The 144,179-nt window shown below is 36.4% G+C and overlaps 1 protein-coding gene and 1 long non-coding RNA gene across 5 annotated transcripts in view; one reads left to right on the top strand and one right to left on the bottom strand.

The window, feature by feature from the left end:
• Positions 1-13,459: 13,459 nt before the first annotated feature.
• LOC132681112 (uncharacterized) lies at positions 13,460-119,467 on the bottom strand. Of its 3 annotated transcripts, none has more exons than XR_013555870.1 (5): positions 119,405-119,464; positions 84,743-84,883; positions 44,744-44,803; positions 18,620-18,752; positions 13,460-13,550 (listed from the first exon to the last, which is right to left on the bottom strand). It is a non-coding gene; the product is annotated as an uncharacterized LOC132681112 (long non-coding RNA). The 3 variants fall into 3 exon arrangements; XR_013555867.1 differs by lacking the exon at positions 119,405-119,464 and adding an exon at positions 85,602-85,690; XR_009610849.2 differs by lacking the exon at positions 84,743-84,883 and having other exon boundaries at positions 119,405-119,467.
• A 14,217-nt stretch (positions 119,468-133,684) lies between these two features.
• The window catches only part of NUDT12 (nudix hydrolase 12), a 15,309-nt gene continuing 4,814 nt past the window's right edge, over positions 133,685-144,179 (top strand). The window contains exons 1-5 of one of the 2 annotated variants that reach the window (XM_060635248.2): positions 133,685-133,810; positions 136,463-136,674; positions 137,229-137,815; positions 141,136-141,303; positions 142,367-142,480. In XM_060635248.2, coding sequence (XP_060491231.1) covers positions 136,469-136,674; positions 137,229-137,815; positions 141,136-141,303; positions 142,367-142,480 — 1,075 coding nt within the window. In that variant the 5' untranslated portion in view covers positions 133,685-133,810; positions 136,463-136,468. The remainder of the gene's footprint in view (positions 133,811-136,462; positions 136,675-137,228; positions 137,816-141,135; positions 141,304-142,366; positions 142,481-144,179) is intronic. The other variant, XM_060635249.2, reaches the window with a different exon arrangement.

Consider the following 144,179-nt stretch of genomic DNA (forward strand, 5'->3'; position numbering starts at 1 on the left):
GAGGAGAAATAAAAATACAAAGAAGTAAAAGAAAAATAGTTTTCCAGGGGATCTAGACAAATTTAAAATACTATATATTATTTTTTTTGCAAAATACTTTTAAAAATCTAACTATTGACAAGATAACTTATCTGACCCACCAGCTGTTCTTTTTTTTTTTTAAATTAGACTTTCCTATTCTTCCTAGTATAATAGTAATGTGTCTAGTAGTAGTCTATTTGTAAGACAAAATACAGCTTCAACCCTGATGGACCAACTTTTGATTTTTAGTAACATATTTATTTACTTTTCATATACTGTTTTATTGTAGGTCAGGAAAACTTCTTTCTAAATCTAGACTTGCAGGCCCTTTAAGTCAGCAAATATTTATTAAGTGAACACACTGAGTGCAGTATATGGTTCACAATTAGTGCATAGTTTAAATTAAAGACACTATTTTTATTTTACATATGCATGTATATATTTTTTCTCCTTTTGAATACCCAACTATTAATTTTCAGAAAGAAATGCACTATGATACTGTACTGAAAACATTTTCCAAAAAGGAGTTTTGACAAGAGATCTGGAAAAGAACAGTCAGTCTTCTTGCCAAATTGCAGGTGCAAGGAAGAAGAGGGGGAGAAGCTAAGTCAGACACAAGAGATCCAGGAGGCAGGCATGAGAGACAGGGCAGCAGCAAAAAGTTCACTGGAAGGAAACGGAAAGATTTGAGAAGGAAGAAAGGAAGCAGGTGACAAGAAAGCCATCAGTAAAATGGAGCCCCACTGGGAGACATCTGTAGAAAACATCTGTAGACACTTCTCCATCACCCCCAGGAAGGAAAAACCCTGCCAGACAGACACACAAAAAGGCTTACTACCTGTGGTATTTGGTTGAAGGGCATAAACAATGCTCAGTACACCAGCCTCTAATTACTCTATGACAACCCCAGCTCCACCCTCCCAGTGGAAAACATATGTCAAAGCATTTGGTATTGATTGAAACGTAAGGAAATTCTTGGATTCATCTCGTTCCCCACAACAAGCCTGCCTTATTTCACCCTTATTTGTCCGAGGAATAAAGAAAAATAAGTACTCCCTTCCAAGGAGAGATAGGAGATGGCTCTGATCCATTTATCATATAACTGTTTTGCTTTGCTTTTGTACCTGAGATTAGAAAAATTCCGGCAACACTGCCCTGTCAGACTGGCATTGAATGCAACTGTAGGTATGACAAAGATACTAGTAGCTGGAAGGGTACACTGTCTAAAGTGCTAGTACTGATGACGGGGCCAGCCACCTGGAAGACTGAACAAGTCATTAGAAGATCAGCTGTGAAAAGAATCATCCCCTCCCTGCCTTGCTCGCCTTGAACATCTTATCCTTCCCATGCTCCACATTATCCCATTTACAGCTCATTCAGGGCTAATGTAGCAGAGAGGAAACATGGAGAAGTCAGAGGCAGAGAGAAATCTTGCAAATGAAAAGAAAATTCTTTATTATGACAAGTGGTGTTCACAGCTTCAAAAAAGAGAAATACGTTATAGATTTCTGTGCACACGTTACTACCCCGGGCCCATTCAAGTCATTCAGTCTCACTCATGGAGTGAGTTCATTTTGTGGGTCAATCATAGGTGTGTTTGTGTAGATGGGCTGCTATACAGAGCCAGAGTCTCCAGGTCAATGATGAGCCAGATGCTGCCAATGGTGCCACTCCCAGAGTTACTGCTTCTGAGAGCTGGTGCTTTTGATGTATGGTCAGCTGAAAGAAACAAGCCACCACAAAAAATATAATGGAGCCCATAAGAGGCCTGGGCAAAAAAATGCACGTATACAATTACCTGATTGTTAGGCTTTACATTCAGTTTCAGGAGTCTGCATTATCTTGACAATGACTTGCTGAGCGGTGCTGTAAAGTCACTAAACTTTTTATGCTACTCAGTTTTTCAATCTATAAAATAACTTAATAAAAGCAATTTGATATAGAATAGTGCTCCATATAAGCAGGTGTCCTTGAAACCATTCACTTTAAGAGATCAAATAGATTAGCTTCCTATTGACAGCCTCACACACTATCACAGAAAGTATCTATGAAGGACAACAATCAAATGCCTAGGGCATTCATAAAACCGAGGTTCAGAGTTAGTTGGCATTTTAGAAGGCCTCTCCTCCTCCTTTGCTCAGGCCCTCAAATTAAGAAAAGTCAAGAATTCCAAGCCTGTAGACAAGCAAAAGTATCAAATTCCAATTTCCCCACACAACCAGAAACAGTCACTAAAGTGTGACTAGAAACCGAGTCAAGAATTGAGGCCAAGAGAAAAGAAAAATTAAAACGCCACTCCATATGTAATGCAACCATATACTGCCTCCATTTAAACCACTCTGAGCTCAGTCCATACTTATCTGAGAAATAAGAGAAAGGAAATAATTTTAAAAATATAATGGAGGAAAAAGCCCAAGAACAAAGAGTGAAAAGTGAATGAATTTATGGAATACAAGCATTCACTCATGCTTCTCCTATATTTTCCCCCACTCAAACTACTACATTCCTCAAACTACTACATTCCTAAGGATAGAAACCATTCTTATTTTTATGAACATCCCATCCCCTGTCCAAACCACTATCTTCTCACTCCCACATAGCTTTTAATGAAGTATCATGCAGACATAGTAGATGGTTCACTGGTTCATAAATGTAACCTGATTGTAAGTTCAATTATCTGGATCCAGTGATTACTCTTGGAAACAAGTATCACTTTTCTATGCTTTGATTTTACATAATTTGGCAGAAGAACAGATTGAGAGAAAAATACAGCTCTTGGAACATACAGAAGCACAATTTACACCTGTATCTACATCCATGAATGAGATTTTTCAAAATCTTTTTCAAAACTTTTTTCATACTTCTATACAAATAACTTTATAATAAAGGTTAAAATTTCATTTGCACATGTATTCATAAAACTGATATAAACTCCACCACCCTTATTAGAGGGTAAACTTCTTTAAAGCAAAGACTTCTGTTTTACTTCCAGTTTCCAATCAATGCTCATCCATGAACAGATATATATTTTTAGAAACAGTCTGTTAAAGTAGTTCATCTCTGGCTATTGCTAATTTTATATTCCTGTGTTTAGTCTTTTGTTTGTTTGCTTTTATTAATATGAACCATCTGTGCCTCTCATCCTGTGTTTTTAAATAAGCTACCTAATTGTAGGGTTTAAATTTTGTATTTTTTACCCTCAAGCCTGCTGTTGATTATTTTTGTCAAAATTGAACGCGTGCCCTTTAAAAGGTCATTTCTGAGGTTTTAACCTGTTGGTTTGTGTGATTACAGCAAATCTCGCCTCAGAATTTTTGGTGTTATACAAGAACCACCAGTCCACTGCTGTGTGGAATGAATAACTAAGTCAAAAGCCACTATTTCCTCTTAGTTGTGAAGATCAACTTTTCAACATGCACACAGTTTGTGGTTCGCCATTTCACAATTTTCAAGCAGTTAGGCAGTAATATTCCAAAGAAAGTTTACAAAGGCAACCCCTTTTAGGCAACTTTGTGAAAGGTAGTACTGTTACACAGGAAGTATTGAAAGACAATGATAAATTTCACTAATACACTCAATCAATTATGTCTCTAGTCATAATTTTCCTTGGCCTTATAGACTCAACAACTGAATTATCCTTTATTTTTATTTGACAAGGTAATGCTATATTATTCTGTGGAAGGAGAATATTTGTTCTTTCTAAAAAGAATTGGACACAATCTGAATTATAAGCACATTACCAAAAAATGTACCTATGAGAACAGAACAATAAAATTAGATTCTCAGGGGCGCCTGAGCCTGGGTGGCTCAATTGGTTAAGCATCCAACTCTTGATCTTAGCTCAGGTCATGATCTCACAGCTCAGGAAATCGAGCCTCATGTCAGGCTACCCGCTGACAGTGAAGAGCCCGCTTGTGATTTTCTCTCTCTCCCTCCCTCTCTCGGCCCCTTCTCACTTGCATGTGCACGCTGTCTCTCTCTCTCTCTCTCTCTCTCTCTCTCTCTCTCTCTCAAAATGAATCAACATTAAAAACTTTTTAATAGATTTCAGGAGAGAAACAAAAATCTTTTAAAGATGAGAAAGCATTTTTTTTCGAAGAATGGAGCTTAATTATAACAAATGTGTACTATAAATTTAACTCTAGATTTCTAAGAAGCCAGTGGTAAAGGGCTGTGGCATGAACTATTGTGTTCTCCAATTCCTCCTTAATCATTTAAGAAACACATGCCATCAATTTTTCTTCATAACTGCTAAGTTCACAGGGGTCCCAAAAATGAATATTGTAACCGCCTTCTGGTATTGATAACCATGACCTAAATGGGATCAAATGCTTTAGGCTGGAGAAAGAGTCCAGTAATCCTCAAACTTATTTACTGATCCAGTCAAGTCTCCAATTTTGGAAACTAGTAGTATTATTAATACTAATAATGTTAGAAACAACAAGCAACTAGGATACTAGTCTACATATTTTAAGAACATTAAACATGTAATTATAGATCCTGAAAGACAACCATCTCACGACGACAGGTATTTCAGTCACCACAACTTTTTTAGTATATATTCTACAGAATGCAACTAAAAAATAATTCAACCATTTGTTTTATTTTTGATGTTCTAAAAATTACAAACATAAAAGTGTGTTGTTTTCTTTAAACTATCTACCCTGGAAGGTTTAAAACATAGACAGTGCTCCAAATATTAATAGAGTATTAATACAGGAATTATCTTTAGAACTAGTTTTCTAAGAACACAGGACTTATGTTTTACTAAATACACAGTATTCCATATTCATCTTTCTCATTTTCATTAAAGAGATATAATGGCAACATCATGAATATGGGAGCCAGACAACTCTGAGTTTGAAACCTACATCTGCTATATATTATCTGAACCAGAGTATATTACTTAACTACTTGGCACTTCTGTTTCACAGTCTGCACAAGGGTAGTGACAGACCTGGAAGACTTTTGTGAGCATAAAATTATGTAAGAAATACTGTTCACAGTTTCTTATACATAGACACTGCTTAAAAAGTCTTATTTGTCTATAAACAACCTCTCCACAATTACATAAAATGCAAAAGCAGAGACACTTCTTTTGAGTTTAATTTGGAAGATTATTTTACTAATATTGCTGGTGATAAAAACAATGCTAGTGGCAAGAGGAAGTTTTATTTTTTGTTGCCAGTATCAATGAAATTATATTTTTTTAAATAATATTCTTGGTTCCTCTCTACTTCACTTTAGCTTCCTCCAATTACACATTATCTCTATCCTTTTGCCACATCACAATTAAAGAGGGGAATATGGAAAGAAATGTAAACTCATATGTCTCTTGGTATCAACAAAAGCATGTATTCCTAAAAGGAAATCTGTCTGCAAGTAAACCAAGTATTTTCAGGAAATTCACATATTTTGAAGCTGTGACATCTGAAGATACCTCAGAAATTAACCTATTAACTTCTTACTCATATTAGTAAGTGACTCCCAACAAACACTCTACATATAACCTTTATCTCCAAAGACATGGTAAGGGTCAAAACTAAAGTGGATGTAAAGTATACCTTTGTATACTTTATTTGGTTTCAAATAGTGCTTTTCTACTTTGACACATAAAAAAAAGGCCTCATCAGTTTATCCTGTTTTATTCAGCAAAAATAGACACTTTCCATTCTAAAACTGTCTAATTAAGAGGCGCCTGGGTGGCTCAGTCAGTTGGGCGTCCGACTTTGGCTCAGATCGTGATCTTGCGGTTCTTGAGTTCAAGCCTCGCATCTGGCTCTGTGCTGACAGCTTGGAGCCTGGAGCCTGCTTTGGCTTCTGTGTCTCCCTCTCTCTCTCTCTGTTCCTCCCCTGCTTGCACTCTGTCTCCCTCTCTCTCTCTCTCAAAAATAAGTAAAGGTTTTAAAAAAATTTTAAACTGTCTAATTAAAAAAAAAAAAGTTTTGCTATTGGCGTGCTTACAGATAAAAGACCACGCTGTGAGCTACATAAATAATGTTAATAGCATGCAACATGGTGTCAGTTAGTGGTTCTCATAGATGATTTATTTTATAGAAAAAGAAAGCATGGTACCTTAACCAGTAATAATTTCAATTGTGTTTACAGTAATTAAAATATTTAAAACTATAAACTCTTTACATAAACATATAATCACAAAATGAATTAAATATGATCAAAGATATAAAAGCAATAAATTAAAATTAATATTAATTTAACATAATGTCTGATGATGTTTTGCTTTAGTCAAATTACCAGGTCCAACATGTTTACATTACTGGCTACTATAACACAGTTTCTCTTATGTTCAGTATAAGTACACATCTGCTTTGTGTAATGACTTCTTTCTTCCCACTATTTTATGAGACTTCTATAAGCCACACAAAGAGCATGATTGGTAGGCAACTAGATAAAGAAGTTCAGAGCTCAGGGAAGTGGTTTAGGCTAGAAACGTTAGGCTTACAGTTGAACATAATTTTGTGGTATTTTGTGAGATAATGGGAGGAATGAGGCTAGTTAGTGAAAGGGTCCCATATCCAAAGAATAATGATTGGAATCACAATGAAATAATGATCCAAACCCACCAGGAAAAATACATGCCTCCTCTGGGTCCCACTGTTCCTTTCATTACCTGTTTATGGGTTAACCTGTATCTTCAGGTCAGATTAGTGGGTTTTAAATTACAGGAGGAGGGGACTAGTGTCTACAGAATTGTCTCAGCAGGAAAAATAAGAAATGGGTGAGAGACACATTAAGAGAAAAGTGCGAGAGACACATTAACTCCCCACCATTGCTTCAAGTGTGCAGGCGTTCATCTGCTTTAAAATATTGGATGAGCAAAGGATGTCGTATGGAAGTGATGAATCATGGGAATCTTGAAGTCAGGACTACACTGTATGTTAGCTAACTTGACAATAAGTTTAAAAATAAATAAATAGATAAATAAATAAATAAATAAATATTAGTGAGCTAAAAAAAAAATTCATGTAAAGAACTGGTTCCACTGCTAGAAAAAACAATGGATTAATTCTCACTGTACGTCAAGAAATAGAAACAAAGTTGAGTTATCTCATATAACAGGAAGTGTACTGGAAAGATGTACAGCTACAAAAACCCAGACTATCTGGTGCTCAGAAGGATAAAATGCTTGTAACATGGTAGAATCTTTGCACCAGTCTTCCGGCATGACCTTAACTCAGTTATTTGCCAACTACATGTTCCATTAGTGTTATTCATATACCTAGAGACAGATCTATAATCCTTTCTCCTCTTTGTAACCACTGATTACTCACAGTTCTGTCTCCTCAGAACTTCAATTTCTGACCATCACTCAGGGTTCTAATTCCCTCATGACATCTTTCAGCTTCTGCTCCCCTCTTAACCACTAATTATTTCCCTATTTCCCGATCAGTCGAATCAGGGGGCGGACAGAGTTCCACTATCTGCATAGGTCAAATTCTTCAGCAATGGCTGTAGACAGGTAAGATTGGCCTGGGAATGATCATAGTTTGTTAGGCATCAAGGCTGACAGCTGTAACATAACAATGAGCACAATTTGCTTAACATGAACCTTCGCTGAGAATGAAGATAAAAATGTTTATTTTAAATAATTTATCAAAGTACAATTATTCATGACACAGTACCAGAGAATAGCTGTGTTTATAACTACTAGCAAAATGCATCAATTTCATCCAAATATTACCTGACCTCAGTGATTTTATGTGTGTCATCATGCCCAGTATAATTTAAGGAGCAATTTATAAAAATCAATATAGTATGCAGGTAACCTCTTAATGAGTTCTGACGTATTTCCTACCTCAACTGGAAGACACTTAAGAACCTCAGATCATGGTTATATGGGATCATAAGGTCATATTCAAATAACCAGAGAAATCTCAGCTGCCAAAAAAATCAAGCGGATGCACAATATGAATTTCACAAAAACACTTCATATTCATTCCTTTTCATAAGAATGGTTAAGAAAAAAAAAACAAAAATAAATCAACTTTTTAGCCATGGTAAAAATCAATTTTTAACAAACATAAATGCTCTAGTTTAGAACTGCCAGCTAAGGAATCAAGTGTGACAGCTTTTAACTTAGATTTAATAAATGCAAAAACTTTCACCCCTATTGCTTCCAGGAGCTCTAAAAGTTTCCTAATCCTGAATACAGCAAAAAGTATCTCCAGAAGAGGATAATTTTTTTAAATATTCCAACTTCAAAATAAACCAATTTGGTGCAGTGTTTCCTTAAAAATTCTCTCTTATACAAATGGTTATTAAACACCTAGAATGTAAAGTAGAGGGCATCAAAATCTCTACATAATAAAAATCTCAAGCTGGTGAGAACTCCATATCTGATGAAGACCATCCATGTTATTTCAATGCACTGTGAACAGCAAGCCTCAGTGTTTGGACACATGTTGATTTTATTCTCTTTCCCTAAAGAGGTCATATTTGTTAGTCATTGAATTCTGTATACACATTCAATAAGAAACTGCTATTCTATTTACTGTATATCTGTTCTATTCACGCAGAAGATTGATATGTAGAATTTGGCATAATTAGTCAAGAGCCTGAAAATAGATACAAACATATCGAAAAGAAAATTCAGAATGCCTTTGGAGTGTGCTTGAGGAACCTGTTGTCTTGAAAAAATATAAGTCATCTTTTGATAAATGATACTATGCTGGTGAGATGCTGTTGCTGCTGTTTTTTCCATCACTGTAGTGAATAACAGCAATATCACTACATCCATTTCATTATACTTTTACAGGTTTAATTATGCAATGAAATTATGAATGAGTCTCATAGTCCCACCTATGAGGACAAGTTATGTAAATATTTTTATGTTTGTGGTTCATTTTTAAAATCTATATTTGGGAACAAATAAATGAAGTACTTCATTGTCTACTGGTTACAGAACACATCGAACTCATTACCTCAAAATGTTATTCAAATTGGGACTCTGAAAATGTTTAAGAGTTTAGGTGGATTAACAGATCAACTCCCTTACAAGTTATTTAAAGGGTAACATACTTGAACTAGAGAATAATGTTACAAAGACAGTACTATAAACTCTTCCCAAAATGTAACTTGTGTGCTATTGCCATAAATGAAGACTCACAATATCTTACAGTCAAAAGGAATGTTACTTACTTAAATTCTCAACTCCATATTTTACTGATGGAAAAAAAAATAGCTTTCAAAAGTTTAAATAATTTCCCAGAGTCAAATAAATGGTGGTGAGCCTGGATAGAATTTCTGCATATTCATCTGATTAGAATTTAAAATCTAGGGGCGCCTGGGTGGCGCAGTCGGTTAAGCGTCCGACTTCAGCCAGGTCACGATCTCGCGGTCCGTGAGTTCGAGCCCCGCGTCAGGCTCTGGGCTGATGGCTCGGAGCCTGGAGCCTGTTTCCGATTCTGTGTCTCCCTCTCTCTCTGACCCTCCCCCGTTCATGCTCTGTCTCTCTCTGTCCCAAAAATAAATAAAAAACGTTGAAAAAAAAAAAAATTAAAATCTAGATGGACTGTGTTGCTAATTCAACAAGCATGTTTCTAAACAAAATGAAAAATAAGAAATCATAGAAAATTTCTATAGAGGAAATAGTGTCTTGGTATCAATTTAAATGATAGTAAAAAAATGTGTTCTATATTCCTTCTGTCTTTTAAACTTTATATCATAATTACTTTTTAATGTCTTAAATTAAAGCAGATGGGAAGATAAGCAGATTAGGATATATTCAGATAATGTGATCTTATTATCACAATCCAGGAGTGGCCTTAAGAGATCATTAGTTGTGATACCTATGCAGTACAAAGAAACAGAGGTAAATATTAACCACAATAACATAAGATGAAACAAGAAATCATTGTATTTAGCAGAAATTTACTACTTTTTATGCCAGAATTACACACTGGAAGCTTATAGGTAGACTCTGGCATTCAACTTTTGATTTGGTCCACTCGTGTTTTATTTTTTATAAATTGAATTCATTATAAATCTTTAAAAATTGGGACGTTTCAAACAAAAATCCAGATTTGCCGATTCTCTCAACAATTAAAAAAAATGACAATGCCAGGATTGCATTTTCTTTTTTTTTTTTTTTTAGTGTTTATTTATTTATTTAGACATAGAAAGAGAGAAGATAAGAGGGGAAAGGGCAGAGAGAAAGAAGGAGAGAGACCAAGCAGTCTCTACACTCATAGCAGAGCCCAATGTGGGGCTCTATCCCACGATTGTGAGATCATTACCTGAGCCAAAATCAAGAGTCGGCGCTTAACTGACTGAACCACCCAGGTGCTCCCCAGGATTGCAATTTCAAATAAGAAGCAATTCATAGGAGCTGAGTAGCTGCCCTTTAGGCAGATTATACCCTCTTCAGGTACCCTATAGTCTTCACCACTCCCTACTGTTCACTCAAATAGATTAACCGCCTAAACCCTATATTCTTTTTTTTTTTTTTTAATGTTTATTTATTTTTGAGACAGAGAGAGACAGAGCATGAACGGGGGAGGGTCAGAGAGAGGGAGACACAGACTCTGAAACAGGCTCCAGGCTCTGAGCTGTCAGCACAGAGCCCGACGTGGGGCTCGAACTCACAGACCACGAGATCATGACCTGAGCCGAAGTCGGCCGCTTAACCAACTGAGCCACCCAGGCGCCCCAACCCTATATTCTTATGAGGTTGTAACATGATTTGGTCATCAATATCTAATAATTTCACATACCACATCTATTTGTTCAACTCTCTACAGACATATATTGTGGTTAAAAATATCCATTAGTGTATTTTCAGCAGCAAATAAAATAAATACCCAACTAGAATTCATTAAACAATATAGGCATTTACTATCCTGCAAAGAAGTTCTGAACTCGGTGCTTAAGTTGGCTAGTTCATCAGTTCAATGACATCTCAAGCAACAACAATCTCTCGGCGTCCTGCTTTGCCATCCTGGGCATATCATCTCATTTTCTCTGGCTACCTTCTCTCGTCCCACATTGATGGGTATTGCTCTTGGTATCCCACCAGCCAATAAAGTCCGAAGTGAAAAAAGAGAGGGTTTCCTCTTTTGTATCTCTTTTTATTACTGAGGATACATTTTCTAAAAAATCCCCAGAACTCCTCTAACATCTCAGTCTTACTTCCTATAGCTGAAAGGAGGCCACATGGCTACTACATTAAGGTTCTCCAGAGAAACAGAACGATTCGGATGAGTGTATACAGAAGTAGAAAGATGTATTTAAGGAATTGGTTCATATGATTATGGAGGCTGGCAATTCCAAAATCTGTGGAGTGGGCCAGCAAGCCAGGAATATAGGAAGAGCTCATGTTTCAGTTCAAGTCCAAAGGCTATCTGCTGGCAGAATTCCCTCCTGCTGGGGTGAGGTAAGTCTTTTGTTGGAGTCAAGCCTTCAGTTGATTGGGTAAGGCCCACCCACATTAGGGAGGTCAATCTGCTTTCCTCAGAGTCCATAGATTGAAATATTAATCTCATCCAAAAACACACTTACAAATACGCAGAATAATGTTTGACCACATGTCTGCGTACTTAGCCCAGCCAAGGTGACAGAGAAAATGAACCATCACACTATACAAAACTTCAACAATTAAGGAAGTAAAGATAGAGATGGAGGAATGGCTACTAGAGACTGAAGGTGATTTATTCTGAAAGACACATCAGTCGGTCCTGTTTAATTAAACTTGAAGCTTCAGAGAGAATAATCAAGGAAAAAGAAAATGCTGCCCTCTTAAATAAAGTTCAGAGTAATCAAAATTGCCACTGAAATGAGCCTCCTGATGAGGTGATTTGGGCCACATGCCCAAAAGGGAAGCCAAAACAACTCTTAGAATCTCCTTTTATTTTATGGAGGTTGATTCATTGCCCATTTCACAAATGTATTCTTACACAATGAAAATTAAATGACTTAGCATATTTCATCTTTTGAAAGTACCACCAGGAAACTTAGACTCAGCTTTATATCCAATCACACACCCTCTAACAGCTGTCTTCCCTACTATGATACTTTAAGAGGGAGGATAGCACACTAGTTAAAACACACATTCTGAAACCAAATTGTTTGGAATCAGATTCCAGTTTAAACTTAACAAATGCGTGACCTTAAGAAAATTCTTTATCCTGAGTTTCAAGTTTTTCATTTTAAAATGGTTTTTATTAATGTAAAATGAATTAACATGTATGCACTTAGAACAGAGCCTGACACCTATTATTTTTATCACCTTTACAAAAGTCTTTGTAATACTTTTATTATGAAAGTTGTTCTATGTTTATCTTTCAAAGTGGCATCAAGATATTTTACAGAGGAAAAGAAAGCAGTAAGTAGTCTCTCTAGATATCTCTCTAAGATAGATTTTTAAAACATTTTATTTTTAAGTAATCTCTACACCCAATGTGGGGCTCAAACTCACAATCCCGAGATCAAGAGTAGCATGCTCTACCAACTGAGCCACCCAGGTGCCCCTGGACATTCATTTATTTAGGGGTGTAGAAAAAACTGTCTCAAGATGGAAAAGGGAGAAAGGATGGAATCGGAAGTTATGTCTTTAGAGAGAAAAGGGAACCAATTTCTAAGAGGAAGAAGTATGCAGGCAATGTGATGGGGGAAAAGGAAAAAAATCCTTGGGTCCCAAAGATAAATTAAACATAAACATAGTTTTAGGACCCAAACAGCAAAGGAACTGAAGATTTCTCCTCATATTTATGCATAAGTTATATATTGCTGCACAAACAAGACACACTACCTCACAATTTCAGTGGGTCAGGAGCTCAAGAATGACTTAGTTGGGCTTTGTGTTTCAGAGTCATATAAGGTTTCAATATAGGTGTGAGCAAAGACTGTAGTCTCATCTGAGGCTCAAATGGGAAATGATCCACTCATGTGATTACTGGCAGCATTCAGTTCCTTGTGCTGCCAGAATCAGGGCTTTTGTTCCTTGCTGGCTGTTTGCTGGAGATTACCTTCCCTGTGCCATTGGGTTTTTCCATATGGTGGCTCATAATATGCCATCTTGCTTCTTTACAGACAGCAAGGGAGAATTTGAAAATCGTAGCAAGATGGGTGGTAAAACCTTATGTAATATAATCACTCACATGTATTCATGCATGTCCTGTTACCTTTGCCATACTCTACTAGTTAGAAGTCATGGATCTTCCCCAAACTCAAAGGGAAGGGTTTACATAGGATTTTAATACCAGAAGACAAAAATTTGGGAGCCACCATAGAGTCTGCCTGCCTCATATTTCTAATACTTTTTCTTCTTTTTAACAATTTTAATTATGTTAAGGCTTACATTGCTCTTTCTCTTTGGCCACCAGGAAGCCCAAAGCCAAAATTTTGACTCAGCTTTAGAAACTATATAAGGTCTAATAGTCTGTGTATCTGTAATATAAATACCAGCTTATACTGACCTTCCCTGTAGGTAGATGTCAGCTGTTGCCAGTGATTTATACATCTCTTCTCCATTTATTTTTAATAAATATGTTCCCATAATTCCTAAAATTCCTCTGGAGAATAAGACATTGAATCAATAATTGTACCATAAGAGCATTATTAAAAAGAATAGCTCAGCTTTGAAAAGTCATGAAGTCACAACGCCACATCAGCTTTTCTGGTTTTCTCCATTGGTACTGCAGAAATCCCACAGGTGAAAACACATTCCATCCCTCACCTTGATGTCACTACCGATGTCACTAATTATAGTATAAGTCATTCAATTCAGTTACTATACCTATTATGACCTTCACTTAATCAACAGTAATGTCCCTTTCCATTTCATTTTGTACGAGTTCTCTTCTAAAACCTATACTAAGACAAAAAAAAAAAAAAATGCAAGCAATATAATCACATCAGGGATTAAAATTAGGGAGAGAAGTATTCAGTTTACAATATGCATTCTGTAAATATGGGCACGATACAATGTAGTAGGGAGAAAATGACGTTTTAGCAAAGCACTACTTTGAACTGACTTCTATGATACATGAAACATTTTAGAAGACTTTTCCTTAATTTTGACCAATATTAGTATATAATTTTTAAAAGAATTTTTGTGTTTACTTTATCAAGCATAGTTTTATCTCATGTTCTCTGTATTTTCTGTTCCAATCATAGGACTAAAACAACTAAGAATAATTAATATCTTTGAAGTCACCTATAATTTTTATGTCAGCTCTTTCAAGAAGTTTTTGTTTCCTGGTGAATAATAATTTCAGGCTGTGAGAAAATGAGAAACGTTTTAAAGTATGCTTTTGGCTTGTATTTTTCTCACCTTTTTTTAAAAATAAATGCACTAACTCTTTTCTGGTATTAACTTTACTCACTCCTACAAATTAAATGATAGTCGATGTTCAGGGCAAGCTGTGGCTGTGTTGCTGATGGTGACTGCAATCTTCTCGGAGGACACTGCATTAATCCGTTATATGGGTTATTGCAATTCACTTTGCACAGATGCAGCTTTTCAAAAAAAATTAAATTCTCTTCCTTTTGGCAAACCACATTTTCTTCATAGTCAACAACCCAGTTCCTATCACTATACCTTCCCAGTGTGACATAAGCACCCTGGGTGCTTTGTAACAGGGTAAGGCTGGCCCAATACTCAGCACTATGCACAGAATGTTCTTTAGAGCATCCCTGTGATTTCAAGAGGTAATAGTTATGTGCATGCTAAATCTAGAAGTCTTTTAAAGAGAAAAAAGGACACCGCAAAGCTGCCTCAGAGGGCTGGGGTGGTGTGGAGGGAAGGAGGGGTGGTCCACTATAAAGCCAGACATGTCCGCTTTGGAAAGTTAATCTCACTGCCTGCACTTCACATGGGACTATTTGTCAGCAGATTGCTTTCTGTTCATTATAACTCTCATATTCAGGAAGAAGGAGAATTGGCCAAACCAGTAATATAAATGCATTGTATGCTCTACCCTCCCTCTTTATGATTAATTCTACCAGTGGTACAAATTTGCATGAATGAATGTCAGTGTGTTTTCTGCCCTGAACATTTCCTGCTGGCTTCAGTTCAGCCCTGCTGACATTTATTACAAATAATAGCTAAATATTCCTGATTTAATAGCTGCAGTGGCCCCACATCTGAAGGTGATGTCTGTAATAAAAGCAGACAAGACGAGCTTATAACAAATACTAATCAGATTGTGTTTGCACACATAATGGATAAGCCTCACAGATATACCCACAAAATGTAATGGTTGTTTTTTAAATGCAGCTGCCAGAAGTCACAGTTCAAGAACATATTGGTCGCTTTATTTCTTTTTCATTTCCCTTCTTCCTCCATCTCCTTAAAGTACCAAAGGCCTCTGTGCACAATCAAGATTGAATATTATCCCCTTTTTTATCTGGAAAAATGGGACACTAAACACAGAAGACTGGCTGTGGTCTTTTATTCATCTTTTGTTGCTCCTTCTAAACAAAAGGCATTGTCCCCTGATAAATTCCATTTTCTGTCTCTTATTCAAAGGTAGTTTACACACTAGCTACAGTGATTCTCACACAATGCAGGGACTGGCAAAGATACAAATAACTTTCAAAGTTCTTTCAACCTGTTGACCCAGGTGTCCCTTCTGAAAGATATAAACTAGCCCTTCCACACCTCTCACAATTGATAAAGGAGACTATAAAACCCGAGATTACAAAAAGAAGACACACAGTGCCTACTAAAGGCAGGTTTAAAAAGCTTTTGGGAATAAAAGGTGCTTTTCTCTTTATCCTACCCAAACTTCACAAGCCTCCATATGAAAATTGAAGGAGGTCAAGTTAGCATTGTCTTTCCCTTGACATTTAAACACTTAGGAATTTGACTCACTTGGCATTAATTGTGAATAATTTTCTGAAAATACACGTTTTTCTATTTTTGCAGTTTTCTTTCTAGAGTAGACTGTGCAGAAAACTATAATGAGCAGGGACTACAGCCACCAGAGTTTTTTTTTTTTTTAATATTACAATGAGATATATTACCTGACTGGCAAATATTCCCTGCAGTGCATAAACTGACTATATCACACTTGGGAGCAAAAGTCTCAATCACAAATTGTTGCAAGAACTTACTGTAAGCTAAGAGTGGATATTTTTGTTGAAGGCCCAATATCACACCCTATTCTAGAGAGCGACCTTAGGATGTCCCCAAGTAATAGCTTCTAACTCCCGCCCTCCTCTGATTCCTCCAGCAGGTCCAGTGTTCACTAAGGCAGTGAATATGGGTCTTGGGTCCACTGGTACTTCTCAAGCACCTCACTTCTACCACTATGCCCCTAGTGTCCCACAATGGTTCCATGTGAGTCAATAATCTGGAAAGTAGATCCGACAAAATGTTTATTATCTTGATATTCAGAAAATAAGTACAAATTGCCCACCTCATCATACTGAGCGGCATAGTCTCCCCATGGAATTTATTGTTTCACTGTGATCTTCAAAAGAACTAGAAAATTAGGCAAAAAGTCTCCACATTGGTCAAGAATAGAGACTGTCCTCATTTTACACATGAGGACACTGAAGACCAGGGAGTTTAAGTGACTTGCCAAAAGTCACACAGTGAATTAAGGCAGAATTTGTACTGTAGTCTTTGTCTTACAAGGCTTTTTCCACTACACTATTCTCCATTTACCCCTAACTCACCTGTTTTTTTCCAATACATGAGAACCACTTTACTCAAGTCATCGTCCTGAGCTGCAAAGTTTGATAAATGGGTTTGCTGGATTCTCAATCTATTAAATCCATTTGGCCAAACATACGACCCATGTATTATTCTGTCTATCGAGGTCTTCCATTATTCCCAATGTGGCTACCCCATCACTTGATGGTGCCATTCATTTCTAATATATCATTTTTCCCTCTGGATGAGAAATCTTGTTTAGACTGACAAGGAAAGACTTCATATACATTTATTCATTGCTAAGCATGACCCTTCCATGGCCAGCCTTTCGTAGCCAGGTATTCAGGCACAAAGTTGCTGTACTTTGTGTCTTTTCTCCCTACAGCATTATTTTCCTCCCTTTTTTGTCACAAACAATTATGTTCCTTCCAGAGGTCCAGTTCACATGCTTGGCACATTGTGTTCAGATCCCTCTGTCTCCCACCGTTTGCCTTCACATATGTTCAGCTTACCTAAATGTCCATTATGGTTCTGGGTCCATCCTCTATAAATCTCTTTTAGCATCTGTGTCCTTATTATGCCCTGGTCTGGGAATACCATTTCTCTATCCCATTTTGGTTCTATTCTTAACACTGCCTCCTCTCTGAGCTTTTTCCTGAACATCAGGCAGCGATTTCTTCCTACTCTGAGTACCTGATGACCTTTTTGTCACTTCCAGCACTTATATACTGGCTTACCTGTATTACAGTTAACGTGCACCAGGTGCCCTAGACCATGTCTTTTATAAATTATCCTTATACCACATAGCAACAGGACAGGGCCTTATTCTTCACTGGAAAAAATTATATATAGATAAATAGATAAATATTTATTATCCATAAGCCATAGCCATATATTTTAATCCTTAGCAAAAAAAAAAAAAAAAGTCTGCCATCATAAAAACGATACATCTTTGCAACTCTATGTCAAAACTAAAATGAAGCATATGCTACTTCAATGTTCTAAGAGCTATTTGAAAACTGAAGAGAAAGCAAAATGAATTTTATAATCTAGCATAGTGTATCTAGCAGAGGCTGTATGCCTGAGACCAGAAGGTTAAATGAGGGAAGCAGGAATCATAGGCAGGCAATCAATCTAAGGACTGACCCACCTTGGAGGGAGGGTGGGGGAGCTCATAGTCTAGAGTCTCAAAGCCCAAGAACCAGGAGCTGATGTCCAATATCCAAGGGCAGGAGAAGATGGATGTCTCAGCTCAAAGAGAGAAAGTGAATCCACTTTTCCTCTGCCTTTTTGTTCTATTTAGGCCCTCAATGGATTAGATAATAAATACCCACCCACACTAGGGAGAGCAAACTGCTTTACTCAGTGTACTGGTTCAAATGCTAATCTCTTCCACGAACACCCTCACAGACACCCTCAGAAATAATATTTTACCAGCTATCTGGGCAATCTTTAGCCCAGTCAAGATGACACATAAAATTAACCACCACAGAAGGCAAGTATTCAAATGTTTCAAAGTCTAGCATCTATAACCACGGTCAGAATTCTAGAAAAATTCTAAAGAACTGAGAATATTCCAACAAAGGTATAAAAAAAATTCCACTGAGGCAATTCCTGAAGTCTAGATAAAGGCAACTATAACCTAGAACCAGACATTAAATTTTGATAGGCAAATGGTAAAGAAAGAGGAAAGAGCACCGCCACTGAACAAAAAGAAAAATGTGTCAACAAGGGCTCAGAAGCAAGTCGTGTTGGAGTCTGGCTCTACTCTCAGAGAGTATTTTTCTTCGTTGCTACAATGCAGGAAGTCTGGTGGTCTAGAAGAACCTCTGTAGAGTCAGTCATGCTTGCATTTAGCCAACAAAAACACTACTAATTTGCATCTAAAAAATGAACACAGGTTTTTAAGAGGCAACCCACCTTACTATGAGACAATCACCCAAAGCCATGTTCTCAAACTGTAATGTGCACATAAATTACCTGAGGATCTCATTAAATTGTAGATTCTGATTCAGTAGGTCAGAGATGAGTCTGGAATTCTGCATTTTTCACCAGCATCCATGGTTCATACTGAGTCACACTTTGAGTAAGGAAGACATACACAGTAGCTAAACTGGAGCCCAAAATATACAAAGAACATATTTTAAAATCACAACCTAATGCTTCAATAGTGTATATACATAACTTATACATAGACTGTATACTTCATTATACTATCTGTAATAACATGTTATACTATTTCAGACCTCTGAATATATGTTATTATATTCCCTTGCCAACATTTAACAAAAATTTTGAAGCACTTGTTTTCCATATTTATCTCTTGCCTCTGTCTGCTTATATTCTTTTTAATAGGTTCCAAATGAGAAATGTTCACTTCACAGATTTTAATTACCTGAAATCCTTTTTTCCTTATTGATTACCAAGAGCAAAGTAGCTTTTTGCGTTAACCTTTCAAAATGTCCAATTTAATTTATGAATACAATATTTTTTCAACTCAGTGTGTATAGATGATGCATACCATTTCATACTGCTGTTATAAAAAGACTGTTTTAATTACCCCACAGAAATGTGCCTGGTATGGAGAATTGTGAGAGCTCATGAACAGAACTGCCCAACAATTTATTGGAAGAGCACCCAGCATCCACAGAGCAATGGTATTCGTGGTAGATAAAGCATGCACTCAACTGCGGGGGAAATTTGATTTGACATCACATTAGGATTAAATCAGTTATGAAATATTCCATAATGGCTGCCTTTATTTTGTATTTTTGAAAACAAAAGCCTGATTTTCTGGATTCCTGCTAACGGACTAAACATTGACATAAAGCTTAGAGACATCACAGTAGGAAGAAGGGGGCTGCTAGTGATGAGGTCATCCCAAGGCATTTGAATCCGGGGCTCCCATTATTCCAAATGTGGTAGCTATTCTGGGAAGCTTCAAGGTCACAGAACCAACACTGCTTGATTGCATTCACTTCTCTGATGCCTTCAGCAAGTGTTGCTCTTTTTTACATTTTCTGGGCTTTGAAATTCACATAGCAACTTTATCCCCCCTCAACCCAATCAGAAGGCTTTCATGCAAGCCATTCTGCAAAACACAAAATCAGGGGGAAAAGAAGCTAAATCAAACTCAAATAAAAAGCAGTGATAGAAGGCTTCAACAAAGTCCACACAGGGAATCAAACCTGCTTTTAAACAAAAATATTGACATAGCAATTTAAAATAAATACCAGTTTCATATGCTGAACATTTTATTATTGGCTCACAGGACTGCAAATGTAAGGAACACATTCTTCTCTGAAACATTGCCAAAGGCAAACCTCTTAAAAACCAAACATTGTGACATGTTCTTAAGCAGCTTGCCATCATGTCGATTGTTGCATTTGGTATAACATAACGCCTGCATGTTCATTAAGCCCACATTTTGCAATTAAGGTACATATGTTTTGCTTCTCCAAATGTCTGAAAGCCAGGTGGAACGAGTCAATCGCTCTGGTGACATTGAGCATTTCTACAACAATGCTGAATTCTAGCTCAGTATTTTGCATAGTCTGCCGATTATACAGAAAACAGAATTGCCGATATGTCCTTTTGTGTAAAGCTGTAAATGCTCAGAAGATCTTCGCAAATACTGGCTATGTTGCTGCTAAGGTACACGAAGCAGATGTCTACAATTACCCTGTTAAAAAGTTTCATTGTAAAAGACCCTTCAAATAAAGCACTGCTGCTGGTGATTGTACATTAATTGGCTTCATTCCTCTCTGAAAGTCTAGCAGAGCGTGGTCCTCTGATTTGATGCCACCCAACGCATACTGTATGCTGAAAATATTGAGAGTCCTGGTTCTTTCTTTGCCTTTTAATCTTTAAGTAACGTGCCTATAAAGTAAGTGTAGTGATTCTTTCCTGACACTCAATATTTCTTCAAAGTTTTAAAAAGCAAAATAAAAATGGATTTCATTACAATTGGGACTGATAATACCTAAGGATAAGAGGCAAACGCAGAGTAAAGACGCTGACCTGAAGTTAAAATGGTTAAGTTTCATTCAGTTCATTGGAACCTTGAAATGGTGAGCACTTGGGCAACTGAAAAGTTAGGTGTCAAGAAGCAAACAAAATATGGCTTTCACAAATAAATCCCACCAGGGCTAGAGTTGTGTGACCTCCCCAATTTACCTCTCTAGGTAAAGCACCTTATAACTCTCATCTCGATGTCAGGAAGAGCTAATTAGCTGAAAGCTACATCTGGGGTGAAAGGGCAATGGGAAGGCACAACAAGGATTGCTTCGAAATTGCTCTCACTGTGTGTCTACTGGAGAGGGGTTCGGGAAGATTGCTTAAAGTGCAAAAGCCCTTTCTGATATTTCTGACAGTTAAAGTGCCCTAAATTGGAATGCACTCCTATATAACAGAATAAGGAAGAAAATCATTGCTGGAGAGTGTTGATGGTTATGGGAAGGTTAGGCTTTGCTGTAAAAGCCCATGCAACTTGGTGAGTTTTTTTTTTTTTTTTAACAACTTTGAAAATATCAGATAAACATGACCTATGACGTTTTTCAGGTTTAACCACTCACTACTCACTCTTACCCAGTCTCCCACATTTAACTATCCCCAGCTCAGCACGATCTTCCACTGTTTCTCTTTTAATAATTTCATAAAAGATTTAGGGTCACCCGGCAATTTGATTTACTCTAGACAGAAGAAAGGGCAGGAATAGAGACGGAGAGCTGTGAACATTCCTAAGGAACTTAGAAATTACCTCCCAGAACAGCAGCATCAAAAGAGCACTGGAATAGGAGCCTGAGGATCCTTCAGTCACAAACAGTGTGCATCCTGAACAAAATATTTAATCTTTCTTTGATTTAATTTCTGCATATGTAAAAGGCAGAGGCTTGTCAACATCCATTTTTGACATTCCCTACAAGATTCCCACTTCTGCATTTCCTTCAGTGTTCTTAAATACCAGCATTCTCTTCTTCCCTCTGTACTGGCTTATCATGGACAAAATATTTCGGGTTTAATTACCTATATTTCCCTAAGGTACACTTTATTCAGAAATTTTCATCTATGAGCATATCGATAATACTCCGTGAAAAAACAATTTTGGAGTTTCAATAAATCTAAAAAATAAACAGTGACAAGAAAGGGGTATTTGCAACTGTTGAAAGAATCCCAGATACAAGATGGGAGTCTCCATTAACATGAAATCTTCAAAGATGGTCAAAATCTGGGAACACTCTGAAAGAGCTAAGGAGAATATCCAAGTGATTCAACTATGACTCCAGAGAATTCATAGCAGAACCACATGAGTGAGGTCCTAATTCATGCTAAGACCTCTTAACCTATATCTCAAATAAACATCATAAGAGAATATGCAGAGATTAAAATAAACCAAATACTGAGAGCCTAGTGGGTAGAAAGCACTGTCAAAGATGCTGAAACAGAGATGAACATGGTGGGGACCTGTCCAGCAGGAGATGACAGCTTTGTAAAAAAAAGAACAACAACACGGGGCGCCTGGGTGGCTCAGTCAGTTAAGCGTCCAACTTCACCTCAGGTTATGATCTCACGGTTTATGGGTTTGCACCCCACACGGGGCTCTGTGATGACAGTTCTGAGCCTGGAGTCTGCTTCAGATTCTATGTTCCCCCCCTCTTTCTGCCACTAGCACGTGTGCTCTCTCTCTCTCTCTCAAAAATAAATATTTTGTAAGAAATACAACAACAAAACACCCTCAAGCCCTTGAGCTACTTGCAGACCATAGACACCTTGAGGCAATTAGTTGGAAATTACAGTGATGTGAGCAAAATAAACTCAGTTGATCAAATCAGCTTACTAAAAGGACTAAATCGGTTAGTCTAAGTGGAAAACCATAAACTCAGTCCAGACTAAAATCAAACAATTTGGCCAGGGTGTGAAAGCAAACCACTGTTCGGTTAATTTAACAGACATTTCACTTTGAACCAGGTGTTTGGCTGACACTAAGCTTCATCTAGAAAGTGGGCTCTGGCTTGTTTCATTGTATTTATTCTAAAATAATTAGAGCAAGATGAGATAATGGGAAAACAAAAGAAAAACAAATGATCAAGATGAAAGAAATCACATCGAACATAAAGAAAAAGAAAGAAGAGGAAAAGAAAATGAGAAAATTGAATTAGATGATTTCTAAACATCCTTTTTCAGCTCCTTTATTTATTTTGAGAGAGAGAGAGAGACAGAGCATGCAAGGGCCGAGGAACAGAGAAAGAGGGAGACAGAAAATCCCAAGCAGGCTCCACACTGTCAGTGCAAAGTCCCACATGAGGCTCGAACCCATGAACCATGAGATCATGACCTGAGCCAAAATCAAAAGTTGGACACTTAGGCCACTGAGGCGCCCCTGTCCTTTTTCAGTAAAAAAAAAAAAAAAAAAAAAAAAATCCCTTCATTATATATCAAGTTTAGAAATTAAAGAAAAGGGGCACCTGGGTGGCTCAGTCAGTTAAGCATCCGACTTTGGCTCAGGTCATGATCTCAGGGTTTGTGAGTTCGAGCCCCGCGTCAGGCTCTGTGCTGACAGCTTGGAACCTGGTCTGTTTCTGATTCTGTGTCCTTCCCTCTCTGCCCCTCCCCCACTTGTGCTCTGTCTCTCTCTATCAAAAATAAATAAATGTAAAAAAGAAAAAAATAAAAATAAATTAAAGAAAATAAGTCCAGGCCACTCAAACATCACAGACAACTCCAGGATTATACATAGAATAATGTATTTCAGACTACATTTATTCAAAGTCCTATTTAAATTATTTCTATTCAAAAATTGTAAGAACTTAAGTGCCAAATTCAGTGCCGGTTTTGAAGAATGAATTAAAACACACTTAATAGTTACATGAAGAACACACACTTATAAACTGATACTTCTTTCTTCTGATCATTTACATTTGCTAGCACCAAAAACATTCAAAACATAATGGTATTTTTCATCCAGTTATTCCAGTACTTTATTTGAAAAAGAGATTAAATTATATCACACCCATATGCTTGACCCAAAATTTCCAATTTCTTTTACATGGCATGTTGGGGGTGGAGGGCAGAGAAGGATTGCTCTAAGAAATACAAACTGAAGAAGGCCCCATGTTGAAAGTTGAATTATCTCTAAATATCTCTAGTTTTCCTTATATATCATCCTTATATTTCTTTTAACATAGACAGCATCACTGATTTCTAGAAGTTTCTATAGTAGTTTGAAAAGATTGTAGCTGAAATGCTTCATTTCCTGGATGGTAAAACAGTACTTCCTGTAGGTTTTTATGAACCTACCAGTGGGAAAAACCAGTGGGAAAAACTGCAAAATTATTTTGAAATTAAATGGCAATCTATAAAAAAATTATATTCATTATGCTAACTTGAGTTTTCCATGGCAAAATAATACTATTTCAATATGCGGCTTATATAGACTTATCATGTCGCACTTAGCACACAATGTAAAAATATTATGACTAATATATAAATCCCTAGGAGAAATGGTTATGAAACATATTCAGATTCTCCAAAAACATACACTAAAAATAGTATTTTAATATCTTACATATAAAATCTTATCATCGCCTTTATTGCAAAGACTGCACATAATATACTAGGCATTCCCAATCACTGAATTTTAGAACTGAAAATATCTCATACACTGTATAGTGCAGGATAGCAAAGATACAGTGCATACTTTCTGCCATTCATCTTTTCTAAACCCAGGGCAGACAGCACCAATCAATTTCAACTTTCTCTTTCGCAGAGGCTAGGTGTGGTCTCCAAAGCTTATCCACACAGTGCTCCAGGCTGCCTTTACCAACAGATCACAGTTGGAACAGGAGATGAAATATATTTGCTAACTCTACTCCAGTCCAGCATCCTCAATGTACAAAAAAACAAAAAACAAAACAAAACAAACAAAAAAACAAACAACAAAAAAAACAACTAAAGTAATGAGAACATAAGTAATTCCCCATTCTGCTATTCCATTAGTTTTGCAGTAGAGCTAAGATTAAAACAGATTTTGAGCTTTTATAGCTATATCTTGTTGCCTTAGAGAATTTTTTAATAGTAAGAGACAGGAGGTTTGAAATTAGAATATTTTTAATTTAAAAATCCCATTGCCTTATTTTCATCGCATTGCAGCTGCTGATTTTCATATACATAATGTGTTGTTATTTTTTCTGCTGCCTCTCTTTGTAAGCCAGAAACACTTCTTAAGAAAAGAACATTAGTCCCTCATCTTTTTAAAAAATATGTATTATTGAAGAAGTTACAGTTTGTGACAAATAGACTTGAAGAATTCATGGGGCCAGTCAGTCCTAGAAATTGTTTCTTCTACCTAGCACATCTCATGTTATCCACCCCCACATGAGGATATCCTAATGGGTTACCCTGATGCCTAACAAAGTCTATCACCCATCTTAATGCTGCATGAATCACTTCATCACCACTCAGACAGAGCTAGAATTCCCTTCCCAAGAGTTTGGTTTGGTGCTAACCAGCTGACATGTGGACTCTGGCCTCCATTCTCTTCTCACAACATGTCCTTCTCCCGCCTTCTCATACTGCTACACAAACATGTTACAACTCCAGCCCTTACAATTTTAATCAAAATAAGAAGTATGTTTGTTTCTATTACCATCCAGTCACCCATCCATTCAGTAAATATTTACTTAGTACCTATTAGGTGACAGGTGTTGTTCTAGGTGCTAGGAGTCAGTAGACAATAAATTAAAGATGCTGGCTCAGTAAGTTTACATTCTTATTTAAACTTTAGCAAGTAAATATACAGTATGTCAGATATTGCTTAAGGCAGAGGAGTAAAAGGAAGATCAGAGACTACAGGAAGTGACTGGGGAGACTCACTCTTCTATGAAGGCTGGCCAGGGAAGAATTACTAAAAATCCAGTATGATCAGGGGCCTTGAGAAAGTTGAATAAATAAATAAAACCAAGCTGTTTATATGTGGGTAAAGAAGTCCTTGGCACAGAGATAGTATTTAAAGCCACAAGAATGAAAACAACAATGAGAAATTGCACTCCAAATTTTAAAGGCCGGAAGAAGAGACTAAGAAGGTTATCTCTAGTGATGTAGGAAACCAGGATAAAGGGGCATCCTAGAAATCAGTTACAGTATTTTAGGAGTGAGGAAGTGTTTAACTGTGTAAAATGATACTGAGAGGCTGAGTAAGACAAGGTGATAATTGACCATCCCATTTAGCCACATAAAAGATGTGGTTTTACGTACTCAGATGTACTTTATGAGAGTGGTTTCAAGGTCATCATCGTGGGCCAAAAAGTATACAGTATGTATACAACAGCCTTTTCTTGTAGTTTTACGCAAAAGAATCAATAAATGGAGAGAAGGGAATTTGGGGGTTTCATTATTATTGTTATTTTTTTAAAGATAGGAGAAAGCTCATATGTTTATTCATTGGAATACTCTGGTAAAAAGCAAGAAATGATAAGGAAAAGATTTGTTAGAACAACACCCTTGACTAGGCCAGAGAGGATAGGGTCTTATGAATAAGTTGTAGGGGTGGCAGGGAGATAGAGGGGGCTGCCACAACTAGATACATTTCATCCATAGTGCAAGATGAAAGGTGGAGTTTCTGTGTACACATGTAGGGTGTTGAATGATGTGATGATAGGACAACAAAGAATTTCTCTCCTGATTACTTCTGTGAAATGAGAAATAAAGTTATAGTTTAATAAAATGAGAAGGAAAGAAGTGTTGACGGTTGAGGAGAAAAAAAAGATTCTCTCTCCCCTCTATTAAACAACCTGAACCAATCATCTTGCCCACATTAACAGAAAAGCATAGAGAACTATCTATTCTTTGCTAATTATCCACTCCACTGCTCTCTCACATAATCAAGAGTTGACTATAAGTTCCAGAAAGACTGACATAGGGTTGGCTTATTACTTTCACCTTGAAGGTGGTTTCAAAAATCACTCAGCTCACAAACATATTATATACTCTCTATCCCTCCCCAACCCCAACCACTTCCTAATTATAACCACATCATTTTAGCACTTTCTCTGACTTTACTCAGGACATACACAACCTTCTAAAACAGAGTTCCTCACACATGCATCTGCTTGGGAATCAAGAGGAGAGGAAACCTATTCACTGTCCTTTAGGCCTTCCAACTCATTTTCATTAAACTTCATCTTTATCTCTTTAGTCCCTTAATCCCTACGTATTTTAAGTTGTGGTCTGAGAACTATGCCCTAGAACTTCAAAGACTGGAAATCTACTAGAAAATGTAAGTAATATTGTAACATAAAACCTAGAGTAATAAAATGAGTAACTGGCATGTCCATGGTATCTTACTGAGACATAAACGCAAAATGCTTCACATCCATGACTGTTCCCAACACGTAAGCGAAGCATGTTTCTGTTTATCTGGGGGAGCGGACTCAAAGCAAAAGGACTGAGGGAGCCGTCCTGGGATGTCTCTGGAACCTCTAAATTTTTTTTTAATGTTTATTTACTTTTGAGGGAGAAAGAGGCAGAGTGCAAGGGGAGGGGAAGAAAGAGAGGGAGTCACAAAATCTGAAGCAGGCTCCAGGCTCTGAGCTGTAAGCACAGAGCCCGATGTGGGTCTCGAACCCAGAAACTGTGAGATCATGACCTGAGCCCAAGTCAGACGCTTAACGGAATGAGCCACCCAGGCGCCCCTGTTTCTGGAACCTCTAAACTCATCTTCTCCAACAGATAAAATATTTGACCTAGATGTTAGGGGAAGCCTTTTTGGACCAGTGCATTCCAAGAGTAGAAATCTATTGGAGTAGAAAGTCACATTGCTTAAGGTAAGATAGTCACCTCCCAGAGAAGAATAAGAAAAAATAATTCTGCTGACTTCGACTGCAGACTGAAAGCTAGGACTGGAAGATCTTAGAGACTCAGAGGGTTCTCTTTCCCTAACCTCTCCTAGGAAGAGCCTTACATATCTGTGATTTATTTGGCATTCATTACTGTGAATAACTCAGCCTGATTGCCTAAAAGCTAGTTGACAATTATTCAAGGCGTAAGAGAGAGTATTCAGAGGATGGCAGAGGGGAGAGCAAAGGGCATTCTAGGCCAGAGTTGGCAGGGGTTGTGATCTCTGGTGGCAGGATTTGAGGGACTATAGAAAGAGATGCAAAGAGGAAAAGGAAATACAAGTAAAAGGAAACAGAAATGGGATAAGAGGAGCCACAAGCAAACAAAAGGAATGTGATATTGCAATAACATGGAAAAAATTAGCTTAGATCTGCCCCTTTTAGACATTAAATGACAAAATCAATGTCCAATTAATTCCATAACTAAAAGGAAAACAGTATTTTTTTCAGTATCTCTGTAGGCATCATATTTGAACCTTAAAATAATACGTTAAATCATCCAAAAAAGATTAACCAAGTAAACTTAAAGGAAATGTAAAATTTCTAACATCAGAAAACAGCATACAATAAAAATGCAAATAACTTTCTTTCATATCCTTCTCTCCTGCCTTTCTTTTCCTGCAAAATTCAGTCCAAAAATAACTGACGGGGCCCATCAATGTAGGTGCAGATGGTCCGCTGAACCAGTGAGAAGCTGCAGCATTCAGCTTCCTCTAGGAAGCAGGAAGAGAGCGAGAACAGATGAGCAGCCTAGCATAGTTGTCTGAGCTCAAGCAGGAGAAGGTCATGTCCATGTGAGGGAGAAGTCTGGCACATGATGTTAAAGGCCGAATAAAGCTAGGAAGACATCCAGAGGGATGGAAGAGGAAAGTGGTAAGCTAGGAGATTGGTTGCAGACAGATTGATGAAATAAGCAAATAAGTAGAGGATAAAGGGAGTGAGGTTACTCAGGGTGGAAAAGGGCTGACAAATAGATGGAAAAAAAAAGATACAGCTGGAATGATGTGGGGTTGGAATTAAATATATCAATGTGAGCTCACTTATTTCATAATAAACATGCAGACATAAATACAGATGGAATGTGTGTGTGTATTACCTACCTCTGTCCACTGAGACCGCCTGTGAGCAGTGACACCCCAATGAGCACACTGAGACCCCAGTCTTGTTTTCTGAAGTGACTAGGAAATGAAAGCTGAGATGTCTATAGTGATTGTTTAGGATGTTAAATATTTCTCAAGTATTCTTTAATAAGCCTCCAATACTCTTATAACAATAACCAATAGTTAAAAGAAGATAAGAAAGAAGGGAGGTGAAGGTTCTCTGACCTGTTCTTGGGACTATATCCCTTTCACAGTCCTCTGTCCTCGCTCTCCTTGCTCTCTGAGCTACAAAGCAAAAATACCCCACTTTTTAGCTTGCTCTGGAGCCAGGTGCAGCCATACGTCAGAGTTCAGGCCATAAGAAATGGACAGAAGTCCCCAGAATTTTCCAATATGAACATAAAGCCTACTAGGAACTAGCCTACTAGTTCTTTTGCTCTCTGCCTTCTTCTTACCTGAATAACATATTCCCTCCCTGTAGGTTCAGCAGCCATCCTGTGACCCTGAGTCAGGAAGCATAAGGACAAAGACCTACATGCTAAAAGAGAGGAAAGTGCAAAAATGGAAAGCAACCAGGTCCCTTGTAACCATCCTGAACTGCACTCCAGCTCTGGACTTTCACCCCTGAATTTGTTTCATGAAACCAATAAGCCATCATGGGTTTAAATTGTTATTCACAGCAGAATGCATTCCTAACTGATGCGTATATTTAAATAAAGAGCGAGGAGGAGTGACAGAAAGAAAAAGGTACTTACACTGTGTACAAACAAAAGATATGGGCCAAGGTATCAATGACCTTTATGACTGGGCTTCAATAGAACAATAGTGATGGTCATTCTAGGATTTAAAACATACCACAGGTCTACTAACAAAAAATGCACCATTTTCTAAAAACTACATATATATATATATATATATATATATATATATATATATATATACACACACACACACACACACACACATATATATATACATAATACATGTGTGTATATATACATAATAAATGTATATGTATATATATACATAATATATATATATATATTATGTATATATATACTACATTCTAACTCTATAGATTCCAAAATCTAATATAACTCTATATTCCTGAGACTGTGAAGTATACTAGCAAGCATTATTAATCTAGCCTTGTCCATTGCTTCCCAAATCTTTCTGGATTGAAAGGAAGCCAGGACAGGCTGGAATATATGGTACTTGGACCCAGAAGTGATAATGGAGCAAATACACGAGAAAAGTTTCATCCTTTGATTGGGGCATAACCCAAAATGACTTCTTGTGAGCAGTATTTTATTGAAGTCTTATGTATTAGCTAAATATATATATATATATATATATATATATATATATATATATATATATATATATATGTCAACACATAGTCTGAGAGAAGATACTATTAATTTAGATATTTGGCAAAGGGCTAATATCAGCATACATAATGAACCTCTAAGAATCACTGAGAAAAAAAAATAAAAACAGAAAAGATCCAACTAAAAAGTGGACAAGAATGAACACCTAACCAAAGAGAATATCTAAATGACAAAAAATATGAAAATTTTCATTAGGGAAATGCAAATTAAAAATCACAATCAAGTATTACTGCATACCTATTAGAATGACTAAAATTAAAATGATGGAAAATTTTATCAAGGAATTTAGAACAACCAGAACTCTAAATCCTGCTAGTGTGAGTATAAATTGCACAACCACTTTGGAAAACTATCTTTTAAAGCCAAACATGTACAAATGTATCACCTGGCAACTTGGCTCTTTGCAATGCACACACATGTCCCTGAAAAGACAGAATTGTATGTCATATCACATCTATCTGTATTAATCAAAAACTGTAAACTACTCAAATGCCCATCAAGAGCAGATTGTATAAACAAAATGTGGTATATTCACACAGTGACCACTATACAGCCAAGAGAATGAATAGTCTCCAACTATACAGAAAATGTTGATGACTCTCCCGTAACGATGAGTGAAAGAAGCCAGACACACACAAAAGAACACACACACTGTATGGTTCCATGACTCTAACATTCAAAACAGGTAAAACAAGTTTGTGTTTTTAGAAGTCAGGAGAGCATGCTTACTCTTGGTCAAAGGAGGTAGACACCAAGAAAGTACACACAGGGGTTCAGGGTGCTTGTAATGTTCTGATTCTTGATGGGATATTGGCTGTTATCAGTGAAAATTTACCATCTCTACACATATATGTTCACTTTTCTCTATGTGTAGCATACTTCAAAAATAGATATAAAAGTTAAAATGCATATAGACTTTGCATGTGTCTTTCTAATGTATCCATGTTTAATATTTTTAATTTTTTTCCTTGGGGTAATCAAGAAAAAAATTGGTATTACAGAAAGAACAGTTTTATATATCAGCCTCTGTACCACTTAGCATCAACAATATATTCCCAGTGATGTCTGTTTCCCAGTATGAGAAGCATGAATGATCATATTCCCTGCCATAAGATCAAACACCATTTAGTACAGCACACACTCTATTCTCTTCAGCCTTATTTTTGGTTACACTTCCAGTCAATATTATATCCATGTCAAAATACTTGATAATTGCCATATATGCTCCATTCTGTCATTTCCCCAAATCTTTGCTTATCTCCACTATCTGGAACCTAAAACAGAAGGATTACTCAATAACAATATTTATTAAAATAATAAATAAGAACTTGGTGTTCAAGTTGATTATCAGCATTGACAACTACTCTATATAATAATCCCTCACTTGTCACAGATGTTCTTGGGGGCCACTCCCCATGGGGATCTGGCACACCAAAAACTCTAGACATTTTTCTGCAACAATCAGAAAGTATGAACCATGCCTTACTGCATCATGCTTTCACATGTCAGTAGTTAGTGTCACACTTTGATAAACTAAGACAGATGTAGCTTAGTAGACTGCTTCCCAGCCATCACCCATACATTCTATATCCTCCCCCAAACTTTTATACCCCACACAGACACACCAAATGTATTTGTTTTATGTTAAAAAAAAAAAGTGACTCAGTGGATATAAAGGCAGAATAGCTTACTGGTAAAGTATGCACTTTGGGGTCAGACAGCTCTGAGATCACACACTGGTTCTGCCTTTCTACCCCCAGAACAAATTCTTTGAATTTGGGAATTTTTTTCTTTTGCTCACACTGCTATATTGCCAGCACCTAGACCAGGTCTTGGCACATGATTGGCACTTAGTGATCATTTGCTGAGTGAATATATCAGTTTGGCAGCATCAAACATTAACAGTCACACCTCTCTTCCATACATAAAAACACTTGACGTCCACAGACCAGTGATGCTAAAGTTGCTATGCAATTTAGACCCCCTTATAAAGAAAGAACATGTGGGAAAATATATAACCCTGTGTCACCAACAAAATTGAATGCAAATGGTAGTCACAAATTTCTATACACTGTAAAATATCCAAATTAAAAAAGGAAGAACTATGCAATAAATTATGCAATCTGGTTTTCAAAATAACCTTGCCAAATTTGCTAAAACTAAAACAACAAGGGTTATATTTTTCTTCACCAAAAACCTTCTCACTTGGAGAGAATAATGAACAAATTGAAACTAATTAAAGTATTTATCTAGTCATGGACATGCAGAGAGATGACAAGACTGTTGGGCTTGGAGTCAGATGGACCTAAATTTTAATCCAGCTCTGGCACTTATTAGTTGTATGAATGACCTTGGAAAAGTTTTACCTGCAAAAAAAAGATAATTATATATCCCATGTGGTTTTTACAAGGAATAAAAAAGATAATGCGTTAAACTTTTAGTACACAAGCTAGCACAGACCAAGTTCTTAACAAATGTTAGATCTTGCTATTTCAGTGTCTTGTAAATATTATGTTGGAGTTTTCACTTATTTCAATTTTTTAAAATATTTTTAGAGAAAATTCAGCAGCATCCACACTTGCGAGAATTTCTGAATCTGTTGATATGAAAAAAAAAATCAAAAGCTTATTTCACTCATGGGGTCAAACTTGCATATGAGATCATCATCCAATCTTTATCTATTATGTTGAGTAAAATTATTTTCCCAAAGTGATCCACCTTTAATCCAGTCATAAAGAGCTAGCTGTTCCCAATTTTAATTGACAAATCTAATTACTGTGATGAGTTTATTTATAGTCACTATTCAATATCTATTGATAGTTTCTTGACCTTGAAGAATATCATCCAATTAACATGGCAATATGTGTTAATGGGTTTTTTAAATTACTTCACACTGGATAAAAGGTAAAAAGAAAAAGGAAAATTCATTTTCAGAAAGGAATCACAATTTATGAAAATGTGACATATATATATATATATATATATATATATATATATATATATATATCACAGAATATGCAACACTAAGGTTTCCATTGCATGCATTTGATATTATAGTAGGGGAGAAGTGACTTTATTGATTGGTGGTGCATGGGCATTCTTTCAGGGACTCAGTCCTTAAATTCAGGCAACAAAATGTCTACTCAGCTCCCAGGAGAGAGTTTGGGGTTTGTTTTGTTCTATTTAGAATTTGTTAAATGTTACTTCATTCCTTCAGAATATAAAGTTGGTAGGTGATTGATTAATAAAAATCACCAACAGCCTGAAATACGTGGGAGACTGGGAACCATTCTCAGAAAACTGAAGGGGAATGATCACAGTCATCCCAGTAGCTCCTGGAGAGGGAGTAGAAACCATTCAGTTGCTGCTATCTCCCCTGCCCAGTCTTTTCCCATTCTCCATATTTACTTCACACTGTGTATTGGGCACCATTTTAGTCACAGACTAGGAATCACAGATCATCAGACCTAGGAACTTTAGATATTATTCACCCAGTCCATCACTTACAGGAAAAATGCTGAGAAGGTGGGAGGTAAGATGACTTATCCTTGGTCAAGTGATTCATACTTTTGTTCCCTTCTCTATCTCCTTCTATTATTCCATAAGCCTCTCCAAAGCAGGGACCTCGTATTAGGGTGTTACATGTACTGAAGCATGTACCTCCCATATTCATATGTTGAAGTCCTAACCTTAGGATGTGACTGCATATGGCAATAGAGACTGTAAGAGGGAATTAAGGTTAAATGAGGTTATAATGTTGGGGCTCTAATCCAATATGACTGGTATGCTTATCAACAGAGGAAGAGACACCAGGGATGAATGTCCACAGAGGAAAGACCATGAGAGGACACAGCAAGAAGACAGCTGTCTGCAAGCCAAGGAGAAAGGCCCAAGCACAAGCCAAACCAGCCAACACTTTGATCTCCAATTTCTAACCTCCAGCATGTTGAGAAAATAAATTTCTGTTAAAACAACCTGTTTTAACACCTCTCAGACTAATAGAAAGAGTTTGTGTCCTAGCACCTGGGACAGTAACTATTAGGGCAGCACACATGTTCAAGTTACAAAGAAAGGAAGGGACAGATGAAGGAGAGAAGAAAGGAAGGGAGTCCCTTACAGATGGAAATGAGTGTCCACAGAATAAAACCTCAAAATATCTAGGCCCTTTCCACTGCAGCAAATGCTATGACACTTCCGAATTCTAAAACCTGGTTAGCACTTGCTTTTGTGTGTGCTTTGCATATACTTTTAACCTTTAACATTTATTTATTATGCATCTGCAAAACAGTAATTTTATTGTCCATGGGTCCCAAATGCACATGTTTGAAATCAGCAGTTATATCTGAAGGAGAAAAATAGACTTACCACCTGTGAAATTCCTATTTTGCTTCAAGCAGTTTATTAAGAAAAATTTTATGTATCGAACAGAAGTAGCTCAGCCAGGCTACATCTTAAAAATTTACACAGTTACTACAAATTATTTTGCTCTGATATCTAATCTTTTAAAGATAGGGATGGACAGGAGTGAGGGAGAGATTTAAGTATTTGCTTTTTGTTTGGAAGTGATATTTTCTTTTAAGACAGAATACGTAAGGGAGGAAATTGTGCCACTAGAGTTTAAAAAATACTCATTTTCTTGGCATAAGATAATTGAAATGGATGACTGCATTGAGAACTACCTCTAGTACAGTGAAGTGTAGCAAACTGATGCTCAGTGAGCCTCACTGTGCATGAAGATGCTGCAGTCAAATGCACTCAAGGACAGCTCTGAAATTGTTCTTTATTTTATTATTCTGAAAGATGCCAGGTAATAACCTATTCAAAACGATATTTTTTAAAACTATTTTTTCCAACTGGAATACGGGTTGGAGGAGACTACACTTAGGGCTTGTAGATATAAGATGACAACAGAAGACCTTGCCAGGTAATTTGAAAAGCCAGACCTTGACTGGTTGGCAATCCCATGGAAAAGGTTACCTTTTGATTCTGTCTGCAAGGCATCCAGGGTTCATCCCTTCTTCTCTATTGATTCTATGACCCTGTGGATGCCAGAAGTGCCTGCCTGAAGGAAAATAATATCTCTAATGCTATTACCTGAATGTTTTGGTACAATTATGGTCTAGCAATTAACTTACTGTGGCAGTTATATCAAGATTACGTCTTACCCTGTCACTTAAATCCACTGAACAATTCAAAGGGGTAAAGATTGTATGTGTGTGTGCACATATTGTATGTTTGGGTATTTATGTTTATATCTGAGTACGTTGTCTATCTGTCTTAGAGACAGAGGGCAGAGAAAGGGGAGACATAATATGTCCTTTCATTGAAACAATTCTCAGATTTGTTTATGCCTTCCATTCACTGCAACCTCAGAAGCCACCAAAACCATCACAGATTACTCCAGTCAAAAACCGAGTAATGATTGTTTTGCTACTGAATCTATTTTTTATACAAATTACAATTTGATTTTTACCCATTTAGCCTTCCTACCATCCCTAACATACTTTGTTCTACCTATGACAATCCTATCCACTCTGTAAGGCCCAAGCAAATTCCTGTTTTATATTTAGTAATTTTCCTATACAAGTGAGCCTTGTGTTGTAGCCTACATAGTTTACAACCTCAAATTCACAAACCTGACCAAAAACATACATGCATGAGTAACTGTAAATGCTGGGTATCTATGCACATTTCTCATTTTTCTCGTACTTGATATAGACATCAGTACAAGATATAATTTTCCTCCTAACTCTAACACAAAAGAAACAAAAAATATTGAAGCAGGAAGATAAATGGCTGCTGACATACATTTGTATGGGAAATAAAAGGGAGTGGTAAGGACTACAGCAAACTGAAGAGCAATGCCTCTTTTTTTTTTTTAAGTTTATTTTTGAGAGAGAGAGAGACAGAGAAACAGACTGTAAGCAGGGGAGAGGCAGAGAGAGAGGGAGAGAATACCAAGTTGGCTCCACAGTATCAGCACACAGCCAGCCTGACAAGGGGCGCTCAACTGACTGAGCCACCCTGGAACCCCAAGAGCAATGCCTCTTTTTTTTTTAATTTTTTTAAATATTTATTTTTGAGAGGTGTGTGGGCAGGGGAGGGACAGAGAGACGGGGAGACACAGAATCCAAAGCAGGCTCCAGACTCTGAGGTGTCAGACAGAGCCCAATGTGGGGCTTGAACCCATGAACAGTAAGATCATGACCTGACCCAAAGTGGGATGCTTAACTAACTGAGCCATCCAGGCACCCCAAGGAATGTCTCTTTTAAACTGAACAGCAGCTACTCAGTTGCAGACCATGTTTCCTCTTAAGAATGTGGGTAGAGGATATCCATACCGTCTGAATTATCGGGAAAAGCCAGAATCTGAATATGTATGTAAAATCCCTTACTTTTTAAATACTGGAAATTAATTTAAAATTTTTAAAAATACACACAAACTTTTCAAAACAACATGCAGGCAAAACTGAGTGTGACCCAAACACTTAAGGAACAGGTTTAGCCCAACCCACCGTCTTGCCACCTCTGAAATATACATTCATTTAACATGTACTGCCTTATGTCACCTCATATTACTGTCTAAAACATGCATACATGCTCTCCAGCCAGACTGTCTGGGTTTGAATTATGTTCCACCATTCACTTTCTGTGTGGCCTTGGGCTACCTCTCTGTGTCTCAGTTTCTTTCTTTGTAAAATGCATATTAATAATAAGGTTGTTATGAAGATTAAAAAGAGGTCCTATTGGTATACTATTTAGAACAGTTTAAGGCACAAGGTAATTAATCACTATACAGTAGTTACTATTAAATCTTACATAGTATTATAATTTGTTATATTTCTTCCATGCCTCTTCCATGCCTCTTCCCTGACTAAACTGTAAATGCCTCCAAAGGTATGTTTATACAATGTGACACTTAACATAGTTTCTTTTTAGAAACAGATCTCAGTACTTTTTATGCCCGAAATACAGTAGAAATGTTAAAAAGATATTTAAAGAAATTGACTGAAAATCAAGGTTAAGCCACTGCCTGTCCTTGCCTTTGTTCTATATATTTAAATCTACTATAAGGCCAGCACATTGCACCGGTCCATGTCAATTTGCTCTATGATCAGTCCTAATGAATGTTTTCCAAATCCCAGACGTGTAATTTCCTCTTTGATATATTCTATCCAGTTTGTAGTACAACAGACAGGAACTATTCATGTCCTTTTCTTTTCTCCTTTTGAAAAGACTGGGAGAGAGTTAGGGTTAGATGGAACAGTAGGGACATGTAAGGCAGCCTTGTGTGGCTGGAGCCCCTGGGTCTTTCTCACCTGCCTTTACTTAAATTGACGAAGGTTACATCACAAAAACCTGACAGGGTGCTTGTAAAAATGGAGCCATTATTATCCTCATTCTTTTCTTCCACTATAATCCTTGTTCTCTTTGAAAATAAAGAGTAGGTTCTAGAAAGGGAGTGTTACAAAATGGAACCCCATATTTCACAGCATGAAATTCTGAATTCTGAGACAGATAACACAAATAGAGTTTTACACTATAGACTAGGATAATGACTGTACCAGAGAACTTTGGGACGTAGGCTCTAAACATATAAAGTTAAAGGCATGTCTAAGCCCAATCTAAATTTCTCTCTTCCCCAAATTATATTTAAAATGCTGAACATAATCATGTGTCACTAAGCAATCAAAACCCTTTTCCTAAGTCTTAATGGGTTGAAAGTGGCAGCAGTGAAGTGGGGCTAGAGAAAGTAAACATACAAGGTAGTTTAAAATGTGCTGCTATTAATACCAAGGTTTTTCAGAGGAGATTTTTAAAGTTAAAAGAATATAGCCATGACCCCTGGGCCACCTTGTTGTGTAGGCACGCTGGTTATATGTGGGTTTACATGGAGGGGGTGGTGGTGGGAGAGAATATGGAAAGTATGGAGTTAAGACAGAGCTAGAGGTTTTGGAAGAAGCCAAACAAATCATGGAAGTTTAATGAAGAATTAAATAAATCATGTAGAGAAATCTCTTTTGAAAATTTAACTTAAGAAAGGGTTAAATTGGAAAGAAATTAACCATACCAGAATTTACAGTGCTTACTGTTTCCTTCAAATAAATATTCACTGATTGCTAACTCTGTTCCAGGCATCGGCCTGGATTTTGGAGAGAAACATGCAAGTGAGACACAGTATCCACTCTTGAGGAGCCACTGAATCTATTCCATGTATAGATGTGTGTTTGGAGTAGGCTTACCAAAAAAAAGAGAGAGAGTACATAAAGTAATAAAGAATGGTAGGAAAGGGAATGGTGGACAGAGTAGAAGGGGCTTCATGTGTGTCAAGCCTTTTTTTATTATTTTTATTTTTATTTTTAATTTTTTTATTAATGTTTATTTATTTTTGAGAGAGAGAGACAGACAGACAGACAGAATGCGAGTGGGTTAGAGGCAGAGAGAGAGGGAGACACAGAATCCAAAGCAGGCTCCAGGCTCTCAGCTATCAGCACAGAGCCCGAGGCAGGGCTTAAACTCACAAGCTATGAGATCATGACCTGAGCCGAAGTCGGACACTCAACGGACTGAGCCACCCAGGTGCCTCTGGTTTTTTTTTTTTTTTTTAAGTTTATTTATTTATTTTGTGGAAGAGAGAGAGCGCGCACAAGGGAGGGGCAGAGAGAGAGGGAGAGAAAGAGAATTCAAAGCAGGCTCCGCACTGTCAGCACAGAGCCCAACGTGGGGCTCCAACTCAGGAATCATGAGATCACGACCTGAGCCAAAATCAAGAGTCGATGCTTAACTGACTTAAACACCAGGTGCTCCCATGTGCATTAACTCTTGAACTGAGTGGATGTGGCTAGGCAGATGGCAACTGAAGGGCTTCACTTCATAAAATTAATCACTTGAAATGCTTATTTTGCTCCCCTTTCACAAATTCCAAAGCCCATGCCTGTTAAGTTATGGGGAAAATCATTTGTGCTCTTGCATTTTGCCTAGTATGTTGTGGCAATTATACACTTTATATCCTAATAATCACCCTTAGTTTTAAGGAAACCATGGATAGTACTTTGCAAAACGTGTCCAATAGTAATACTATCTAGCTCTCTAATAAACTCCATAGACCTCAAACCCAGAAAAAAAAAATAAATCAAACACAGAAGAATTGGGCTAAAAAGGATTCAGAAGACTATAGATTGGAACCTGAAAATAAATAAATAAATAAATAAATAAATAAATAAATAAATAAATAAATAAAACAAACCAATCCTGGCTCATTTAAATAGGAAGACATTTATGAAAAGAATATTAGATAGGTCTCAGATCCATTGGAAAAGTGGGGGAAACAGATGCATAGATAGACAGCCAAGAATATGCCCAGATGAGGCCACTGACCTGGTCAGAACCCCACGATTACCATCTCAAAATCCTGCACTTTGCAGCTTGCACTGTCATCATTGTGAGCCCTCAACAGCATACACAGACACTGGCAGTCATGCCCTGGTACCATTAAGATTCAACCAAGCAAAGTCACTGCTACTGCTGACCAGACAGAACTCCTCAAAGTGCCCCCTATTCTAGGAGGATCACATCTGACTTGGAAGTGCCTAGGTCACAAGTCCTTGTCCTAGCTGCAAGGGAGGCGAAGAGAGCATCCAATATTTTCACTTTCTATAATGGGAAGCAGGTATGCCCCTTCCAAGACTCATAAAGAAAAGACCATTCTCACACTTAGGAATAGGGTTCAAATGCTGGCCTACCAAGTGGAATCGCTGAAGGGTTGTTTCCTCTAGCAGAAAGAATACAGAATTTGAAGTTTGCCAAATCTCAACTTGAATATATCCTCTGCCTTTTATTAGATATGTAGACGACTCTGAGACTCATTTTCCACATCAGTAAAACTGGGAAAACAATGTATGCATTTCTGATTTATGGGGAGAAAAACACACACACATATACATAATTTGGAACTCATTAGCCTAGATTTTTATCTCTTGGCATCTTTTATAATAGGAGAGAGATTTCATTTACCATGAAAAATTTATGTCTTGTTTTGCCTAATTAAAGAGAATGAATAAAAACAACTTTTAAAACTAATTTATAAAGATTCAGATCCACTCAAGAATCATGTAGGGATGTGAAATGGAATGGTTTGTATGCCAATTACCTGGCATTAGGAGTTTCCAAAGAAACCAAAATTTTGTCAACAAAAAATAAATAAATAAAAATTTTTAAAAGCCTAGTAGTAGGAAAGAAGGGGTATCCATGGAGAGATGATAGGAGAGAATTTGTAGAGCACTTGTACTCCTCCTTTCTCTTCTCTCCTTTGTGGGAGTACATAGATATCTCATAGGCAGCTGATTTTACAGCTAGCTGTTTGCTAAGCACCAGGACCTGCAAACAGTTGGGAATAGGGCAAAGATTACTCTCTTGAATTTCTCCCTAAGCTGAAGCTCCATGGTGGGGGCTCTGAGGCTTTCTGAGGGCTCAGAGCAGGCTGTAAAAATAATGTCAGGCAAGGATAGGTGGTCACCTGAGGAACTCAAAGACCATCTGTTTAGGAGTTTTGAGGAAAAAGAGGTGGCAGCATCCCCATAAGATTCTTCAAGTTAGGGGGCTGCAGAGAGAATGCCCCCTAGTCACCAATGCCTAGTTCAAGTGTCATACTAAGGAACCAGAACTTAGGGACCAGCTGCATCAAATCCTATCAAGCAGCCAGTGTTAGAGGGAGAAGAGGCAATGCCCAATCAGAGAGGTGACCCAAAGTCCTCACAAAGATCATTCATGTCCCTCACATGTCGGTCAGTCCTCACCTAGACCCTAAGCATTAGCAAATACAGGTGAAATGGAATGCAGGGCCCTACCCCTCCACTGAAAGTAGACATTGACCACAATGAGTAGTGAATGTAACCTGAAGAAAATTATCTGAATGTACTGAGATACTTCTACTGTAAATATCAAGGTTCTCTACTCCCCAGTCTTATCAGTGGGTAGTGGAACAGAAAATTAATGTTGACAAAACATAGAAAAAAAATGAGTAATATATATCTGTATGTTGCTGAGTTGAGGCTGTTGAATGTACTGCTTTTATAATCATTTCATAGTTGTGTGTGAAGGAGGCTAGGAGGAAAGAAGATGTATGGAGGGAACAGAAAACAAAACTGAAGCCAGTCAGCCATCCCTGAAATGAGTAAATCTCATCTAACAGAATAGATTTTACCTGGTACCTGAGCACCTTCCAATTCCAATTTTAAAAAATCTAAGAAAATGTTTTTGTGGGTCCTAAATAAACCTACCGTTCAACGCTTTTCCTAGAAAAAAAAAATGTCTTTTACCTAAACCATTATCTACTTCAGCAGAACCCTCATAACATTTAAGCTTAACTCTTGTTGATTTTTTAGCTAAGAGCTACTCAAATCTTGACTGGCAGTGTTGTTTACCCCAATGAACTTCTAATAATAATCATTAACTTCAATAAACTTTAATAATAGCAATAACTTCCAGTATTAAATGTGACTTTCCTCCGAGAAATTCAAAACAACTTCACATTCACTATGTTATTTGTTCACAGGCGTTCCTGTGAGGAATGAAAAAGAATGGGAAGTACATTGATTGAGCTATAGAAAAAGATCCAGTGAGGTTAAGTATTAGACCAAGGTCATAGAGCTAGTCTGCAGCAGACCAATGATAGATATCGCTAAAGGTAACTATATAAACTAGAGGTGAGCTAAACCCAGATATAACAGATTTGATTAAGGCCTACATCTCTGAAGCAGAGACTCGACGTCCTCACCAGAGTCATGAAGTCTTTGCCCTGGGTAGACCTCAATCTCTCTTTCTAAAGGAGCCTTAAATCAGCCCCTCAGCCCCTGAGTCATTTTACTTTCTTCCAGTTGTTTGGGTTGTAGTATTTTCCTGGTCTGCATCAAACTAGATGTTTTGGCCAATAAAATGGACAATTTTGCTACCCAGCCTCTGACTATAAGTACTTGTCTAACAATGAAGTATTTCTTCGATCAGAGGAAATTATTTTTTATCACATTTGAAGATCACCAAGTTCCCAGAACATGTGATCATTGTAAAATTACTGCTAATACTGTTTTAACAGGGAGGGGACAAAGCATAAGAGACTCATAAATATGGAGAACAAACAGAGGGTTACTGGAGGGGGTGGGGGAGGGGGGATGGGCTAAATGGGTAAGGGGCATTAAGGAATCTACTCCTGAAATCATTGTTGCACTATATGCTAACTAATTTGGATGTAAATTTAAAAAAAATTAAATTAAAAACAAAGTATGTCTAACAACAACAAAAAAAGGTATTATCCAATTAGCTGATTTTTGCCTTTTCTATTTGCCACAATCTCTAGGCACACTGGTCACTTCAGATACTTGCTTCAGGCTACCATTGTTGTTTCTTGGGACTGCTACCAAGGTCTCCTTCAACATGTCTTCGTGTCCAGTTCTTGCCTGTTTTTTATCAAAATCTACACTCTCAACTCAATTATTGTGCCACGTGCCTCATTTTTATCTCTGTAATTCAATATGGAAAACTTTGGCCAAGACCAACATTTTCTAAAAAACATACATTACTTGAATACAAATTTTAGCAACAATTTGAGTATGTTGGCAAATCATTGGAATGGAGTTTTCTCCCTACAATGGGCTCTAAAACAGAAAATATACCTTAGCTCTATCTACTAAAATAACAAAATCTTTTTAAATCCTTACCACATAGTCCATGAGTTTCTTCCATAAAAAGTGAAGGAGCTCCTGAGATTTCCTAAGGTTTATAAAGCCCCTCTCTACAAACATCTGTCTTCCCTCCCTGGTGGCATCAGGGTTGGGGAAAGAGGGAGAACTGAAGTCCATGAAGACCCCGCTTTCTTCTAATGACATAAAAGTAGGTGCCAGCAAAGAAGCTATATGCCACATTTATGTGTTGTGGTAATTGGGAATTTCATTGTCTGCAGTGAGGTTATTAACCAAGTTATTTTTGGCAATGGTAAGCAGCTAAGAGGCAGTCACATTCTAGCTTACCTATGGGGAGCTGACTTTATCTTCTTACATATTATTCCCTACAAAATTTCCTCTATTTTTCTTCCAAACTATATATAGGTATATAGAGGGAAAGAAGTATTTAAGGAAAAGAGTGAGTTTCATGTTCTGGTTCCGGTTTATCCTTCACTCACCAAGAATAAGTTTCCTTTTCAGCACAATGGAGGCAATAATACCCTCTCTCCCTCCCTCCCCCTCCCTCCCTCCCTCCCTCTCTCTCTCTCTCTCTCTCTCTCTCTCTCTCTCTCTCTCAGAGAGCTATAAGAATAAAAGAAAATAATGCAAAAGTGCTTGGTAAACCATAAAGAACCACTCAAACAATTCACACATATAGCACTGATTTTTCTTTTTTTTCAAAGCACTCTAAGTGTACATTTACTCTCTTTTCTCAAGGAGTGAGCAGCACTTTTCAAACCCTAATAAATGTCAAGGTTATGAAGGTACAATACCATTTGTAAAGTTCAGCTTCAAGGTAAACAGGGCAGCTTATTAGCATCCACAAGAACTGCAAGTTAATTTTAACCTAATAAATATCCTGAAAATACCCATAAGAAGACAGTCCATCATGCCACGGAAACTTATCCTTTAAATTAACATCATACCCAACCAGTTTCTTGCACATGCTGTTAGTTTTCTCTTTTTGCAAACTTTTATGATGCCACTATCTTCAGCAACAGACTCTATTTGGTATACAAGTGACCTTTGAAGTCAGCCAGCCTAGTTTCAAATTCTTCCTCCCACATATTAGTTCTGTGATTTGGGGCAATGTATATAACCTCTCTATCCTTCAATTTCTTTAACTGTAAGATAAAGAAAAGGATAATGCCTTCTTCATAAGAACATTATGCAGATTAAATGAAATAATAAGCATGAAACACTTAGCTCAATATTTGATATATAGTAATATGACACAAATTTTAGCTATTAATATCATTAATAATGATGAAAATAATTGCTAATAATTACTATACATTATTAGGGCATATTTGTGAATTAGGAATCTTCACAATCACTTTAATATTGAATGACCTAATATATAATCCTCAGCTGTGCCGGAAGGGAGCAAGTTATTTCAGCACAGAGAAACATACACAGGACAATTTTTCATCACCAGTTTGCTTTGGATAGGCATAAGTTGCTTACAATCCTTTTTTAATGTGTCTTTTATTCCCTTTCTGTTGTCAAGTATAATTGTCCAGGGGCAGAATTCTCAGAAACTTAAAGTAGGATTCTGAGGTGTTGTATGCAAACAAGAAAGTTATAAAATAGATAAAGTATAGGAAAGCCAGGAGATGGAAACATGTTAACAGTTGTATATGACTCGTCACACAAAGTTTTTGACCACAATGCCTGCATTCTATGTTGCAAGGGACAACAGCCAGTAGGTAGACAACAGAAGGTATCCATTTGTCATGATCCACAGAGTGCAAGTTATGTAGAAGCACGGTAGCCCTTCCTCCCGGCAACACTCACACACACACACACACACACACACACACACACACACACACATCAGGCAGAGATAATAAACAACCAGTATGTTTGGAGATTAACATTCTGCCCCTTCTTCAGAAGACAAAAGGGAGCCAAAATTGTTTCCTAAATGTCTAGGTCTAGAAAAAGTATTCATTTGCTAAATAATGTGTGCCCTTAGGGGAAAAAAATAACGTTGTATACTCACCATTGAAATAACCAAAGGAAAGTTTGTAGCCGGCATACTTCAGCAAACTTCTCTCAGCTCCTGAAAAATTATTTCTTCTTTTAATTTGGAAACTTTCCACATGCTGCCCCTCTATCTATAACGCATGCCCATCCCCATCCAACTCCCATTTTCACTGGATTAACTTCTCTTCATCCTTGACTTTTCAGCTTAAATGTCACTACTACTGGCAAAACTTCTCAGACCCCCCATGTCTAGATGTAGTTCCCTTGCTAAGTACTTCACCTATGCCTTATACTTCCCCTATGATGCTCATTTTCACACTGCACCTTACTTACCTACTTACTTGTCTATATACCCCCTGTAGATAGTACGTACAATGAAGGCAGGAGCCATGTCCATAAGCAGTATGGACATTGCATCCTAAACACTTAACACAATACCTGACACTTTTTAGGTTCCTCTTTAATATTTACAAAAAAATAAATTTTTAATGCCCTCAAATTTCCAAACTGCAGCTAAATATAGCCATTATGTGCTTTGTCAATAATGTCACTGTTTTCTTTTTCAAACAAATATATAATAGGCCATGTCTTATAGTATGGTCTTCATTGAGGTTTTATATTTTTCAATGCCCTAAAAGTAAGTGATCAGACTTAGCTTTGTTTTTCCCTTTGCCAGGGAGGTAGACTCTAATGACTTCCAAGAGCATCTCAGACATCTTTTCCATTCTCAGATAGAAAAGGAGCCACTTACTCTGGGTTTTAATTAAAAAAATGCATCCTATAAAAAAAGGTTGAGCGGACTGAGAGGCAGACAAAAGTCCTGGCTCTGGTCTGTCTCAGTCAAGACCTGGCTCCTGGTCTTAGCAACCAACATGAACCAAAAGCTGCTTAACTTCTCCAGTTGCCTCATATACAGAGTGATAAGATTGGGTCAGTTTCAAAGAGGGAAACATTTGAATGCCATTAAAACAGAAAGAATACTGTTCTTCATGAACAGTATCCATGGTTGTTGGGATCTATTTAAAAATATGAAAACTGGGCCACAAAAATGTACTAAAGAGGCAGGAAGTATCTGGCAGTATCTCAGGCCTAACAGGATATGAAGGAAGGTTCACTTTGGACCTCACCACAGCAATACACAGACAATACACAGACAGAGATCCCAATAATCAGCTCTGTCTACAGGGATGCTCACAGCCTTGGATGCTCATTCTTATTCCTAGCTCATCTGATGCTATCTAAACTCTCTTCCATTCACATGGGTCAAGTGTTAAGACTGTGTTTGGTCTGTCCGATTTAATCTAGGTTTAACAGATGAAAGTTTGGATTTTATAAACCCCACTGGTTAATTTTAGCTAGCTCTATTATTCCTGAATGGGATGCAATAGCTGCTTCCGGTCTCTCAAGTTCTCTTGCACCAATTACTTCTTTCACAGCAAAAAGCTAAATCCAGCATGAAACTAGTAGATGTCAGCCCATAATGTTATTATGCCAAGATTTTTTCCTCACTTCTGTGAGTTATCATAAACCAAAGGAAAAAAGATAATAAAAAGCAGATCTTTCTTGATGAGTGCTTCGGACTGGCTTTTCTAGCTACCATCACCACTGATCTTTTCCTGCTCAGTGATATTCCATGATTTGAGTGATAAATGTGAGGATTCTCATGTGAAGATGGGAGCAGTGAAGTGAGTGACGAGTCAAAAATGGAGCATCTGGCCTTCTCCTCAGAGAGCCATCAGCTCTTAGATCCCAGAGCAATTTACTTATTTGCAGGCAGTTGTGGAAGGACTGACACTACAGGAAGTTAGGAGGTTATCAAAAATCAGATCTGCGACCCTGCCACAGAGACTAAAATCCCATCATAATAGTTAAGTCGTTAAGTCTTTGAGTTAAAGAACTTTATTTCTAGAGAAATTTCACAGTTTGATAAAATTTAAATAGTAGGGGAAGGAACATATTTTAGCCACTAATATAATAACAGAGGTGAGTATATCAGACAAGATTCATTCACTTAGCAAGATTCTATTGATTAGGACGCCAAATAATTATGTTTGGAACTTCCAAACATCCAAAAGTTTCCAAATTTTCTCCATCTATTAATTCAGAACATCCAGTTCCTACCAATTCCAACACCAACACCACAACAACCAGATATTTCTGAGATCAGAGAAAGTGTCTTATAGATACCTATGAAAAAAGGATGTTCCTAGTAGCATTTCCTTGGCATCAACAGATAAAGGGAATATCATACCACAGGGAACCACAGCTCTCTGGGGGCGATCATTGGACCTTCATATAATCCGCACTTTAGGGAGTTCTATGGCAAAGCATAGTAGGAATTCCACTCAAAAAGAAGATGCAAAAGCACATTTTTTATGATTTTTCTAGATCTCTCTCCTACTTAGTCTCCATAGGATTCAGACATGTGCCCAACAGGGAGCTGAACAAGTCATGGGCACCATACTAAACTTGAGGTTGGCTCTGTCCTTCTGAGGCCAAGGTTCACTTATTACAACACACCCATCCTTCTTTTTCTCTCAGGATAAGATCTTCTAAAAGTTCTGTCAATGTAGGAAAAGTGCCCACCCCACCAGTTTTCCAGACAAATTACATTATGTTGGCATCTCACATAGAATCCTTCCATACATGTAAAAACATATAGAGACATAGAATAGCATAGGCTCTATTAAGCAGTATAATTGCAAAATAAAATCATAGAGGATGAAGAGGGAGGCAATGGTAGGAGATGGAGTCATTTAACTAAAAAGGGCTTGTTCATGAACATTAAACAATTGGAATTTACCTTGAAGACAATGAAAAGCAATTTATATTTCTTATAAATAGACTTGGATTCAGAGGATATATTGGGATGGGGCAACATAGGAGATTCATCTAAAAGAAGAGAACCCCTGGGGCGCCTGGGTGGCTCAGTCGGTTAAGCAGCCGACTTCGGCTCAGGTCATGATCTCACGATCTGTGAGTTCGAGCCCCACGTCGGGCTCTGTGCTGACAGCTCAGAGCCTGGAGCCTGTTTCAGATTCTGTGTCTCCCTCTCTCTGACCCTCCCCCATTCATGCTCTGTCTCTGTCTCAAAAATAAATAAACGTTAAAAAAAAAAATTAAATAAATAAATAAATAAATAAATAAATAAGAGAAGAGAACCCCTTTTTTTAAAGTAAGCTCTACACCTGGAATTACTATATTGTACTCCTGAAACTAATATCACACTATATGTTAACTAACTGGAATTTAAATAAAAACGAATAATAATAATAGTAATAATAATAAATAAAAATTAAAAATAAAAACAGAAAATAGCCATACTTGTATCAGACAAAATAGACTTCAAAAAATAAAATAAAATAGGAGCGCCTGCGTGGCTCAGTTGGTTGAGCTTCCAACTTCGGCTCAGGTCATGATCTCGCAGTTTGTGAGTTTGAGCCCCACATCAGGCTCTGTGCTGACAGCTCAGAGCCTGGAGCCTGCTTCAAAATCTGTGCGTCTCTCTCTGCCCCTCCCCCACTCACACTCTGTCTCTCCTTCAAAAATAAATAAACATTTAAAAAAATAAAATAAATAAAATAAAATACAATAAAATACAATAAAATAAAATACGAGAACCCATTATCTCTCACCTATCTTTCTAATGGACAGACTAGCAACAGAATCTGGGCCAATATTAATAAAATATGTTAAAATCCCCTTAGAAAAAATGTGTTTTAATATAAACAAGACATACAAACATTCCTTCACATCTCTGTTCTTACAAAGGACAATGTGTCTGATTTTCCATGGATACAATTCTTGAGTTCCTCATCAATTTTTAAGAAAAATTACTATACTTTCCAAAGATTATATATAAAAATTCAGCATAGAGAAACATCAAAATAGGAAGCTTTATTAATTATAAATGGTTAAATTACTTTCTTGCATTAAATTGAAATAACCTTTCTATATATATTAGTTCAGTATATTTCTTAAATGTATTTAAATTATTGACATATTTTTTCTAACAGACACATCAATTCAATCCTTAAGTGTAGATCACTGTCCCTATTTAATGAAAAAGAATTACACTTATTAGCTTATAAGTATTTACATCTTATATATATTTACATTAAAACATTTGTACAGCTAAAGAAGCAAAAACATATGTAATTTAACTTACTTAAGTGAATACTTTTTAAAAAATACATTATAAAAGAACAAAAACAAGATCTTCATATACTCAGGTAATCAGTAGCATTAACAGGTCACACCTAGGACAAATAAAAAAATGCACAACCTCTTGGTGTAGAGAAACATTTTGGAGCTTGTATATGTGAAAAAGATATACTTTAGCCGATTGTTCATATGGATAAAACATAGTGTACCTCCTTGTGCAATTGAAAAGTTTCAAAAGATTTGTAACTACCTCTTCTCAACTTCTCTTGTGACTCTACACTGAGAACTACCATGGTGATCCCTGGCTCTTTTCTCATTCACAAAGTGTTAATAAAGTCTATTCTTTAACCACTCCCCCAATACAGATAGAAAAAAATAAACCACAATATCAAAAAGAATGCAACAGGAAAAGGAAAAAACAAAATTGTCTGTTTCATGAATGTAAATTTCTGTTTGTTCTTTCTTCAAAATTTGTTCTTCTGTTTATCCCTCTTACCCTCCAATACCATCTTCTTCACCTAATTTCTGGTCATTTGTTTTTGTTTTTAATTTTTGTTAATGTTTATTTATTTTTGAAAGAGAGAGAGAGAGAGAGAGAGAGAGAGAGCATGAGTAGGGAAGGGGCAAAGAAAGAGAGAGACACAGAATCCAAAGCAGACTCCAGGCTCTGAGCTGTCAGCATAGAGCCCAACATGGGGCTCAAACCCATGAACCTTGAGATTGTGACCTGAACCCAAGTCAGATGCTCAACCAATTGAGCCACCCAGGCTCCATCTGGTCATTTGATCCCATCTGGTCATTTGTTTACTACAACAAACTGTGCTTTGATGATAACATTAGAAAATGTTGGTGATAAAATGAAAGCTATATTAGTTTTCTGTGGCTGCTATAACAAATTACCACAGACCAGGTGGCTTAAAACAACAGAAGTTTACTACCCCTGAAATCATTGTTGCACTATATGCTAATTTGGATGTAAATTAAAAAAATAAATAAAAAATAAAACAAGTTAAAATAAAAAAAAATTAAAAAAAGAAATTAAACCTAATGGGAATATGTTTAATCTGTTAAATTAAAAAAACAAAAACAAAAACAAAAACAAAAAAACAAAAAAACAGAACAGAACTTTATTCTCTCACAGTTCTGGGGACACAAAATCCAAAATCAAAGAGTCAGCAGGGCCATCAACTTCTGAAGTCTCTAGGAAAGATTATATTCTTTGCCTCTATTAACTTTTAGTGGCCACTGACATTCTTTGGCTTGTGAACCCATCACTGCTTCTCTGTGGTTTGCCTCCATAGTCACATTTCCTCCTCCACTTGTGTCTCTCCTCTCTATTTGTGTCTTGTCATTGGATTTAGGACCTATCTGGAAAATGGAAGATGATCTCTTTATCTCAAGATTCTCAACTTAATTTCAGTTGCAAAAACCCATTTTCCAGGGATGCCTGGGTGGCTCAGTCGGTTAAGCATCCGACTTTGATTCAGGTCATGATGTCATGGTTTGTAGGTTCAAGCCCCGTGTAGGTCTCTGTGCTGACAGCTCAGAGCCTGCAACCTGCTTTGGATTTTGTGTCTCCCTCTCTCTGCCCCTCCCCTGTTCGTGCTCTCTCTCTCTCAAAAATAAATAAACATTTAAAAAAAATTAAAATGGCAGGGCATCTGGGTGGCTCAGTTGGTTGAGGGGCCCACTTTGGCTCAGGTCATGATCTCACTGCTTGTGAGTTCGAGCCCCATGTAGAACTCTGTGCTGACAGGTCAGAACCTGGAGCCTGCTTTGGATTCTGTGTCTCCCTCTCCCTCTGCCCCTCCCCTGCTCACACTCTGTCTCTCTCTCCTTCAAAAATAAATAAATATTTAAAAATAAAAAAAATTAAAATGGCATAAGTAAAAAATAGTCGATAGACACTAGTAATTGTACGTAACAAATATTAGTAGATAAAGTCATCATATTTATACAGTCAATGGAAATTTAATGGGTCTAGAGGAGAATAAAAAAACACGTATTAAATAGCTACTATGTACCAGGCAGAGAGGGATCCAGGTTTTGCATAGCCTGGAGACCTATTTTTTAGAAAATAATATAAAACTATGAATAAAAAAGTAGCTGTGAAAGTGAGTTATGTATTTAGAATGAGGAAAGGATTTGTAACAAATTATAAAGTTTTAAAAAGCTGAAAAATACTATGAACATAACAAAATCCAGGAAAATAACCTATCACTTTTATCATTATTATTAACTGCCACTTCTGTAATACCTGTATGATACTTTTGCCCAACATTTTGGGTTCATTCTCTCTGACTGGCAATAATTTGTATATCATTTTCAATAAAATGATAACTCAGTCTTTCTTCTAGCATGGTTAATGGAAATTTGTTTTGTGTTATTGATAGCTTAGATGGTTTTTTCAAGCTGCAGCACAGAGGGAGTTTTATGTGTTTTTATGTTGTTTTATGTTTACTATACTGTTTGATGTTTACTATAAAACCACAGCTTTATGGTGTTTTATGATCACTGTGGGCAAGCTCTTGAAGAATCTCAGCACTTTGATCTTGTAATATATGCATCACCCCAAGGACTTGGCTAGGTTCTCCCTAGATGTACCCCATGGACTGAGCTAGGGCCTCCCTGCCCCCTTGTGACCTGGTCCTGGTTGGGAGAGGGCACAAGTGGCCACAAATCAAGATCTTTAGAGGCCTCTGATCCAGGGAGTGAGAGAAAGGCATCTGTTCAGATCCTCTGGATGAACAATGGTACAGTCTAGATGAACAATGAGTTCTACCAAGATAAGGTTTTCACTGAGGACGTGGGTAGATGCGGAGATGCTGGTGACCCACAACTACCTAGAGGCCCAGGACTACTACTTAGAGCATTATCAGCACTTCCTCTCTATATCCAGGGAGGACTATATGCTGGAAATGAAAAGGAGTCAGGCAAGTGGGGGTCCTGAGGTTTAAGCTACATGAGTTTCATCTTAAATTCAAGTCCGGAGTCAGGTATTACATATACACACATTTTTAAATTTACTTTAAATGTTTAAATTGGTCATTTAAATTAGTTTGTAATATAAGATTACAAACACCAATTAGATATTATAAATATTATTCCCAAGTTACAGTGTTATAAAATTTGAACCACACATGTTATTGGGTCTGAAAAGAGATGATTAGACTTTGCATTAACCTATGAAACCTACTAGAGAAATAATTAAGATCACTTCCTTTACTAATAAATAATGAGGTACAATGTCCGTATCTTAATACATATGTGCATATATGCTTTAATATAGCATTGGTTTAACATTAAATAAATATCAATCAGAATACCTGAGTACCAACTAGGGCAATGCTCATTTTCATATAACCTTTTGCCTATTTCACAAAAAGACATGTAGCCTACATACCATAAACCTGATCATATAGTAAGAAAAAAATACTAATAACAAAATGCCATTTAAAGTCTTACAACAGTTCATTTAAGCATACAAGGTACACAATGCAGTTCCTAAGAATAAACTAGTGGAGTAATCTGCTTTATGTTTAAAAAAAAAAAAAAAAGGAAATGGCATTCTAAGATACAGCTGCATAGACTATATGATGAATATTCAACATATGAGAAAGTGACAAATTTATCTTTACTCCAGCATTAAGCATTTTTGTGACAAGCTGGGTATTCATTCCATTAGGGGTCTTTTTTGTGTGCATTCTTTTTGTCTAATGCTTGCTCATGCCCTTTCCTGACATCCTACAAGACTAGTCTTTTCTTTTCTAAATTTCTGATTACCCATATTGTTAGAAACTCATACTCAGAAAACTGTTTTCAATGACAGGAAGACAAAACCTTGGTCAAAACTCTCATTCCACTACCAAAAGTTTGATCTAATAGCTTTTCCCTCCACCCACCCACCCCAAAAAAAAGATATCAGAAATAAATGTTTTCCATTAGGAAAAATATATTAACTTTTTGCTCACTAGAATTCCATCTCCTTTATACTTTCAGATTACTCCTAATTTAGGAAAAGATAACTCCTTATGTTATACTATCAATTTCCACATTCTCACAGTAAATTATTCTTTTCATACAGCTTTTACTGCTGTATACAAGGCAAAACATTTGACTGGGGAACTTCATTCAGTTTTAGATCACACACTAAAATGACATTCACCTAACAATAGCTCATTGAAATCCTGCCCAAAATGGATTCCTGGTGTTAAGGTGGAAAACAACACAGGTAATAGGATTAAACTTGGATCACTAGAATCTTTAGCATACTACACTTACTGAGAAGCTTACTCAAATTTTTCTATAAACTGTTAAAATTTGGCAAATCTATGACTAGAAGATTTCATAGTTCCTTTCCAAAAAACTTGACAGGAAAGAATATTCTCCAAGTAAAAAAAAAAAAATCCATATGAAAAGTACATAACCAATGTAACAGCAGAGTTGTGGCTCTTTATTTATTATGTATTCATTGCCTTCTTTATGTATTTCACTGCCCCTGGGTTCATGACCAAACATCAATACATGTTAACACATTTTCAATATTTATAAGCTAAAAGCTTAGATGCAAGTGTTATCAATAATGGTCCTGCTACTCCATTCATACTCACCAGCATCTTAATTATACTGCCTACCAATAAGCATCCTCAGGAATTAATGCAGGCTAACAGTTTAAACAATGTAATTTAAGGCTGCTTTAGGATTAGGATTGCCAAATGTCTCACTCACACTATTGCCTCTCTCCTCTTAAATACTTACTCTAGAAAGGGTTTTGTTTTGCCATATGACAGAATGTGTAAACAGGTGGCTGAGCTCAAAATTATACTTGCATAGTGATCATACCAAAGTTAAATAGGAAATAGCATTGCCTACTAATATAAATAGCAGTGACTGGTAAATAAAGTAGATAAATGTCAGAAATAAATGTTTGTCTAAACAAAGATGAGTGAGAAATGGCACATATTTACCATAAACATCCAGCAACATAACTTAGCCTATTTCACTGAACACCAAATAGAATCTACTTACTTTGTTAAAAAAAAAAAAGTGACAGTCTAAGTAAAATAGCTTTTCAAATCACATTGTTTCCATTAATAATGCACATGCATGAAGAAGACTGATACAAAAATCTCTCTCTTAATATAGAAAATGGGTATCAGACAATTTTTATAAATATGTCTAGTCAGACTTTGATTTGTAAGAATTTAAAGGATCCATACAGGTCTAGTGTCCTGAAGGGTAAAAATTTCTCCCTTAAAAATACTGTTACAATAAAAACTCAACTAACATCCTACCAGAAATGGAAGGATGAACTCTGGCTACCTGAGAGTGTCCCAAAAAACATACCTTTTTTTGGTTGTTATTGAAGAATCTTTAAAAAAAAAATAGACTTTTTTCATTATCATAGAGTAGAAATTAACTATTTAAATCTATTTAAGTTCCTAACATATTGATTTCTGATTAATTAAGGCTTTATTGACTGAAATCTACTTGAATCCTACTACATCTTTATGCCCAAAATAGAAAGGTTTCTCTAGTTTGGAAGTGTGATTTTAATTACTCAGTAATAAGACATTGCTATGATGACAGGAAATCATCAGCAAGCATCTGCCAAGGGAATTTTCATTTTTTTGGGTGAAATTGAAATGAAATTGAAATGAAGAAATTCATTTAAATACTAAAATCAGATAAATCATTGCTCCAATTGGATATTTTCATGCTCTATTTCACCTTACATTAATCTACATACACACCTCCTAGTCCATTCTCCAAACCAAATATATTCTCTAAATAAATGTAGAGAATGGGGTGCCTGGGTGGCTCAGCCAGTTAAGCATCCAACTTCGGCTCAGGTCATGATCTCACAGTCCGTGAGTTCAAGCCCCGCGTCTGGCTCTGTGCTGACAGCTCAGAGCCTGGAGCCTGCTTCAGATTCTGTGTCTCCCTTTCTCTCTGCCTCCCTCTCCCCTGTGCATGCTCTGTCTCTCTCTGTATCAAAAATAAAAACATTTTTAAAAAATTAACAATAAATAAATAAATAAATGTAGGGAATGTGTGCTAAACAAAACAAAAATGAAGGTGACACTGCTGTTTGCCTGACAACAGGGTTGAAAATTGTGATTCATTTAGTGAAAGATGTTAGAGATGTCTACCAAAGAAGTTTTATGCCACCCTTTTTGGTCAATTCTTTACAGGGAGGTTGGGTTTGATTTCTCCCCATCCCTCTCACCTGTCTCCATCTCTCTCTCCCTCTCCCCACACCGCCCCCCCCACCCCCGCAGACAGACACTATGTGACCATCACGTATCAAATGCTCACATGTAGGATACATCTAATCATCATAACATTATGACAGTTAATCTACCTATTAATATGGGCATTGCTTAGAAAAAGTCACATATTTCAATATCACCAACTTGCCCCACAACTTCAAATCTCTGCAATCCTAGTAAATCAAGTGTTTTGGTTTTTTTTTAACATTTTTATTTATTATGGAGAGAGAGAGAGAGAGACAGAGACAGAGACAGAGACAGAGACAGAGCATGAGCAGGGGAGAGGCAGAGAGAGGAGGAGACACAGAATCCGAAGCAGGCTCCAGGCTTCGAGCTGTCAGCACAGAGCCCGATTCGGGGCTCAAACTCACAAACCACGAGATCATGACCTGAGCTGAAGATACTTAACCAACTGAGCCACCCAGGTGCCCCAAATCAAGTGTTTTATTAAAGAGCTTTTATTAAAGAGCAAAAAATAGAGGTCAATAGGTATATCAAAAGTTTGCATTTTTAAATATTGTGTTTTTAAATTTGTGTTTTTAAATATTACCTAGTGACTAATTATTCTTACTTCAGATAGAATTCTACTTAGAACAGATAGGATTTTTCTAGAACATAGATTAAAAGAAGAAAATTACAGAAGAGGGAAAACACATGTTTAAGACAGCCAGAAAAGCCAGTTTCTTAAAGATATATATATGATGCAGTATCAAAAAAATCAGTATATATATATATATATATATATATATATATATATATATATATGAAATGCAATAACAAAGAATCACAGTGATCATTTAGCCTAAGGACACGACAACTCAATGACCCAAAAACTCCCAAAAGTACCTATTATACGGTATATGCTGATGATGTTCCATCACCTACAAGTGATCTAATTTTGTTTATATAATTAACATAGGTAGAAAAATGAGTGACTTTGAGAGAAAATTTTCTGTAGAAAAAGATTTTTAAAATATAGTCTGATAATAAATCCAAGGTTTTGTTGTTATAAAATTTATTTATGAAGACTATTGGGGCACCTGGGTGGCTCAGTCAGTTGAGGGTCTGATTTTGGCTCAGGTCATGACCTCACAGCCTGTGAGTTCTAGCCCATGTCAGGCTCTGTGCTGACAGCTCAGAGTCTGGAGCCGGCCTTGGATTCTCTGTCTCCCTCTCTCTCTCTGCCCCTTCCCTGTTCATGCTCTGTCTCTCTCTCACAAATAAATAAATATTTTAAAAAATTTTAATAAAATAAAATTTATTTATGAAGAATATTGCATTCACTGATTATAAGTAGTCACTAATTGCTGTAGGAACTTAATGTTTTTGTATATCACACACTGTAAGACACAAGCTTATACAATCCCATTTTCACACTTAACATCATGGACTATTCTCTAAAAAGTAAGAAAACAAAAGGGTATATTAATATCTTTGGGCCTTAGAATAATAGGAGAGAGATTTGTGTTAAGCAAATAATCAGTCTGAATAATAAACCCCAACCCAATGAGGCTGGGTTGTTTCTGGGGTAAAAAATAGAGTATACAGGAAAAACAAATGACAAACATAAAAAAGAAAGAATAGAATAACTTGACTCAAAGTGTGGCAGAAAAAAAGGGATGACACATTACAGAAAAAGATGATCTATAATACGTGAAACTCACATTATATAAAAGAAGATAACAGAAGAGAGACAGGAAAGAAAAGGAGTAAATTCCAATATTTTAGGATGGAAACAGCCAGGAATCAAGCCCTTCTTAACGGAAGCCTCCAGGGTCCAGGAAATCTGATCTATAGAAAAAGGACTGTTAACATTGTGACCCAAAGATCAGCCTTCAGACCACCTCTGAGAAAAAGAAAATTATAACCATGAATACCCTAGCCAAACAGTAAAACTTTCTGCATTTCTGTGGTAAAGTACATCATCACCAAAGGTCTTACTACTTTGGTTTTAGGAATAATCAGAAATATTCAACTCCTGTGAAACGAGGAACCCATAAATAACCTCATCTTAAGTATTAGAAATTGGCCTGTAAAACGGGAAAATGATTAAAGTATTTTCCTTAATCTTTCTTCCAACTCTAATAATTTCTTTCCTTTCCTTTTGTCCTTTGTGTGGAGGACAAAGCTTGTCAAGATTCCTGCCTGCAACACAAACACAACCATCTTTCCTCCAGGTCCCAACCCAACTGTAGATCCATCATTTCAAATGACAATTCCATAGGAAATCAATATCTTGAAAGGAAGATTGCTTCAACTACTGCAGCATGGACTGTGGGTACAGCCAGTGAATTCAAGAAAGCACACCCATTTGTGGCTGCCGTTCATCTAGCAGGATTGATTGCAGGTAAGCTTCCTCAGAGAGGAGGGGGAGGAGCTATTCATTTCTTCTCTTTTCAACTTGCTCCTCTACTCTGGATCCAATAACAACAGTCCTGAATTATAAATAGCAGCAGGAGATAAACAAACACTGTGGCCGACTCAAAATGCTAAATAATAACTCTACTTGTTGTTTAAAGATTGATGTTCTTTCCATTCAACATATTCTTTCTTCATATTGCACATTACAAATAGTGGCTGTGATGCACTGATGTTACATCTCAGGATACTGAATGCAAAAAATGGTGCTAATGTCCCAACTCACAAGGCTTTTTTGAACATTCTAGTCAAACACAACCTAAAAACCCTAAAAACTCAAAACTTGAGATTTTTTCCTGCTTCCAACACTTTAAACTGACACTACATATGTCTAAAATACCTGTTTTAAGCTGTTTATGTAATTTTTTTCTAAGTACAGATAGTGCATAATTAAAGAAAATATTAAGATTTGGAAGGGAAAAGAAAAAGTACAACCACTGTAAATCCATTTCCCAAAGATAATCATTATTATATCTTAATCTGTTTCCTTCTCATCTTTTTCTATATAATTGTTTTTACATAGTTAATCTTATACTGAGGATGCAATTTTATATGCCCTTTATAAAACTAAAAACACAAAACATTCCCCACAGTCATGGACACTGATCATCAATTTATCATATTTCAAGGTTGTAAAATAATTTATTTTACACAAGTATAATAATCTACTTAATTATCTTACTACTGCTGATGTTTAAGTTGTATCCAATATAGTATTTTGTGATTAGACATAACTCTGAGATAAATACTGGTGTGCATTTCAAAGATCTTTGACACATTGATAAAGCACTTTCTAAAAGAGTTGTTGACATGCCTCTTTTTAGATATGTATTTTTTTTCAAATAAACCTCTTTTGCTGATGCCTGATGTAGATCATCAAAACTGTCCAGATATCTTTATGTCAGTGTATGAAATATGTTTTCTGTAAGAAGAGTTGAAATGGACCCGGGTGAACAGCCAAAGAACAAAGTGACTATCAGTATAGTCCCCAAATTTTGTCTTATGGCACATGAGTTGTCAGACTCTCTAATACCAAGGCTTAACAGTGACCCCACAAAAATATATGCATAATAGTGACCCCACAAAAGTATATATGATATTCACTCTTCTCTCAGAATCCTAAGTATTATGGAAAAGAGAGAAAGAGGGAAGGTATATAAAAAATTAGGAACCACATCAGACACAATGAATACTTCAACCTCAGACCCTTTAAGGTCAGGAAGAGAAAAAAGAACTAACAATTATTAAGTACATGATGCAAATCAGCCCCCGCTCCATGTTAGTACTTTTTACATACTTTTCATTTGACCAATTTTCCAATTTTAAGAAAAGGCCAAATAGTGTTACGTGGAAAAGATGATTGATTACATGACAGCCAACAGCCACGGGTTCAAGTTGTGGCTCTAACAAGCTCTGTGGCCTTGAACAAGTCAGATAAACCCCCTGAATAGTAGTGCCCCCTGTGAACTGCTTGGCTGGGTAAATTAATCTAAGTTTCTATGGCATTTTAGACTTCTATGGTTCTCTGTTCTGATTTATACATAGCAGGATAAAATCTATAGATTCTTTCCCTCATTTTTCTTACTGTTCTCTGCCTATATACTCAGAGATATTCCTTGCCCAAGGTGGAAAGTGGGATATAGACCCAAACAAATAATTCAAATGGATTTTTAAAGCATACAGCATAGATACTAGTCTGAAGATCAAAGTTCTTTCTATTTGCAAGACCCAGCCACCGGAAAAAGGAAGAGGTCTACTAGAATTCTAAAAATCTGGTTTTGTTTATCAAGAGTAAGAAAGCACTCAGAACAAAGGTTTATAACATTGCTTTCCAAACTGGTGATCAAGGCCCACAGGTAGGTCACAAAAACAATGTCCGGGGTCTAGGCTAGCATTGTTTTGTTTGCTTGTTCCTTAATGAAATAGAATAAAGTATATTATAATTTAGACAATTAAGACTAAGGTAAGTGTGTGATTTCCGGGATTGATATGAAAATGTTTTTGTCACAAAGGATTTCTGTCAAAAAAATTTGAGTAATACTAGTTTAGATTATAAACCACATGAGCATGGGGAGGAATATGTAATTCCAGCTGTCCCAACCTTTGTATGTTCACATGTGATATGAGAGAGAGATTTTGTAGAAGACTGGGGGAGCAAAGCTAGGTACTGTTGTACCAGGGTCTTCCTTTTCCCACTGAAGGCTTGAAATCCAGAGAAGCAGAGCCTAAAGAAACCATCAAACTTTCATGAGAATATGAAGGCAGAAAAAAACTCCATTTCTTGTCTGGATTTTGTAGAGAGACTGCCTAGTAGTGTGATGCTTCCCAACATGGAGCCACCACTTTTGAGTATAAATTACAACAGGACTGGGGCGCCTGGGTGGCTCAGTCGGTTAAGCATCGGACTTCAGCTCAGGTCACGATCTCGCGGTTCGTGAGTTCGAGCCCCGCGTCGGGCTCTGGGCTGACGGCTCAGAGCCTGGAGCCTGTTTCCGATTCTGTGTCTCCCTCTCTCTCTGCCCCTCCTCCGTTCATGCTCTGTCTCTCTCTGTCCCAAAAATAAATAAACGTTAAAAAAAAAAAAATTACAACAGGACAAATACTTCTCTATCTTGAGAAGTATCTGGAGATTCATGCCCACTCCACCATCCTTTCTTGAATCCTGTGGGATATACAGAGAATTAGAAAAGACTCCCTTGCCCTAGTAAGGCAGACTAATAAGTGAAAATTAAGATATAGCATCCCTGAAGGTTAAGGAGAAAAGAAATGGGGGAGGGGGTACCTACAGTACAGAATGAACTTGCCAGAATAATCGCGACACTTTGCTGACGCTGACAGAACAGATGGCAAGGTATTCCATTCCTGAACACAGCAGAAAGCAATCCCAGACCTATTATCTCCTTCCAATGTCATGAGGATATGAAAGCACCTAAGAACCTAGATCACCCTAGAGAAGAGAAGCGGGAGGGGAGACTTGAAGTTGCCTGAATATATCCAGAAGATACAGCTTTAAACTGGAAGTTACCTTGACTTGGCAAGATTGTTTCCACTATAGTGGAAATGGGGACTTGTAATACATGTTAAGCTCATTAAAACAGAAATAACAAATCTGTTTGTGACTTTTATACATATTCCTCTTACATTAGATTTTAAATACTTCTAAAAGCAAAAAATATATTGTTGTTTTTAAATCACTTCTAGTTCGTAGGCCAGTATTTTCCACAGAGTTACTGATCAATAAATGTTACTTTCAGTGTTTCCCAAACTTTGTAATAGCATGGTATATATGACCATTGGAATTTATGCTGTGTGCTAGATAAAGTGAAAGAGGTTGACTTGCCCAGAGTCTGGGGCCACCACATGCCCCACTGATGTTATCTAAAGACTGAGGGAATCAATCAATGACTATACAATCATTTCAAAGCATGTAGTATGTGTATTACTAAATAAAATCTGCAGAGTGGATTAAATTCATTTGTGTGATACTTAACATGGCACCCCATATAAAATACCACATTTAAGGGGCACCTGAGTGGCTCAGTCAGTTAAGCATCTGACCCTTGATTTCAGCTCAGGTCATGATCTCAGGGTTTATGGGATGGAGCCCTCCATTGGGCACTATGCTGACAGTATGGAGCCTGCTTAAGATTTTCTGTCTCCCTTCTCTCTGTCCCTCCCCCACCCACACGCATGTGCTCTCTCTCTCAAAAATAAGTAAATTTTGGGCTCAGTCAGTTAAGCATCTAACTCTTGCTTTTGGCTCAGGTCATGATCTCAAGGTTCCTGACTTCGAGCCCTGCATCAGGTTATCCGCTGGCAGTATGGAGCCCTTGGATTCTCTCTCTCCTCCTCTCTTGCTCTGCCCTTCCCGTGACCATGCTGTCTCTCTCTCTCTCTCTCTCTCTCTCTCTCTCTCTCTCTCTCAAAGTAAATAAATAAACTTTTAAAAAAAGAAATCTTATTTAAAAATAAATAAATGAATAAACTTAAAAAAATAACACATTTACTAAAGGGCACATAACATTATTAGTAAATGTCTGTGGCTTCTGGTAAAGGCAATCAAATCTTTCAACATCCTATAAATATTAAGAAAACTTCTGTTCACAAGTTTCTACAGTGATCCCTGTGTATCAGCACATCAACCTGATAATGCTATATTACTCAAGACATTAATTTAGAATTTATGCCAAGTATGAACCATTATTTCTTAAATGTTTCATAAATAATCAGCAACACTTCCCTGCTTATTAGCAATGGCTCCATGAATAAGCCCCTCAGTACACAGAAATGTCAGAGGTCCTATTGTAATCAATTACAAATAGGTTATATATTATTTTTTCTATTGCTTCTAAATGTCATGATGATTTTTCCTGTTTTGAAGTGTGCTTTTATTGCATTCTGGATTGTTTATTACTCTAAAAATCCATTTGAGTCATTTTTAAGTCCAAAAGTATATTTTACTGAGTGACCACATTGATTCTTTTGATCTCTACTGAATAAATAATGTTCATTTTTAATGACCTATTATTTTTCCAGGAGATCATGAAAATTTAAAAATAACTCTCTTGCTGGAACTCATGTCAATCAATTACAATTAATGATGCAATACAGAATTATGGCTAAATATTAAAAAATTCCATCATGAATTAGATAATAGAATAATTTTATTCGAGAAATTGTCTTCTCCAATTGCAATGACAGAAAATAGGATCAAAGAGGGCATGATTTTCATTTAATAATTAGTCAAGAATACAAGCATATGAGTTTACTAATTTTAACTGTTTTTTAACTGTATGTCCAAAATACTGTGGAAAAGAAATTTAATTACTTTTTAAAGGTGAATCTTTTACCTGAACACCAGTTTTGTATACTATATACATATTAAATAAAACTCTTCCTTTTAGTGCCAATGGTCTCTGAACACAAATAAGTTACAAGTCCCCATTCCAGTATTACTTTCCCCACAAAGCCTGCCCTGAGCCTCCAACCTAGAAATTGACCTCTCCCTCTTCTTGACTCCAGAAGCACCTAGCATCTGGACTGCTCAAATAGCACCTATCATATATGTCAGGAAAAGACAACATTCATCCCAAAACTGAAGGAAAATCAAAATACCTTAAACTACTGAATAAAAGTTTTGCCCATATTGAGGGGTTTCTTATATCATTTATACGTTTAAAGTCTGTTCCAAAGGGAACCAGAAAGTTGGATTTGTTAGAAGTAATGGAAATAGCCAAGTATTTTAGCCATCATGGTGTTAAATCTCTCATTTTAAGACTTTAGTTCATGAATATTTTATTTATTAATATATACACCAAAGAAGTAATCTACATACTTATGTGTGAATTCATAGCAGTGTGGCTTGTTCTTTTGTGCAAAGTAGACTTGTCAACATTAAAATGCCTGTACTAAACAATAAAGGCATTTGTAATCTAAAGTGTATTTCTCCGAAACAATAAATACATTGGCAATGCCTGACAAGATGTTTATAACCCGTTAGTAAGCATATCAGTTCCACATGAGGTTATTTATTTTCATTTTTTCCTCCTCTCCCTTCTTCATAACAATGAGTTAAATTTTCATTGCAACCAATGTACAGTGGGCTGGATAATCCCAGTGCATAAATTACAAAATGCATGTTAAGGACTGAGTACAGTAACTCATTCCCTCCACTGCTCAATAAAAGGTTGCTATAAAACAAGTCTTACTTGTTGCACATGTCAAATATCTAATTAGAACTGCCTTAAAGGGACAAAAATGAAGTATCCAAAGGACATTGGTTTATTTTATGAAATCTAAAAAATAACTGGACAACCAAGTTATGTAGAAAACAAAGAAGCACCTGGATCTTAAGAGGAAAATGAGATCAAGAACTTAACACCATTAGGTCACTCAGCTCTTCCTTTCCCCTCACACCAGCTTCATTCTTTCTAGATGTAGAAGCCTTTCTCATCACATACTGACCATATCAACTAGCAATCCATGCCTATGTATTTACTCAAGTGAAATAAAAATGTAGTTCACACAAAAACCTCATACACAAGTTACAGGTTTATTCATAATTACCTAAAACTAGAAACAACCCCAATGTCTCTTAACTGAGGAATGAAGAAGCAAACAGTGGTATATTCACATGCTAGAATATTATTCAGTAATCAGCAATAAAGGAACAAACTATGATAAATGCAACAATATGTATGCATCTTAAATGTATCTAACTACTAAATGAAACAATTCAGACTCAAAAGGCTACACACTACATGATTCCACTTATATGATGTTCTTGCAAATGCAAAAGCACAGAGACAGAAAATATATCAGTTGTTGCCATGGACTGCTATAAAGGAAATTCTCAACTAAAAAGGAGTACAAAGAAATCGGGGGGGGGGGGGGGGGGTAGGGGGAGAGCTAGAACTGTTTCCATATCTTGATTGCGGTGATATTTACACCACATTTACACCATTTACATTTACTGAATTTATTAAAATCCCAAGGACAGTACACTAAAACGGATGAATTTTACTTTATATAAATTACACCTTAGAGATTTTTGAAAAAGAAAAGACAAAAATGGCTTAGAAGGAAAGACATGACAAATATTAAAGAGATAAAATATTAAGGATATTGTCTTGGATATAGATCATAGGAGTCGCTGAAATAAAAATAACCAAAGCAAGAGAACAGAACAAATTCTGAAAACTAATGTACAGAAAAACTCTGAGTTCAATATTTGAAACTGCATATCAACGGGGAGCCTGGGTGGCTCAGTCAGTTGAGCATCCAACTTCGGCTCAGGTCATGATCTCACACCTCGTGAGTTTGAGCCCTGTGTCAGGGTCTGTGCTGACAGCTCAGAGCCTGGAGCCTGCTTCAAATTCTGTGCTTCTCTCTCTCTCTCTGCCCCATCCCACTCACATCCTGTCTCTGTCTCTCTCAAAAATAAATAAACATTAAAAAAAGTTAAAAAAAAAAAAAAAAAGAAAGAAACTGCATATCAAAAGAGCACACATGTATCTGACAGACTCAGAACTACGATCACTAAGGTATACTCTAGTATAATTACTGAACTTGAAAGACACAAAAAATGTTTGGGCGTTTTTTTAAAATGCATTTATCTTATAAAAAAAAATAAAATTAGATTATCATCAGACTTTGACAGCAATGGTTTATGCCAGAGAAAAAAATGGAATAATATATTTGAGAATCTCAACAACAGAATATGTGTCTCAAGGACTTCATATCCAGCAAATCTGATTTTCAAGTATGAGGGCATAAGACAAACTATTACCAACATTCAAGAATTCATGAATGCTCTCATGAGCTCTTTCTAAGGAATCTACTAGGGAAAGAATTCTGGCAACCAAAATGACTACAGAAATATCAACATAAGCACTAATGACTGAGCATTACATTTATAATAACATTTAGAACTAAAACTAAATGAATTAAGTTAAAAGGAAAGGGAGATAGTATGTAATTGTTATATACTCAGACCTTATAGTTCAACCACTAAAAAATGAAATGAGCAAGGAATGTGAACAGCATATACAAAAATTACTTATAACTCTGTTTCATAATTATATTGATAATGGTAATATTAGTAACATCATTCTAAGGCTGTTGTATGTATAATTCAGGATACAGGAAATAATAAATTATGGCATAATTCTAATCCTATTATCTTCTATGTCCTTGAGAAGAGGTTACATAAAAACCCTGTAGTACTTAAATTTATTTGAAAATATCAGTATAAGCTCAAGAAGTATATTACCTTTAGAAATGTGTATATTTACCTGGATAGGAAGAACAAATATTGTTAAAATGTTGATACTACTCAAAGCAATCTACATATTCAATGCAATCCCTATCAAAAAAACACCAGCAGTCTTCACAGAGCTACAACAGATAATCCTAAAATTTGTATGGAACTAGAAAAGACCCTGAATAGCCAAAGCAATCTTGAAAAAGAAAACCAAAGCAGGAGGCATCACAATCCCAACTTCAAGCTATACTACAAAGCTGTAATCATCAAGACAGTATGGTACTGGCACAAGAACAGACATTCAGATCAATATAACAGAAAAGAGAACCCAGAAATGGACCCACAAACGTATGACCAACTAATCTTTGACAAAGCAGGAAAGAATATCCAATGGAATAAAGACAGTCTCTTCAGCAAGTGGTGCTGGGAAAACTGGGTAGCAACATGCAGAAGAATGAACCTGGACCACTTCCTTACACCATACACAAAAATAAACTCAAAATGGATGAAAGACCTAAATGTAAGACAGGAAGGCATCAAAATCCTCAATGAGAAAGCAGGCAAAAACCTCTTTGATCTTGCCCGCAGCAACTTCTTATTCAACAGGTCTCCAGAGGCAAGGGAAACAAAAGCAAAAATGAACTACTGGGACCTCATCAAAATAAAAAGCTTCTGCACAGTGAAGGAAACAATCAGCAAAACTAAAGGCAACCGACTGAATGAGAGAAGATATTTGAAAACGACATATCAGATAAAGGGTTAGTATCCAAAATCTATAAAGAACTTATCTAACTCAATACCCAAAAAACAAAAAATAATCCAGTGAAGAAATGGGAAAAAGACATGAATAGACACTTCTCCAAAGAAGACATCCAGATGGCCAACCAACATATGAAAAAATGCTTAACATCACTCATCATCAGGGAAATACAAATCAAAATCACAATGAGATACCACTTCACTCCTGTCAGAATGGCTAACATTAACAACTTAGGCAACAACAGATGTTGATGAGGATGCAGTGAAAGACGATTTCTTTTGCACTGCTGGTGGCAATGCAAACTGGTGCAGCCACTCTGGAAAAGAGTATGGAGGTCCCTCAAAAAACTAAAAATAGAACTACCCTATGACCCAGCAATTGCACTACTAGGAATTAATCCAAGGGATACAGGTATGCTGTTTTGAAGGGACACATGCACCCCAATGTTTATAGCCACACTATCAACAATAGCCAAAGTATGGAAGGAGCCCAGATGTCCATTGATGGATGAATGGATAAAGAAGACGTGGTATATAGAAGACGTGATATAGATAGATATAGATATAGATACAGATATATATACATATACATACAATGGAGTATTATTTGGCAGTCAAAAAGAACGAAATCTTGCCAGTTGCCATTTGCAACTACATGGATGGAACTGGAGGGTATTATGCTAAGTGAAATTAGTCAGATAAAGACAAATATCATATGACTTCACTCATGAGGACTTTAAGAGACAAAACAGATGAACATAAGGGAAGGGAAATAAAAATAATATAAAAACAGGGAAGGGGACAAAACATAAGAGACTCATACATATGGAGAACAAACAGAGGGTTACTGGAGGGGTTGTGGGAGGGGGGGATGGGCTAAATGGGTAACGGGCATTAAGGAATCTACTCCAGAAATCATTGTTGCACTATATACTAACTAATTGCTGCACACTATACTAACTAATTGGATGCAAATTAAAAAAAAATTAAATTAAAAAAATGCAAAAACAACAACAAAATGTATATATTTAAAGATAATATGTTTCTGTGTATTTCCCACCATTGCCTACAAACTTCATTTTATCAAAATGCCTAGAAACAATGACTAGCCCAACATAAATAGGCATCCCTAATACCCAAAATTTAAACTTGAAACTCAACTTTCCACTAAATAATCCAGAGTTTGATTTCTTGGAAAAAGTCTGATTCTAGGACTGAGATGGGAAAAATACAAGAGATAAGGCCAAAAAATCCTGTCAAACCGGACAGAGCACAGAGAAAAGAAGAAATCAAAAACCACCAGAATCCTGTCAAAATGCTCATAAGCCAAATTGAAGAGGCTCCCACTGGCCAAAAATGAGGCAATTTAAGCTTCAGAAAAATAATAATGCCAAGAGAATGAAACATATCAGAACATATTTAAATTTATAAGTTCATAAAGAGAGGGAAAAAACTCAATGGGGCTCTGGAAAATGACTGGAAATCAAGTCTGTATCTTAGAAACTGGTAAATTACAAGAAATAATTAAACATCTATACTACCTTCCTTATATAAATTGTATTACTAGGTAATCACTTAATTGATGAGGAAAAGCACCTCTTAATAAAATTATTCCAGCTGATAAATAAGAATAAAAAATTAGAATATCACCATTTTCCAACCCCTAATGAATTGACTGATCAAGGTATTAGCATGAATGGTTGCTAACATTACAATAAAGAAGATAAAGAAAGGGAGAAAAAGAGAGTGAAAGGAATTGAGAGCAAATCAGACATTAAGTGTCTCCCGATGAAAACTACCACCACCAATAGGTTTGCAAAAGGGATCAAACCCATCAAGCCTTTGGAACCAGCTGCCAATGTGCAGAAAGTCAGAGGGCAGAGGAATATGTTGAAGAGTATAGCACTATGAGTATGAAATTATCAATCCACACATGGAAATTTTGCAGGTTAAATGATGTAGGTTCTTCAATAATAAATAAATTCCAAAGAAAAAATATGGATAGAGAGAACTATATATTAAAAGATATAAAAGGCACAGCTAATATGCAGTGTTTAAGACTGTGGTTTAGGGATTCACGCCTGGGTGATAAACTGATGAAGAAGCTCAAGGGAGTAAGTATAAAAATCAAGGTAGTGGTTTCTATCAGGGCAATTGGGATTTGGATAGGCACATGGATGGATTCTAGAATGGCAGACAAAATTCTATTTCCTACTCAGGTAGTGGCTTCAAAGGTGTTCACATTACATTAATTCATTAAGCTACATATATTTTTTCTTGTTCTACATATCTGTTTTATTTTAAAACAAAAAGACATAATTCATACAGAAACCTGACAAATAGATTCATAAGTTTTTCTAGAGAGAGTAAATATAGAAGAATAGCAAGGATAACTTTGGAAAAAGGAATAATTTGGGATCACTTTCTCTACCAGTTATCAATAGAAAGCTTTGGTATGGTACTAGGAGGGAAATAGGAGATCAATGGAACCAAATAGAGAAATCAAATTTTTAAACTCATACACACACATATATGCAGACTTAATATGAGAAAAGAACTACCTATTTATATGGTAATTAAACACACGTTTCAAATTGATTTAAGATCTAAAACCAAAAAAGCAAACTATAAAGGAGTTAAATAAAATATAGCTTAGGTTGGGGGATTAAGCAAAAGGGAATAGTTTTTTAAGATATCCATAAGATTCAGAAAACACAAAGAAAATACTGACATATTTGAATAAATAGAAAGAAATTTCAAAGACAAAATATATCATAACTAATTTTTTAAATGACAGACTAAGATTATGTATTCATAGCTTATATGATGGGTAAGAGATAATTAGCCCTTACATACAAAGAAGGTTTATATATTTAAAATGCAATAATATAATAGAAAAAAATCAAAGGCCATAAATAGGTAATAGATGGAAAACACACACACACACACACACACACACACACACGTTTTTCTATACTCCATATAGAAAATGATGCTCAACCTCAATGCCATTCATAATTTTTAACCTATTAAATTTGCAAACAATGTTTGGGGCACCTGGATGGCTCAGTTGGTTAAATGTCCTATTCTTGATTTCCGCTCAAGTCATGATCTCATGATGTGTGAAGCAGCACTGACAGTGTGGAGCCTGCTTGGGATCCCTCTCTCCCTCTACCTCTGACCCTCCCCTGCGCTCTCTTTCTTATTCTCTCTCAAAATAAATAAACATTAAATAAATAAAATAAATAAAAATAACCAATGTTTGAGAGTATACAAGTATACAGGTATTGTCACAGAATCTTTTCTCCTAGAAATCTTTTAAATGGATATAACAGGGGCGCCTGGGTGGCTTGGTTGGTTAAGCGTCCGACTTCAGCTCAGGTCATGATCTCACGGCCGGTGAGTTCAAGCCCCGCACCGGGCTCTGTGCTGACAGCTCAGAGCCTGGAGACTGTTTCAGATTCTGTGTCTCCGTCTCTCTCTGCCCCTCTCCTGTTCATGCTCTGTCTCTCTCTGTCTCAAAAATAAATAAACGTTAAAAAAAAATAAAAATAAATAAATGGATATAACAATTTTTGAACCTAAATTATTTCTTTCATGTTTTTCATCTTTTTGTCTTTTGTGCTGAATTCTAGATGAATTCCTTGTCCACTCTTCTTAATCACTAATTAAATCTTCATCTATGATTATTCTACTATTCAGCCCATTTACTGGGCTTTTATTTTGATGATCGCTAATTTGCTAATTTTTTAAAGCCTGTTATTATTTCATAGTTACATTAGCTTCTTTATCTCTTAAAGGATATCAATTATACTTCCTTAAAATCCTGATTGTTCTTTAATTCTGTTTTCTCTGATATTATCCATGAAATTTCATGGATTTGGCTATCAATAAATGTCTGGTAATATTCAGATGTTTGTTCATCTTCTGCTTTAGATGTGCAATGGTCTGAGGCTTCTCCTACCCAATCACCTCTTTTCCTTCTCTCCTTTTCCAACAACAGACAATGCTGGAAAAACATTCTTAAACATCCTCATATACTAATACTTTCTCTTTCATTGGATGAATTCACAGAAGTTGGTGAAATAGTTGTGCATTTTAAATTTAATAGATAATGTCAGATTATGTTACTTACAAGTTGGAATAATTTGCATACCCACTAGCAATCTTTTAACTAGCCTCCTGTCTCCGTATCATTACCATTTTCACTGATTTTTTCAAGCTTGATTTTGGATTTCTCTAAGTACTGCTAGCTCAGTATGAGTTAGATATTACCTTCTTAGCAGTTGTACTTAATAAATACTCACTAATTAGCTGAATGAGTGTGTAAGTTCAGCCTATGGATCCTGTTACCTGCTTTCCTTTTCTCCCCATATTGATTTTCACCTTCTAGCATACTACATAATATACTCATTTATTATATTTATTGTTTAATGTTTGTCTCCCCCTACTGAAACAAGAAGCTGGCATCTCTTTGTTCACTGATATTTCCAAATGCCTAAAACATTGGTACTTAACAGGCACTTAGTACATGTTTGTTGAATGAGTAAATGAATGGCTATACGATATATGCACTTAATTTCCTAGGAAGAACTTAAAATATTTCTTCCTCAAAATATGTTATGTGAAGTGCTTGTTATAAAGATAGATCTGGTTCCTCTAACAAATATTATGAATTCCTGCAATCATGTATACATTCCAAGCTGACTATACAACAACGTGCTACAAGAGTAAATCAATATAACATGATTCCTTCTTGGAATCCATTCAGGAAACATAAGCCACCAGCAGAAACAGAGAACATGTGCTCATCTATAACTGGCATTTGAGCGTGGACCCTGAGGACACTGTCTCAGAGGAAGGCTTCAATATATGCATAATGAATTTATCGAGCATATTGGTTGTTCTGGAAGTAATAATAACAAAATAACATTAGCCTAGTTAAATAGTTTGTCATTTTAATATACCAAACATCAAATAATAAAATGTTAAATGAAGATGACAATATACCAACAAGATAGTCTCATATTTTTATGGTGATCTTAAATATAATACCTCCATATAGCACTTTGTAGTTTTCATTGGAGCCTCACAACAACCCTCGGAGCCAGGTATACAAATATTATTACACTCATTTCAAGAGTCAGGAAACTGAATCCAGTAAGTTAAGTGACTGATCAGTAAGGAAGGAAGCCAGCACTTGAATACATGTCTTTGGGCTCATTTCTTTCTAAAGATGCAAGAGATTAAACAAAAAGTACATATTTAGAGTCAGAAGTAGATTTCTATCCTAACTCTGTAATTACTAGGTATGGAAACCTCACCAATGAATTATCTACTCTAAGCCTCAATTCAACATCTATTTACTTGCCATTAGGCAGAAAAGGATAAGTAAACAGCCGTGCATCAAAAGAAATCTATTATCCAATTATCAATACATTTAAAATATACTAAAAGTTTGTAATTTGCATTGTTCCTTCATGGCACATCTCTGAAACATGATGTTGTTCTCTATCGTCCTCTGTTAACAAGATGCTTCTGGATCTAAGAATTCACTGTTGTGTAATTTATCCCTCTGCCCCCGCCCAACAGGACTGCTAAAACTGGACCTGGCACCTGACACAGTGCTGTGAAACTGCTAAGAGAATGAGGCTCTGTTGTTCTGCCTCCGTTATCTTTCCTCTCTTCAAATGCACCTGTGTCCAATGGATAGAAATTTCATGCCAGTCCTATTCTACCCCTATGCCCTACTTCCAGTCCCCAAGCCTTCAAGTTTTTGGAGTTACATAGAGATTATGAATTATGGTAATGAATCAGGTTGGGGCACAAAGTTCCTTTTTTCCTGTGTCTCCTCTCTTCTGTCCTCTTTGGCTAGTAAGTTCCTTAACATTGTCTTTGGGGAAAGAAAACTGGCTCTAAGCAGTTTAACAAACACTCCTTGAGTGCCTTCTAAGCTGACAATACTAACGTGCTAGGAACAGAAAGATATATAGAGCACAATCCCTATCCTTAAGGAGATTATAGTTTATTAAGGGAGAGAGATAACTAAAGAAATCACATTGTTATAATTCAGTACAGACACTGGTTAAAGATAAGCTCAAGGTTTTAAAGAAAGAGAGGGGAGGAACAATAACCATTCTAAGGGTGGGAATCATGTTAATAAAAAACTACAAGAAATGAAATATGATCTTGCAGCATTGGTAGGAATTAGCAAGTGAAGAAGAGTGTTACAGGTGGAAAAAACATATGAATAATTACATACAGGCATGATGCCAAAGGTTTTGTTCAGGTTACAGATAGGTATTTCTGAGGCATAAAATGTGCATGAGTTTTGAACATGTGCATTCAAGGTGTTTGTAGGACAATTAAGTAGAAATGTTTATCAGGAAGCTTAGGAAAAAGTCAAGACCAAATATCTAGCACCCACCAATAGTATAATAAGATGAAGATAAGCACAATTGAGAAAAATCAAATAATGTCAGGAGGAGGGAGAGCATTGCTATTTTATATGGCATGGTTAGAAAATGCTTCTCTTTTAGGGTGATTTTTGAGCAGAAATCTAAAGTAAGTGAAAAGGTGTGTCATATGAATATCTCAGAATAGAGCTTTCCAAGAAAAAGAAACAGCAAATGCAAAGGTCTTAACTTATGAGTTTGCTTGGACTGGGAAACAATAAGGGGTCAGTCCTGATGAAAAATATTACAGATAGAGAAAGAGAGTGGAAGGAAGTAATGTTAGAGAGATTATCAGGAACTACATGAAGTAGAGCCTTAATAGATATTACATAAATTTCATTATGTAAATTTTTGCTCTAAATAATATTGGAAGACAGAAGTTTAATTGGCAAAGTACTATGATTTATGTTTTAACAAACCTACTCTATTACCTACCATATCCACTGTATGAGGCAAAAGCAAAAACAGGCTGGTTTGTCTGTTTGCCTGTTTGTTTGTTTTTAGAAGGCTGTGCCATTAATTCATGAGAGAATGATAGTAGTTTTGGATAGAATAAGAACTGGTAGGATTTGGGTACCTTTGAAAGTAGAGCTCACAGGATCTTCTGAGTCTGAGTATGTGAGAAAGGATAAAATTAAGGTTCAAAAGATAATAAAGTCTCAAATAAGAAGGACCAGTCAGTAAGAAAAGAAAACAAGTTATAAATACACAGAAGAAAGGAAGTATACTTGCTTAAAGAAAGTTTAGAGAAGGAGAATGTAGCAATATTATCTAAAGCAGTAGAGTTAAAAAAAATAGGATAAAAATATCTGTTGGAGTTAACAATTTTGAAGTTGTTATCTTTTGCCAAGGCAGTTTCGATGAAGTGGCAAGTCAGAAATCGGATTGCAATGGGTTTGGAGAGTGAATGGGGCCCAAGGAATGAGAGATAGCACTAAATGTTATCACTTCAAAACTCAACAGAGTGGAAAGAAGAGGGTTATAGTTGCTGGGTATTTAGAGTAAAAAGAAGATTTAATCAATCATGTGTTGTGACTCAGAACCAGGAAAGATCCAGGGTAATCTCCTTGAATCCAGGGTTTCAAGGACAACACAGTGGAATGGGTCATTCCCACTCTCCAGTCATCATGATTTAAATGTCAATTTGATTTGGAACCCGAGTCAAGGAGAGAACTCCAGACGAACAACTCAACCATTCACCAATCATCCAGACACAAACATAATGGATCCAAAGAAGTCACCAAAGCATTAGTAAACCGCCTCTAGAAAAAGGACACATCCATTAAGTTTTTTCAGCATTTTATTCAGTTCTACCAATATCTAGTCCAGTCATTTCACCTGATGAATCAGCTATTCAGCTTCAACTTTTGTTAAGCAGATAAAAAAGTTAAATTCCGTAAAGTAAGCATGCATCTTACTTTCACTTATTTAAATGAGATGTATACAGATTAAAAGATTATTTAATTGTTGTGGTCTCAATAAGATCTTAGTATTTTTCAACTTTTAATCAACTATCATACACAGATTATGCAACATCCCCCTAAAGGTTCATATATTAATTTGTGTTCTTAAAATGCCCCTCCATGAGAACAAACAGGATAATAATCATAAAACTTTTAAACTAGAAGGAGTTTTACAGACATCAAGTCCAAACACCTTCATTTATAAATGAAGAATCAAGTTCATGAAATCTTGATCAGGCTAAGGTTAAATAAATACCAATAGAAACAAGACGAAAATCTAGATTCCTGGATTTTGATATAGTTTTCTTTCCACTATTGTAATCTTTATTTCTTTTAATTAGTCTCTGAAAAAAGTACTAGGGTATCATCACTAAAATTAAATATCTAAAATATATGGACTCCCTTCCTAGATATGGCTCTAGGCATTGTTCTAAGTCTTGACATAAATTATTATATTCAACCTTCACAGAAACACTGAGAGACAGATACTATTATTACCCCATTTTGCAGGTGGAGAAACTAAGCCTTAAAGAGATTGAGTAACTTTTCCAAGGCCACTCAGGTAGCTAGTGGTAAAACTGGGACGGATCTGAGGCTCTAGGCAGTCTGCTTATTTCCCCATACAGGCTAAGCAGCTCTCAAGATTTAATTCAAAAAGCAGTGATTGAAAGGCTACTATCAGTAACACACTGTCTTGGGAGTTGAATAAGATATATAAGATATAGAGCTTAAAAACCTATCAAAAAAGACCAATGCATACACCGCTAAATGTGATACAGAACAAAATGGGTAAAGAGTGTTTAGGGAAAAAAGAAAAGCAAAGTCCACAGAAGAGAAAGCAATTTCAGGGCTGGGGGTGGACATGAAAATTGCCAGTACTACCTTATAACCTGTTGAGATCTGCTTTCAACCAATCTGTTACCCGTAGAGCCCAATGGATATTGAAATATTTCTCTTTCTCTTAAATGCTTTTATTCAACTCAGCTTTTTTTTCTCTATACCATACTCAACACAGCCACTTCTAGTTTTAGTTAGCACTCAAAGCATTTTTTTAATGCCCATGGTGCAGAGGGTAAAGGGCATGCAGTAAATAAATCAGCTGTGCAAAAGCTCTCTTAATACATCAAAGAATCTTTACAGAAAGCTATGAGAGGCCTCAAAGCCTCCATAAAATAATCCATTTACATTCACTGTATACTTAAGTGACAGCCTCTAAATTTATGAGTGAGCTTCTTGATGAGAAGTCATATAACCTGTGAGTGCTAATTTCTTAGATGACCATGGTTTGGTCAGAACAGTGCAAATGAGAGTTAGAGTAAGGAAACTAACTTCTGCCAAATACATCCCATTATGGATTCCTAGATACCAGCCTAGACCATTCAAGAATCACTGCCCCCTCAAGGGAAGGTTTTTTGACAAATGTTTATGTTATGATTTGTTGAAGATGAGGGACTATATCTATGATTTTTGTTTAAGTTCCAAATTTTAGCTATATTTTTCAACTAATTATTGCCAAATATGTTTTATTTTTAAATACCCAACCTGTATAATAAACTGTTGGGTTTTGTTTTTTTTTTTTCTTTTTTTTTTTTTTTTTTTTTGTCAATAGACAAGCCAATATCCACCCACCCCCCGCCTTTTCCTTACCAAAAACATTACTACTGCAAGCTAACTTGTACAAACATGAAGTACGAGTGTCTGCAAGTGAAAATAGTGTTAAGTTACCTTCTTACTGCAGGGGTGGTCTATCCAAGCTTCCACTTTAACTATTTTTTTTTTTTTAATTTTTTTTTTTTCAACGTTTTTTATTCATTTTTGGGACAGAGAGAGACAGAGCATGAACAGGGGAGGGGCAGAGAGAGAGGGAGACACAGAATCGGAAACAGGCTCCAGGCTCCGAGCCATCAGCCCAGAACCCGACGCGGGGCTCGAACTCACGGACAGCGAGATCGTGACCTGGCTGAAGTCGGACGCTTAACCGACTGCGCCACCCAGGCGCCCCCCACTTTAACTATTTAATTGCTTTCCCTAGTGTTTGACAAGGGAAGTTTTGCATCTCTTCCCAGTAAGAAGAGTTCTGACCACTAAGAAGGTGGAAGTACACACGAAAGCTTTAGCATATACTGCTTGGCCAAATATCTCCAGAATCTCTTACAAATAAAGGAGGACTTGAACCATCTTTCCACATCAATGTTGGCCAAACTGCCATCATTTGCTTCCTGCTATCCTGACTTGTGTCTTATCTTTGTAACACCTAAACTCTTACACACTTAATATTTTAGTTTACATGGAAGCTTCATTATTGCAGCACCTGGGTGGCTCAGATGGTTAGGCGTACGACTCTTGATTTCAGCTCAGGTCCTGATTGATCTCAGGGTTGGTGAGTTCAAGTCCTGCATCAGGCTCCATGCTGACAGTGTGGAGCCTGCTTGAGATTCTCTGTCTCCCTTTCTCTCTGCCTCTCCCCTGCTCGCTCTCTCTCTCTCTCTCAAAATAAATAAATAAACATTTAAAAAATAAAAAAAATTAGGGGTTCCTGGGTGGCTGTCGGTTGAGTATCCGACTTCAGCTCAGGCCGTGATCTCACAGTTGGTGGGTTCAAGGTGAATGCTGGGCTCTGTCCTGGCAACTCAAAGCCTGGAGCCTGCTTCAGATTCTGTGTTCCCTCTGTCTCTCTGCCCCTCCTCCACTCACACTCTGCCTCTCTCTGTCTCTCAAAAATAAATAAAAATGTTAAAAAAATTGTTTTAATAAAAAATGAAAAATAAATGGAATTATTATTTTTACTTAAATAAATTAAAAATAAACTATTATTATAAATGAAAAATCAGTATCATGTGTCATTTTTAAAAATGCCATAAATTCTAACTAGCTAAAGTTGTTTGCCAAGACCTGCTTTCCAACTATTAAATAGGGAGATTAGCAAGTGTTAGTGGGCTATTAAGGACACATTAGTACCATATTGTGGACTTTTTTCTCCTTATTCTAATTCAAAAAAAAAAAAAAAATTGCAAAGAAAGTGACTTTCTTTCTATGTGGCTCAGTGTTTTCTAATGCTATGCCTATGCACCTTCTAAAATCATCTCAAGTACCTCCAGAATGTAGCCAAGCAGCATTCTGGGAAACTCTGCTGTAAATTATCTAGAATTTCATAAGCCCAAACCTTATCTAACTGATCCAGGAGTCAGTATCACTGTTGTCATCTACAATCTTATCTGAGCTCTCCCTACCACTCCCTATCCACACTAAGTCTGTATTGTGTTTTCTCAGAGAAAGCCTAGTCCAGTTGTCTGGAAACTCTGCTTCCCACTGGCTCCACTATAGGCTGGCAGCTATCAGTACCTAGCAACTTTCTGGCTAGGTGCCCATGTCAAAAAGATAACAGTGGGTCCCATATCTACTCGTATCTCCTGTGGATTACTTTTTCACTTCACTGTGCTACTTTCAGATGTTTACTCGTTTCTCACAAATAATGAGATAACTGAAAGGCCTGTCTTCCTTGAATTTCTGCTGTCTTGAACTTTAACTATCATCCTTCATTCTCCATATTAGTAATTACATATGCCAATAGGAAATAAGGCTCCGTTTCTCAACTCTGAAATAAATACATTACTCATACTCATCTTCACAAATTCTAATTTGGACAGGATATTTTTCTTATCCACAGTATTCTTAAACTATAAATTTATAAGGTGGTATACTTTCTACTAGAAAATAGCCAAGCAATGCAAGCTATTTCTTTTTGAAATTACAGGAATCACTGTGTCACCTGATAAATGGTAGCAAATGAAGATGTTCTGTACTATGTTTATTATAATTCCCTTTCCAATTATGCTAGTGTTTAAAAAATCAAATTTCACATTGTCAAACACCAGAAATACTCAGCATTGATATAAAATGAGTCAGTGTCCAGGGTTAGTTGTAGTATGTGAACTTGTCATTTTTCACACAACCAAACTTCTGCCAGGGTATTTCTTAAACATTACATGTGATCAAATGGCTTTTTACCCATTTTATGGGCTTTTAAAGGCTCACCACGAATTTACTTACAGCTATTATTTCTAATAAAGTTGGGCGCTGACCGGATGACCCATCACATCATCCAGAATACAAAACAAAGGACACATACTGGTCAGCTGCTGGCTGGCAAGTCCCTGAGTGAACAGGTCAAAAGCCCTCAGCAAGTACACAGGAAAAGATTAATGGGAATAGAAAGAAATCGTCAACTAATACCACAGTACAATTAGCTGTTCTATGGAGATCTTAAACACAAAATTCAGCCACATTGGCACAGAACTCTTTACTGGGATGTTAAGTACTTTCAGACAATTATTCCTTCTCTAATTAATAAATGGTGCCCGCCTTTGACACAGTCAATGATTTGAATTGAAAACAAAATACGCAATATTTTGAGATGACCCAAATATCAGTAATTCATTAAAATGGCCTCAAACTGAGACTTTTTTACAGGGGGAAATTGTAAGAAAGAGGACACTAGATGACAGATATGGTATTCCTGTGGCGAACTACGGCAGCAGCTCATTGTATTTACCCAGGTATCTCTTTAAGGTCTTATTTGTGAAAGGTTGTGATAAAACCGAATAGAACTTTAAATTCATTTGGCTTTTGAGATTATCACTCTATTTAACCTTGAAAGCTTTTTGCATTTTGTCATGCCTTTGTTTGCTTTCAGGAATTTATCTTCATTTTAACTTTAATCCATTTTATATCTCCTGCCTCATCTTCGATCCACAAGTTTCAACCTTTCTTTTTTTTTTTTTTTTTTTTTTAAAACTGCAGTGTCTACAGTGTAGATGGGGGTAGAGAAGGCTTCTGTCTCCTTTTTATAAAGACATATAATATGGTAAATCTTCAAAAATTATACATCCATGCATCTGTGTGTATGTGTGTGTGTGATTAACCAATGATCATATTATCTGATAGATTGAAAACCTGGTAACTGAGTAATACTCGTTCCATCTTAAGCAGCAGCTTCACCTGATTCTGCCAGTTACACTATTCTCAAGGTGACAGTATTTTGTCTCAAGATGCCCAAGCATTTCAACATTATTTCTTACAAAAGCGAAAGCAAATACTTACCAACTTTGCTACAAGTACCACGAAACCAGATATGCAATGGTTGTCTTAGACCTCTGTATAGAATTATAGTGGTTTACACCAGCTTTGCACAACCAGGGGCATTTTTGATGTTAGGTATTGCAAACACAAAACCTAGGATCTATGAGCTTTCTAAGCTCCCCACTCAACACTGTTTAACATAGGCTCCAAAAATTAATGTTCACATAATGTCTACAAAAATGTATGCCAATTGCTACTTAGCTCATATGCAAATACAAAAAAAAAAAATAAAACTCAAGAGCAAAAGAAATAATTTATTCTTTGAAAATAAAATTATCTTAAGATTTTACATCAAAAAAAAAAAATCAATGTAATGTGATGCATTCAAATAGGTGCATGAGAATTAGAAATGTGACTTGGTAAGGAGTAGAGTCTGCCAAAATAAGCATGCCTAGGACATATGCTGTGATTGCTATAGATCTTCATTCACATGTCAGCAAAGCAGTAATTAATGACTGTGAAACACTGAGAATTTTGTAAAGCAATGAAAAATCTGTATTAGAACTATTTGTATTCTGGGAATTACTTTCTCACAGACATTAAATCAGATAAATTGGGATTTCCCTGAAATCTTACCCGTTGAAGAGTAAATCCCAGGAGACCTGGGTCTTCTTATTATAATTGGTCTTATTTTTATCTCTTTTCTGAAGACAATACGAGTAGAACAGCTATACTCTAAAATAATTAAATATGGCCTATACTGTCCCAAAGTTATTGTGAATATCAATACATCTATGATAGTTTTTTCATTTTTTGCCAACAGCTTAAACATGCCAAAGACATACTATAGCACAGATGCTCAGGAAATGTTCCCATTCGTGTGGTAATTGTTTCATATTTATTTTCTTTGACCGCTAAGAATGTCTAGCAATGACCTCCACACAGTTCTTACTTGAGAAAAATCAGAGTAGAGAATTCTCAGTAGAATGTCACAGGCTTTTAAGGATCAGACTTATAAACTACCTTATATCAAACCACCACATCCTATTACCGTTCCACACCTTGTTGAAGGCCCAATATAAACTTGGACTTGAAATCAAGCACCCCAGTGTTACAAGCTAGCCTATTTTTTCACAATAACAATTCCATGGAGAGAAACTGCTCTTACTTTCTAACAGGTTTGAGACTCTGAAATGTGACTGCTTCTCTTCAGTAATTTTCCATCAAATGTGTAAGATACATCCTGACAGTGAAACACCATTTCTCATTTACCTTTTCAACAAGATTGAAAATATTCTTTCTGTATATGGGGATATTCATTTTACTTAAGTAAAACAAGGGTGTATCTCTGTGGCTTCGTTTCTTTTCCCAAGGATTTCTTCATAAAAAAACGTTGATTTCTTAGCTCATAGACCCTGATGGGAAATTTTCTTTTTAATGTGCTATCTGTATCTCAAAACGATATGCTGACTTTCCATGTTAGGACATATTGTGAGTTATACTAAACCAGCCACATTTAGTAGCCAGCTTTCTTGGTGACCACTGATCTAGTCGTTGAGAATACAAATTGTAATTCAAAGCCATGACCTGAGGATATGGATTAACAAGTCTATATGTATGAGGCCCTCAGGAGACCAAACATTTTTAATTAAAGTAAAACATTTCCAGTAGTAGATATGGGAATGAATAATTTTGAAAGTTTAAGTCATACAGTGATGAATTATGTCACAAAGTTTCAAAACTGTAGCTACCACCGGCCCCACCTTAGTTATTCTGCTGCATTGTGAATGGGAAGCCCAACCCACCTATAAAGAATCAAAAGCAGTATTAGGAATGAAACTCATTCTGAACTACAAGTCCTTGTATAGGAAACACCTTGTATAGTCAAACACCAGTGGTTCTATTTTCCCCAAATGCTATTATCTTGCTCCAGTACAACAGTAGGTTGGATGATAAATAATAAGAAAGCCATTTGATCTTTAATGCTTCCACATAATAAGCTTTAGTTAACTTTAAATGATACTAGTGTCCTGAAAGCTTCCCAAATGTCCTCAAAAGGGGAAAAAAAAAAAAAAAAGTTTATCAAAGTTTACAGATGTAAAAGAAAAACATAGATTTTATTATATCAAGAATAAATGTCACTACTTAGAACCAGGTAAAAAGAAGCCCCACCCAAATGAGTGAAAGATCCTCATTATTCTGTTTATTTACAAACAAATGTTTATACTTTCAAACTGCCAGGTGGGAGTAACAGGGTAGGTTTGGGCTTAAGAGCCCTGAGAGCCCCTCTCCCACTTGTATGAGTTAAACTCCCTAGACCTGAATCCTTGTCCATAAAATGGAACAAGTTTAAAGAAGACAACAGTTACAAAGAATTTTGGATAGTGCATCCTGAAATATTGTGAGTGCTCACAAACATTCACTAACTCTATATTTCACAATAATCATACAATAATAATAAAACATTTCCAATATCTATTTGGCAATTCTGCTTCAATAACACAAACCATAATTTTATATAATATAAAATCATTTTGCTTTTTGGGTGTGAATTCTATATGATTAAACATTTCTAGAGGTCTAGAAAATTGCTTGTCGTTTAAGTACATTAAACAATTTTTCTCCCATGGTAACTTATTTATGCTTTCATCTGGTTAGCAGAAACAATGAAGAAAACAAAGAAATGAAAGTCTTCGTTTTTATAAAAATTTCCAAATTCAGCATGGCAGATTGAAAGAGGATAGACTTCAGAATCAAAAATAATAGCTGCATGTAAATCTAAGTTTTGCACTCTAAACATGTTGAAGTCATTTAAGAGGTTTGAACTTCAGTTTCCTCATCTGTCAAACTGGAGTGATACCACTTTGCAAAATGAAAAGAACTAAATAAAAATTGTGTGTGTGAGAAATTATGCGCATATATATATATTTATTTACATAAATCTGGCAACGTGTCTCAAATATAGTAACTCAAGCTTATTTTTTACAATTAAGAATTTATGATCAACGATGACTGGATTAACAAATACTTCTATTTTACATTTAAATTCTTGGTTAGTCCCCATGCCCTCAATTTCATCTGAATAAGCCATAATACTTAGATATGGACTTTTATAACTTAAGGCTTCTCATCTATAACAGTATGCTCAGAATCTGCATGGGCTGAAATGGTATCTCTGTTCCTCACCTGACTGCAAAACAGTGCAGAGGAAAAACCTATAAACATAACTACTACTACTACTAGGATTCCTAATTTTCAGTGCAACTCCTAAAAAGCTCCGAATTAGTCGTGGTCTTTATTTCCTCCTTGTGATATTATGCAGATTAGAGCTTTAGAAGATTTTCTAAGCAATAGCCTTACTTGCCATTTTCTTTCGCCTAGCAAATAAAAAGAGTATAAATATAAAAACAATATGAATTACTTATTTGGCTTTTTACAAATGAGAAATTGTCTTTATTTTCAGAGTTAAAGGTCACGTTTTGGAGGATTGTCAGTAAGACTGTCAAGTAATAAGACTTAATGGGGACCTTTGTTAAAGATACATCCTTAACATCTGTACGTCACTATTATTAATAAATGCCCAACAAGCTTCTTCACAGGTATAGCCTGTTCCTTCTATCCAACCATTCATTCTATGCTACAGTTTGGTTCCCTGTGCTGAACTTCAGAGACCCTGCTCTTCATACGCCGCAGTCTCTGTCATTCAGTTCTTAAATGTCTTCTCATCAGAGAGGCTATCCCTGACCAGTTCACCTAAATTACCACTGACTCTGATCCACATCACTTTTTATCTCATCAATTTGTTTCGTTTTCTTTTAGCAATTATCATTATCTTGCTCACGTACTTCCTCATTTGTTTAAAAACTTGTTCAGCTTAGAATCCTGGGCTGGCTTGTTCACCACTGCACTGCTAATATGTAAAACACTACCCGGTCTATAACAAATACTAATTGTTAACTGAAAGGATGAATCTGATCTCAATTTCATACAGTGAAAAGGCTCAGCACTTTCAAAAGCATACTGCCTCCTGGACATTCTCTTCATCAAGGTATGTTCTCACCTTTCTTTACAAACTGTATTTGCCTCACTGGGTGTTGTATGGAAACCAATTTGACAGTAAATTTCATATATTAAAAAAAAAAAAAACAAAAAAACAAAAAAACAAAAAAAAAAAACAAAACTGTATTTGCCTCAAAAGAACACATGTCTAATGTAGCACTATCTTCAGCCCAATCCATCTCAGGCCATAAGTGAAAGAAAAGGAAGCCACTTATCTAGAAAGATAACAACAAAAATGGGTCCCTGTTAGGATTGAGAACATACAAAGCCTCATAAATTGAAAGCCTGAATGAACAATGCCAGACAGTAAATCTATGGTTTAGCAAAGCTGACAGAAATTTCTTCATTCAGGAAAAAAAAAAAAAAAAAATCCCTGCATGACAAGCTTTTATTAGATGGTAAAAGCAGACAACATCATCATGTAGTGCCCAATGATCAAGTGTGATGCATAGCTGTACCATACATATCCCTCTTGAATTAATTACTATAAGAAAAATTGGGAAAAAAAATGTTGACACTGAAGCAGTTTACACTTCAGGAATTTCTTTCTCTAGATTGAAAAAATAAATGTTTATTTATTATATATCAAAATAATCATAACATCTCCCAACAGTTCTGTAGCTATTTCCAACTTGTCCACCTGTCACAGCCTTTTTATGCACCTAGAATACTGTTTGTGAACATTTCCCGGGAGCACAGAAACCTGGGCAAGGCCATGTGATACTATCATCTAGAATTCATCCCCAACTTTCCTCCCATTTCCAATCATCTTGTTCTTCCAGTTTTCTAACCCTCAACTGGTTTCTGAAACTTGCCTTTGTTTGCAATCTGCACTTTCCATGGATTCCATTTTATTTTCCTCTATTTAGTATGTATGGTTCTTTCCCACAGAAGATAGATTTTCCTGGCTTCTAACACATTAGAAGAGAGAGAGATTATCCTTCTTCCACATGTATCAAAAGAATATTGTAAATCTTAAGTGGGCTTTGGGTATCCAGTATGTTACACTGTATTCTTATTTTTTTGGCCATTGATAGCCTCTTTAGGGTAACTGTAATAATTCTCAGTTAACCTGAGGATTTCCTTTTGTGATAATATTCTGCTTTGTTTTATCTCCCCTCCCACATTGCCAGCTCTTTGAAGACAAGGACTGTGTTTTACTCAGCTTGGAGGTCTTTGCAACACTTAATACATAGCACTTCTAAGAGCTGTCAAATTAACTAAACTGAATTAAATTCTGGACAAATGGGACTTTTGTGTAAAAATTTTAATGTCAAGTTTAATTTCTAGGATTCCTATTCCACAGATATGTTTTGTTTAGATTAGCCTTATAATTCATTGGATAATTGTCGCCTCAGTTGGGAGAACAAAACTTGAACATAAATATATGCAACACAACATAGAAAATGTTTCATACAAGTTGATCCTGGTATATGTTAGAATGAGGAAGATTAGAAAAGGAGTCGGGGCCTAATCCCAGACCTACCTTCCCTAATTAGAATTTTGGACATACATCCCTGATAAAGAAGCACTGACAGAAGAGACAGGCAATTATAAATAAAGGAGTTTGGGAAATGAAGATACCTTATAGAGACACTGTGAAAATCAAATGAGCTCCATTTTGAGGAAGGGCATTATAGATTGGAGTGCTATAAAACGTTGTAAGATGTTAATGACCATTCTCATCAGCCTCGTCACCTCCAGTAGGGATTTTTTGGTAGCTGCCTGGGGAGAAAGTTATTTTGAGTTCAGCCTTCAGGGATGCATGCATCTGAGACAAACCATATTTTTTAAACATTCCATGAATCTTCACTTCTTCATTCTGATCTATTTTCAACTGTTTACCAATTTTTTCCAACTCAGTCCAACTTTTAAAAATCACCACTGTTGACCTGATTTATAAAATCCTCCTCTTCAAATCTCACTTCAATTTTAAATCCATTCAATGGCTTCTTACTTGGTAAATTATTCTTATTAATTTTTTAAAAATTCATAAAAGCGGGCATATTGATTTATTAGACCATCCAAATTGCAGACTAAATATGGTGTTGGCATGATTCAAGCCCTCAGGGTACACAGTATCTCTCACAACTTGATCTGGAAAATGAAAATGTTTTATATTCAAAATACTTTGATTACTGCCTGTTTTGCTATAACATAAAACTTCACCAGATTCTACTTGGCCTTATGCCATAATTCTTAATTAATACTTGTAGGTTCCATAACATGGTTCAAAAACAATGGTAAATCATCACGCTACAGACAGTGATTTCTGAATTAATTTCTAAGCACCAGCAGCAATTCTGCTATTACAAGCTGCATTTAGATCATAAATTATTCTGTAGGCCCTGTTGCCTGTGCCAAATAAATGTGAAGTTACCACACGTGCGAAGATGGCAATTTGGTAAAATAATATTTAGAGCACAAAGAACAAAATTATTACCTCCTCTTGGTCAGAACCCTCTTGTAGGTGAAAATAATGATGAAAAAATAGCCAGAGAGTCCCTGAAACACATTTGTTGAAAACCTGCTTCATCTTCAGCAGACACCTGAGAAGAAACTAGTTAACAGCTTGACAGGTTCAACAGGGACGAGCATCTTTCCTTGGCACTATTTTAAATTGCTACATAGGAGGGTGAATCAGTGAAACTGGGGTCGGGTCAGGGCGGGGGAAGGCATAACTGCTTGTAAGAAAAAAGGAGGAGAGCAACAGAGAATGCTAAAAGAAAATGTTACACTTCCAAGGTATATATTAAAAGTAAACCTTAATTGAATTCATGTACTTAAGGAAATTACTTTGATAACAAAATGACTTCTAGGAAATAAAGATATGTGCCTAGAAATCAAAATAAAGCATGATTTTTAAAAAATAATGTTAAGCCTCAGGATTCTGTTCAAGAATTCATTTAATCCACAACAATTAAGATATTGCAAGAGTTTTAATAGGGTCATAGGAAACATGAAAATATTTTCTGGATGTCAGATTGACATAAAGCAGCCATACCTAGAATAGATATGGTAACAGCAACTCTGTGGTACAGGGGTTGGCAAATACTTTGTAAAGGGCCAGACAGTAAGTGTTTTAGTCTTTGAAGGTCATACGTCTGTCACAGTCAACTCTGCCATTATAGTGCAAAAGCATTCATAGACATTATGTCAACAACTGGGCATGGCTGTGTTCCAATAAAATGTATTTACAGGGGCACCTGGGAAGCTCAGTCGGTTAAGTGTCCTACTCTTGGTTTCAGCTCAGGTCATGATCTCACGGTTCATGAGTTTCAGTCCCACATCCGACTCTGCAGTGACAATGTAGAGCCTACTTGGGATTCTCTCTCTCTCCCTCTCTCTCTGTCTCTCTGTCTCTGTCTCTCTCTCAAAATAAAGAAACTTTAAAAAAATATAAAAAAATTTACAAAAGCAAGTAGCCTGTTAGAATGTTCAGTATCCAAAATACTGACAACACCAAATGCTGGTTATGATGTAGACAGCAACAAGAACACTCATTCATTGCTGGTAGCAATGCAAAATGGGATATCCAGTTTGGAAGACAGTTTAGCAGGTTCTTACAAAACCAACCATACTCTTACCATACAAATCCAGCAATCATGATCGTTGGTATTTACTCAGAGGAGCTGAAAACTTACATCTACGCAAACACCTACACACAGATGTGTATAGCAGCTTTATTCATAACTGCCAAAACATGAAAGCAATAGGATGTCTGTCAGTAGTGAATGGGTAAATAAAGTGTGGTACATCTAGATGATGGAATATTATTCAGTGCTAAAAAGAAATGAACCATCAAGCCATGAAAAGACATGGATAAACTTAAATGCATATCACAAAGTACAAGAAGCTAGCCTGAAAAGACTGTGTACTATATGATTTCAGCTATGTGACATTCTGAAAAAGGCAAAACTACAGGGACAGTGACAAAACCAGTGGTCTCCAGGGGTAGGGAGATGGGAGGGATGAATAGGTTAAGCACAAAGGATTTTTGATACCACAATAGTAAATGCATATCACCATGCATTTGACAAAACCCACAGAATGTACACCAAACGTGAACCTTAATGTAAACAATGAACACTGGGTGTTATTGATGTGCCAATATAGGCTAATCAATTATAACAAATGTACCACTCTGGTGGGGGATGTTGATAATGGAGAAACAATGCATGTATGGGGGAAGAGGTCATATGAGAAATCTTTGCACCTTATGATCACTACTTTTGCAAACCTAAAACTGTTCCAAAAACTAAAGCCTAGTAAAAAACAAACAAATCAAAAATAGGCAGCCAACTGGACTTGGCTTACAGACTGAATGCAGGTTGATGACCTGCCCTTAGAGTATGTTAATCCTGGATCAGGAATCAGACGACAAGTTCTTGCAGCTTCTGAGATCACAAACCTCTTCTCAGTGCGGGGAATCTCACTTTAATCATAGGAAAACCTTCCTCTGTCTTGGTGTTTTTCTCTTAGAGATCCTCCGTCTCTCTGCTATTTCAAGAGTACCAGTTTCAGTCCCCTCAGGTGGCTTCCCATGCAGCTTTGGAAATTCACACTAGAAAGGAAAGTACCCTTGCAATTTCTGTTCTGCATAATGCAACTGTGATATAGTCACTGCAGCTCTCTGTTCTCATCTCAATATTGAGAATAATAATGGTACTCATTTCATAAGGTGTTGTGAGAATTAAAGTAGCTCCCATTTAGAAAGTAGTAAAGTCCTTAGCATACAGTAGATATTCAGTAAGTTTTAGCTACTATTTTTGTATTGATTCCATAATCCTTCTGTTCCATAATCCTTCTCTGAACAAAGGAAGCACCTAATCATTTTACCTGCATAAAAGAAAAAGGAGAAAATACATGGGAAGAAATAGTTTTTAAAAACCTCAAAAGATTATCCTGGTCCACAGATCTGACCCAACAAAGCACTGACTAGAATAGAGGACAGAATGTGTTCTTAAGCTATTTGTTTTGAGTTACTGTATCATAAAATCAAAAACACACAATCTCTAAGCAATTCATCAAAACTCTCACATTTGCCTGTGGACTAAGAGGGGGCAATATGGAGACAATACAGACAAACTTGACAATAAGGCAGTAACACCAGCCACATCTTTGAGGAACAGGCTGAAGATCAACAAAACTTTCCAGGTCACCATTAGGAGCTGGATTTAATTAACAAAGCAAAGGCAGGTTAATATAATTTTTATTATCACCTATCACTCCAGCTAATAAAGAGCCATACACCTAGACACTAAAATCCCACCCAAAGGGGCTGCGGGCCACACACCCATCATGAAACAAAAGTCTATTTCAACACAAAATAAGCATGTATATAATCCTGACTTTTCCTATTTGTTCATTGAGAACCAAACCCTAATTTCCTGACCTAGGAAATCAAACATATGAGATTGCATGTTAACTATTAGTTTTCTACATTTTGAAGAAATTTATCCTGTGGACTTTTGAAAATATTGACATTTTATGGCCACTTTTATACACACTAAGTGTTGGCAGTTCGGGGTACAAATGGCTAATCCATACCGTCTCTTAAACTAATGCTATCCCTATTCTTAAATTTTTTGTTATTATTTTTTATGTTTTTAAATTTATTTTGAGAGATAGAGACAGTGTGAGTGGGAGACAGGCAGAGAGAGAGGGAGAGAGAGAGACAATCTCAAGCAGGCTCCACACTGCCAGCACAAAGCCCAATGCAAGGCTCAAACCCACAAAGCCATGAGATCATGACCTATGCTGAAACCAAGAGTCAGACACTAAACTGGCTGATCCATCCAGGTGTCCCTATTTATTTTTCAGTTATTATTAATTAAATGGCTTTAATTACAAATAATACACTTTGAACTATAGAAAGCTTATGAAAGAAATTGAAGGAGACACAAAAAAATGGAGAAATATTCCATTCTCCTGGATAGGAAGAACAAATATTGTTAAAATGTCAATACTACCTGAAGCAATCTACATAGTCAATGCAATACCTATCAAAATAACAACAGGATTCTTCACAGAGCTAGAAAAACAATCCTAAAATTTGTATGGAACCAGAAAAGACCCTGAATAGCCAAAACAATCTTGAAGAAGAAAACCAAAGCAGGAGGCATCACAGTCCTGGACTTCAAGCTGTACTACGAAGTTTTAATCATCAAGACAGTATGGTACCGGCACAAAAACAGACACTCAGATCAATGGAACAGAATAGAGAACTCAGAAACTGACCCACAAACATATAGCCAACTAATCTTTGATAAAGCAGGAAAGAATATCCAATGGAATAAAGACAAGTGGTGCTTCAGCAAGTGGTGCTGGGAAAGCTGGACAGCGACATGCAGAAGAATGAACCTGGACCACTTTCTTACACCATACACAAAAATAAACTCAAAATGGATGAAAGACTAAATATAAGACAGGAAGTGATCAAAATCCTTGAGAAGAAACCAGGAAAAAACCTCTTTGATCTTGGCTGCAGCAACATCTCATTCAACATGTCTCCAGAGGCAAGGGAATCAAAAGCAAAATGAGCTTTTGGGAACTCATCAAAATGAAAAGCTTCTGCACAGTGAAGGAAACAATCAGCAAAACTAAAAGGCAACCGACAGAATGGGAGAAGATATTTGCAAACAACATATCAGATAAAGGGTTAGTATCCAAAACCTATAAAGAATTTCTCAAACTCAACACCCAAAAAACAAATAATCCAGTGAAGAAATGGGCAAAAGACATGAATAGACACTTCTCCAAAGAAGACATCCAGATGGCCAGCCAACACATGAAAAAATGCTCAACATCACTCATCATCAGGGAAATACAAATCAAAACCACAATGAGATACCACCTTACACTTGTCAGAATAGCTAACATTAATAACTCAGGCAACAACAGATGTTGGCGAGGATGCGGAGAAAGAGATCCCTTTTGCACTGCTGGTGGCAATGCAAACTGGTGTGGCCACTCTGGAAAAGAGTATGGAGGTTCCTCAAAAAACTAAAAATAGAACTACCCTATGACCCAGCAATTGCACTACTAGGTATTTATCCAAAGGATACAAGTGTGCTGCTTCAAAGGGGCACGTGAACCCCAATGTTTATAGCCACACTATCAACAATAGCCAAATTACAGAAAGAACCCAAATGTCCATCAATGGATGAATGGATAAAGAAGATGTGGTATATTGTATATATAATATTATATATATAATATATATAATATATATATATATATATATAGATGCATGCAACGGAGTATTACTTGGCAATCAAAAAGAATGAAATCTTGCCATTTGCAACTACGTGGATGGAACTGGAGGGTATTATGCTAAGTGAAATTAGAGAGACAAAAATCATGACTTCACTCATATGAGGACTTTAAGAGACAAAACAGATGAACATAAGGGAAGGAAAACAAAAATAATATAAACACAGGGAGGGGGACAAAACAGAAGAGACTCATAAATATGTAGAACAAACTGAGGGTTACTGGAGGGGTTGTGGGAGGGGGGATGGGCTAAATGGGTAAGGGGCATTAAGGAATCTACTCCAGAAATCATTGTTGCACTATATGCTAACTTGGATATAAATTATAAATAAATAAATAAATAAATAAATACATACATACATACATACATACATAAATAAATACATACATAAATACATAAATAAAATTTCCTTAAAAAAATAATACACATTGATCCTTGAATAACATGGATTTGAAGTGCACAGATCCACTTACATGAGGATTTTTTTATATTTTTTTAATGCTTTTATTTAATTTTGAGAGAGAGAGAGCACAAGTTGGGGAGGAGCAGAGAGAGAGGTAGCACAGAACCTGAAGCAGGCTCCAGGCTCTCAGCTGTCAGCGCAGAGCCCAACGTGGGGCTCGAACCCACAAACCAGGAGATCATGACCTGAGCCAAAGTAGGACGCTTAACTGACTGAGCCATCCAGGCACCCCTATTGGAAGGTTTTTAACCATGAAAAAACTCAGAGACAAACCGTGTAGCCTAGAAATATTTTTAAAATTAAGAAAAAGTTAGGTATATCATATATGCATAAGATACAATGTAGATACTATGCTATTTTATCATTTACTACCATAAAATATACACAAATTTATTACAAAAAGTTAAAATTTATCAAATTATGCACACAAACATTTACAGACCATATATGGTGCCATTCACAGTTGAGAGAAATGTAAACAAATATAAAGATGAATAATTAAATCAAGATGCATAAGATTAACTATAGTACATATAGTACATACTGTACTACTTAATAATTTCATAGTCACTTCCTGTTGCTATTGTAGGGAGCTCAAGTGTTGCCAGTATCTGCCTGAAATGCTGTGTGACACTAATCATCTCTGCATGAGGAGCTCATCTCTCCAGTAAACTGCACATGGCAGTAAAAAGTGCTCTCTCCTGGTTCTTGCTATTAACAGTTAAGTTTTGGGGTAGTCAAAGTTACACATGGATTTTCAACTGCACTGGAAATGGGGGGGGGGGGGGGGTTGGGATGGAAGCGAGGGTGTAGCACTCCTACCCCCTGCATTGTTCAAGGATCAACTCTACATACTTTGTATCACAAGATGTCTTATACATATAGTTCATATCCAAAAACTTGCCCACATAAACTTAAGAGCAAGTTGACATTATGAAAATAAAATTCATGTTCAGGTTATTCCCAAGATATAACCAAATATATTTTAACACACTGAGCAACTTAAGATTGTTTTTAGTTAACCATCTTTTAAATATTTAAATTAAACCTTTCTGCCCATTCATTCCTTTGTTTTATTAAAGGCATTGTGAGGATATTTATTGGGTAGCAATGATGAAAATATCTCCTCTCTCTCCTTGCCTGTCATCACTCATACTTTCAGTATTTGGAACATTAAGTTTTCAATTATAAGTTCAGCTTTCTATCAGACGCAGGAACCAATTTTGTACCATAAACTCATAGCCCCAAGTTTATCATCAAGTCAGCCTATATATGGCTCTTCATAGTAGAACCTAGACTCTTCTCACCTGAACATCTACTTGGTTTCTTGAATTCCAAATATAATAACTGGTTCCTTATCTTTGGTTCAGATATATAAGGTACGGTCTTAATTCCCTTCCAGAAACCTTTTGCCCTGATCTGTCAACCTTACTAGTTAAGATTTTTGCTTTGTCTAAAACTCAGTTTCATGCCTTTATTTGTCTACTACTTCGTATGTTCAGAACTGTAGAGACTTCTCTTCTCCTGCCCCTACTTATCCTACGTGACATATCTGTTCCTAACTAAGCCTCTGTTATGATAAGTTGCAGGATACAGTTCAGATGTTAGCATAAGTCATGGATATGCAAAGTGCCATGGCTAAGGAAACAACACATGTATTAATATGGGGTTTGTTCAAACTTAGGCTGTCAGAAATAAATGCTAAAGTAAAATGCTTGCTTATGAACATCCATAATATTAAAATAATGAAAATGGCTTTGAATTTCCTCAAATTTTCAAGATACCAACTTTCACATAAACTAGCCCAAATTATAGTTAATATTTAATGATCCTGAATGCATGTGATCTTTATTTAATTCATCTAAGGAAACCAATGAAATTGGTGATGACACCAATAGAATATTATTTGTTGATATTCCCCTCCACTAATAGCTATTACCTATCCCACTCAGCTTCAAGTCCCATTTATGTTCCCAGAGTGATATTCAAAATGTTCTAAAATAGCATGGCCACTAAGCAACTAAAATGAAAGCTGACCATAACTTTGGGATACAATAAAATTTTTTCCCTCCTCATACCATTCTCCAATTGGGTGTTCTATGGATATCCTTCCTGTGATTCACAAAGTCACACTTCTCCTTGTAGTGGTTTCTCTTCTTCAACTGCTCTTAACACCCTGGCCTGGAGGTAATGCACATCACTCCACACATATTCCATAAGCAAAGATGAGTAATAGGCCCTACCAAAATGCGAGAGGCCTAAGAGGTACAGCCTAGAAGCATATTCAGTGAGTACAAACCAGTCTCCACCACACATATAATATATTAGAAAGTAAAAAGTGCCATGGGGAAAAAGTGAGTAAAAGTAAGAAATGTTTTGAGCATTGGGAACACGGTCACAAATTTAAACAACTTGCTCAGAGCAAGCTTCATTGAACCAGTTACAATAGAGCAAAGGCTTGAAGGAAAATATGGGCAGATCCACACATGTATCTGTGGAAAGGGCATTTCAAGAAAAGCAGTCTGTTCAAAGGCCATGATGTGGGATAGTACTGGGAGGTTCAAGGAAAAGTGAGAAGGCTGTAATGGTCACAGCAGAATATTGCAGGGGAGGCCTGAGAACTGGCAGGGTGGGGCGGTGGGGGCGGGCAACAATTTTTATAAGCTGGTATAGGCTGAATGTTTAGTGTCCCTCCCCCCCCCCAAAAAAAAATACTAAAGCCCAACTCCCAATGTGATGGTATTTAAAGATGGGGTCTTTGGGAGGTGACTAGGTTTAGATGAGATCATGAAGGTGGAGCTGCCATGATGGAATTAGTGCTCTTCTAGGAAAAGGAAGACACGTTTCTTCTCTCTGCCATGTGAGGATAACAAGAAGGTAGGATCTGTAAGCCAGGAAGAGCGCCCTCATTAAGATTTGAATCTGTTGGTACCTTAATCTTATACTTTCCAGATTCCAGAACTGTGAGAAATCAATGTCTCTTATTTAAGTTACTCAGTCTACAGTAGTTTGTTGTAATCAACCAAGCTGACTAATACATAATATACTGTAGGGCCTTTTGCTTTGACTCTGAAGAAAACAGAGGGACCTTGGTGGAATGTGAGTTGAAGAGTGATGTGATGTAGGTTACATTTAGCAAGACAGTTCAGAATGTCATTTGAGAATACACTGGAACGGGGCAAGTATGGAACATGGAGACAAGTTAGGAAACTATTACAACAATCCCAATGAGGGATGTTGGTAGGCGGACCCAGTTAGTAAAAAGGAGATTGTAAGCAGAGGCAAAATTCTGGATTTATTTTGAAGGTGGAGTCAATGTATATTCTAACAGATTGATATAAGCTGTCAGAACAGAACAATTAAAAAGTGGAGGTCATCATTAACTGATATGGGGGAGACTGTGAATGGAGCAAATTTTGGGGAGGACAAGAGTAGAAATCCTATTGTGGACATATTAATTTTGAAATATGTATTAGACGTCTAAATGGGACTATAAAATAGTCAGCTGGATATATGATTCTGGAATGAGAGTCTAGGTCAAAAGATATAAATCTGGCAATTGTAAACACATAGATGAAATTTAAGCCATGAGCCAGATGACATCACCAACATAGTAAGGAGAGACAGAGAAAAGGTCCAAGGTCTGAGGCCTGAGCCAAAGTAGCATAAAAGGTCAGAACAGATAAGACAAATCAGAAAAGAAGAGAGAAGATGCAGTAGTAATGTGGAAAGAAATCAGAGGAGTGTGGTATCCTGGGAACTAAGTGAAGGAAGAGTTTTCAGAAAAAAGGAATTCTTGACTGTGCAAAAATGCTGCTAATAGGTCAAATAAGATGAGGACTGAGAATTGGATTTAGCAGCCCGAGGCTCTCTGTTGACCTTGATCAGAGAAATTTTGGTGAGATGTGGTATAGCAACAGCCTGAGATGAGTATGTGTAGAGACATATAAAGGGAGGAATCAGGGACTGGACATGCAGATAACCATTTTGAGGACTTTTACTGCAAAGAAATCTGGCTAGAGAGGAAGTTTGGCTAAGAGAGAGATTTTTATCCTAACATGAACTAATACCACATTGTTCCCAATATGTATCAACAGTAAGCTGCTTGAGACTCAAATATAATCACAGACACACTCCAATTTACACATTTCTTTAGACAACAGTAATAGTGGCATGATTCTCAGTACTATTCTTGGTCAAAATATAATTATTTTGGTTCCCCTTCAGTGATTAATGTAAAAAACATGCTTATTCAATCCTGATAACAATTTATTACTTTTTGAAAAGATTCTATCAACTAATGCCTTCTCCCAGTTCAACTTAAAGTTAGCACAATTATCACCCTGGTAAGGTACAAAAGGTGTATTTATCCTTCAGTCCCTTCCTGCCAAAATATGAAACACACTAGTGCCTTTTGCTTCAAAGCAAGAAAAGATAAATCTTCCAAAATTAGAAGAAATACACACAGCTTCAGGAGATGAATCTGAATCTGAAACCTCTGGCCACCCTTCACACATGACATCTCTCTCAAGATCAGCATCTCTACCTGCAGACTTAAGGCAACAGAGAACTAGTTGCTTTTTAGAAAATGCTCATAAATAAATAAACAAACAAACAAACAAATGAAACAAAACAAAGAGCTGCTCTACAGTCTTCCTTAAGAAGAGTTCATGTGGCAACACTGTGACACACTGTTGACAAGTTTCCATCAAATAGCACAGTGCTAAAGCTTTCTGAGACATCTGTTGGATCTAGTATAACAAAGAACTTTAGAGACTAGAAATATATGATACAATTTTAAAACAGCCCTCTAGGGGTGGCTGGGTGGCTCAGTCTCCTGAGCATCCAACTCTTAATTTTGGCTCAGGTCATGACCTCACGGCTGTGAGATGGAGCCCCATGTCAGGCTCCTCACTGGGCATAGAGCCTGCTTAAGATTCTCTCTCCCTCTGCCCCTCTCCCCTGCCCTCTCTCTCTCAAATAAAATAAAATATCCCTTTAAATAAACATTAAACACATAAACTGTTTTGGTAAGAATGGCACTTAGGTGCTACTTCATAATATTTTTTATTATTTCAGTAAGTGGTTGCAATTAAAGTTAACTAAAACAGAACAGAAGGTAATTCAATGCCTTTAATTGATCAAACATTTCATCAGAGCCTATAATATGCCATATTCTGTGCTAGGGATACCAGGATGAAAAAGGACATTTTTCATACTTTTGAAGAGCTCACATTCTAACAGAAGAGACAAAAACTTAAAACAATGCAAATATAAGGTAGAAAGTATTCTAATAAAATATTAGAGACAGGTACAAAAACATATAGAAGCCAAGAGTGATTAATTCTGCTAATGACAGTGGGGAAAACTAAAGAGAAGAGTTAATATGTGAAAGATAAAAATGTCTTTCTAGAGTTTGGAGAGGGTTGGGGGAGGCCAGAAACACAGGTCAAACAATTGAAGGCAGGGATGTTGTAGTTCATTCGAGCTGTTATAAAAAAAATAGAATAGACTGAGTGGCTCAAACAACAAACATTTATTTCTCACAGTTCTGGAGGCTGCGAAGTCCAAGACCAAGGTCCCTGCAGATTTGGCATCTGCTGAGAGCCTGCTCCCTGCTTCATTAGAGGGCTGTCTTCTTCTTGTGTCCTCAAATGGCAGAAGGGTCCAGGAAGTTGAGATCTCTTTTATAAGGGTACTAATTCCATTCATGATAGCTCCACCCTCATGACTCAATCACCCATAAAAGGCCTCATCTCCAAATACCATCACACTGCATGTTAGGATTTAACATTTAAATTTTGTGGGGACACAAATATTCAAGGGATAACAGCAAAAACAAAGGAAGTAAATACAATATGGTCTTTTCAAGATGGAAACATAGAGTCATCAAAATTCTAGTAGGCCTATTTCTCACAACAAGGCAGTCAGAGGAAAAGATAGGCTTTTCTTTCCAGAAAGTATCTCTCACAAGAGCACCTGGAAGGCGGTTTATTACTCAAGATGAGAGGGAGCAGACATGGATGTGGCAAAGAAGACCATCACCTTATGAGGAAACTGCTTGAAGAAAGAAAGAAGGAAATTTATCATCCTTGATTTTTCTCTTTTCCTTACTATCTTCCCTAGCGTTATCTCAATTACCAGCAAGTCTTACACCTTCAAAGTACATCTTAATTCTATCACTTCTCTCCATCTTCTTGGATAGCCTACCACTTCAAGCCACCATCATCTCTCTCTTGGATTACTACAATAGCTAACCAGTCTCCCTGACTCTTCTCTTGCCCCCTGACAATCTTACGTCCCCAAAATCCAGCGTTACCATTTTAAGTCATTAATTAGATTATATTGTTCCCTGACTTATAATTCTCCATCGGAATACAACTGCAATTAGAATGAAAATCAGGGGCGCCTGGGCTCAGTCAGTTAAGCGTCCGACTTTAGCTCAGGTCACGATCTCACGGTCCGTGAGTTCCTGCCCCGCGTCGGGCTCTGGGCTGACGGCTCAGAGCCTGGAGCCTGCTTCCAATTCTGTGTCTCCTTCTCTCTCTGTCCCTCCCCCATTCATGCTCTCTGTCTGTCTCAAAAATAAATAAACGTTAAAAAAAATGAATGAAAATCAAAGGGTTTTATCCACCATCATCACTTATTTAAATATTTTCTTTGCCTGGAATCCTTGTTCCTATGACTTTAGACCTTAATATAGCCAGCTCTGTCACTATTCAGTTTTCAGCTCTAATGCCTCCCATGCAGGCCTTTTCTGATCACACTATTTAAAATGGCTCCTACTTTCCAAGAGAGAGACAGAGCACACATAGGGGAGGGGACAGAAAGAGAATAAGACACAGAATCTGAAGTAGGCTCCAGGTTCTGAGCTGTCAGCATAGAACCCAATGCTGGCCTCGAACTCACAAACCGTGAGATCATGACCTGAGCCGAAATCAGAGCGTAACCGACTGAGCCAACCAGGCACCTCAGATTTAGCATAATTCTTAAGGGCCGGAGGATTTTCAAAATGGTAAAGGCACACTGGTTTCAACAGAGTTATCAGCTAAGAAGAGTCAGTCTATCCTTTGAAGCTTTGAAGCAGTTATGACTTTTCCTTACTAGTAATGAAAGTCCTAAATGGCATCTTCTTCCAACAGAAGGCTGTTTTCATCTGCATTGAAAACCTGTTGTTGAGAATAGCCATCTTCATTAATGATCTTAGCTAGATCTGGATAACTTGCTGCACTTCAACATCAGCACTTAACTGCTTCACCTTGCACTTTTATTTTATGGAGATGGCTTCTTTTCTTAAGCCTCATGAGTCAACCTCTGCTACTTTCAAACTTTTCTTTTGCAGCTTCCTCACCTCTCAGCCTTGATAGAAGTGAAGTGAGCTAGGGCCTTGCTCTGGATTAGGCTTTGTCTTATGGGAATGTTATGGCTGGTTTCATCTAGCCAGACCACTCAAAGAACTTTTCCTTTGCATTCACTGTTTGGCTAACTGTTTGGCACAGATGCCTAGCTTTCAGCCTGCCTCAGCTCTTGACATGTCGTCTTCACTAAGCTTAATAATTTCTGGCTTTTGATTTAAAGTGGCAGATGTGCAGCCCTTTCTTTCACTTGAACACTTAGAGGCCATTGCAGGGCTACTAACTGGCCTAACTTCAATATTGTTGTGTCTCAGGGAATAGGGAGGCCTGAGGAGAAGGAGAGATGCAAGGGAAGGGCCCTGGAGTAGTCAGAACACACACAACACTTACCAATTAACTTCACCTTCTTATATGGGCACCATTTGTGGTGCTCCAAAACAATTACAATAGTAACATCAAAGATCACTAATCACAGATCGCCATAATAAACATAATAATGAAAAGTCTGAGACATTCTAAGAATGACCAAAAATGCAACACAGAGACACAAAGTGAGCAAATGCTATTGAAAAAAATGGCACCATGTGGCCATCATCCAGATGGTCAACTGACACATGAAAAAATGCTCAACATCATTCATCATCAGGGAAATACAAATCAAAACCACAATGAGACACCACCTCACACCTGTCAGAATGGCTAACATTAACAACTCAGGCAACAACAGATGTTGGCGAGGATGCAGAGAAAGAGGATCTCTTTTGCACTGATAGTGGGAATGCAAGCTGGTGCAGACACTCTGGACAGCATGGAAATTCCTCAAAAAATTAAAAATAGAACTACCTTATGACCCAGAAATTGCACTACTAGGTATTTATCCAACGGTTACAGGTGTGCTGTTTTGAAGGGGCACATGCACCCCCATGTTTATAGCAGCACTATCAACAATAGCCCAAGTATGGAAAGAGCCCATATATCCATCAACGGATGAATGGATAAAGAAGATGTGGTATGTGTATCTATATCTATATCTATATCTATATCTATATATCTATACATATCTATATCTATCTAGTGGAGTATTACTAGGCAATCAAAAAGAATGAAACCTTGCCATTTGCAACTATGTGGATGGAACTAGAGGGTATTATATGAAGCAAAATTAGTCAGAGAAAGACAAACATCATATGACTTCACTCATATGAGGACTTTAAGATACAAAACAGATGAACATAAGGGAAGGAAAGGGAAGCAAAAATAATATAAAAACAGGGAGGGGGACAAAACATAAGAGACTCTTAAATATGGAGGACAAACAGAGGGTTCCTAGAGGGGTTGTGGGAGAGGGGATGGGCTAAATGGGTATGGGGCATTAAGGAATCTACTCCTGAAATCAATTGTTGCACTATATGCTAACTAACTTGGATGTAAATTTAAAAAATAAATTAAAATTAAAAAAAAAAGAAAAAAGAAAAAATGGTACCAATAGTCTTGCTCAACACAGGGTCATCACAAATTTTCCATATGTAAAAACACAGTATCTGTGAAACAGGATAAAACAAAGTACAATAAAAAGAGGTATGCTTATATGCTTTAAGACTTTTAGAGGTGGCTCAGTTGGTTGAACATCCAACTCTTGATTTCAGCTCAGGTCATGATCCCGGGGTTCTGCGATCGAGCTCCATGTCAGGCTCCCATGCTGAGCATGGAGCCTACTTAAGACTCTCTCTTTCTCTATCTCTGCTCCCCTCCCAATCCCACTCTCTCTATAATATGTATATATATATTTTTAATTTTTTTAAAAGAATATAGGACCCATTTAAACTGGATACAAGCACAAACCCTGTTTGGAGATTTCCCCTCCCACAAATAGCTAATTCCAATGCTGAAAACATTTATATGTTCATCAGTCTTCACACATAAGTTTAGTTGAAACAAAGGCAATAAGAGTTACACGGACACTATTATTCACGGAAGTTCTAGTAAGAACCTTCTAAAAGAACTGGAAAGAAAGGGAAATTAAATTTTTGTTATGAAAAAGTTAAGATGTATAGTGATGCTGGAAATAGGGGGGTTTCAGAGGTAGAAGTGGCACTGTGATTCTGTCCAGCACATTCCATGGGAGAAGGTACCACTTCTAAGAGACACGAACAGTCACGAGAGAGGAATCCTCCACTGTGCAAGATTATGTAAGGCTTCACTGTGTGCTGAGTAAATTTTCTACTTCCCCTTATTTTCCCTCTAGGTTTCTCATGCAACCTTCTGTTTAAATTCCCTTTCCCTGGTACCCTGATGCTAGGAAAAGAGTGGAGCTAAATCAAGGCATTCTGGTCCCCCAAAAGAGTGGGCTTGTCCAAGGCCCTTGTTGACACATCATCACAGCCCAACTTCTGTCTCTGCCCAATTAGCCTCCTTCACTTCTCCTCCACAGGTGTTGATCCTAACACATTCCTATATACTAATGTCTAGTTCACAGTTTGCATGCCTGAGAACCCAATCTCCAACCTCTATCATTTTGGTTTTTATTTTATTTTTTTTTAATCTTTATTTTTGAGAGAGAGAGAGAGAGAAAGAGAGAGAGTGAGGGAGAGGGATTGGGAGAGGGGCACAGAGAGAGGGAGACACAGAATCTGAAGAAGGCTCCAGGCTCTGAGCTGTCAGCACAGAGCTCGACGCAGGGCTCAAACTCACGAACCATGAGATCATGTCCTGAGCTGAAGTCGGATGCCCAACCGACTGTGCCACCCAGGAGCCCCTCTGCAACCTCTACCTTAATGCACACTAGGATCCAGGTGTTCAAAAGATGTCAGCAATCTGTCTGCTCTGCATTAAATTCATTTTTACCAAATCTCTCCTCTATGGTAGAGTTGACTTTAGGTCATTTTACAAAGTCTTTTTTCCCAAAATTAGTTCTGTTAAAATAAATTTGTTGAATGACTTTGTTGATGCTGCTTTCTTTGTTGAAATTTTGTAAACAGTTGCTAAAAATAAAAGTTAAGCTCATATGTCATCTGAAGAATTGATACAAGAAAGCTAAAAATGCCTAAAAGGAGGGGGAATAGGACATAAAAAAAATCATCCAAAAGAAATGAAGTTACTCTGGTTTCTCACAATACACATGTGGACATAGGAACTTGGAAATAATTTGTTAAGAGATTTGACTTTAAATGATAAAATTATTTAAAGCAGTGTTAGGAAAATTAGGATGAACAGAGGCAGGTGATTGCTATTATTACTGTAATGTACTATGTGATAACTATGTCATTATTTGGCATATAGGAAACAAACAAAAAAACCCAAAGATTTGGAGAATCAAAATAGAAATTGGCTAAAAATCCTAAAAATGATATGTTTAAAGTATAAAATTAACTGCAAAGCAATTAGAAAAAAACCACACCAAATATTAAATTTTATACCACTTCTTGGAAATAAGCTAAGATTTAAATGTCAAACGAAGACTGGCAGAAAAATCTTAACAATAACAAAAATTGACATTAAAAGGATATGAAGGGAGTACCTGGGTGGCTCAGTCAGTTAAGCATCTGACTCTTGATCTCAGCTCAGGTCATGATCTCATGGTTCATGAGTTCAAGTCCCACATTGGACTCCGCAATGACAGTGCAGAGCCTGCTTGGGATTCTCTCTCTCTCTCTCTCTCTCTCTCTCTCTCTGCCTCTCTATTTCTCTCAAAAATAAATAAACATTTTTTTAAAAAGGATATGAAGTAAACAGAAACTGAAAAAAATTCACATTAAATGCCCTTGGTTATTGATGATGAAACACTGTTTTCTAAATATCAAATAATATATTTAGAAGAATAAACTACCCTATGGTCCTTAGAATTTACCAACTGTAAATTCCTTAAGATGCTTATATAAAAATAAAAACTAGTAATAAAAAATAAAAACTTAGTTTTTAAAAATCACTTACATCTTTTAAAAGCATTTCACTAGGCATAAATTATAGAAGTCTTTATAAGTAGTTAAAAGAAATAAGATTTGGGTAAATTGGTAGATTTGTCATATAAGTGAATTTTCATTTGGGAAATTTAATTTCAGAAAATTAGTTTTTGTAGAATTGATTTTCAGTGAGTTGGCTTGCTTCCAGCAAGTCAGCCCTAGCAGAGTCACGGTTTTATATTCTACCAAGCCAATCAACCCCAGCTAAAATGCACTTTGTTCCAAGAGTTCCAACTGAAGTCTTGGCATTAACATTGACCAAGACTGCTTGGGTCATGAGCTCATCTCTGTACCAGTGACTGTGGTCAGGGATATGGAATACGGTAACCATTCAAGCCTGATCCTCGTGACACCCTCTGGAAGTAGGAGAGCAGTCAGGCCCATCTGAATGACGTGGGCTGCAAATGGAAAAGTGAAGACTTGCAAAAGGAAAACCTAGGTCTACTATCAGAAAAGAGGAACAGTAGATATATGGTATATCTTTCACTCTGAGACTTCAAATAAACTTTTTTCTTGTTTAGCAGCATTGCTCTGACCATTCCTAATGGGGCCAAATTTCATCACAGCTCTCAAAAGAAGCTATCTTATCACGCTTTCACATTCTAACCCACTTGAACTCAGAAAGGGTACAAAAGGCATTTTTTTCCAACCAAAATTTGTTTGTTCCCCTATAACATGCTGTGAAGAAGAAATGGTATCTTTTTCCTCTACTGAATGATTTCTTTAACCACTCTGCTTTTTTGCTTCAATTCCAACATTCAAATTACTATTCTATACTTCAGAATGACAAAAGGAAAGATGTTCCCAAGTTGAAGTACATACAATTTGATATATGTTTGATATATTTTATTAGATGTTAGCTATTGCATACTTCTATTGAAAATAGATGCTAGTATATAAAACTTTTTTTGCTGTATATCAAAATTTTTCATATTTTAATTTTTAATATATAAACTAGTATTACTTTTTACTATGTTTAATCTCTAAATTAATTAACTCCACCATGGATAATTGAGGATTGGCACATTTTTAATAAAGCAAAATAAAACTACAAGTGTCTAAAGTGAATCTTCAAGAGCACCTGGGTGGCTCAGTTGGTTAAGCATCCAACTTCAGCTGGAGACATGATCTCATGGTTCGTGATCTGGAGCCCCACGTCGGGCTCTGTGCTGACAGCTGAGAGCCTGGATCCTGCTGAGGATTCTGTGTCTCCCTCTCTCTCTACCCCTCCCCCATTCACACTCTCTCTCTTAAAAATAAACATTAAAACAATTAAAAATTAAAGTGAATCTTCAGATGGTACTGAATATGTTCTCATACTCTTTCTTTCAACAGTCATTCAACAAATACACATTGTGAGCCAATCACTGTTCCAGGCACTATGAATATAGCTAAAAGAAATGTCTTACCCTGTGGAACTTACAGTTCCACACACAGTGGAACATACTGTATGGTTAACATACAGTTGGTTAAAGAGTGGGTGCTTGAATTCTGTATTTGAAGGTGGGGGTACCTATTGGTAATGACAAAGTCTAGGGTATGTCATGGACTATATTGTAGTCAGAAAAAGTGAGGTCAAGAAGCACAGAGGGGTTGAGTGTGATCATCCGCAAGGCTACTGAAGCCATCAATAATGAAAACAATGATCCAGAGTTTTCAATCTTCGATGAATGAGTGGAGAGGGTTGGACATTACCAAGAAGGTATCTACTTCAGAGAATCTTATCTTTTGGAGAAAGGAGGATAATACAGTGGTCAGAAGGAACAATGAAACAGAAGGAGAACACCTATCTCATCTTCAGTCTCCATTATATGTGGAATGTGAGATTTAAAAACTGCCACCAGTAAAGAGAACTAGATAAGAAACATCTTCAAGAATGACAAGGTATCAGTCAAAGAAAAAGGGTAAAGGTAACAGGACAGAGTAGTGGATATCAAGGATTTCAGATTTTCATGATAAACTGTAAAAGCACAGGGAAAGAATTTGAAGTATGGGGGAGAGGCAAATGATGTGGTCCTATCAGGATATTTGAGGCTTATGGAGCATAAGCCCAGGTGATGATCTATGAATTGAAATTTGGGGGCTTCTGAAGGTGACTTAGACAAACATGAGTGTAAAGTGTAATAGGGTTTGTCCTCATACTTTTTTTTAGAAGGGCAAGCAGTTCAAAATACAGCATTTTTTGACAATTATTATCTTGGGTACTTGTAGTGATAAGATGAATGAAGAGGGATTATATTACTAGCAAGAAGTGAGGCCTCTGGGCTTCCTTCCCTTAAGCTTGTCTTAGGGAGACAGACTCATCAAACACACAAAACTGGGAGGTCTTGCTGAAATCCTGCCTCAAGCCTCCTTTTCAAATTCCAGAGAGTGGACCATGGCTATGGGAGAGGCAACGAAGCTGTGGACCTCTCACCAATCTGCTGTGGAACCTGGTGGGGTCATGGTGCAGAGAGGAACAAGCCAAGGAAATTAATGTTATCATGTGAGGGTTCTCCTAGATCTAGAGTCCTATCATTTCTATGAATTCAAGTATCTTCAATAAATATTCTATCGAAAAACATAATACCATATTTGGAGAAGGAATAATTTAAAAGAAAAACTGAATCGGTTAAAACAGAGCAGTGAAAATGAAAAAGAGAAAACAGTGCAAATAAGAAACAGCACAGATCAAAATGGCTTTCACAAACACAGAATGAGAATGACTTTTTTACAACCTATGAGTATATACACAATCTTAAAAGTTCAAACCTCTGTAGAAAAAAATTCCCATTCGCAAGAGAAAAAAATACATTCATCAAATTTGTTCTAAAAGTGAATTCTGTGTCTATGGGGTTGTTTTTGTTTTTGTTTTTGTTTTTAGAAAGAAAAAGAGTGTGAGCGGGGGAGGGCCAGACATAGAGGAGGAATGAGAGAATCCCAAGCAGGCTCTATGCTGTCAGTGCAGATCCTGATGCAGGGCTTGAGCTCACGAGATCATGACCTAAGCTGAAATCAAGAGTCAGACACTTGACCAGCTGAGCCACCCAGGTGCTCAGAAAACTGAATTCTGTTTCTTTACAATGAACAGAGCTATCCCAGGAGAACGGCATAAAATTTTAGTTTGCACATTAAATTTATATACTTAATTTTTTCAAAATGTTTATTTTTGAGAGAGAGAGAGAGAGCTGGAGTGGGGGAGAGGCAGAGAGAGAGAGGGAGACACAGAATACAAAGCAGGCTCCAGGCTCTGAGCTGTCAGCACAGGGCTGGAACTCATGAACGGTGTGGGGGCGGGGGGGGGGGGGAGGGAATCATGACCTAAGCCAAAGTCAACGCTTAACCAACTGAGCCACCCAGGCGCCCTATATATTTTAGTTAATACTGAAAGAAATTGTGCGTACTTTATTCCATAGGGTAAAAAGAGCTGTATACAAATTGTTCCCTTTAGGACAAGGGTTCTTAAACATGGATTCAGAGTGCCCATGAAGCAAGTGACATTTTACGTGAAACTACATAATAGAGTGGATGTCAGTGAATATAGGACGAGGGTCCTTAGCTTCCTTTAAATCCTTAAAATGGATTGCTCTTAAAAAAAAAAAAAACAACATAAAAAACACAGTGCTCTAGGAGTGTGTAATGTGAAACAAAATAAATCTGATAATGTTAAAAGCATAAATGGATAAATTGTAAAACAATGTGTTAAAATATGAGATTTTCATTCTCAGATTAGTGAATGGAGAGGGGGGCGAGATCAGTGGTTACCAGAAGGTGGAAGAGGGCGGGATGAATCAGCATAGCACAGAGGATTTTTAAGACAGTGAAACTATTTCTGAATGATACTCTGGTGGTGGACACATACCATTATGCATTCCTCAAAACCCATAGAATGTCTACTACAAACAGCAAACCCTAACACTACAAATCTTAGTTAATAATAATGTATCAATTATTGCTCACCAACTGTAACAACTGTAGCACAAAAATGCAAGATGTTAATAATAGGGGAAACTGTTGGGGTCAGGGAGGTATATGGAAACTCTGTACATATCACTTAATTTTTCCGTAAACCTTCAAAAAATAAATCCATTAAAACAAAACCAAACAAGATGCTGACCACTCTGAATAAAGTGGATTGGAGGAGAGATGAAATGGAAGTAGGTCTCCAATCAGGAGACTTCTGCAATCATCAAGTCAAGAGATGATAATTTAGAATAGAGTAGATAAGAATAAAAAGATGAGAATCAAAAAATTGGGGGGACTGTTACAAAAACTGGTGTTAATTTGAATATGGATAAAGAGGAAGGGGGGATGTGCTGACAAATGACTTACACATTTTTGGCTGTGTAATGGAAAACAAGTAAAATTCCAAAGTACAGATTTTGAGAGATGGATACCTTCAGACACCACCAGGATGCGTCCGTGGCAGCGTGGGATTTATGAAAGGTAGCTAGAAAGTTCAACAGAACATTCATAAAAGAAGGTAATGGAGTAAATATTTTACATCTTAGAATCATGTTGATATTCCTACCCTGTCCTAGCCAGCTCAGGCTGCTATAACAAAATACTATAAACTGGAGGCTTAAACAAGATATCAATTTCTCAAAATTCTAGAGGCTGACAAATCCAAGATCAAGGTGCTAGCAGATGTTCTTCCTGGTGAGAGCCCACTTTTTGGCTTGCAGCAGGCAGCCTTCTCACTGAGTTTTCACAGGGCAGAGGTAGAGAAAGCAACTTACTCTTAGAGGGTATTAATCCCATCATGCCCCCCCATTACTTCCTCTAAATCTAATTACTTCCCAAAGGGCTTATCTCCAAATACTGTCTGTTAGAAGGTGGGGGAGGAACAGAAAGCTATCCCCCAAATTAAGGAGACTTTGAGACTGAAAAACACAGCCAGCAAAACTCCATGTAATTTACACAGGGTATCTTACTGATAGGGCGGATTGAGCAGATGATGACCCAGATGCAGCACAGCTATTTGCTGCAGAGTCTGGACCTCAGTCTACACAGTTTATACAGCAAGCGGACAGGTGGTGGGGCAAGGGGAGGAGCACTATAGTGAGATCAAAGAGTTCTCACGCATTTCAAAGAGTTGGCACACCTAATTGACAGCTAACCTTTAATTAGATTTTGTGGGCCATCTATGAGTCAGGAAGGGGCAAGACTATGTTATCTCTAATAGATTCATGGGAGGCTGAAGCAAGCCTCCCTCCATCCCAGCCTTAATATGTATTTCTAACATATGTACATTAATCTCCAAGAGGCCTGGAACATGTAACCCAACATGGTCAGCATGCCTACACCAACATATTCAGGGCTATGGCTTCAACACAGGAATTCTGAAGAGACACAAACATTCAGTCTATAACACACCTCTAGCCCTAAGCCGGAATTGCATTATTTTATAACATAAATTTAAATCCATACAATGTAACTATAAGATTATATATGCAAAACAATACTTGAGATTTTGAAAGCAGCCAGTTATTTAAACTAATTTAAATATTTAACATTTGAAATAAAACCTCCTCTCTCAAAGGAAGCCCAATGTTAACAGATGCTGTTTACAACATTTTTAGGTCCACCCTGTCTCTATCCCTCTCCACCCCCAAAAAAGAGTTGATTGCCTAAGCAAGGACTCATGCATTCAAAACAAGGTTCATTCTCCAATATCCATCAATGTAATCTGACGGCTAGCAGCAAAACTGCCCAGCACTCTAAATTTACAAGGTATCACATTAGGGGAGAATAAAGTAACCAAGACCCAGATAACTCGACAGTCTGTAGTCGACACCTCAAATCTCCTCTGGAATCAGAGCAGACCACAGAGCAGTGATGTACTAGCCAATGGAGACACTGTCACAGCCTGATTATGTAGTAATATGATGCATCCCTCACGCTGCTTTCATTAAAATACCATCACATCCACAAAACTTCTGAATAAACCATCTCTGAAGAGAGTAGTTCAAAATTATCATCTTATTAAAATACAACTGCTTTCGTTGCATTTACTTGTTTCCTTTAAAGTTGCAAACTATGGTATATATGGCCAGGAGAACATAGATTATCCCTGAGACCTAACAGAGCAGGGCCTTAATGTACACAGAGGCCCAAGAGTCTATTTACTATGCTGCTTCCTCAAAATGTATTTCCTTCACCCACCAGCTGCCCATCCTATCCCCAGGGCATCAGCTTCTGAGTTAGAGGTGAGATGAACAGTCCACATTTTATGCCTGGCCCAGCCCCATTCACTTTAAGTCAGCTTTAATTGCCTCCTTTCTGTCACAGAGCCTGAGAGAGTTCTACACCTGAATGTCATGACTTGTCATGACCTAAGCTTGTGTTCACTGACAGGAAATTGGGAGAAAATGAACTGGGAGAAATGAATGGAACCTGTGGAAAGTCAGGAAAAAAAAAAAAAGTGGAGAAAAGGAGGATATTCAGGAGTTTTCCTCAACCTCTCATCTGCCCAAAATTACATACACTGTCTGAAAGCTGTTCTTGATGTCCTTTCATTAACATTCACAGATCGCAATGATTTTAGGCAGAACGCAGGGGAAAGTTACGGCTGTCAAAGGTCATTCATATTCTCCACACAGGAAGAGAAGGAAATGTGTAGTCGTCCCCTCATTCCCAGTGACCTGTTATAAATGATGATTTTTATGTCAAACTGAAATTTTCTTCATTCTTTCTTATATAAATGTATAAGGGCTATTCTACACTAAGATGGGTCACCAAGGTAGCTTATAGATTTTCCTTCCCTTGAGACCTTTAAAGAAGATAAATATCAAGCTGCCTTTGAAGGATGACATGGAATCCTTACCACAGGCTGAAGAATGAATTAAAAACCCTTGGTTGTCCCTAGTCCCTATGAGTAAGGAAAAACAAAATGAAACAAAACATTAGCTATCTTCACAATATAAAACAATACCTTTAAATACTTATTTCCAATGTAGCAATTTTTCTTTTTTAAATGTAACTCTCTGCCACCCTGACATTAAATGTCAAAGTAGCACCAACTCTGTCCAGTTGAGCTACAAAATTAATTGACTGCTATGAAAAATACCAATGGAGCATAATGAGCCACAGAAGACCCATATCAACACTAAATTAGAAGATATAACTGCCTTTTGGAACTCAGTGATACCAAGTCTGCAGTGTCCAGTAATTAATGCAGGGTGATTTGAATGTTTATTAAAAGTACTAGATAATCTGACATTTTCTGAGTAGACATAGAATCTAAGGGAAAGGTAAGTTCATCTCTTTAGAATTCCAAGTACTAAGACCAGATGAGTCTTAAAATAGCAACAGGTTGATCAACATCTGGCATATAGTAACTAAATGTTGAATAAATGAACTATATTTGTTTCTTCTCTCCTCCGGTCTTTTTGAGATTACTGGTTACTGCCCCTCACAATATTCTCAGACCTCTCTCTCCTTCAGGTATTAATATGTCTTTGCTTTCTCTTTTATTCAAAGTATAATTGCCTGGACAGCTACATGTTAAAGAATGAAACTGAACCACTATCTTATACCATATACAAAAATAAACTCAAAATGAATTAAAGACGTGAATGTATGGCCTGAAACCATAAAACTCTTAAAAGAAAATAAAGGTAATAAGCTCTTTAACATTGGTCTTAGGAATATTTTTTTTGGACCAGTCACTTAGGCAAAGGCAACAAATGCTAAAATAAACCAATGGGATGACATCTAACTAAAAAGCTTTTGCACCGCAAAGGAAACAATCAACAAAACACAAATGCAACCTATTGAATGAGAAAAATATATTTGCAAACCATACATCTGGTAAGTGATTAATATCCAAAATCTATAAAAGTGTACATAATCTAATATCAAAAAAACAAACATTATTTAAAAATGGACAAAGGGCTTGAATAGACATTAAAAATAAAAAAAAAAGACATACAGATGGCCAAAAGGCACATGAAGAAAATGCTCAATCAAAAAGACAAAAATAACAAGTGTTGGTGAGGATGTGGAGAAAAGGTAGCTCTCATACACTGTTGATGGGAATGTAAACTGATGCCGCAACTACGGAAAACAGTACAGAAGCTTCTTAAAAAATTAAAAATAGAACTATTATACAATCCAACGATGCCACTTATGGTTATTTATCTGAAGAAAATAAAAACACCAATTCAAAGAGATATATTCACCCCTATGTTCACTGCAGCTTTATTTTCAAGAGCCAAGACATGGAGCGCCTGGATGGCTGACTGTCCCAATCTTGGTTTCAGCTCGGGTCATGATCTCACAGTTCATGGGTTCAAGCCACACATTGGGCTCTGAGCAGGAAACACAGGGCCTGCTTGAGATTCTCTCTCTCCCCCTCTCTCTGCCCCTCCGCTGCCCATGCTTTCTGTCTCTCTCTCCCCCTCTCTAAATAAATACACATTTTTTAAAAATTCAGCTCTTGTGAAGTATGGTCACTTAAAAGATAGGAAGATGGTGATTTTTTTTAGGGGCTTCCTGTGTTTCTAAGATCCTGATGGTGAAAAAATGAGGAATGTTGTGAGCTTTGGGGCTTCTCTTAGTAGATGACTTACTATTACGAAGAAACATCTCCACTGACTTAACATCTCTAAAATTTCACTTCAAACGTTGACTTTATTTTGAAAAGCTAACAGGAAATCACCAAAGAGATTATTTCTAAAGTAGTTCCTACAGATATAATCTCAATACTGAATGCCCAACAATCATTTATTTTTATTTCCTCTCACTCATAACACAGAATATAATTCTCAATTTTTCCTAAGGTTATCACAAAACAAACAAAAGGTGTTATATTGGGAAAAAAAATTTGATCTCACCTAAATGTCTAATACCATGCAAACAGTGCTCTGAAAGAGACACCTCATTTGTTCCTTTTGTTAATTAATCTATTGATATTTAAAGTTCACCTTAGGTTAGCTATTTTAAGTTGGATTTATTTCTTAAAAATTGCAAAGGATGAGGGGCATCTGGGTGGCTCAGTCTATTAAGCATCCAACTCTTGATTTTGGCTCAGGTCGTGATTCCAGGCCCATGGAATCAAGCCCCATCTCTGGCTCCTCCATGCTGAGCATGAAGCCTGGTTGAGAGTCTGTCTGTCTGTCTGTCTGTCTCTCTCTCTCCCTCTCCCTTCCTCCTACCCTCCCTCCCTCTCTCTCCTCTGCACCACCCCTCCTCTACTCACTCACGCACACTCTCTCTTTCTCTCTCTCTCTAAAATAAAATTTAAAAGCCCTAAAAAATTGCAAAGGATGAAATAGCCCATTAAAGTCAGCCTACAGATATGTTCCATAAAATTACATAATCTAAAACAGAAAATAATTTTAAGGCCCAAATTAACAAATAGAAACTTTGTATTTTGTCTTTAGAAGACATTTGATAGCATTTTTGTCTTTGATTCTCAAATGTTCCCAAGGCCTCCTATTCTAAGAATTCATTTCCTATCCCCCAAAGTTAAAAGTCCATCTTTACACATAAAGTATATAAAACAAGATCGAGATTATTTTAATATAGTATTTATGACTTTAAAAACCCTAGAATCAGTTGTTTCAATAGCAGCAACTATAATTACATCCCCTTTTAACACTGCTTTCCTGATTTGATCCTATTTAAGCTTTTTAAAAACCAACACAGTGACAACTTGTTCATTCAGAAGAAATCAAGAAAAGTAGGATTATACTCAGATGAGCATAAACTCATGTCATGTTCAACGAAATGCTCTGGAAGCTTTGAATGTTTTCTAAAATGTTAAATATTTCATGGTCACAAAGGTATATTTCTGTGTCATTCTAGGAATTGGGCTTGTTCATTTCTACAATGCCTTTGCACCCTCTTATGGTCATTTTAGGATTTGCTTTATTGGGAGATTCAATTTATTCAAGGCTATTCAAAGGTTTCATCTTGTAAATTTGAATTTTATTAGAATAATGACATTTACACACTTCACACCTTTAAATCTGTGATTTCATAATCCCAAATATTAATTGAAGCTCACATTTCTTCACAGTGTTGAGAAAACCAAAGTAGATAGAGTTGAGGTTACTAGGATAATAATTAGGAAACACTCCATACTTTCCAATTATGTCTGACATATTAACAAGCTAATAAGAATTTTAGATTCTGCCTCCTAGGCATAAAACAATTCAACAGTAAGGCCATCATTAGGTATCACAGTTCTTACTTCCCAATACTGATATGACAAAATCAACTTAGAATTTGTTTGGGCCTGTTTATAAAAAGCATGAAAATGACTTCTAACTCAGGACAATATCCTAAAAACAACAACAACAACAACAACAACAACAGCAACAACAACAACAAAAAGCAGAAATGTGGCTGTTTTTCATTAAAAAGTAGCAACAGCAAGATTAACACACACACACACACACACACACACACACACACACACACACACAAACACACTATATTTTAATTGACTCATATGTTGTCTCAGAAACATTAAATTCCTTTAAAGCTAAGATCTTAGGGCACCTGGGTGGCTCTGTCGGTTAAACATCTGAGTTTGGCTTAGGTCATGATCTGGAGGTTTGTGAGTTCAAGCCCCGCGTCAGGCTCTGTGTTGAAAGTTTGGAGCCTGGAACCTGCTTCAGATTCTGTGTCTCCCTTTTTCTCTGCCCCTCCTCTGCTCATGCTCTCTCTCTCCCAAAAATAAATAAACATTAAAAAAAAAAAGCTACAAATCTTAAAAAAAAAAAAAGGTCAATTGTTACCTTTCTATTATCTTTAATTTGACCCCCATAAAAAAAAAAGAAAGACTGCTTCCTGACTAAAAATCTCCTTCTTTCTATTACTTAATGGTTTCATGTTCACAAAGCATTTGGGAAAAATGTGAAAAGTTTTAATGGTAAGTTTTATTTCTGAGTTCATGCTGTTGCTAGTGATAAGGATATCTGCTTTGTGGTGAAGAGAAGTAACGTTGAAACTCTACAGACAAAGGGAGAACTACTGGTTAAAGTGTTTATGGGGACAACTGTTGTGTTTCCAGATACTTTCTTCTTAGCAGGGTGACTGTCTCACATTGTAAGATATTTTTAACTTGAAGAGAAGTGTAACTTGAACACTATATGATTTTAAATTACTAACTTATATTACACTCATATTTTTGCCAGAAAAGTAGTACCTCAGAACCAATACATATATCTATAAATCCATAACTTTGGTTTCAGAATGCAACTGCTATTACTAAGGGCACAAAAATACACTAACCAAGAGTGCAAGAGATCCCATAACTGAACAACATTTAAGGAGCTAGAAAACACAGTTTCACCACGCTAGACAAGTATTGTATAGGATGATGTTCCAAATACATAAGCTTTTGTTAATTCTCAAAGTACAAATGAAATTTAAAGATAAAATTTTGGGTGGTTCAAATGAAAAATGGAATTATTTTTCACAGTAGATAACAGCACTTACAAAGATCGCCAATACCAGTAAGGTATCAATTCATAGGTTTCCTATATGTTATTCAGTCTGTCAGATGTGCTCACTTCAGAATATCAGTTCATTGCCAGTTCCAGAAATGTTCTTTACATTTCAAAAACTCCAAAATCCTACAAGTCATTTCTCCTACATGACAGCCACGTACATGGTCTAAAATATTTTGTTCATTGTTCATAAACACTGAAAAATCGGATACGAAGTTGCTGAGTGAGCACTACCAGTACCTCCTTGTGTATGCATTTTTTCACAGTTATAATCATTGACAACTGGAAACTACTCTGTAAATATGTGTATCTTTTTTAAAAAGTGACTATGTCTTGCTAATGAGCATTGCAAATACTGGTGTTCAAATGTATCCTGTTCTACAAAAGTCTGATGTGTCCTGGGGTGCCTGGGTGGCTCAGTCAGTTGAGCGTCTGACTTTGGCTCAGGTCATGATCTCGCAGTTCGTGAGTTCAAGCCCCACGTTGAGCTCTGTGCTGACAGCTCAGGGCCTGGAGCCTGCTTCGGATTCTGTGTCTCCTCCTCTCTCTGCCCCTTCCCCACTCATGCTCTGTCTCTCTCTGTGTCTCAAAAATGAATAAATGTTAAAAAAAAATTTTTAAAAAGAAAAGAAAAAGTCTGATATGTCCTACAAAAGTCTGATAATTCAATTGTGCATACAAAGATACAAAACAGTTAAATCTACTGGCCCAAACAACCATTTAGGAAGACAGTAATGAGGGTTGTTTGAAAGCAGAGTATCCTAGGGGTCCTAAACTACATAGCATAAAATTCCAGGCCCTTAAAATCAGCCACAGGACACTACTTTTCATTTCTTCAGCACTATACCTTTTCACATCCCAATGATTACACATTTAACTCCCTCTATCTGAAATAATTCCCTCCCTTATTGTAGTATACCATTATATATTGGGACTTATCACATGGTAATGCAATTATTTGTTTGAATGTCTATCTCTCCCAGTAGACCACCATATATAATATCTTGAAGACAAGAACTGAACTGATTTATTTTTATATTTCCCAGTATCTGAAAACTACTAGTCCAAAACATCATTATGAAGACCCATGTTTTAATCCTAGGTGCACTTAATTTTCCATTTTCCTTGTATGTAAATGATTAGGTATTTTATTCCTTGCAGGATAGCTGGGAAACAGAAAGGTACCCATAAAGTGACTAACCCAGTGCCTGGCACATAGAAGGCAGTTACATGCGCTCAATAAATGTTAGTTGAACTGATCCTTCCCTACAGCTCTTTCCATTTATATATTAACTCAAAATCTCTTCAGATTTTCCAAAATCTAAAGCACTATCTTGTTCCTTCTTATATTTTGTCATATACCATAATTTAAACATAATCATAGCTATAAAAATAAAGCATTTTACTGTGTATTAAGGCAATTTAGGCATTTGAAAGCAGTAAGTTCAATTTTTTCCACACATAAAATATCCCAAGAAATGGGAACTAAAGTTCAGGGCATTCAGCTTTATTTTCTCTTCTATTTCTCAACAAAAGAGGGGAAAAAAGTGCTTCAATATTTATAAGACTAAGAATAATGGATGTGCATAATTTTGCTTTAACATACATTTCTGCCTTTTAAACCCAGTTTAAACTCAGTGAAAGGCCAAGAACATGGACTTAATTATGCAGGAAAAAAAGATGCTTTAACTGCAGTGCACATTCAATAGACAAAATCCAAAGAAAGCAATCCTGCCTGAAACGTTTACAAATCAATTCATTATATTGATTTGGAATGAGTTGTGCTGTAATTTAAAGCATAGATTACTGCAGGCCAAACTTGATAAAGTTCTTTTTTTAAGGTACTTCACTTGACTATGGACTTGACCTGAGAATTTTCAAGAAACAGTGATTTGCCTAACTTTAAAAAAAAAAAAAAAAAAAAAAAAAAAAAGCTACCATGTACAAAAACTAGGTTTTAAAGGGTAATGATTAAGAATTGAATCATAACTAAATTTCAGAAGTACAAAAAATTGTGTCTAACAAATAAGTTCAATAAGACATTGATATTTTGAGAAGAGGCAAAGTGTTTCTATTTCAAAACAATTTATTCCACATACGATGTATAGAATGTTTCCATCTCATTTCCTAGTTCCAGTGTAGTTCTGGAAGAAAAATTTAAGATTTGTTTCTGTTTTGTTTCTTCTTTATGGAAAAAGCTGTTCTTTGGCAAACAGTGATTAAGCCTAAGAGTCCTTTTGTCCCACTCAAATCTCCTGATGAGTCAGTGTTTTATCTTAATACAACTTAAATATTTTGCCATTTCTTTCCATATCATTCTTAAAAAGTGAGGATAATAATAGCTATCACTACACAGGGTAGTCCTCAAAAAGCACTGAAACTGGGGTTCAGAAAAGCTCATCTTATTTTAATTACACATCAAGCATGAAGTCAATGAGTTAATTAAGCGGCTAACTATGTGCTTCCTGGAGGAAAAAGAGTATTTGTTAAAATCATTTTTTTTCATAATAAAAAACAGGACCTAGAGAATGATACTGTACCCCCATTCCCCTGTCCCTGGGGTAGGGGGAGGTACACAGCAGGAAGTAAGTAAAATAATAATTTGCAGCTGAGTCATTCCAGAGACACAAGAATGAATGTATAACTAGGTCTTTTCATAACCTTAAATCTCCTTCAGTGATATTTCTCTTGGGCCTCAGTTTCTTCATCTAAGCAATGACCTTGATTTCCCAGTTCTCTTGTAGTTTTAAGTGTTGTGAGTTCTTCATAAATTAAATTAAGCTATACTAGTCTGCTGTGAGCTAATGTCTAGATGACACATGGATATACAAACATATGAATGTGTAAATATGCAATGTGTAAGTTATTCAAACACATGTATAGATCTATTAAAATCTAAGAAAAAATAAACAGTTTTTGATGCATCATCTTCAAAAGTCTAGGGGCACCTGGGTGGCTCAGTCGGTTAAGTGTCCGACTTCAGCTCAGGTCTTGAGCTGAAGACCATGGGTTCGAGCCCCATGTAGGGCTCTGTGCTGACATCTCAGAGCCTGGAACTTGCTTCAGATTCTGTGTCTCCCTCTCTCTCTGTCCCTCCCCTGCGCTCTCTCTCTCTTTCTCTCTCAAAAATAAAAAAAAAAAAATTAAGACAATTTTTTAAAAAGTCTTCATCATTTGTAGTAAAATGACACAAAAATTGTGAAAAACCAAATAAAATACCTCTATGGAAACAAATTATTTTACTTTCCAGGTTTCTCTTCTTTAAAATGAAAGCAGACAAACACAGCAAAATTATAGTCTATGAAACAAATTAGAACTAAAGAAGAAATTTTCAATTATTTCCACAAATGCCCAGAGCAGTTTAAGCTTTCTAAAATTTGCTACCCTGTTGAATTAGAGTATTTTAGCTTTATAAAAGCTTTCCTGAAGCTTGCCACAAATTTTCAAAATAACTACCTTTTCATCCATAGAAATTAATGATTTTGCCATGACATTTTTCCTGCAAATTTTAACAGGATTTAAACTACCTAATCTTTCTAACTGTAAGCATTTAGGGTTTTGTTTTTTTGTTATAGAATAAGGAAAAAAATAAGCTGGTTTTTCTCAGTTATTTGATTCCAGAATTTAAACAAAATTCAGTCTCTAAAACAGTATTTTTTAATATGTTTATAATATTCAGTTGATTGGGAAAGTGATACTTGAAATAAAACTAATTAGTGATAAATGTATGTATCTATTTAAAGATTCCTTACTAATTGTATTACTTCTGTAGAGTTGAAAGGTAACATTCCTTTCCAAGCTGATTATATACCAAAAGTCACAACCTTTGGTAGCACTGCCACCTGCTGTTGATTCTAGATCATTTTCCAGCATATATCAAAAATAAAACTAGAATAGCATGGGCAAATTGGTCTGGAAAACAAGCATCGACATAGATTTTAGGGACAATTTGTGTGAAAACCACTGATAAAGTTGTTTTTCTGACAACAGATAACATTGTATCTATATTGTAATAAGCCTCTTACTATACAAAGGAGCAAAATAGGTAACTGTAAAGGGCCCTAAGCCTTCTTGGTTATTAACATTTGTTTGAGATATAGTTTTACAAAAGCATTTTTTATTTGACAAAGAAAGAGAGGGATGTAGCACCCAGAAAAATGAAAGTAATAAAGCTCTTTCAGGAGGAATTATATGATTTCCTTTTAATTGAGTAAACCATGCCTAATAAATAAAGGAAGATACAAGCATACATGTAGGGAGATACAGGCAAATGTGGCAAAACTGGTGAATCCACCCAAAGGATATATGGGAAAACATCTTATATCCTTTCAACTTTTCCTAAGTTTACTAACTTTCTAAATAAAAAGTTGGAGAAAAAATTATCACGCACTGATTTTTTAATTTGCTTTACCAATGCAGCTAAACATCACAGAATTTAAGGGAACGCTGATATTATAATTGACAAGTTTATATGTATTTTAAAGTCTGAGAAAGGTTGAAATACCATTTTTAAAACACTATCAAGGTTTTCTTTTCTTTCCCCCCAATTCTAGAGAAACATGATTTACAGCAGCAGCAGGCCTTATGGGAGATGGCTGGTGATGTAGCTGGAGCAGTGACCTAACACTGCCTCTTGGGGAAGGCAGGAACAAAGTGTATAAAAGAACATGAGTATACCCAATACTTTTTTCTCTTACAATTTAACAGCTTCAAGACTGAACTGTTAGTTGCCTTGAAAGCTTTACCAGTATGCTGCCTTTTCCCTGTCTATCAAACAGTAAAAAAACATAACTGAGAAGTTTCTTCAAAACACATTCATGAAGATTTTATTACTATTAAAAAGAAAAAAACTATATTTTAAAGCTGCTTTTTTTTTAACCAAGAAACCTAACATTTGCATAAAAGACAGCCTCTGGGTTGTCTGTACAACTCCCTTTCTGTGGATGTTTCCTCCCAACTCCCCTATCACAGATATTTAAATTCCATGACTCTAGCCAGTCATAACCTACCAGCCAGTGCTTCTCTCTTGTGGGAGTTCAGAATCGGAAATCAGAAAGGATATTTCAGTCTCTGATGTTTTTTGAAGTGGTGACAGGTAAACTCAAGAGTTATGGAATTGTCATCGAGTACAAAATACATGGGAAAGCAGAGAGAAATGTCCATTTGCACAGAAAAATAAGGAAAGACATGTACAGAAAAAAAGAAAAGACACAGAGAGAAGGAGTAATGTCTTACAGCTTTCCAGTCCCACCTGAGCCCAGCCGTACTTCCTGCCCATAGGCTCCATGACATTCCCTTGTATTCATATAAAGCCCTTCACCTCCTTTGTACTCACACAGGCTTGCAGTGGGATTCTGTTCCTTAAAGACAAAAGCCTTGATTCCAACAATTTATTGACACAAGAGACACGGGGAAATTTTTGATACACTAACAACAAAAAAAAAGTTAGAACCCCATCCAATAATAAAAACAACAACAACAAAAGATGTAGATATTGTCTGTGAAATACAATTTTAGAGATAAGCAACCTCCATAGAAAACTGTAATATTTATCCTAACAGAGTCCCTATCCAGGAATAACAGTGGTGACTGGCAGATTGCATTGTTTCTTCAAAATATTCATTCCTCCACCTTATAAAGTCCCTCTCTGGTAATTCTCCCTGTGAAAGAAATATATTTCCTACTGCCACAATCTCAGGTTTGGCTACATGATTTGCTTTGGCCAATCCAAAGTAAGCCCAAGTGACTGTACCAGTGCCAGGCAGGAATCTGAATGGCATCTTGTAGTTCCACAGAGGCGTTCCTTTCTCTCTGACAACACAAGAAAAAACAACGGTGAGGCTGTGTTACAATAATGTGAGGATGTGTTACATGTCAACCTTCAATAGGCAATTAGCATGAACAAGAAATAAACCTCTATTGTTAGAAGTCATGGAAATTTTAGAGTTGATTGGTACCGTGGTATACCTGGCATAAGCAGACTGGCACAAGTCTCAAAGAGATGCTCATGACTAATAAAGCCAATGGGTAAGAAAGTAAATACTTCATATGGAAGTTCATTTAAATATTGCCAATAAGCTTATATTTTAAATAGCCCTTGTAGTTTTCAAGCTATCAGACTGTTGATGATTTTAAGGATCTTTAAAGATAATGCTTACCAAAGGATAAATTTACTACTTCTGCCATGTTTCTAAGAACTGTCCACAGATTTATGAAAAAGACATACTTCTTCTTAAAGGATATTTCAAAGATATTCTAATTTTAGTGTTTGTACTTTTCCAAAACCTGTGGGTATAATAAGGCTTTTCAAAACAATATATCAATTGAGAAAAAGTTCTGAATAAATTTTATATTTTCCTTCTACCTTATGAAAACAACCTGATGCCAAAGGTTCTGATTCTTCCAAATAGTAAAAACCAAAAAAATTGTTAATGCCATTCCAATTTTCTTGGTCATTTTATAACACCAATGGCCTTAAGTCCTCTATAATCCAGATAATAATTTTACTTTTAAGTATGTCTTTCCGAGGGGGAGCCTGGGTGGCTCAGTCAATTAAGTGTCTGACTCCTGATTTGAGCTCAGGTCATGATATCACAGTTCATGAGTTCGAGCCCTGCATCTAGGTCTGTGCTGCCAGCATGGAGCCTGCTTGAGATTCTCTCTCTCTCTGCTCCTCCCTGTGCCCGCCCTCTCCCTCTCTATCTCTCTCTCTTTAATAAAAAAAGAAAAGAAAAGAAAAGGAAAGGAAAGAAAAGAAAAGAAAAGAAAAGAAAAGAAAAGAAAAGAAAAGAAAACGGGAGGGGGGAGTATCTCTTTCTGAAAACAATGTCATATTTAATAGAGTTTTGATAACTGGAAATAATTATCAAATAAACTAAGATAAAATATGAGGCTTATTCTATACATTGTGCCACTAAGATTAGCTGTGTGACTTTAAGGAAGTCATTCAACCTCTGTGAGCCAGTAGAGAAGCTTAGAAAAATGAGGATAATAATCTATACCTACTACATATTATAGGAACCAAATGCTATAACACCTTCACTAACCTAAAAAATAAAAAGCCACATTTTCACTATAGAAGCAGAATATATGCTTACATATAGTTTCCATAAACCTTAATACAAAACTAAATTGTTGAAGAATCAAGTAATGTTGGAAATTGCTTCTACTTTACACTAACCTCACTATTAAAACCACAATAAATTATATTAATAAGAGAATTGTCTCATGCAATTCTATTTTTCATTCTAGGTGGTCATTTGATAAACATCTCCATTTAAATACCAAAAACAACAACAACAACAACAACAACAACAACAACAACAACAACAACGTTAATGTCTTTAAGAAAAGAGATTAGGAAATAATCCCAACAGGTTTTAAATTGCATATGTTAATATTTTTCTAAGCTTTTTACTTATATTTACTGATTTAATCCTTCTAACAAGCCTATGAGGAAGTTACTACTAATTAGTCCATTATTCATATAAGAAAACTGAGGCACAGATTAAGTAACTGTCCAAAAGTCACAACTCATAAGTAGCACAGTCAGATTTTGAAACCAGACAGGCAGTATTAAAATTCCATTTCAAACTAATATTATCATACCAGTACGAGCGAAGGAAAAAGATTTTGGGGAAAGATGTAATATAGTTGGGCCAATAATAAACTATTTCACAAGTACATATCAAGTCTGTCTTTTAAATAATCCCTTTTACTTTAATTATTGAAATTTTATATTGGTAGAAATCATATAGATGCATCAACTAACATAAATGTTGTTCATCTAAATCCATTACTTCCCTTGCTACAATTCCTTTCTTTCATTGTTATTGATGAATCAGCTTTGAAAAATCCATTTTGCTTCACCAGTGGGGCTGAGAAATTTTAATCTCTGAGTTAGACTGTGTTCTTGGTAATGAAAAAGTTGAAAGATCATGAGCAAATAAATGTATAGTAACTGTAATACAACAAATAAACAGCTAGAGCATCTAGAACAGATCTTTGATACAGCACAGTACTCCACAAGAATACACTCCAAATGGTGTATATAGCATGTATCTACCATATCTTTTAAAGAATGAATGAATACATACAGATGACAATGTAAAAAAAAAAAAAAAAAATCCCATGGAATGACCTGTGTAAATATGTAACAACTCTCTGCATATAGTGAAACACATTTTAGATTGAGATTTGAATACTAATGACAATTTCTTGTAAGCTATTACTTTTATAAAGAAGATCTGCCATTTAAACACTGAAATTTCAACTCTGAAATTTCAACTGTGATTTGAGAAATCATTAACTAGCCAAAAAAAATTTTTTCCAAGTTGGAATTATATTCAAAACCTTCAAGAAAGACTCACAAGACTCAGTTTAATTTAAATAACTTAAATTTGACATATTCAAATAACTCAGAGCTTTCAAATTTAAAGAAATGAAAAAGAAAATATCCAAGTCCCAATATGAGAGAAAGGTGACAAAAATCCATTACTTTTAGGAGAAAAGAGTCAAACATTTCCAAGGAGACTATTTGACTCCTTAGAAAAACTAATTTGCCTAAAATGAGCCAGGATTTTATTATTGGTCCATTATGAAAAAGTAGATCTTATGCATTTTATTCCAATTTTTCAAATGAGAAACTTCAGACAGATTAAATATAAAAGAAGGGTCCCTATATTTTACATCTAAATTTGCTCAAAGGCAAGTTATCAACAGAATAGAAATGTGGTTACATCAGTGTGTCACAGAATAATGATTACTATAGTGAGTCAAATGGATAAATATTGTTTCTGTAAATTCTCAAAACAACTTTCTTTAGTACTGTAAACTGCAAGGAACTAAAACAACAATTGTGAAATTACTATATTTCAGCTTTTAAGAAACTTGGTGAGGGATCTTTTTTTCCCCTAGAATGTATCTGTTGCTTTTCTAACAATATCAATAAGCCCAGGAGGGCATCTACACACATTTCCAAGTTTTAGTAATAGTCAACGTATTAAATAACTAATCCAGTATAATGCACCATTCCAAAGTAGAGTGTTTGGCCAATATACCTCTTCAGAGAGATACTGTAATTGCTTCACTCCACTTTCAATAAACGATCTATAATGAAAGTTGCTTTTTTAGGCTTAACCTAGAGCTGTACCCTGTGGGAAATGATGGGTCTTTGTAAAATGTGTTACAGTTTACTAATAAGGATGCAGAAGAAGCACAACTGATGAACCAGCAAATCTGCTCTGACTTATTTGGTCTTTGCTGCATGAATTTGAATATCATCAAAATACATTATCCTTATCCTTAACCTGCTTCCTATGATTCACTCTATCCTCACACTTATTTCAAAAGGAACTTTAAGCACTTGAATATTTTACATACCTGTGCTGGTCCTACGGCATTACATAAAACAGAATATTTTTTTTTCTAAAGGACAAAAATGAAGCTTTGAATAGAAAGCAGTAACCAGGTGAATATTCAGGACCTGGACAAAAGCAGAGAGCATTTACATAGCAATATCTATATTTGATACTGATATATAATCAGAATTTCTCACGTAAAAATAACACAAATTACCTTCCCTGAATATTTACCAACTGACTATCAGGGAACCATGAAGATGTGGATTATGAGTTTCTTTTCACCAATAACAGATTGTTTTATCTTGAACACACCTGTTAATTCTTCTCTCCCTGCCTCTGACTCCCTTCCTACCTTCTGTCCATCTTGCCTTCCTTTCTGATTCATTCATGAATTCATTTAACTTCTGTTGAGGGTATAACATGTGCTGGGCATTATGGCTGCCGCTACGGATGCAAAGATGAACAAAATAGTTGTGCCCCAATGGAGTTCCTAATCCTTTGAGTGAGAGAAAAAAATAAATACCTATACTATAAAATACTAGAAGAAAGGTTTATTCAGAGTGTTCTGAAAGCAGAGAAAGGGATATAATTCAGTTTCCCAGAGATGGTGACACAGGAACTGAGTTGTGAAAATCAAGTAGGCTGTATGGATGAGGAAGTGGGGTGGGACAGGTATTTCTAGCAGAAGAAATAGGAGAGGTGACATACCACAACCTCTGTAATTACTTAGCTATGGGTCTAGGGTCGGTCGCAAATAAGGAACGGATGGATTCTCCAAAGTTGGGTGCATACCCTAAGGGTGCCTAAGACAAAGAGAAGAGTACAGGAATAAAATATTAAAATTTCTTTTACAATTATTCTTACCACCTTTTTAAAAAAATTCTATTTTTGAACATACTATTTAATTAAAATAACTTTTTAGTATTCTAAACCTTGTACATGTGTATCATTTGTAAATAAATAAATATACACTGGGTATACACCCTCCAAAAATTTTAATTAGTGGTATTGCAATAAAAGAAAAAGAAAGAACCTCATAACCTATATTATCCTGAAAGTGATGCATAAGAACAATGGATTTTAAGCAAATGAGTAATGACAGGATTTTAAAAGATCATTCTGACTGTATTCTAGAGGGTAAATTCGAAGACAAGTCCTCAAACAGTTATAAAGCCACTGTAGTAATCCTCATGAGAATATCTGAAACAATGATGGTGGCACAAGAGGAACACCAAGGAGGCTGCTTATAAGAAAAAAAGAGTATAAAACTATAAATCACACTAACTTACATCATTTGTTACACTTTGGCCCTACACAATTCCACAAAGATAATTCCTATACCCTTCCAAAAGCTGGCTTACAAATCAAGTCATAATGTACTATTATCCGATTTGAGATCATTAAAACTTAAAGATGAAATTATATTCTTATTTCATGATGAGGACCAATATTTGAAAATCAATATAATCACTGTTCCTACTAGATTACTCTAGTTTCTTTTCATGTAAGCTAATGTAAATCTTAATCAGAGAAGACGGGAAAGAGGGAAGGAAGGAGGGGGAGGCAAAAGTGAGGGGAACTGGAGGAGAGAAAGTGAAGATGCTGAGATCACTCCCTAATTAACCAATGCCATCATATTGGTGATAGAACAAAGATAGTATTGTTTCCAGTTTCCTTTTCTGTTTTACCAGGAAAGTTTCATAGGCCAGGGACTTTTAAATAAATCTGCTTCCAAATATATCACAGATTTCCTTTGCTAAGAGCCAGAAACCAAACAAAAGAGAACAAATAATAAGATATAACTTGGGTAAGTTATGCTTTATCCACAGAGTTTAAACAGTTGGATTTAACAAAATTAGATATACTTTCTGAATGAATAACTTATCTCCATTAAGTTTAAACTGTGGGAAAGGAAAAGATATGATAATAGAATTTGATTAAGTTGTACCTTCGAGTACTATTCTCCATCAACATTTAAGAATTCCTTACCTATTTCTGAATGAATAAATCAATTACTGTTCAAATTTTATTTCAGATCAAAGCACTTGGTCCTACATAAGAAGTATCATATTGGTGGCCCTGTTGCCAGAAAAGCCGCATGTGATTAAACTGGAAATGTTACCACCATAGCAGATAACTTTTCAACTAGGACAAAATGGAATATTATATGAGATATCCCTAGTGGCATTTTGTAATGGTTCCTTATCCTGGCTTTCTAAAGGGTAAAGTGTTTTCTAAGAATTTCACGTGGCCTTCAATGGCATAGCTCCTCTCTTAAATTACTCTGGTTTTCCCACAATTCTGCCAGTCAGACTTATATTGAAACTGGCTGAATGGTGTAGTGACAATAAATGGATTCTCAAGGATTATTCACAAGAACTCAAAATATATAAAGCATTTTGGGACTGCCTAGCTGGCTCAGTTGGTAGAGCATAAGACACTTGATCTCAGGATTGTTAAATTCAAGCCCCTCAGCGGGCATACAGATTACTTGAAAAAAATAAAATACATAAAGCATTTTAACATTACTGTTAAAAATCATCATATAATGTTAAAAACGAGTTATCTTATGTATAGGGCGCCTGGGTGGCTCACTCAGTTGAGCATCTGACTCTTGATTTTGGCTCAGGTCATGACCTTCCTGGGATCAGCCCCGGCAGGCCTGCATCAGGCTCCCAGCTGACAGTGCGGAGCCTGCTTGGGATTCTCCCTCTCCCTCTCTCTCTGCCTCTTTCTTTCCCTCTCATTCTCAGTAAATAAATAAACATTTTTTTTAAATGTATAGTTACTTTTTGTAATGAAAAGAGGGAGAGATGGTATATTCCTGTAATTTCTCACAGCTCTAGAAATTCACTGGATGCAGACTGACAGCTCAGAGAACAAAATGCCATCCTACAGATTCAAAAAGTGTTTATTAATCATTCTAAATTTCATTCCTCTTTTTAATGTATTCTGAGAATATCGTGGCAATCAGCATTACATTATTGTTGTAATGATAGCTTAGGAGGCAACAAAAATCCTCTCTGGGATACTGAAATCAGATAAGTTAGAGACAGCTGACAGAGCACTGTAGGGGCACTTTGTTTAGAAATAGCAGGTAAGGTGCCTTCTACAATAGTAAAGTCATCCCAGTTTTTCATTCCAAAACTCCACAGATTTACTTCTGAACTAACCCTACATGGGGCTCAAAAACAAAATATATTCACCACCAACAATAAATTAGCTGACATGTGAGCACATAACATGTGGCTTTAAATATAGCACTAAATTATTCGTCCTCCATAGAGATAGAATGGACTCTGATTCATAGAGCAGGTAACAAACCTAAGGCTCTCAATCACGGCTGAAGGAATTTACGTGCACTGCAGACATTCACTCTCTGTAGAAGGTCATCGCTTCACAGCCTGGGAAATAATCCCTGCCAGCGGACTTGCAAAGTGCCTGAGGCATAGCTCCTGAGAGGCATAACTCCTCTTCTTTCAAGGCTAGAGGTCGGAGCCATGATCACAGCTCAGTCAAATTTAAAGGAAAAATGTATCTAGGGTCAAAAATATCCTAAGGAAAAATAGAAGACTAAAACTAAAAAAATATACTGTGCTCCTCTGGGCTTTGGCATGGTGATAGAAAAACCTGTTGCAGAATATTAAATGTAGATGTTTTTTCATCTGATAGCTTCAAAATAACTAAACTAAAACTGAATACAGAATCGAATGCATGTCATGCTGCAATCCGGTTCGCGGACATTTTTAAACGCTACAAATCCTTTTAAATCCTCATCAGCCTAAACATTCTAGAAAAGAAAAAAAAATCAAGTTTAAGTGACTTAAACATGAAATATGAGCAATGGCTCAATGATTAAATGACTGCATCAATTAACTTGAGTACACAGAAAGAATGTTGCTCTTTCAAAGCAGTGTTAATTCTGCCTCTGATCGGACAGACTCCTGCTCATATCAAGGTTGTTGCTTCATAAAACACAACTCATACAGCAAAAGAGGAGAAATGATTTATAAATAAGAATAAACTGTTGTTTGGGAATTCTTCATAAAATACATAAACTAAATTGATGTTTATGTGAAAAATACAGTCATTTCCATACACTTCCAAGAGTGAAAAACTCTGAAAATTGTTTTTGAAAATCATGAGACAGATGAAATTACCATAAACTCAACAAAAGTGGCTTGGTACCCATAAAAATCATAAATGAGTGTATTTAAAGATTAAATGCATTTCTGGATGTACGCATTGCAAAGGGGAAAGTGTTTTATTTTGGTCATCTCTGCCAACTGCTATTACATGCTGTCATTTTCAGTAAGGGGAAATGTATTTGCAAAAGCAGAGTGAGCACAACAGGCCTTAAATCAGACAAGTTGGGGACTGCTGACAAAGCGCTGTCTGCACTCTGCCTACCAGGGCCCTTGAATATCAGGATTTTATGGCGTGTTTTCCTGACATATCTGATACTTAGTAAACCCTACTGCCTGCTTAGAATCTGGAGTACTAACCTACTTGCTATTTCTAAGTTCGCTCTCACTCTTTCAAAGGACCAGGCTCTACCCTGGCAAGAAGGAAAGGAGTAATCCCTGATGAACTAACTGATTTTGCCCTTTCATTCTTCCTGGCTTTTCCAATCTCAGTTCACAGGTTACTTCCTCACGGTTTTCTGTGTTACTCAGAATGTTATGGTGAGGTAGTGAGTTAACTCTGAAATCTCTTCAGCTTACACCAAAGTTTTCTTTCTCACTCATACAAAGTCTGTTTCAAGTCTGGCAGCTCTCCACAGCAGCTTCCAACTGGTGAGTGCCAGTTCTATCTCTGTGACAGGGTTATCTTAACATGCCATACTCATATTGCCATGAAAAGTTAATAAATATCTGGAGAGCAAGGTACTATCTCATAACTGCTTTGGCCCAGAAGGGCACCACTTCTGTCCACAGGGCATTGGCTAAAATTAGTCACAAAGCCATGCCTAGCGGTAAAGAGCCTGGACCATATACCCTTCCCAGTAGATCTGGAAAAAGAGAAGAATAACACATGGGTAAGTACTTTAAGTCTCCACTATACATTTTTCTAACCCTATCCTATAAGTGTAGATTGAGTACCCACAATGCACTCTCCACTTTGTCTTCACTCCACCATAGAATATAAATTGTTTATTATCTATTTTACTTCATTAGTCAATAGCTCTTTGCAAGGAACAACCAGATGCTGTCTTCCTGACTAAATTCCATAAACACAGAAACAAACATAATCACAGAAAGTCTGATGCATGCATGTCTAATGTTATTTGAGAAGTTCTAATTACTAAGATATGGTAGCAACATCAAAAATATATTTAACTTTGGGGTGCCTGGGTGGCTCAATTGGTTGAGTGTCCGATTCTTGATTTCAGCTCAGGTCATGATCCAAGGGTCATGGGATTGAGCCCCGTGTCAGGCTCCATGCTTAGCATGGAGCCTGCTAAGATTCTCTCTTTCTCTCGCTCTGCCCCTCTCCCCAATTTGCACTCTCTCTCTCTAAAATAAAAAAGCAAAATAAAAATAATAATTTTTTAACTTAATATGAAAACAACCGTTTATTCAACATCAACAAATATTCACAGAATGTTTCCTGTATGCCAATCAAAATCTAGGTTCAGAGAGAACGGTTGTAATTGACATAAACAAAGACCTTTACATGTAGAAATTCACATTCTAATAAAGACATGCAATAAATAAACATCAGAAACAAATATCCAAAACAAGAATGCCAGAAATGAGAAAATACCAGTAGGAGAGCTACCTAAGCAGGCTGATCAGAGAAGCACTCTATAAAGGTAACATCTGAGAGACACATGATGATAAGAAGCCAACAATTAGAAAATCTAAAGCAAGGGTATTTTAAAAGGAGAATACAGCTAGTCCAAAGTGTAAAGCAAATGTAGTATATTCAAGAATGTAGAATATATATACGATGCATATAAATTAGAAACACCCCTAACTATAGTTACATGTGAAATTATCTTGCAATAAGGACCTTATGTAAAGTTCAAGATAGTCTCACTTTTACAGAATTAACCTCTAAATTGTAGAGTTAAAGCACGCTTCCCAGCATATCTCATCACCATCAACCATCAATGTTATTAAGTGCCTTACATGTGAAAGAAAAGCAGCTATTATCATATTTAATTTTTTTTAAATCAGACTCTTCACTTAAAAAAATACAATCTTTTAGAAAATAAGGCAAAAATATATGAAGTGTGAGTTAATACCAAAATTTTAAAGCAATGTGTGACAAGAATAAGACATATCTTCAGAAAGTCTAAGGCTAATTACCAAATAAAATTATCTACATAAACTTTTATTTCTATATTATCCATAAACTCAAGTTTCAAGAATGGATGGACTAGATGGATTTTCACTAAATTTGCAGGATACAGTGGGTATATTTCTGCCTTAAGAAACAGTCTGTGTGTTACATACAATATTCATTTGCAGGGCACCCAAACAAGGTAGAGACTAACTTTCCAGAGCCGCTAAAACTAAAAAGTACAACAAAAGGACCATGAAATCTTAAAGGGGTGGTGATAATGAGAGATAGGCCATTTTAGCATTTAAAACAATGCTATGGATGGGCAGGGAGAAATTCGTGGTTTCAAACTTGAACTCCAAATTATTCAACTCAAAGGCAATCAATCCAAATTCCATGCACTGGTTTGCAATAACAGCAATTCTCATATATACAATAGGATATAGTGTGTACCAGAATGAGTGGTAATAGGGATTTATATCTTTAATGATAGTTGGTGATTCTCCCAAACTATGCAGAGGAGGCTAACTACTATATAATAGAGATTATGAACTAAAAAGAGGAAAAAAAGTTTGTTGACATTTTTTTATGTTTATTTTATATTTGAAAGATAGAGAGAGACAGAGACAGAGCATGAGTAGGGGATAGAGATGCAGAATTTGAAGCAGGCTCCAGGCTGAGCTGTCAGCACAGAGCCCAATGTGGGGCTCGAACCCATAAACCGTGAGATCATAACCTGAGAGCTGAAGTCAGACACTTAACCAACTGAGCCACCCAGGTAGCGCAAAAAAATGTTTGTTTTAGTTAACGTTTGCCCAGAAGCAAATCCTGAGACAAAGATTCATATGCAATTGGTTATATAGGAAAAAGCAATGGTAAGGTAAGACAGAAGTGAAACTTGGAAGGAAAGTCAAGCATAAAGGGTTGGTTATTAATCAAGTATCCACTGTGGATTAAAAAGAAATAAAAATAATAATAATAATTCCTCTGGGGACATCTGGCAACCAGTTTACAGCAGTGTAGCCAGTATGTGAAAGGGTGAAAAGGGTTTTATATAGTTTTATATAGTCATTCATGTCAGTCATTAACTGAGGGATACTCCCAGGCAGTGTTAATTATCTGGCATTGCTGGTCTACTGAGCAGGAAGGCAAAGTGGGCTCTGGTGACAAGAAAGAGTCCTCAGGCAAAGGAATACGATTGCTGTATATAACAGCCAGCATACACTGACATGGCAAGAGCAAGGGTATATTGGTGGTAAACTGATCAACATGTGGATGGAAATAATCTAGAAGACCCATCAGAAGTGTGATTTGAGCTGGACTCTGAGAAATGGGTTGGATTTGGTTAAGGGAAAGCATTTAAGTTAGGAAATGTGGCATGAGCAAAAGCATTGAGGTAAGAAAGCATAAGAGGCATCCTAGATCTGTTATAAGCCAGTTTGGCTAGATCATGGAAACAGTTTATATAGGATATTCTTGGGAAAATATGGCAAAAAAAAATATGTGTTGGGTCCATATTACAGAAGGCAGAAATGCTAGGCTAAAGAGTTTTAACTTTTTCCCCAAATATTGAGGAACATTAAGTGTCCAAGCAGGACAATTAATAAAATAAAAACATTACTTTATGGCATTAATATCCATGTTGGCACCATTCTTGTCCTTGGAATGTAAAATCCTATAGGATAGGAACTGAATCTGTTCAGTTTCGTTGGGGGAGGATTACATGCAGAAAGGATTCAGTAACCTATTAGCGATGAGCACCTGAAATTCAAAGAACCATGGTATCTAAATACCAATGGTATCTAAATACCATTTTCTACTAAAAGGAACCAATATTCCTTGGAAAAAGGACTGATTCCAGATCTGTGCAGAATATTTACAGTAAGAGCTTAAAACATTTTGTCATGCCAGAAAGGAAGTAAACTGTCAAACACTACAGTAGCCTGGTCAAAAGAACCCAGGGACCCACTTAGGGTTCCCACTGACCAAACAAGTAATTTGAACATCAAAATAATAAATATTATAGAAATATTTTTAGATAATAATATCTTCAATAACTTGAAATATATTAAAATGTTTAACATCCATGAGTTCCTAAGTATATTTAAAAACTTGAAGGGGGCGCCTGGGTGGCTAAGTTGGTTAAGTGTCTGACTTTGGCTCAGGTTATGATCTTGTGGTTCGTGAGTTTGAGCCTCACATCTGACTCTGTATTGACAACTCAAAGCCTGGAGCCTGCTTCGGATTCTGTCTCTCTCTCTTTGTCTCTCTCTTTCAAGAATAAATAAACATTAAAAAAATTAAAAAACAAACTTGAAGGATATTAGGGAACTAACTCATTATTCTAAAAACTAGGAAATAAATGAGAAAATTTCACATTTATGCCATTTTTTTCTGTGTAAACTGTACTAAATGAGGTAAAGTTCTTCACTATAAAAGAGAATTTCTGTTAATAAATGTAGCATGATCAAATCAGAATATCATCATTTTGCGACTTGTAATGAAATAATGGAAGTAAGCAATAATAATCGATGGCTGCTAAAACTATTAGCTGGCAAGTTGATGGGATAATTTATGTTTATCATAAACTTTATCAGCCTAACAATACCTAAACCCAATAACCAACTGTAACATGAAAGACAATCAGTGTATGCCACTTAATGTAAAATAATAGGTAATAAATAACACCTATAAAGTCTCCTCATGGAAAAAAAAATTTTTTTAATCTGAAAAATCCTGTAGATTTAACTGCCGGTTTACAAGAAATATAGGCAATAAGATAATGTGAGAATACAATTTACAAAATTCAGAATATGGGAAACTCTACAGAGCAGATAATCATTATTCTCAAATAAATTGCAAGAAAAACTACAGGAGAATCTATAGATCAAAAAACATCAAATGTAATGTGGAGACTTTTTAATGTCCTGATTTGAGCAAATCAACTGTAAAATATATTAAAGAAAATGTGAGACAATAACATTTGATACTGAACATCTCTGCTATATTATGGAATTACTGTTAAAATTTTAGTTGTACTAATGACATAGTTATGTTCTTTTTAAGAGCCATTTTACATCTTACATATATATTCATAATTCCAAAAAGCTTCCCCTTAAATATTTATTAATAAAATAATATAGTGTCTGGTGTTTACTTCACAAGAATACTAAAGACTGGAATGACTATATATTTATAATTGTTTACACTATATGATTAATATGTGAGTGCTCCTTATACTAATCTATTTAATATAAGTTTGAATACAAGATTGGGTATTCCAAGTGATTTAACTAAAACTTAGTATTTCTGAGGTCCTATGTGATCCTGGAAATCATTAAAGACTAAAGACAACTACTCACAAAAAAAAGCACAGTACACAGGTTTAAAAAGCAGTAAAGATGCGGTGCCTGATGGCTCAGTCAGAAGAGCACACAATTCGCGATCTTGGCATACTGATTTCAAGCTCCACAATGGGTGTAGAGGTTACTAAATTCATTCATTCATTCATTCATTCATTCACTTTAGAAAAAAAAAAAAATACAAAAGCAAAAAAAATAAAAAGAATAAAAACAGCAGTAATGAAAGCAAATGTCGACCGGTATACATAACTTCACTGTCATGAGAGAAAGCTTCCAATATCTCAAATTCAGGCAGGAAGCAGTGGTCAACCTTAACATAACAGACTCCTTAATATGCTGAATGCCAAGGATGCATTTCAGTAAAGAAAAAACCTCTGGTCCAGGAGACTACCAAAACCTAGCTTTGTAATCTCGAACTCACGCAACTTCTTTAGGCTTTAGGAAATGAAATAATTAACAGCACAAATAATGGTGTTGTGAGTACTAGCTAAACTCTCAACTTCCTAAGAGCTTTGAATGCATTATCCTCTTTTAATCTCATAACCCAAAGAGGTGTTATGGGAGCTTGATATACACCATTCAAAGGACGATTAAATGAAGGAAGAATCAATACATAGAACCATTTTGCACATGAGGAGTCGAGTTTCAGAGGCCCAGAACTTATTTAAGGTCATATACTGGAGTAAGTTGGTCCCTCCAATATGCCAGGTTTATTCAACGCGCAAGTCGACTTTGAACACGCCACTGCATTGAAGCATACCGGAGAGGTTAGGTGACTGGTGTGAAATACTGACAAACTTAAAACCTTTTCCACACACCTACGGTTTTCCATCGTCCGCACCACACTTAACATGTCTCGGTATGACGGAAAAGGAAAACCAGCCCCTGACTCACCACCAAGAAGCTGGACCTTAACAGCAGTGACCTCCCCGCCCAGGCTCCCGAACGCGTTCACCCCCAAGCCCCTCCCCTTCACGGATCACGCACAACTTGTGATCCTCAAACTACATTTCCCATAAAACCTTGCGAGGACAGCGACCCTCCGCCGGAAGTCAGGAAGGCTCTTTCTGACGCCGGGAAGAGTGAGCGTGGGGTTTTTCCGGTCTTGCGGCAGTATCCTGCTTTCCTCTATTCTGGTTACCTTTGGTTAGTAACGGCAACGGCAAGTTAGTCGTCCCCGGTGCCCGCTCTGGGTTGGGTGGCCGGTTCTCAGTGCTTTTTGATCTCAGCGCTGTCGGCCTGCCCATGCTGGGTGGTTTGGCGCAGTTTCGGGGTGCGGTGTGGGTGCAGGCGCGGGAGCTTCCCGATGGGGGCCGGGGGCGCAGCCTCTCGGCTGCTGCTGGCTTTCCAGTCCAGTCTTTGAGGTGGGGAAAACAAAATGCTGCTTCAACTGTAGATTCACGTTAAAAGAAGGAATCTCACAGTAATAACAAGAAAAGAAACTATCTCAAGGCATTTAAGCGTTTGGAGAGAGATTGCGTACGTGTTGCTTGACTGGTTAAATGGCCACCTCGAATGCCCAAGGACGTGGAAATCATTAAATAATGGGCAGTGACTTCACTGACAGAGCCGTATTTGAACTCTGCCCTGTTTCTTGAACCATGTGACATTGAGCGAGGCATGGGCCTCGGGTACACATCGGTAAAAATGGATGTGGTTTCGTTAAAATCTAAGGCCCTTTTAACCTTCGTTAAACGACCTCTCAGAATGGTCTGTTCTTTTTGGAAAGCAAGGGCGGCATTTAGCTAAATCACCTTATCCTACCTTCAAATCCTTACCTTGTGGAAAACCCGTCAATGAGAAACGAAAAAATAAATCCAGCAGCCGAGCTGGATTTCAGATTTTGTGTAATTTTCTGGAATGAGAAACGGTTCTGTATCTAGATGGCTTTTCTGCCAAAAAAAAGCTTCCTTTCTCCTGAGAATATTGAATCCTTAAGAACTGTACTGGGGATAGTGAATAGTACTATATTTTTGGAGGGCAGTTTTGCACTCTGTCCTGTGGAGTGGCCTCTTGGGAAGGTGAAGAAATGAATGACCTCAGAACGTAAGACAGTAAAATATTGCTTAAAGAAAACCTAACTGAAGAACCTGTGTGATATTTTGTGGAAAATCAATTTACGGGAAAGGCAACTTGGAAGGGAGACCATACATGAGTCAGTATACAGCAATAATTCAAAATAAAGTCCTGGAAAGTTGTAGTTTTTCTTATTGATAATATTCGTAAAGCATTTAGAAATCTCAATATGAAGAGAACAGTGAGATAAATTCTATGGTAAATCAAAAGAAATAAAAAGTTGTTTTCTAATATAGAAATCACTCCTTCTAATTTAAGTTGTAAACATATTTTCACCATTCCTGTGAGTAGTTTTTTCTTAAGCTTTTTGTTTTAATTCCAGTATAGTTAACATACAGTGTTATGTTAGTTTCAAGTGTACAATATTGTGATTCAGCAATTCTGTACACTATTAAGTGTTCGTCATAAGAGTGCTCTTTAATCTCCATCACCTGTTTACACACACACACACACACACACACACACACACACACCCCTCCCCTTTTGTGAGTAGTCAGATTTGACCTTTTTTATAAGTAGCAGAAAAATACAAACAGGAAAGGTGAACAGTTAATCTTTTTGGCCCGTGTTTCCCCTAAATTTTGTTCATACTCCTATAAAATTGATCAGCCAAATTGCATTGTGAGAACACTAGACACAAAAGAAGTCAAAATGTATGGATTATAACCTTTCCTTTTTAGGCTAAATATCTTCTTGCTTAAAATGATAGAAGTGTAGTCAGAATCACAAATCAATTCTTAGTAGCATTTCACTAAACGAAAATTCATACCTTAAAAAGTACTTTGTTCTCAGAACATAACTCCTAGAGAATTTAAGCATGAACTGTTTCCACAAAGAATTGCTCAGTCTGTGCCCTACCACATTCAATCCACAATAAGACAATTTTTATAAAGAGGTAGGAAACATTTTCTATATATTTTGTTCTTACTGAAAAAATGGAGTAACAAAGCAGACAAAGTTAATGGTTTAAATAGTTTCTGTCATTCAAGTTTTGACAAAGTGACCACCAGCACAGTGTTCAATGAGAGATCCAAAATACATGGTCATTTGATTTATGACAAGGATGACAACTGCAGCACAATGGGACAAAGATGGTAATTTCAAGAATGGTGCCAAGTCAAATGGATTATCCATTTGATAAAAATGAATCTTGCTGCTACTTTACACCATGAACAAAAATAGTCCCACATGGATTATAGAATTAATTGTACAAGGGAATACAAAAAAGTATTTTCAAGTGAAACGTAACACAGGTTTCGAATAATTAGCTGTAGGATCATAATTTTCCTAAAGGCAGGCACCTATTTCTGACAACATTGCCTCTAAGAGAATACTAGTTATCATCTGCTAAAAACCCTCTGACTTGACTTCTGTCTGCTTTAACCCCTCTCATTCCCTTGATCTATATTGAAATCTCTCTGATCTGCCTCAGGTACCTTGACACCCCCTCTCAAGGATATGCCCCCCCCCATTCTCTTTTATTGCCAAAGATCTTTATACATTGTGTTATACACCCCCCATGGTGAATTATATTTAAAATTCTCAACTGATAACAATTTTGAAATGTATACTATGATGACAGTTGGCTATAAATGACCTCTTGAGTATATAGCTTTACAAACCATGCCTATTCTAATTATATCAGCATTCACATAATATTCTAGCATTGAACAAAAAGCAAATGAAAATGAAAGGTTTTTTTCTATTTTCCTTTTTTTTAAGGAAGAAATGTCTTCTATAAAAAGAAGCCCAAAGCAAGAAATAATTTCCCAGTTTCACTATTCAGCTGCAGAAGGAGATATTGCCAGGTTAACCGTAATCCTCAGTCATTCTCCATCTCTTCTCAACGAAACTTCTGAAAATGGCTGGACTGCTTTAATGTATGCCGCAAGGAATGGACACCCAGATGTTGTTCAATTTCTACTTGACAAAGGGTAAACATTTTAGGCACTACTACTTGAAGGGCTCTGTGGTTTCATTTCTGGGTTACATATTTCCTTTTAAATTTTTCATGTAGCCATATTTATACCAATAGACTTCTAAATAACTTGACCAGTTTTATTATATAAAAACATAGAAAAATACCTAACTAAAAACTTTTCTTCTATTGAGAGAGGAACCCTTCATACTTAATAACAAAGCAAATTTATGAGTTAGTCTAATCTTTTTCTCCCAGGTAGAAAATGTAGATCTACCCACTATGGCTATCAAGAACCCCTTGTAAAATTGTAATTTCTTCCTATAGCACATAAAACTTACTGTTTTTTATTTTACAGTTCTCCAAAAATTTTAAATATCTTGCTATCTCTAACTTTGCATCATCTATGATTATGTCTTTTAACCTTCCCATTAGTACATCATGTACAAAAAAAAAAAAAACTTACGTAATAATGATTAGAGGGCTATTATGTGCATCTGGAAATATTTTACTTTAATAAATATTAAAGAAAATTTTTATTTCCTATTTTATTTTTCTTTCCATTTGTAGGTGTGACAGATCCATTGTCAATAAATCAAGGCAGACTGCACTGGACATTGCTAAATTTTGGGGTTATAAGCATGTAGCTAACTTACTAGCTAATGCTAAAGGTGGGATGAAGCCTTGGTTCCTAACTAAGGAAGTGGAAGAATGTGAAAATTATTTTAGCAGAACACTATTAGACCGAAAAAGTGAAAAAAGAAATAATTCTGACTGGCTAGTAGCTAAAGAAAGCCATCCAGCCACAGTTTATATCCTTTTCTCAGATTTAAATCCCTTGGTTACTCTAGGTGGCAATAAAGAAAGTTTCCAACAGCCGGAAGTCAGGCTTTGTCAGCTGAGCTACACAGATATAAAAGATTATTTGGCTCAGCCTGAAAAGATCACCTTGATTTTCCTTGGAGTAGAACTTGAAGTGAAGAAAGAGTCATTTAATTATGCTGGAGAAGTCCCAAGAGAAGAAGATGGGTTGGTTGCCTGGTTTGCTCTAGGTATAGATCCTGTTGCTGCTGAAGAATTTAAGCAAAGGCATGAAAATTGTTATTTTCTTCATCCTCCAATGCCAGCTCTTCTGCAGTTGAAAGAAAAAGAAGCTGGTAAGAAGTGAATACGGTTTACTTGTATTGGTAATAATCTGGTTTTGGGAACTGGGTTGGAATTATATGTATCTGCATTTTCTAGGAGGCACACTTTTTTCATCAAGCCATGAAGTTAGGCTATCTTCATTAGAAATTTCCTGAAGTTCTCACTCTAGGGGACTACTCTCCTGAGCAGTTACAGCAGTTCTAATCAGCCAAGATTAGTTTCCCTAGAATTAATCCTACTGCATGCTGGTTTTATTTGATTCTTCACTGAATAATATTAAGCACCTGCTATACACTGAGCCTGATGGCAAAGACCTTGACTATTTTGTTTGCTGTTGCTGGGTATGCTAGTTCAGGTGGGATCTTATATGCCATGGTAAGAAATTAGGAGTTTTATTCTAAAGTTCATTTAAATGTTGTAATCTGACCTATGTTTTAAAAAGAAACAAAAAACAAAACCCCTCACTCTGCCTGCTTTGTAGATCATGAATTGTAGGTCATGAATTGTGAAGTCAGAAGTCTTATTAGAGGGGATTGAAGGTTACAGTAGCCTAGCTAAGAGATTACAGTGCATTGGGTTGATGGAGAGAAAGGGAGAGTTTAAGATGTTCTGGAGGTAAAATTGATAGGGCTTAATCAGTAGGTTGAGACTACTGAGAGAGAGGATAGTAACCTGGACTACAGCCTGAATGAAGGTGACAGAGATGGAGAAAAGGGGGCATGTTCAAGATATATTTTAGAGAGAAAATCTTCAGCACTTGTTGATGGATTGGGTTTGGGATATATAACGATGAAGAAAAAAGATCATGAATAATTGCTAGGTTTGAGACTTTAGTAATTTGGTAGATAGTGATATTTCTTGATAAAATAGCATAGGGTGACAAGTTGAGCAAAGGAAGCAAGACTTGAAAGAAATAAGATTTTAGTTTTGGGCATATTTAGATTTAGAGAAGGATATTAGAATTTGGAACACAGAGGAGAGGTCTAAACTAGAAATACCCATATGGGAGTCATCAACATGAAGGTGATATTTAAATCTCAGGGAACTACTGAGATTACTTAGAGAATTGAGAGCAAGCAAGAAAAAGCCTTAGAATCACATGTAAATCCCCCTAAATTTTGAAGTCAGGTAGAAACAGAGGAGCCACCTAAGGTATTGTTGACAGTGTGGCTATAACCTAAGAGGAAAACAGGAGAATGCTCATGGAAACCAAGATGGCAGAGTATTTCAAGGGAGTGGTCAAATATACCGAATGCTGTTGAGAATTTGAATAAGATAGAAAAAGATTTTTTTAAAGGATCTTTGGTTTTAGAATATGAAGCTATTGATGAATTTAACAAGTGGAATATCAGTGGAGTGGAAGGAATATAAGCTAAATTGTGGTTGATTGAAAAGTTAATGGGAGGTAACGAAGAGGTCACTCTCAATGTCCACCTTTCCTTAGATGTGTGGTAGGCCCTTCCAGAGGCTGCTTAGATGCCTCCTCCCAATGTCTGAATTGATATGTTTTATTCTTCACATCTGTGGAGAACACGTAATTTTTTATAATAGCACATGCGCACACTCAGGGGAAGCAGAGTAGGAGGGAGAATCTTAAACAGGCTCCAAGCCCAGCATGAAGAGCAATGCAGGGCTTGATCTCACAACCGTGAGATCATGACCTGATCTGAAATCAAGAGTTGGACACTTAACCGACTGAGTCAACCAGGCGCCCCAAAGTTGCACTTTTTTTTAAGTTTATTTATTTGGGGGGGCGGGGGATGGGCAGAGAGACGGGGAGAGAGAGAGAATCCCCAGCTGTGCTCTGTCCTGTAAACACAGAACCCAATGCAGGGCTTGAACTCACCATGAGATATGACCTGAGCTGAAACCAAGAGGCAGACACCTAACCAACTGACCTACCCAACCCTGCACTTTTTAAAGAAAATTTCTTTGTAGCAATATAAGTTTAATATCAAAACAATCTCTCTCTCTCTTTTTTTAATAGTTAGGAAACTGAGGACCTTTCATTCATTTAGTGTGTAAACTTACATAGTTAATGTAACCTCTTCATGCTTCATTTTCCTCCTTCAGGAAAAGATAATAATAGTACCTATATCATTGCTCTAACCATTAAATAAGATGATGTAACCCATTGAGCTGCTTTTTATTTCACATAAAATATACTTGTATTATTTGTCATTCATACTATCCATCCATACCACACTATCCTCTGTTTCAGGTAGTCCAATAAAAATATACCTGTTTTCTTCATTCATTCATTCATAAATACATACATACATACATACATACATAAAATCATGTATACAAACATCTTTGCATGATGTTGGCATATAGCATGTACTCAATAAATATTAGCTTGTCTTATTGAAACAATATTGAAATAATGTAGATATTTAGCATAAATTACATACTACAAGGTAATGTAGTAGACAAATATTTAATGTTGCCTGTGGTTCATTGAATTTCAGTATTACATTTGTTTTTACGTATGGTTTATTAGTTTTTGTTTCCCAGTTTAAAATATTGTTATTTATGGTTATTTTGCTTATTTCAAAAATCCTTAGACCAAATAATGTATTTTAGGGAGAGCAAGTTTGTCAGGCAAATGCAAATGTAGCATTTCCAGTTTTATTGCTTCAGTTGTAATATTTCTGGTCGGGCCATATTCTTTTTTGAAATATCAGGGTATCTAGCCAAAGTATATATATACTAAGATTTTTTTCTTGTAGGCATTTTTTTTTCATGAACAAAGTTAACCATGAATGTTATAAATACAGTATTTTTTTAACATTCCATTAAGTTTCCAGTTGTAAACAGGATATGTTTCACAGTGACAAGGAACAGTAGTTTAATCACCCAGGAAAAGAGAAGTTCCTACAGTTTCCTACTAATATTTTTTTTTATATAGTCCAAGTCTAAATTAGGAACTGGCTTTGTAATGTATTTTTGTAAAAGTCTCTATTATAAAGTCAATTTTTATAAAATCACTATACACTAGAATCTTGTATATCCAAAATTTAAAAATCATCTATAGTAAAAGCCTGAGGTAATATAGTATATAAGATAGATGTTAGTACATCTGTGTTATATGAGAATTGTATTTATTAGTTCATATTAAAGTTAAATCTAATTTTCATATGTCATCTGTTGGATTAAATCTTTTACTTTAAAAGAAATGTACACATCATAAAAATAGGAATACTAACATCCTTGATCACAGAGCTACTCAGAAAATATAGAGTATGCCTTTACTGACTTAACATTTTACTTGATATTAATTTGTTTACAGTCTATCACAGAATTAAAACTTTTTATGCTTCTCTTAAAGGGGTTGTAGCTCAAGCAAGATCTGTTCTTGCCTGGCACAGTCGATATAAGTTCTGCCCAACGTGTGGAAGTACAACTAAAATCGAAGAAGGTGGCTACAAAAGAGTATGCTTAAAAGAAGGCTGTCCTAGCCTCCATGGTGTTCACAATACATCCTATCCAAGAGTTGGTAAGCCTTTTCATCTACAGTGAAATCTCAGCCATCTGGAATCTTAGGGAATAAGACATTCTCTGAAGACAAGATTTTGAGTTGTTCAGGGGTTTACCTTTTTATTAAAAGTATGTTTAACTCTTAAGACTACAAGTATGTATACTTTCATGACTTTTAAGTAAGGGACATTGTATATAATTAACTCATAGTTTAGAAATGGCTAATCAATATGAATTTGATGTATTAAAATAGGTGGTTTCAAAAGTGGATTCAAAAATCCACCAATCTGGATCCATGTAGTGCAGAAACAAACAAACAAAAAAAGCCCCAACATTTCAGTGCCTGTTTGAGGCATCACCAAAGCAGTAAAACTAGCTTTTCATCACTGCTGGTGTCTGCCTCCTGCTCTCTTCCTTCTAATTGCTGCTTTGGAGTCTCCTGTAGGTTTGGAAATCTGAGAACCTAGTCCTTTAAAACTTGTGGAAAAAAAAATAGATAGTCTGAGCAATATCTGAGCAGGTGTCCTGGTAGTAAAGTGCATGACTTGGTGAACCCTGTTTTCACTGCTCAGGAGCATTTTACATTTGATTCCTGTCCTCAGTCATGACCTAGTGGATTAGTGACTTCTGGGAAATAAACTGTTACTTAATTTAAATTTTATTTTTTTAATGGCTTAAAATTTAATCATAGAGCCACATTACCTTTTAAAAACATTTTGTTCAGGATTAGGATGGAAGGGAGAGGGAAATTCACATTTACATAGTAAAATTTGTATTTTCTTTATGCCATGTAATATCTTCTGTAACTTTTTTATAATTGAAAAATAACAATATGCCTAGCATACCATAAGTATATAATAATTGTTGCTATTTAGAAGACAGAAATGGTCTTCCTTTAGTTTATAATATTCTGTGCAATTTCCCTGAAATACTTTGTCATCAGGCAGAAAGAAACCATCACATAACTAGACAAGAGTCTTGTTCTAGGAGATACAACTTATTATAGTACTCGACAGTGATTTTACACAATGAGTCTAAATTATTTTTTTCTATCATTCATTCATCTTATTTTTAAAAAACAGATCCCGTGGTAATCATGCAAGTTATTCATCCGGATGGGACCAAATGCCTTTTAGGCAGGCAGAAAAGATTTCCCCCAGGCATGTTTACTTGCCTTGCTGGATTTATTGAACCTGGTAGGCCTTTTTCTTCATAACTTTAATTTTCCTTTAACTTATAATTCACAAATAAAAATTCTAGATAGCATTTGACAAATTCTCATGCTATGAAATTGGGATCTTTTTAAATTATTTTTCTGTGTATTTTAAGTGGTATAATTTTGTTTTTACTAGAATAATTTGGTTTTGATAATTCAACATTTCTTCTTTAATATATTGCTATTACACAAGGTATCTGTATCACTTACACCTCACTGGACTCAACTGTGTCACCTTTTCAAAGAGGCCTTCTCAGGTAGCCCCAAATACATTAGTTAGCCTCGTACCCTACACTCACAATTCTGTCATCCTGCCTGACTTTTCCCTACAGCACTCATCACCACCTGACATGGTATGTATGTATGTATTATCTTATGTATGTTTGTATCTGTTTATCTATCTACTTATTTATTATCTACTCACACCAGAAAGTAAGTTCCATAAGGGCTAGGACCTTACTTCATTCATAGTTGTAGCCCAAACCCTTAGAACAGTGCCTTATATACAGTAAGAGTTCAATAAATAATTTGTGGAGTAAATGATAATTAATATACATGTTTAATCTTAACTTCCAGTATTAATCTGCACTAGTAATAATAGTAAACATACATTGTGCCACTCTGTTTCGAAGGCTTTCCATATATTGAATCATATGATCCTCATACAGCTTTATAAAATAGGTACTATTACAGCAGTTTTGTAGATGGGGCACTAAGGTACAGGAGCTGGATAACTTGCCCAAGATCAAATAGCTAGTGAGTGGGTAGGGCAGAGATACAAACCTGGACATTTTGGCTGAGTCCATGCTGTTAACCACTCTGCTGTCTCTAATAACTCTAGACTATATTTTTAACTGCTGTGTACCATTTTATTTATAAATATTATTCAACTTACCCATTCTGCTCTTGGATGTTTAATTTATATCAGAGTTTCTGCTATTGTAAACACCCCCAAGAATATTCTTATGTTACTACTTGTGCACATTTGCAAGAGTCATGAAGGGTTTATACTTGAGAATAGAATTGCTAACTCATAGTATATGAGAATCCTAACCTTTTGTAGATGTTGCCAAGTTGTTTTCTGAAGTATCCCTACCAATTTACACTCTTTCTAACAGCATATGAAATGTTCTGTTATTCCACATCTTCACTAAGTTAGGATTTTCATACTTTATAATTTGCCATTCTGATGGGTATGAAATAATGTCACTGTAGTTTTCATTACTGTGCTGATGGAGCATCTTTTTCAAATGTGTTTTAGCCATCCAATTTTCATTTTCTCTGAATTTTGCATGTTTATATTCTTTGTCTAATTTTGTTTTGGTTGTTTACCTTTTTTTTCTATTTTACGAGTTTTACAGTATGCTAATCTATAGCTATGGTCTTGCCAATATCTTAATGCTAGTCTATGACTTCCCTTTCCACTATATTTTTTGGTGAACATAAGTTGTTAATTTTAATATAGGAAATATATATTCGTCTATTTCAATTTTTTTAATGTTTTTTATTTTTATTTTTGAGAGACAGAGTGAGACAGAGCACACGCAGGGCAGGGGCAGAGAGACAGGGAGACACAGAATCTCAGGCAGGCTCCAGGCTCTGAGCTGTCAGCACAGAGCCCAATGTGGGGCTCCAGCACACAAACCATGAGAACATGGCCTGAGCCAAAGTCTGACACT

The sequence above is a fragment of the Panthera onca genome, chromosome A1, assembly GCF_046562875.1.
Source record: "Panthera onca isolate mPanOnc1 chromosome A1, mPanOnc1 haplotype 2, whole genome shotgun sequence".
Lineage (NCBI taxonomy): Eukaryota > Metazoa > Chordata > Mammalia > Carnivora > Felidae > Panthera > Panthera onca.